The 122973-nt window shown below is 35.6% G+C and overlaps 17 protein-coding genes, 2 long non-coding RNA genes, 1 other non-coding gene and 3 pseudogenes across 24 annotated transcripts in view; 12 read left to right on the plus strand and 11 right to left on the minus strand.

The window, feature by feature from the left end:
- LOC109130033 (uncharacterized) overlaps positions 1-2809 on the plus strand; it is a 5350-nt gene extending 2541 nt beyond the window's left edge. Inside the window, exons 1-4 of the mRNA XM_087494112.1 lie at positions 1-1511; positions 1591-1836; positions 1917-1998; positions 2068-2809. The exon at positions 1-1511 is cut by the window's left edge and continues 2541 nt beyond it. The gene's annotated coding sequence lies outside the window, so the exon portion shown is untranslated. The remainder of the gene's footprint in view (positions 1512-1590; positions 1837-1916; positions 1999-2067) is intronic.
- Positions 2810-4583: 1774 nt separating this feature from the next.
- Positions 4584-8289, minus strand: LOC104759829 (uncharacterized; annotated as a pseudogene).
- Positions 8290-13675: 5386 nt separating this feature from the next.
- LOC104758120 (shikimate O-hydroxycinnamoyltransferase-like) lies at positions 13676-15552 on the minus strand. The gene is made up of 2 exons (XM_010480938.3): positions 14926-15552; positions 13676-14836 (listed from the first exon to the last, which is right to left on the minus strand). The coding sequence occupies exons 1-2, from the start codon at positions 15331-15333 to the stop codon at positions 13949-13951; spliced, it is 1296 nt and encodes a 431-aa protein (XP_010479240.1). The 5' UTR covers positions 15334-15552; the 3' UTR covers positions 13676-13948.
- A 4896-nt stretch (positions 15553-20448) lies between these two features.
- LOC147924669 (uncharacterized) lies at positions 20449-21324 on the plus strand. The gene is made up of 2 exons (XM_087496879.1): positions 20449-20736; positions 20914-21324. The coding sequence occupies exons 1-2, from the start codon at positions 20449-20451 to the stop codon at positions 21322-21324; spliced, it is 699 nt and encodes a 232-aa protein (XP_087353005.1).
- Positions 21325-24687: 3363 nt separating this feature from the next.
- Positions 24688-24794, minus strand: LOC147924670 (small nucleolar RNA R71). Its single transcript, XR_015587886.1, has one exon. It is a non-coding gene; the product is annotated as a small nucleolar RNA R71 (small nucleolar RNA).
- A 10287-nt stretch (positions 24795-35081) lies between these two features.
- Positions 35082-35678, plus strand: LOC147924671 (uncharacterized). The gene has a single exon (XM_087496880.1). The coding sequence runs from the start codon at positions 35082-35084 to the stop codon at positions 35676-35678; it is 597 nt and encodes a 198-aa protein (XP_087353006.1).
- A 2163-nt stretch (positions 35679-37841) lies between these two features.
- Positions 37842-41065, plus strand: LOC104758121 (protein CYTOSOLIC ABA RECEPTOR KINASE 11-like; annotated as a pseudogene). Its single transcript, XR_015586193.1, has 8 exons — positions 37842-38090; positions 38930-39041; positions 39145-39399; positions 39447-39590; positions 39712-39991; positions 40076-40208; positions 40446-40532; positions 40792-41065. The product of XR_015586193.1 is annotated as a protein CYTOSOLIC ABA RECEPTOR KINASE 11-like (transcript).
- A 1012-nt stretch (positions 41066-42077) lies between these two features.
- Positions 42078-43962, plus strand: LOC109129952 (uncharacterized). The gene is made up of 4 exons (XR_015586194.1): positions 42078-42288; positions 42373-43151; positions 43252-43534; positions 43665-43962. It is a non-coding gene; the product is annotated as an uncharacterized LOC109129952 (long non-coding RNA).
- Positions 43963-48239: 4277 nt separating this feature from the next.
- Positions 48240-51654, plus strand: LOC104758123 (putative sugar phosphate/phosphate translocator At1g48230). Its single transcript, XM_010480941.3, has 10 exons — positions 48240-48589; positions 48743-48973; positions 49263-49370; positions 49536-49567; positions 49654-49704; positions 49859-49920; positions 50023-50284; positions 50496-50761; positions 50855-50949; positions 51346-51654. The coding sequence occupies exons 2-10, from the start codon at positions 48881-48883 to the stop codon at positions 51478-51480; spliced, it is 1104 nt and encodes a 367-aa protein (XP_010479243.1). The 5' UTR covers positions 48240-48589; positions 48743-48880; the 3' UTR covers positions 51481-51654.
- A 139-nt stretch (positions 51655-51793) lies between these two features.
- LOC104758122 (putative plant SNARE 12) lies at positions 51794-54410 on the minus strand. 2 transcript variants are annotated; one of them, XM_087495539.1, is made up of 10 exons: positions 53998-54410; positions 53781-53873; positions 53540-53633; positions 53411-53452; positions 53204-53304; positions 52715-52794; positions 52582-52638; positions 52414-52506; positions 52225-52299; positions 51794-52112 (listed from the first exon to the last, which is right to left on the minus strand). In XM_087495539.1, coding segments are annotated over exons 4-10 (498 nt in total). In that variant the 5' UTR covers positions 53413-53452; positions 53540-53633; positions 53781-53873; positions 53998-54410; the 3' UTR covers positions 51794-52022. The 2 variants fall into 2 exon arrangements, with proteins under 2 accessions (XP_087351665.1, XP_087351664.1); XM_087495538.1 differs by having other exon boundaries at positions 53415-53452; positions 53998-54368.
- A 664-nt stretch (positions 54411-55074) lies between these two features.
- LOC104759831 (uncharacterized) lies at positions 55075-55740 on the plus strand. The gene is made up of 2 exons (XM_019239003.2): positions 55075-55298; positions 55436-55740. Exons 1-2 carry the CDS (start codon positions 55176-55178, stop codon positions 55712-55714), a joined length of 402 nt encoding a protein of 133 aa, XP_019094548.2. The 5' UTR covers positions 55075-55175; the 3' UTR covers positions 55715-55740.
- Positions 55741-55942: 202 nt separating this feature from the next.
- LOC109129953 (uncharacterized) lies at positions 55943-57454 on the minus strand. The gene is made up of 2 exons (XM_019239004.2): positions 57115-57454; positions 55943-57031 (listed from the first exon to the last, which is right to left on the minus strand). The coding sequence occupies exons 1-2, from the start codon at positions 57343-57345 to the stop codon at positions 55943-55945; spliced, it is 1320 nt and encodes a 439-aa protein (XP_019094549.2). The 5' UTR covers positions 57346-57454.
- A 5688-nt stretch (positions 57455-63142) lies between these two features.
- On the minus strand, positions 63143-65107 carry LOC104758124 (protein neprosin-like). The gene is made up of 7 exons (XM_010480942.2): positions 64875-65107; positions 64664-64756; positions 64356-64583; positions 64096-64248; positions 63896-63949; positions 63654-63797; positions 63143-63553 (listed from the first exon to the last, which is right to left on the minus strand). Exons 1-7 carry the CDS (start codon positions 65046-65048, stop codon positions 63188-63190), a joined length of 1212 nt encoding a protein of 403 aa, XP_010479244.1. The 5' UTR covers positions 65049-65107; the 3' UTR covers positions 63143-63187.
- Positions 65108-68872: 3765 nt separating this feature from the next.
- Positions 68873-72392, minus strand: LOC104758125 (CBL-interacting serine/threonine-protein kinase 17). 2 transcript variants are annotated; one of them, XR_015586970.1, is made up of 11 exons: positions 71960-72356; positions 71808-71870; positions 70859-70930; positions 70649-70756; positions 70467-70547; positions 70208-70387; positions 69923-70107; positions 69715-69819; positions 69495-69611; positions 69271-69408; positions 68873-69177 (listed from the first exon to the last, which is right to left on the minus strand). XR_015586970.1 is itself a non-coding variant. In XM_010480943.3 (11 exons), the coding sequence occupies exons 1-11, from the start codon at positions 72122-72124 to the stop codon at positions 69115-69117; spliced, it is 1287 nt and encodes a 428-aa protein (XP_010479245.1). In that variant the 5' UTR covers positions 72125-72392; the 3' UTR covers positions 68873-69114. The 2 variants fall into 2 exon arrangements, 1 of the variants encoding a protein (XP_010479245.1); XM_010480943.3 differs by having other exon boundaries at positions 69923-70117; positions 71960-72392.
- Positions 72393-77567: 5175 nt separating this feature from the next.
- On the minus strand, positions 77568-79788 carry LOC104742292 (protein BOLA4, chloroplastic/mitochondrial-like). Its single transcript, XM_087496881.1, has 7 exons — positions 79723-79788; positions 79534-79619; positions 79368-79433; positions 78956-79022; positions 78586-78653; positions 78088-78300; positions 77568-77971 (listed from the first exon to the last, which is right to left on the minus strand). The coding sequence occupies exons 1-6, from the start codon at positions 79786-79788 to the stop codon at positions 78159-78161; spliced, it is 495 nt and encodes a 164-aa protein (XP_087353007.1). The 3' UTR covers positions 77568-77971; positions 78088-78158.
- Positions 79578-82326, minus strand: LOC104758126 (G protein-coupled receptor 1). The gene is made up of 10 exons (XM_010480945.3): positions 81657-82326; positions 81394-81425; positions 81138-81307; positions 80926-81020; positions 80672-80773; positions 80527-80583; positions 80288-80431; positions 80125-80195; positions 79837-80041; positions 79578-79748 (listed from the first exon to the last, which is right to left on the minus strand). The coding sequence occupies exons 1-9, from the start codon at positions 81837-81839 to the stop codon at positions 79915-79917; spliced, it is 981 nt and encodes a 326-aa protein (XP_010479247.1). The 5' UTR covers positions 81840-82326; the 3' UTR covers positions 79578-79748; positions 79837-79914.
- An 8173-nt stretch (positions 82327-90499) lies between these two features.
- LOC104758127 (INCREASED PETAL GROWTH ANISOTROPY 1-like protein 2) lies at positions 90500-95431 on the plus strand. 2 transcript variants are annotated; one of them, XM_010480946.3, is made up of 8 exons: positions 90500-90735; positions 92670-93334; positions 93482-93949; positions 94048-94179; positions 94379-94560; positions 94656-94767; positions 94857-95000; positions 95093-95431. In XM_010480946.3, the coding sequence occupies exons 2-8, from the start codon at positions 92789-92791 to the stop codon at positions 95201-95203; spliced, it is 1695 nt and encodes a 564-aa protein (XP_010479248.2). In that variant the 5' UTR covers positions 90500-90735; positions 92670-92788; the 3' UTR covers positions 95204-95431. The 2 variants fall into 2 exon arrangements, with proteins under 2 accessions (XP_010479248.2, XP_087353164.1); XM_087497038.1 differs by lacking the exon at positions 90500-90735 and having other exon boundaries at positions 92523-93334.
- A 738-nt stretch (positions 95432-96169) lies between these two features.
- On the plus strand, positions 96170-98123 carry LOC104758128 (diacylglycerol O-acyltransferase 3). The gene is made up of 2 exons (XM_010480947.3): positions 96170-97154; positions 97260-98123. Exons 1-2 carry the CDS (start codon positions 96774-96776, stop codon positions 97971-97973), a joined length of 1095 nt encoding a protein of 364 aa, XP_010479249.3. The 5' UTR covers positions 96170-96773; the 3' UTR covers positions 97974-98123.
- A 6-nt stretch (positions 98124-98129) lies between these two features.
- Positions 98130-103558, minus strand: LOC104758129 (uncharacterized). Its single transcript, XM_010480948.3, has 24 exons — positions 103280-103558; positions 103095-103158; positions 102896-103002; positions 102748-102803; positions 102513-102588; positions 102362-102428; positions 102153-102219; positions 101952-102018; positions 101617-101700; positions 101498-101539; positions 101255-101410; positions 100934-101011; positions 100673-100741; positions 100485-100550; positions 100265-100393; positions 100099-100155; positions 99915-100004; positions 99696-99761; positions 99539-99607; positions 99352-99456; positions 98996-99121; positions 98833-98891; positions 98697-98733; positions 98130-98470 (listed from the first exon to the last, which is right to left on the minus strand). The coding sequence occupies exons 1-24, from the start codon at positions 103394-103396 to the stop codon at positions 98291-98293; spliced, it is 2034 nt and encodes a 677-aa protein (XP_010479250.1). The 5' UTR covers positions 103397-103558; the 3' UTR covers positions 98130-98290.
- A 375-nt stretch (positions 103559-103933) lies between these two features.
- LOC147924672 (uncharacterized) lies at positions 103934-105047 on the plus strand. The gene is made up of 2 exons (XR_015586972.1): positions 103934-104148; positions 104213-105047. It is a non-coding gene; the product is annotated as an uncharacterized LOC147924672 (long non-coding RNA).
- LOC104758130 (1,4-dihydroxy-2-naphthoyl-CoA thioesterase 1) lies at positions 104178-105149 on the minus strand. The gene is made up of 2 exons (XM_010480949.3): positions 104734-105149; positions 104178-104660 (listed from the first exon to the last, which is right to left on the minus strand). Exons 1-2 carry the CDS (start codon positions 104857-104859, stop codon positions 104316-104318), a joined length of 471 nt encoding a protein of 156 aa, XP_010479251.1. The 5' UTR covers positions 104860-105149; the 3' UTR covers positions 104178-104315.
- Positions 105150-109565: 4416 nt separating this feature from the next.
- LOC109130031 (uncharacterized) lies at positions 109566-110214 on the plus strand. Its single transcript, XM_019239220.2, has one exon. The coding sequence runs from the start codon at positions 109639-109641 to the stop codon at positions 109873-109875; it is 237 nt and encodes a 78-aa protein (XP_019094765.1). The 5' UTR covers positions 109566-109638; the 3' UTR covers positions 109876-110214.
- A 7780-nt stretch (positions 110215-117994) lies between these two features.
- LOC147924673 (uncharacterized) lies at positions 117995-121598 on the plus strand (annotated as a pseudogene).
- Positions 121599-122973: the final 1375 nt, after the last annotated feature.

Consider the following 122973-nt stretch of genomic DNA (forward strand, 5'->3'; position numbering starts at 1 on the left):
CTAAACTTAAATCCTTTCACAATTCAAACATCCTGGAAACAGAGCTACACCCGGATGTAAGTTCTGTATGCTGAAGTCGTATTAAGCTTTGTTTTGTTATCAAAGACATATATCCGTTTTTTAACATGTGGGCAATCTATTTCGTAGGTTGATGTTGAAAGCATTTTACACGGTGATGATGATGCAGACATCCAAGACTACTCCTGGGGTGAGGATGAGACGCATGATGTGGGAGTGGATTACATCTGTGAAAAGCTTAAAGAAGGTCATATCTTCAAAAAAGAAGACTGGCATGGTGGTTTCGGACATCTACCACTGATAACAGCGGTGGCTATTAAGGAAAATCTGAAGAAAGAAGCAGTCAAACCAAAGAAACCACCTACAAAACGCAACCCAAAGGTACAAGTGAAAGCAGAATCTCTTGACAAGAAAAAAACTACCATACAAGGTAGGAGTTCCGTTAGAGGGGAAACGGTGTTTCATGATGATTGTCTAACTCCTCAAGCCTTGCTTGATGAAGTAGACCGGAGAATCAATAAACATACATCGAAGATAGAGTTAATGTTGTCTGTAGAGAGGGGTGCCATGAGAGACGAGATTGTTGATGATGTTCTCAAAACTCTGCGAGAGAAAGGATTGTTTGATAGGAATATAAAGCACTCAGATTTGTTGCAGGAGATCAACAAGTCATCTTGGTGTATTGGTGCTAGCGGCTCTAGACAGCCCACTCATTTGCGGGATAATAAAGCATGGTCCAGCTTTATGCCTGGTATTCCAGAGATTCTCACCAAAATTAACTCTACTGCCGCGGATCAGGTATTCATTGACTACTTTTTCCGGTTTCATAAAGAATCCTGGAAAATGAAACTTTACTAATTTTCGTGTTTAAATTTTCAAGGTGGGTGTGAAGATGTCTCTGCTACAGGAAAGACATCAGGTAATAGGAAGATGGGAATGAGAGTGAATCCCATGACGGGGCTCAGGTTGATAGTGGTAGTGAATCTGAATAAGATATTGGTGTCACGAATGATGTAGTTGATGTTGCTACTGAATCCGAAGATTGTGTGGATAAGGAGGACGAGGACGAGTCTGGGATGAAGGAGGACGAGGATGGGGTTAATGATAGAGAGGACGATGATGGAGTGGACGATGTTAGGGACAACGATGAAGGGGACGAAGAAGGAGACGAGCAGGATGCCCAGGAACAAGGAGACGAGCAGGATGCGCATGAAGAAGGAGACGACTAGGATGCGCAAGAAAAAGGAGACGAGCAGAATGTCCAGGAAGAAGGAGACGAGCAGGATGCGCAGGAAGAAGGAGACGACCAGGATGCGCAGGAAGAAGGAGATGAGGATGAGGAAGAGGAAGTCGGGGAAGAAGGGGATGTTTTCGTCGAAAGCAATCACCAAACTGTGGAGGATGATGGTGGAAAACAGCTTGTAGTATATGATGGACAAAATCAAGATGCTGAATCTGGTAGAGAAGCCGGGAATAACTCGACCACAGTCGAAGTAAGTTGTGTAACTGTCGTTGTCGTTTTTTCGTTAACTATTAGGTAAATGTGTAACAATCTTATATATCATGGAACAGGAAACTACCCCAACTTCTACTAAGAAACGCTCTCGATCCACTACAGATGAGAAAACTGAATTGCCCCAAATCCCTACGAAGAGGTTAAGGACAAAGCCTAAAAGGTTTGGGCAGTGTTCATCTTCAACTAAAAAAAGGAAGGCATCTGAAATAGATAACGTAGTCCATGTATACATGCCTTTCTGGCCTGTGTCCGTGTCATTGAGAGAAAAGTTCTTAACAAAGCTGGAGTCTTATAGAAAAAAAGTAAGTTTACTCTACTAAACGTGAAAAAATATTATTTATAACATCAACCTTTCTGACCCTTTTTACATATTGCTTAACAGAGAGTATGTCATTGACGGACACCGTGAGAAGAGGGAATTTTTTGAAATCATTTATACTCCCACTAAATGGGTCGATTCTCCGGTGAGTATATTCTATCTATTTATCGATGAGAAATATCTACCCTTTTCACTAATTATACTTTTTACGCAGCATATGGAAGCAATGCTTAGCATATTGTGGAGGAGATTGGGTGAGTTTTTCTTACAGGGTAAGATCGGTGTATTGGATACATGGTTTACGCAGAGAGTTGCTGAAGATTATGGACGGTATCTAAAGACGAAGAAGAAGGCATCATTAAATTGGAACAGTTTGATCAAGAACTATGTCAAAGGAGTAGTCCCTAGCCGTTCTGCCAAATTGGCATAGTATACCGACATTGATACTGTGTATGTACCATTGAATTGGGGGAAGCGTCATTGGGTTGCTGCTGTTATTAAACTAAAGTTAGGACACGTATACATCCTAGATCCCCTCATCGTGAACAATGACTCCAAGAGATTGTCGCGGCTGTTGAAACCCCTGCTTGCCATGCTCCCTTTGATGATTAAGCAGTTTGTAGATATGGATGCAGTTGATTGCACTATCCCTAACGCATTCACGTTTGAGAGGCTTGTTGATGTTTACCAGAACGACCGGACGGGTGACTGTGGGCCTCTGACATGCAAGTTCATAGAACTACACGCTCAAGGTCTGAGTCTGGATGGACTAACAGAGGACAAGGTAGACGAGCTGAGGATGCGCTTCGCCATAGATGTCTACGAGGAATTTGTACTCTCTCTAAGTTAGTTCCTGATACAATTTGGTTTTATTTATTTTTCTTTGTTGATGAACTATGTAACGGTACTGTTTTATGACTATTTATGCTTAACTTATAACGATAGTTTGGAGACAACTTTTCTTGATAGACAACACAACAAACAAAACTTCAATGGACTAATAGTTGCCAAAATCGACAACGTAATAGTTGCAAACCTTCACTGCATTAATAGTGTCAAACCTTCAATGCATTAACAGTTGCAAACCTTCACTGCATTAATAGTTGCCAAAGCCTTCACTGAGTGACTACAATAGTGATGGTTGCACAAGAAAATTAATATTGGTAGACAACGGAAAAAAATATCGGATGGACAAACTCAATCCCAATAGTTTCTCATATTAGTGTATTGTATTTGATAAATATTTGGAATTTTATGACTAATCTTTGAGTATTTGATCTTTGTGAATGGTTATATTATTTTCGATCACTATAAAGTTTAACAAGGAAATTAATATTAAGCAACTTTGATTGCCAAATTTTATTGACAATTTTAGTAACATTCAACCCACCAGCATTAAATGTTTTAAAAATTATAATTTGTCAGATTTACTAGTTACTCATAACATTCGTAAATTACACTACATTCAGAGGTTGGCCAGATTTACTAGTTACTCATAACATTCGTAAATTATAATATTTCACCTACATAATCAACCACCACCATACCAACTTATACTACATTCGTAAATGCCCTCCTTTAAAAGGGAAATCCTTGTTCTTTCTTGAAGTACAACATTAAACATGGCCAACCTCCTTTCTCTCCCACAACATCTTATACTGTACATTGTTAGCCTTGTCGCTAAGTCTGCATTTCAGTTCCTTGGGCCTCTTATTGCTGCAGGACCCGTTGGTAAGAGTCTTGCTTTTGACGATTACGTTTTGTGGGAGGCGTCAATTCTCCTAATATCCATAAATCCCACGGTTGTAAATAATGGATCTTTATTCCGACCATTCTTCGTGTGTACCGTTCGAGCAAGAAACCCAGCCGCAATGTATCTAGAGGCCGTTAGATTAGTAGCGAGATATGGAGAGTATCGTGAGGCCATTCCCATGCTCGCTTACAACTGGAGCTCCCTTTTCGGTAAATGGCACCCATCATCATCAACAACTTTTACTCTTAACGATTTTGATGTTATGTGTTGGAGAAACAGAGGAGGGTATTGGCCTGATGACAAAATTAAGGAGTGCATTCACGGACGAGAATGAAGTCGATGTAGTTGCACAAATGGTTTTTTATGATATCGTCGCCATTGGTGGGGGAGAAAACAACTATCAACGTCCAGCGTTGTTAAAATTTGAAAGAAAAATACCTACCTTCCCTGATGTCTGCCAAAAATGTTCCGAGGAGAATAGGTGCCCAGCATGCTACACCTGGTGGCGCTGCCAAAGATTTATAAATTTGTTCTTGATACCCTAGATGCTTGTTTTATAATGTCGTCCATTAGATAGTTTATTACAATCTTGTCTACTACAATCTTGTCTACTATGTTTATCTTATGTTTTACCCAATCTTGTCCATCGTTTGCTTTCTACAATCTTGTCCATCGTTTGCTTTACCCAATCTTGTCTACTATGTTTTAGCCAATCTTGTCCACCGTATGGTTTACTCAATCTTGTCTACTATGTTTTAGCCAATCTTGTCCTTATGTGTCTTTCTTGAAGTTGTTTGAAAAAAAAAAAGTATCTACTGATATGTTCCATCATCATATGCAGCTTGCGTGTTGTCAGATAAAGCATACAATGGACCTTTACCCCCCATTAAAAGAGTTATTTACCCCATTGGCTGCCCACACTCTTACCACCTTAACCTAATTTCGTATCTAACCAAGATGGGGCAATATAGCTACAGTCAACAATCTTCATCATCTCCCTCAGCTGCCTCGTCCATCAATTCCCGTGACCGTAGAAACGGTAAGTTTGGCATCCCAAAGAAATGCCATTGTGGTGGGGCGATGTATCTTGAACCAGATCTGGCTTCTGGTGGCGGCCGGATGTTCTACAAGTGTCAAAATGAGTTTGTAAGCCTCCCAAACTCATCTTCTCCCTATTGCAGTAATCAACAATCCTCAGCCAGATTGTCCGGTTGCAGTAAATGTCCCACAGATCTCTTATACGTTGCCATTTCTTTCCTCGCCTTTGCCGTCCTTGTTACCATGTTTTATTCTGCTTTTAAATAGGACGTCATTCTAGATCTAATTTGTTGGTTGACCCTATTTGCACTAGGGATCCACTATCCTCGACGAACCCTAATTGTCGTTAAATGTTGTCTTCGTTGTATTATGGTATGTCTGTGCTTGTAAAAGACTAAAATATTGTAGACAACTGTCTTTGAAGTTAAACGTATTGTCCACTACTAAAATTATAATGCATTACATGGTGTGCACAAAGTTTCTTAAGATGTTGTCTACCAATATGTTGTCCACTGCACTACTCTACATGTTGTCAATCAAAACACCAACAGCAATGGAGGACAAAGTAGACAACAGCGGAATATGAGATTGAGGACAAATAAATGATTTAAAGGACAACTTTAAATAGGATATATTCGACATTCACGTCCAGCAAGTTTCGTAAAAGGACAAAACGAATTAAAGGACAACATTATAGGGGGTCAGTTGTCCACCAGAAAACGTTAACATAAACCGAATATAATATAGCGGACAAATACCGTACACGGCATGTGTTGTCTACTACCGTAGACAACATATTAACCATACCAAAAAAAAGTGGGTTCCAATCGACAATCCACTACTAAGTTACAAAAATAGCATTAACGATAAGAACTACTATTATATCAACGCAGAGCATGTTTTCCTGTTGTGCCCACGTCCAAAGCATCTTCCACACTTGGTCACCCTTTTTTATGTTTTAAAGTACACACACATTTAAATGTTACTAAATTTCCACATGAATCATTAATGGGAAATTGTGATGTAATTATATAATGAAGTATAATTATGTATACTTACGTGATGCACTTCTCCCTTCGAAGGAATACGTTTCTTCTTTGGCCTGTCACCACCCCGAGCTGTTCGCGGTGGATTAACATCACCATCTGCCACCTCAGCTGGAAGGTCTTCATCTTTCTCATTTGGGACCGGCATAATGAGGCCTTCATACTTTTTCATCCATGCACTAACAAAGTAGCACTCATCAACAAGTGAGTATTCGTCCACTTACCTTACTCGACATGTAGACAAAGCATGACAGCATGGAATTTTGAGAACATCAAAAACCCTACATGTGCATGTTTTTCTCTCCAAATCAACCGTGAAAACACAACTATTCCCATCGTTGATTTGGTAAATCCAGTTACTAACTGATAACACACCACAATCTTTTGACTCTTTGAGATGGTCTATTAACAAATCCTCTATTTCGGGAGTACACTTACTATTTGTTTTGCCGGCTAATTTCCTCCTACACCAAAACCACCTCATCAGCATCGCCCTAATGAATTCAACCATTGACACAATCGGATATTCAACAGCCTTCTTCATTGCTGCGTTGAGTGACTCTGAAATGTTGCTACTCATTATATTGTACCTATTTTCGGGGAAGTGTGAAAGTGTCCAATGAGGAAAACCTATTTCCGTCTGATAATCCGCACACCTTTGATCACGATGCTTTATTTCTCTCCACCAATACCTAAAATCACCAACCGTATAGGCTAGTGCAGCTTTAGAAACTCTTCCAACTAGACCTTCGCAACCAAAGTTATGTTTCACGTTCCTAAATAGATGAACAGTACAGGTAGCATGGTGCGCAAGTGGGTAAACCTTCGCAAGAGCAGAGTAAATAGCCAGATGTCTGTTAGAAACAAACACAAGGTCTTCCTCGTCAGGGACAAATTTTTGCAGATTCCTAAAAAACCATGCCCAACCAGCATCATTCTCTTTCTCAACTACACCAAATCCAAGAGGATAAATCTGCATATTCCCGTCTTGTACGCTAGCTGCAACCAAACACCCTTTATACTTTCCTTTCATTGTAGTGCCATCTATCACTATAACCTTTCGCAAGTACTTATAGCCGGCGATGGAAGCCCCAAAAGCAAAGAAGAGATATTTGAACAATGTTTTACCCGTCTCCTTCTTAACGGTTGTGTGCATGTCGCTTATTGTTCCCGGATTGGTTTTCTTCACCAATTGGAAATAAGTTGCCAAAAAACGATAATTATCTTCCTCATTCCCACGTGCAGCCTCAATAGCCAGTTCTTTCGCGTTCCATGCTTTCATGTAAGTAATAGTAACGTTTAGCTCTTCTAAAACCATACTAGGCAATTCACAAGCCCTAGGCCCTTTCTTCCCGTTGGCAAATTTAGACTGCAATAACTCGGCTAGTATCTGAGCTGAGGCCTTCTCACCATATCTAGACCTGCATGAAACATCACAGTTGTGTTTAAACTAAACAATTTTAATTTCCAAATTTTCAGAATTTGGGTGTGTAGTAGCATAGATCCGCCAACCACACTTCTTATCTACGCAAGTAGCAATGACTCTCTCTTTGTCAGACTTCCAAATTTTGAATGTGAAAAGCCTTCTCAAAGCATGAACAGACAAAGTCTTCTGTAGTTCCATCTTATTAGCAAATACACGGCCAACATAAATGGAATCAGTTCCTCTTTAGAGGTCCATATTCCTCTCACAACTTGGTGCACCGCGCATATTATCATGGAATGGTGGTGCATCTGCCAACAATAATGGGTCTTCTCCATCTATCACACCTGCCCGTACCATGAAAGCGAAGTCCTCATTGACACCTAAAGTCGCGCCAACAGCATCATCACTAACTGGTAGATCATCCCCTAATGGTGGCACTGGTAAATCATCATTTAATGGTGCAACTGTAATAGCAGCACCAAGGCCTTCATCAACAAGTTCACCGACCCTATTTCCACTATCAGTATTCCACCCTCCCACACCTTTATAAGGATCCCAATCTAATGGATAATCATTGTTAATTCTATCTGTCCACTCATCGAAATCATAATCTTCCTCTGCATGTTCCTCTTCACTCGGATCATGTTCGGCTAACAACGCTTCTTGCGAATTGTGACCAAGGGAGGAAATGTTTTTCTCAACAATATGTGAATTGGTCAACTTCTGTGAATTATCCAAACTGATCTCCTTAACTATAGTGGAAGTCTCGTCTACCACACTCCGAGTATTGCTGTCCATCACAGACAATTCTGGTAAATTGGTCTGTTTCTGAGAATTATTGGAACTGATCTCCTTCTCTATCGTCGACGTCTCGTCCACCTCACTCAGAGTGATGTTGTCCATCATAGACGAGGCAACCATGTTGTCTACTGAAGTGAAATTATTCTTGTCCACCCCACTTGACTCTGGTAAGTTGTCCACCCCATCTGACGACGCCCTTTGTCCACTGAATTTAGTCCTCTTGTCCATCATAGAAGAGGCAACCATGTTGTCTACTGAAGTGAAATTATTTTTGTCCACCCCATTTGACTCCGGTAAGTTGTCCACCCCATCTGACGACGACCTTTGTCCACTGAATTTAGTCCTCTTGTCCATCATAGACGAGTCAACCATATTGTCTACTGAAATGAAATTATTTTTGTCCACCCCACTTGACTCCGGTAAGTTGTACACCCCCTCTGACGACGACCTTTGTCCACTGAATTTAGTCCTCTTGCCATCAACACTTTCGTCGCCTTGTCCACCAATTCTTCATTCTCTCTTGTCCTCTTCCGTTCCCTGTTGAGTTGTCCACTGCTTATCAGATTCACTCCTTTGTCCACTTTGTTTTTCTTCCAGGTTTCCCTGTAAAAAGCTTCGACTTCCTCAACATGGGCGACCAATACTTCATCATCCAGCCCTGAATCTTGCGACGGACAAACCGTATCACCCATCTGAACAAACTCCCCTATAGTTCTGTCTTTCACATTGGTGACTGTAACGTACAAATTCCGGCCTCCTTCTAAACACCGTCTGTTTTTGAACTGGGCAAACTCGATGTCACTACTGATTGACAACGGTGGCATTTTGCCTGTCGAGAATACCGTCATGTCAGCTGGATACCATGAGCTCATAACGACGGTTTTTATCTTTGGGTTAAGATGGAATAAAAGTTCATTTGCAGAGGTTAGCTCGCAGACACTTCGAACTCTTTCAATTGAGACACACCTTGCCATCTCGCCTTGGCAAGGTACAAATTTCCACTCCCCACTGTCACAACACTTCCATTCACCGCGAAAGACACACACCGTTTCTTCCATTTTGTGTTCACAAACCTACAAACACAATAAAGTTTGAATTTTTCCCCTTTTATATCTAAACCTTAAAGCATTAATTGCTCAAAACTTGTTCTTAAAACAAAATTAACTCTCCAACCAACACCATTAATGGCAGCCAGACATTACATGTAAACGATGTCTCCCGTTTTGTGTCTTACTTTGGTCCACCAACCTCACCCCGTTTCTTTTACGCCCCACCACCGTAACAAAAACCAGTTTTCAGATCTAAAAAACAATAAACGATTTTGTCTCTCACATCCCAACAGACACCCCTTTTGTCCATATTAAATGCCTGTCATTGTCACATCTGCCAAAACATACGATAAAGTACAAGACTTTCCCGCCATCTTTTTTTTTCTTCATTGTTGCGCTGAGGGAAAATTGGCCAAAGAACACCATGCCACATTCACGAATTTTGGCATTTTCTTATATGTTTGTAAAATGTGGCATTGCATAAAACTTTTTATTAAATAATAGTATTTCTGGCAAAATTCCCTATATAAAATGGTGGGGCTAGGAAATTTAGTTTGTATGGCATAAAAATCTTTGTGTTTGTATCGTGTATGTAGGTGACCGATTAGTGATGACTGATCATTAGACGAATCTTTCTTGTTGTCTCATATATAACGCAATCTACTTCGTAACCACAAAACTTTATTCATTGGTATTTTGTCTATTTGATGTGGTTTAAAACCCAGATATCGTGACTTTGGTAGTACATGTAAAGTGGTAGGTTCTTATAAGAGTTTTCAACAATTAAAAAAAAAATAACAAAAAGTAGTAGTGAAAAGTGAGAAAGGATTATTAAATGAAAACTTTGAGAACCCCATAATAGATTACATATACAGATGGCAATATATGATTAGTTTAAAATTTTATTTATCTTTTAAATTTTAAATAAATAATTAAACTAAACAATTAATATTAAAATAATATATTTGAGAGATTGTGAGAGTTCAGAGTTTCTATCCACTGCACATACTTATGCTCTTAGTATTACAAAATATCTTTTACATTTACTAGATAGATTAAGGGGGTGGTATTGGATTCTGATTTATGAAGATTTTTAAAGAGTTCAACAAAATCATTAAAAGTGAATAAGTGAAAGATTGTTAAAGATTGCTAGATAGTTTTGTTGATTAGTTTTTTTAAATCTTGTAAAGTCCTCCAAACAATCTCTGTATTTTTTTGATATTTTTCATGACTTTATTTTGTAAAGAAAGTGTCCAAAATCATGAACCAATAACATAATTATTGAACTCATTAACAATCCTAGATTCTTTTGTTTAAAATGAATAACACAAAACTTTTAATGACTTTATTAAAATCTGCATCCAATAACCCAAATTTGTTAAGATTTTAAATGACTTTTTACATATCACAAACTAATAACACTAAATTTTAACAGAGTTTAACAAAATCTTGATCTAATAACAACAGATAAGTATCAACCCGGACTATGTGCAGGATAAATGAATTTAAATAAAAATATTTTGAGTAAAATTATTATTTGAGATTTAAAAGTTGTTTGTATAAAAAAATATTTAAGTAAAGATTTTTTCGTTTATTTTCCGTAAAATACGTTACATCCGTGAAATATTTGAACTTGGAAAAGAATTTTAAGCTGGTGTAGAAAGTTTTGATGTCTTTTTGTGTTTCTAAAAATCAAACTCACATATTTTATGTTTCAAATTATTATCTATATTTACTATACAATTAAATTTTAGATAAAGCAATATTTTTAGATTAATTGATTAATTTAAACTAATCCAAAGTTAAAAAAAAATGCAATGAGAAAAATGATAAAAGTGGTAAATAAATGAATAATTTGTTTTCTTGTTTTTGAAATATAATTTATTTTTAATAAGTAAATAGGTTATAAAATGATAATTATATACATTTTCAGATTTAATAGTTGATTAAATCTTTTATTTTTAAAAACTAATAGAAAAAAACATTAAGTTATAATATTTCTATGGCATATCTATTTAAATAATAATATGAAATAAGAGCATTTATTATAAAAGTTACAGGAGCTCTGTGAGCGCGACATGACCTCAGATTTTTTGGTAAGAGTGCTTCTCTATTAATTTATAGGGGATACTACACCGCAAGAATATTTTATAAATTATATTTAATTTAATACTTCGTTTCAAAATATAGGATGTTTGATCTCAAAACACGCATATTAAGAAATGACTATTTTAAAAAGTTTAACTAATCAGAAACAAGACTGTATAACAAAAATATGAATTTAATCTGAAAACGAAAATATGTCTCTAAAACATCATATATTACAAAACGGAGGAAGTATATTTTTTAAAAAATATTTCTTGTTATAAACCATTACCGAAAATATTTTTCAAATATTTGTCATTAGAACAACATAAACGTTTATAAGAAAGTTTGAAAGATAACTAAGTTTTTTTTGTCAACATTGGATCATAACTGGTCGGTTCATTAGCAAAATCTATACATTTGTAGTGAACAAAACGACTCAATCCCTAGGGTGATGGTGTATTTTCTTAGTGGACTTATGGTTTGCTACTAGAGTAAAATCACTTCACAGAACTAAGTTTATTATTCTCACCAAATTATATCGCTTTAAGTCAATCATTCTCAAAAACTAAATGTCAAACATTACAACATAATTTTTAATCTCTCGACAGTAGTTGTCTCAAGAAAATATCACAACAATCTATAACATGAAATAAAATATTTTATTTAAGGTTTTTAAAATGGAGTACAAGATAATAAAAAAAAAATATTAAAGAAAAAACACAAAAGAACTATTATCTCATTTGGGTTTGATGTTGCCTTGTATCATCTTGTATACATATCTTACATTATAATGTCTTCATGTTTTAAATATAATGTATAGGGTTTAGAGCTTGATTAGTTATACCGTTCTCAACCTCTCAAAATGTCAAATATGAAAATCTTATTTCCGTAAGCGTTTGCAGTTTTAAATTATAAAGGTAATCCATAAAGAAAGAAAAAGAAGCAAAATCACATAAAATATATAAAAGTATAATATTTCCTTATTATATGTCCAACATGGACGGAATCTGATTTAGATATAGGGTTCACTAAGAGGTGACGGTTGGATCGTTACAAACCAATTATGTGATCTTCGTGACGGTCCTGCGGAATGTGTGGCCTGTTTAGGCGGTCTTTCGGGACGTATGGTCTTTTTGACAGCCCTTTGAGGTGTGTGACCTTTTTAGGCGTTACTTTGGGATGTGTGATCTTCGTGATGATCCGTCGGGATCTGTGATCTTTGTTTCGGTTTTTTGGGATGTGTGGCCTTGGTGGCGGTCCTTGTTAGGACAATTGTTTGCCTTAGGTGGCGGTCTTCTTTAGGACATTTGTTTGGCCTTGGTGGCGGTCTGTTTATACACTTGTTTTGCCTTTGTGGCAGTCAATGTTTAGGATATTTAGTTGGCCTTAGTGTCGGGCCTTGTGGCATTTTGATGATCCTTGTGTGGTCATGAGGTATTTCAGTGAGGGAATATGTGGTTGGTAGGACATTATGATATTTTACGCAAGCCATGGGAGGGAGACCTGTTTAAGGATAGGACTCAGACGTGTTCAGAATTGTTTGCTCTAAGGACAGTAGGTCCTAAACGACTCTTGGAGAGCTTTAGTTCTCCTAGTACCGTCATATTTTGAGACTTTGTGGCTTGAGAGTAGAACTGGTGTATCGACTTTGGAAGAATTGTGACACCCGGTTTGCGGAGAGATTTAAAAGAATTGATTTGGCTACCTATGTCACCAAAGTGCACTTATCTTTTCGGTCAAGGGTCTTGAAAGAACTTCAGAGTTAAGCGTGTTTGAGCTGGAGTAGTTTCAGGATGGGTGACGTTCCAGAAAGTGATTGTCAGAACTGTGCGAGTGAGGGCAAAACACAGTGAAAGATCATGTGGTAATTTATAGGGACAGTAAAACAAGTCTTTAAAGTCTCCTGAATATAGCGAACCGACCATCAGATATGGATGGACTCACGAAGTTAGTGCGAGGACGTGAACCCATTAAAGAAGGTAGGTACGTAAACTGAAAGTAGCCATGAGATCGATTAAGAAGTAGCGGTCAGAGCATTATACTAGTTTTCGTTATAGTTATAGTTATATTCAATTTTATTATATTTTCATACATATAGTTTTTTGATGTTTTTCTATCTTTGTAACTATATGTTACATTTATGTGGGTATGTTTTGTTTATTTTTTTTTGTATCCGCTAGTCAATTAGTCTTAAATCTTCTGCAAACAGCAACTGCTTGGAACCTTAACCATATGCTTGCGTAAACTCTCACAACCGGAACAGTTGCGTTGCGTTCAAACCCGTGCAACCTTTAATAACATCTTAGGTTATATTAATCCATTAAATTACAGCTTGACAAATACTGGATTTTTAGTGGTTAATCAAATTTAAATAATATATATATATATATATATCTAAAATCTGATTCCACATTTTTTAGATGATGTTTACCGCATGTCTTAGATAGGATTACGAACGTTGATGCCTTGATGGTAAGTTTGATACATAAATTAGATAACTTGTTCGCTTTCAATCTCTTGTGGCAAAACAGGCAGCAAAGCATAGAAACATTTAACTGTCCATATATAGGTCGTGTTAGAATATTGAGAGAAGAAGAAACAGAGAAAGACACCGTTGGAAGAAATAAGAACATAATAGAAAGTTTTATTAAACTGAAGCTAATTACTATCTTCCTGTTTTACAACAACACACTTATATACAAGTCTTACGGTACCAATGATTGTGTCTTAGTCGAAAAGTCACGACTCTTACATATACACCTCTTCACGTTACTTCATACACACCTCTTGACTCAACAAACACATTAAATTATATAGTTCTATAACATAATACTTACAGTGTTCCCATCCTGCTTGGATTTAGTCTCTCTAACATTATATTATATAATTTTCTCTCATATCTCGTACAAAAACTTCTCAAACAGTTTCATGTGTTCAGATTGGAGGGAAATTGCCAAGGATAAGCTGCCATCATTTGTAGGACTTGGCAGCAAAAAAGATAAACCCTCGTATGCAATTGCACCAGGTCCCACAAATATGGGACGACCCCAACCAAAGTCTGCATCATACATGGGTAATCTGACCCAGCTTGTGATTCCCAAATTTGGGCATTTGTAGGTAGATGCACAGCGGACCAGTGCTGACAGATCAGGCTGCATCTCCAAGTAGTCAAGAGCAGACCTCAGATATTTATCGTCCATGCGAACTATAACATCATGAATCAGCACTGCAGCATACCATGTTGGCTTTGATAAAAGATCCCCTGCAAAGGTTAATGGTGTCGCACTGAATATCACATTGCCAAAGTAACCAGGGGGCAGCTGCGGGCGAAGTCTGGACCTTCCATCAATTGCAACGTACAGTTTGGTCTCTTGGTCGTCTGGAAGTCCGCGCGCTTTGCACACTGATCTCCACACGTGGCCAGCCAAGACCTCGTATGAGCTGTAGCTTACAGTGTTCCCATCCTGCTTAGATTTAGTCTTGAGAGCAACAAGCATGTCGCGTGATATTTTGAAAATAGAGACGGTCGTATCATCAAGGCCTTGTGTGGAGGACGGGATCCTCATAGTGGGGGAAGGCTGATATTCAACATGATGAAAAGCAGGCTGAGGCGGGTTCCTAGCACGGAGGACGGTCCGATCAATGAAGGGTGGAATGGTAAGGTCAAGACCACGGGCCATATCAGACCATGTATTGATAAAATGGAGACCAGAGAAACCATCAGCCACGTGGTGTTGCATGCCAACCCCAAGGGAAGCTCCCCCACATTTAAAGAAGGTCACCTACTTCATCAAGGAATAACGGATTAGGGTAAGCTAAATTAAAGAAAGACAAAGTTAGAAACCTAAAACACAAGGCATCAATTTTTAACCTGCAAGACGAGGAGCGGTAAAGTGTGGACGCCGACGGAGTAATCAACATCTGGAATAAGCTGGCGGAGAGTGAGGGAAGGAGCGAATTCCCCAAGATCATCGATGACAGAGGGAGTATCGGCGACAACGAAGAGAACACCCGCGCCATTGCAATCGATCTCGATACGGCCATCATTGTCTTTCTTCAAGCGACCAGCCATGGGGTAAAAGGGTACGAGTGCCTTTGAAAGAGCGTCCTTGAGGACCTGAGGGTCAAAGAAATTGGAGGCACCGGTTGGTCTGTAGAAGTAGACACTTGGGGTGTGGTACTTAGCGATGATGAGATCAACGTGGGAGTTCCAAAGATTAGTGGTTGGGGTCTCGGCGGCAGGCCGGACAATGGTGGAATCTAGGATGTTGATTTTCATAGTTGAGTTGAGATTGTTACAAAGATCAAACGCAAAAGAAGTCTGTGTTTTGAGGTTTTGACTTTGATCCGAGAAATTGTGTCACAAGGGAGGAGAGGAGAGGTATATAAATATAATAAGTGGGTGTGGTGACCAAAAGACAAAAAGAGAAACAGAAAAGAAAAGCACCTACCGCCCCCGTCCCCGCTTCTTCATCATTTGTCCATTTGATCAGCCGCCCGCTCAAAATAAAATGTTTGTGTATCTATCCAAATGTTATCATATATTCAAATCGAATTTTACAAAAAGAAAAAACGTAATTTATTTAGTATTTATCAAATAAAAAAAAGTTCAAATTTTTTTGTTGTCGAAAAAATATTCTGATTATTAAATAGTTTATCTCGTTAACTTCAATGCTTTTGTTATGGTTTTTGACACGTCAACAGAAGTAGAGCGATGTAGACACGATTAGATTTTCACATTCATAATCATCACAATTGATACCTGCTAATAGGTTAGCTGTATTGAATATTACCTATTTTAACATAAGAAGCAAAAGGAAGAAGCGAAGAGGCACGACGAGACTTAGGGGGTGTTATTGAATAAAAGATTTTAATTGATTTCAATTACTAGTGGATTTTAGAATTCAAAAGTTTTCTAATTCATTTAACGTGAATTTGTTGTCATTATTAGTGGATTTGAATGACATTACTAATAGATTTGAAAGTCATTACTAGTGGATTTATTTTTGAAGTTAAATAAAAATAAAATAAATTACCCATAATTATATCAAATGAAACAAAAACATGTGAGTTGGAGATCTGATTAGGGTTTTTTCTTGATTTATGGTGGTGGATCTGATTAGGGTTTCTTCTTGATTTGTTTCTTCAATCAGATGAAACAAAAACAAGAGAAACTAACATCTTCAATCAAAATGAAACCAGAGATAGAAGAGCTTTTGATCCTGAACCTTATTCAAAAAAGAAAAAAAGGGAAGAAAAACCAGTGAAATTGTGTAAACAGTGAATTTGAGAGGCAGAATCGGATCTGAGGATCTGCAAACTGTGTCAAGCCCCAAAATGAAAGATCACAGTGATCTTTTGGCCAGAGCTATATTTTATTTCTTAATTCTTAGATTAATCTCCTAAATCAATTTTGAATAAAGGGAGAAAGATAGAGAGATTGAAATACTTGAAAAATATGTAGGATTGTGTTTGTTCATCTTTTTGGAGTGAAATACGTTGAAATCTAAAATGACACCAAATCCAATGGACATTGAATAACAGTGTTTTTAAAGAATTCTAAAATCCATCAAATAAATACATAATCCAATACCATCAGATTTTAATGTACTTTTTCAAATACCTAATTGAATAACACTGGATTCCAAAATACATCAAATTCTTTTAAAATTCATTATTCAATAACAACCCCTTAGTTTATTTATGGAGCGAATATGCTTTTTAGTTTGATACAACGGAAGACTTTTAAGCGAGAGAAGATTGTTTAACGAGAGAAGACTTTTTAATAATCTGATTTTTTTTTTCTGTCGACAAACAACTTTATATTGAAAACAAAGTTAGCATACATCATTCGAAGAGATTACAAAACTTGACTTCCTTTTTCTAGCATCTTTTGCTAGATCATTAGCTTTGTTTTTTTTTTTTTTGATCAAAGTTGCTAGATTATTAGCTATAATTCCTTTTTCTATCACTTTCAGCTAGATTATCAGCTATAAAGTTTATAGTACGTGGAATCTTTAAAAAAATTATTTTTTCATATGGATCAATTGCTAGATTATTAGCTATAATTCCTTTTTCTATCACTTTCAGCTAGATTATCAGCTATAAAGTTTATAGTACGTGGAATCTTTAAAAAAATTATTTTTTCATATGGTTGGACGATGTTCTTTATGTCCTGCCCCAAAAATAGGGTGGACAGTAGACCGCTGCGGATCAGTTCTATTTGTATACAAAAATAGACTACAGTTGATAGGCAACAGTTTTCTTTCTATTATCTTTAGACTGCACTGCTGCGGATTGTATTTAATAATTGGTAAATAAAAGGTGGTCTATCCGCCGACTGATTTGTCCACCATGACCGCATTCACCATTCAAACCCATAGAGTTATGATATGCATCAGATTTATTGACAGATTAAGTTTTAGTGATGACAGAAAAAAAAATTAGATAGATTTAAATTTTGTCCCAAAAAAATAATAATTATTATTTAACTGAGTGATAGATTTTTATGGTGACAGATTTATTGTGGGAAAGTAGAAATATTAGATAGATTTATTGCAATGGTGGCAGAGTTTGGTTTTTGTGGCAGACCTATGGGGGGGGGGGGGGAATAGGCAATATGTCATATTTAATTTACATGGTAGCAAACATACATAATAGTGACAGATTAATATAGGAGAGTTATTTTTTAGTTATGGCAGATATTCGGATGCCAACATATTTAGAGGCTATTATTAGAGAGGTGATTTCTAAATCCATATGGAATTGTAAATTTTAAAAATCAAAACACATAGATTTTGAAATAACATGGTTTATCCTTGCAATTGAATCCTTCTATTTTACACTTTCAAATCCATTAAAAACATAATGTAGATTTTGAAATCCAAAAACAAATCATTAAACGAGTAACATGATATTTTAACAAGTATTTGTAAATCATAGAACCAATAACACATAATTTTGATAAGAATTTTAAAATCTATGATTGAATAACACATAATTTTTTTTTGGATTTCAAAATCCATTAAAATCATATAACCAATAACCTCCTCTTAATCGCTATTGAAATGGTAGACTTATGTCTTATTGTAATAGCAAAAGATTGGTAGAATATCATAATTTTTGTGATAGACTTATAGAATTATGACTGATTTTTACTATTGCTGTTTTATGTCAAACAAATAGACTTTATTGGAAAAGTTGGTTTTACCCTTAAGAAAATAAAATATCTCTTTTAAAAACTTGACTCGAATTGGGTTTTGTGAGGTTAATTCCCATCGAACCAATGGGACATAGTTCTTGAGTAAGGTGTCACTAGAAATATCACATTGTCAAGAATCTATAGAAATTGACAAAGTTTTAATCGGAGTTAAACTTGAGAAGTTATGGGTGTTGATTTCTGGCCAAGTAATTGCAGTTTTTGCCCTAAAAATATGTGCTTATTGTAAAACACATGTATGATTATTCCATCACAAGACACATGTCATTACACTTGTCCATGTATTGTTACACAATCTTTGTAGTGTTAACACTTGTCATTACCAAAACTAATGGGTGTGTGACTCATGTCTTTTGTAAGTGTACTATAAATAAGGAGTTGTGTAGGAAGAGTAAAATGATAAGTTTTCTTTCATCCAAAAGACTCTCAAAGTCTCTCTCTCTCTTGGCTGCTCCTCCCTCTCTCTCATTTTATTATTTCTTGTTCACTTTACAAAATATTGCAAGCACATATAAGTGTATTTGTAGTTATAATTCACAACACGTTATCAGCACGAACGACTCTCGATCCATTACAAGTTTGAGCATAAGAGATTTGTGATACATCATCAATTTGAGGTAAGATTTAAGTTTTGTTAAAGTTGTTTGAATTTAATTATTTTACATGCATATTACTATATATATTATTTGATTAGAGTAAAAGACTATACATATTTCTTGATCTAATGGTAGGCTCTGCCTCCTTGATCATTTAGATCTACATTCTTGATCTAATGGTAGGCTCTGCCTCCTTGATCATATGTTCAGATCTATATATTATAAATCATATGGAAGGTTATGCCTCCTAAAATGATTGTTTTAATTTATGAATATATTATATAGTTTATAATTTTGTTTTACAGTTTATATTTATTACTAAAATAAGATTTTACAAAATTATTTTATAAAAGTTTATATTTAACAAATTGTTTTATTATTTATATAGTAATCATGTCAAACTTGGCAAAGCTTGAATTCGCCGCCCTTGATGTCTCTGGGAAAAACTATATGACATGGGCATCTATATCTTATAAAATAATCTACGATATACACCTATCAAAATTTAAGTAAATATCATTCAGATAATGACTCTAACCTTTTGGGTAAATAACCTTTTATCTTATGTTCTTTTTTTTTTTGAGTCTAAGCATTGTCATTTTTCCATTTTTTAAGTAACCAACAATTTGGTTTCTCCATTATAATACTCATTTGGTAATATATAATTTGGAAATTTATAATAAATTGTGTGATAACAATTGACAAATTTTTCCAGCAATTTTATGAAGGATGAATATTTTATGCTTTATCTATGAATTTACTCCACATTTTAAACTACGTATATATCTTAAATTTAAAAATAGTGATAAATTAATAACAATTAAAACTCGATAAATCAATATATTTTTTTGGTCCCAAATTTTTTTAATGGTTATGCTTAAGAATTGGTAAATTAATAACTCCATAAATAAACTCTATACATTATACACTTTAAAAAAATCATGAATATGTTTTATACTAACCAAAAGTGAGAGATGCTCTAGATAACATATTATATACACATACTTTAATCCATTAAAGTTTATAAAATTAAACAATTAGTATAACTCATAAAAAAACAACATACTTTTATTTTCATTGCACACATAAACTATATATGCTAAACTGTTAGATTATTTATATATGCTAACTATATGATATATAGATTATTTCTAACAAAAATAGAAAGCCAAATTATATTGTACTGATATTATTGAAAAACTACAATATAATTAAAATACTACTATCTCTACAATAATAAAAAAAACACTTCTAGACGATTTAAATATTTAATAAACTGTATGATATCGTTCGTATCTTATAAAATAATCTACGATATACACCTAAAACATAGAAATTGGACACTACATAATATATAGATGCAAAATACCATACATTAAGAAAATACAAAAATTAGTTACATATATAGTTAATCTACTAAACAAAATACATTTTGCTTTTAAAAAAAAAAATAATTAGACCCGCGGTATACCGCGGGTGAATATCTAGTTAGATGTAAAATTCTATCTGAAAGGGAATGAGCTTCTCAAAATCCTTGATCCGTCATAAACGGGGTTAGAAGAGGAAAAAAGCAAGAACCATGATGTTCTTGCGTTACCATCTCCACGATGGTTTAAAAAATGAATACATCACGAGAGAAAATCCTGCAGATCTCTGGATCGCGCTCAAGGATAGGTTTGATCAAAAGTATGTGATCTTACCAAAAGCCAAACATGAATGGCTAAACCTGAGGTTTCAGGATTACAAAAGTGTAAGTGAGTACAATTCCGCTTTGTTCGGAATCAATTCAAGGATGGCTCTCTGCAGAGAAGAAGTTTCCGATTATGATATGATCGAGAAAATATTCCAAACTTTTCATCCTTCAAATGTACTCCTGCAGCAACAATATCGAGAAAGAGGGTATACTCGATATTCTGAATTAATGCAAGTTTTGCATGTTGCTGAACAAAATAATGAGCTCGTGATGATAAATCATCAAACCCGTCCAACTGGATCAGCTCCACTTTCAGAAGTGAATGTTGCTACATCCAGCTATAATAATTAGCAAGGACGAGGACGTGGACGCGGATGCGCTCGAGGCCGTGGTCATGGTCGTGGAGGAGGTCGTGGAGAAGGTCGTGGACAAGGAAAAGGAAGAGGTTTCTCTCCTAATGACTTCAACGCAAGAAAAACCAACAAGCATCTTCAAATCAATAATGTTGGTCGTGTTATAAAGAAACAAGGTGAAAATACTTGTTACAGATGCGGCATGAAAGGACATTGGTATCAGACCTGTCGTATTCCAAAACATTTGGCCGATCTGTACCAAGCATCCCAAAAGGCAAAAGAAAGGGATGTTGAGACTAACCTCATCTATGATAAAGCTGGACCTTCTTTCCATGGCATAAACGATGAACTCCATCTAGATATAGCAGATTTTCTTGTTGATAGTGAAAACGGAAAATCATGTGAATAAGGCCGATATTCCATGATATGCTTTATCATAGTTTGATATGTATTTTATGTTTATAAAATGTCTTTTTGGATAATAGTTTTATTGTAATATATAATAAGTTTTTTGTAAGACTTTTTGTTATTTCATTAATGTTTATTTTATAAATATTTTATCTCAGAAAATATCAAATTTTGAGATTAAGGATGGAGATATGTGTCTAGCAGACAGTGCTACAACGTACTCAATACTTAAAGAGAAAAAATATTTATCCTCTCTCAAAATAAAAGACTCTGCTAGAAGCGTGAGCACTATATGTGGTAATGTAAAGATTATTATAGGCTCTGGAAAAGCCAGTTTTCCAATGCCAAGGGGAACAAAATTTGAAATTGATGCATTATATTGCCCCAAGTCTCATAGAAACTTGATTAGTTTCGGAGATATCCAAAGAAATGGATATCATATAGAGACTCTGAATAAGAATGACACTGAATATCTTTGCATAACATCTGAGGAGAAACATATATTGGAAGAATTGCCAATGTTATCCTCTGGATTGTATTGCACAAAAATAAATAATTTTGCGTCTTATGTTACAGTAAACTCTAAGTTTACTAGTACATTTAAGATATGGCATGAAAGACTTGGACATCCTGGTTCAGTCATGATGCGAAAAGTTGTGCAAAATTCCAATGGTCATCCATTGAATGTGACAACCCATCCGTGGACCCCACTAGCCTCAATGCTAGCCGCCCCAACGGACCCCAAGCTGGCCCTGCAGGGCATCGATCCTAACCCCTCACTGGGCAATTGGAACTATTCATCCAAATCCACAGTAGGTTATTGGTGCACCAGGCGTTCCTCGAACCCTGGTCCCCACCCTTTAACAACCTTCCCACAGGACAAGCTGTCACCAATTGAGCTGCAGATCAAATACTGAGGAGCTTAAGGAGCATGGAAGCAATACTGAGGAGAAGTGAGGCAATCATGAAAGGAAAGCAAGAGAGTTAAGGCTGAAGAACCAAGATCCAGAGTCTCACTCGACCTCACACTTGACCAGACACTCGACCGTGTGCAGAGAGGGACTCGACCGAGTGGAAGAAGCAGAAGAAAAGCCAACTCGACCAGCCACTCGACCGAGCACAGGGTCGAGTTGACCGAGCCGTTGACTATTTTGTCTTTTAGTATTTTTAGGGCTTCCACCTCATCTCCTATATAAAGCCTTGTACCTGCAGCCACCAAAGAGCCGAGCTTTTAGAATAGTCAAAAACCTAGTTTTTACCCTTTTGGGAATTATTCCTTTTGCACTTTTATTTCTTTAGATCTTGTACTCTTTTAAGAGGGAAAACATAAGATTCTTGGATTTTGTTGGTTTCATAACTTTCAAGATATTAAAAATTCGTGTTTGATTCCTTCTTGAATGTTATAGATCTTTGTTTTATCTTTCATTTGATGCAAGTTTCAGTATTTTCTGGGTTTATGACTTTGAAGTTCATCATGTGTTCTTGTGAGTAGTAGCTTAGGATCTTGAGGATAGGTTAAGCTGGGTTGTGTTTGAGGTTTGTTTGTTTTGGTCAAGCTTAATTGTGGTAGAATCTCTTCTAGGCTAGATGTTCTTAATGCTAATCCTGAACTGAGAGGTTAGGGTTTGATTTCAAGCATCTTAGCATCACACTAATGTTTAAGGAGCATAGATAAGGCTAGATCTAGAGCTTACCATTAGGCTTGCTAAGAGATTAGAGGTCTTGTTTGGTATGAGACATATTGCTTAATGTCTGCTTGTGTAGATTCTTTTCTTTGTGAGAACAAGTCTAGGGATGCATGAGTTTGATTGTTTCTTGCCATGAGAGTGGATTAAACTTGTCTTAGATTTGTATGTCTAGAGATTAGCTCAAAGTTTGCTTGAGATTTGTTGGCCAAAGTGTGATAACCTCATTCATTAATCCAGCCCATGAATCCCTCCTCAAGGCCTTCTTTGTTTATTGATTTTTATGTCTTAATCCTGTTGTTTGATTGTTGTTTTATTCGTTCTTGTGTTGCTCTGTTTTTCTTGTATTGCTCTGTTTCACGGATTTGTCCAGCTCGACCCTGCACTCGATCTACACTCGATCGAGTGCTTGCTCGAGTTCATCCCCAGAACTCTTGTTTATGATTTGTAGTTGTCCTGTCTTATCTCTAGTCTCATTCTATTTGCATTTCTGTTGCATTTACTTATTTTCCTGTTCATTATTGTCTTGCATTAGTTCATTAGTATGGTTTCTATTTCTGTTCTAACTTTATTTTAGTGACAATCATTCTGTTCCATTTACATTCAGCATCTAGTTCTAGTAGTTTTACTTTCTGTTCTTTACATTTCATTAATAGGATTGTTAGTGACAAACATCCTTTGCATATTTGGCTTAACTTAGGCTCATATACACATCTTGATTGTTCACAGCTCTCAGATTGGATTGACACCTCTTGTACTACAATTGCATAAGGGGAATTGAAACACCCTGCCATCCATTCATTTCATATCTCACCATTGCATACATCCATCAATCCATACCACCAACATATTGTGTTTCAATTTGGCGATGTTGCCCATTTGAGAGTGTTTTTGTGACATTTAGGATCATTATTAGTCTAAGATTAAGTTTGTTTATACACTTGTGAAGTTGCTGAACTCGAATCTTCTTTTGCTTGGCTGTGTTGAGTTTTAGGTACCACTCGACCACCCACTCGAGCACCACTCGACCGAGTAGTGATCGAGCACTTGATCGAGTCAGCCAGCGTATCTAAATAGACACCAGTTCCCAGTCGACTCGACCACTCACTCGAGCCTGCGCTCGACCGTGCACCTGTTCGAGTCAGTATCTCAGTCTGTTGATGCAAACAAGGTCCAAGGGGAAAAACAATCTTCAAAGACCTCTTGACAACATACACAGGCTGCCAAAGGGTTTGGGAAATCAGAGAAGAAGAGTAGTTCAAGAACAGCAAGGAGATCAAGTGATAATGGAGCAACAAGATCCAGTTCCAAGACCAAGGAACATTGGTGCTGGAGATGCACCCAACACACACAACCAGAGAGCTGGTATTGTGCCTCTCACAGTGCCAAACAACAACTTTGAGATCAAGAGTGAATTGATCTCCATGATTCAAGCCAACAAGTTCCATGGATTGCCAATGGAGGATCCTCTAGACCACCTTGATGAATTTGATAGAATCTGTGGTCTTACCAAGATTAATGGAGTGAGTGAGGATGGATTCAAGTTGAGGCTCTTCCCATTTTCACTTGGAGATAAGGCTCACCTTTGGGAGAAGACTCTTCCTACTGGAGCAATAACCACATGGGATGCTTGCAAGAAGGCTTTCTTGGCAAAATTCTTCTCAAATGCAAGGACTGCTAGATTGAGGAATGAAATTTCTGGGTTTGCTCAAAGAAACAATGAGAGCTTTTGTGAAGCTTGGGAGAGGTTCAAAGGATTTCAGACTCAGTGTCCTCACCATGGCTTCAGCAATGAGTCACTACTTAGCACATTGTATAGAGGAGTGCTTCCCAAGATCAGGATGCTTCTTGACACAGCCTCTAATGGCAACTTCCTCAACAAGAATGTGGAAGAAGGATGGAAATTAGTTGAGAACCTTGCTCAGTCAGATGGCAACTATAATAAGGAATATGACAGAACCATAAGGTCCACCTCCACTGACCAAGAGGCCAAATACAAGAAGGATTTGAAGATGGTCAATGAGAAGCTTGATATGATCCTCCTTAGCCAACAAAAATCCATTCACTTCATTGGTGAAGAAGAGGTTCAAGTTCAAGAAGGGGAGAATGAGTATGCTGAGCTCTGTTATGTGCAAAACCAAGGTGGATTCAAAGGCTACAACCAAGGAGGGTTCAAGAACAACAACCTCTCCTATAGAAGCACTAATGTGGCCAATCCACAAGATCAAGTGTATCCACCTCAACAGCCTCAACAGCAACAAAACTATGTCCCCAAACAACAACATCAAGTGTTCCAGCCTCAGTTGTGTCCCCCACCAGGGTTTCAGACTAACCAAGGCCAAGAACAAGACTTAAGAGCTATGCTACAATAGTTGTTGATTGGGCAAACACAAGGAAAGATTGAGGAAGCCAAACAGTTTGCTGAGTTGAATCAAAGGCTCACATCCCAGTATAATGACCTGAACATGAAGTTTGAAAGTCTCAACTCTAGAGTGAAGTATATAGAGAGCAACATTGCCTCTACTTCTACTCCTAAACCAAACCAACTCCCTGGAAAAGCTGTTCAAAATCCAAGGGAGTTCACTGCAAAAGCCATCCATATCTCTGATGAGGAAGTCACTGAGGACAGTGATGTTCAAGATGGGGAGGATTGGTCAGTTATTGAAGCTTTGAGTGAAGTTTGTGCAGAGAAATCTGAATCCGCCATTTCACTCGACCAGGTACTCGAGCCAGCACTCGACCGAGTGCCTGATCGAGTGGTCGATCGAGCTGAAGGATCAGGAGCTGTTAAACCTGCTAAGTACATTCCTCCTGCTTACAAACCACCTCTACCATTCCCAGGATGTTTCAAAGCACAGAGGATCAAGGAATTAAGGGAAATAATTGAGAAAAAAGAGATGTTGGCTAAGCAACAAAAGGATGAGAAAGCTTTGAAGGAAGAGGTTGTGGTTGAGAAACAAGAAGAAGTGATGGCCATTCAAGAGATCATCATTGCTTATCAAGAAGAGGAGAGAGGACCTGCCTTGGAACAGTATGAACCATATCCTCTTTATAGAGATTTTTTGCTTGATTTGTCAAAGAAGAAGGCTCAAGCTCAAGATGAGAAGGATCTTGAGGACCTTGGAGGAGTGATCATCCCAATTAAGCTTAAGGATCCAGGGCCATTCTATCTGCCTTGCACACTTAGCTATCTCCACTACAACCAATGCCTATGTGACTTGGGAGCATCAATCAGTGTGATGCCATACTCCATAGCACAAAAGCTTGGGCACACTGATTTCAAGTCCACCAACCTTCATGTATGCCTAGCTGATGGGTCAAATAGAGATGTGGTTGGCAAGTTGGAGAACATTCCAGTGAAGATAGGGAGAGCAAGGGTTCACACTGATTTTGTGGTTCTAGAGATGGACAAGGAGCCTGAAGATCCTATCATTCTTGGGAGGCCATTCTTAGCCACTGTTGGAGCAGTCATTGATGTCAAGGAAGGTCTTGTGACCTTGAACATTGCTGAGGGTATAGCTATGAAGTTCAACATCTATAACCCAACCAACCTTCCTACCATTGATGATCAGCCTTTTACTATCAAGGACAAAGGTGGTCAAGAAGGTTTAAGTGACAAGGCTACTCCAAAAGCTGAGCCCTCTCTTCAAGAAGATTCTGTGGAAAAGCTTAAGAGGTCAGTTCAAGAGTTGACTGATATGGTTGAGGATCTCCAAGTCAAGCTAAACAAGAGGTCTTTGAGGAAAGCAAGACCAAGGCTCAAAATCAAGAAGAAGTATGGTTTGTGTGTTAAGGGTGAGGTGATCAAGGATCAACTTCACAGTGATCAAGAGGTTCCAGGGAGGATTTCATCACCTCCTTGGTATCTAGACCAAGTCTAAGAAGGAAACCAAAGTCAAGCATAGTGACTTTAAACAAGCTCACTAGGGAGGAAGTCCCTAAGGTATCCTTTGTAAATATGGTTTAATTTCCTTGTAGTTTTGATGTGTTTTCTTTTATATTTGTGTTGGACAGGCCTTTTAATAAAAGTGTAGATGGGTAAGGAGAGATTTGGACTTGGAGAAGGAGAAACGCAAGCCCACTCGACCAGCCCACGAGAGGTACTCGACCGAGTTGGCAAAGAAGTAAGGCTCATTTGATCATCATTTCTCTAGCACGATCGAGTGGAGGGAAGAACAAGAAGAAAATTTTGAATTTTCAAAATTTGGTCAATGAGCTCGACCGTGTACAGTCGAGTGTAGGGTCGAGTGGCAGCAAAAAGCAGGTCAAAGATTCCCATTTCAAATTTGAATGGTATGGACGCTCCACCCTTGTCCCCTTGTCCCCTTAGCTTCTTTAAATAGGACTTGCACGATCCTATACCTCTCACACTCTCTCATTTGCTCAAAACAACTAAATTCAAGTTTTAAAATCTCTCTCAAAGTTCATCTTTTTCTCAAACTTAGTTCTTTCAAGTTTTTGGGTCACTAACCTATTAACTTTGAGCTTTGAGTCTATTCCCTTCAGTTCTGTTCAAAAATGTCTTCAAGAATGACCAGGAAATCTCAACAAGCGGCTGCAACCTCTATGGAACGTCGTGATGATGGCCTTGAATCAAGAGGAAAATCTGGGAGAACCACTCGACGCACCACTCGAGCTAGCACTCGACCGAGTGGTGGTCGAGCTGACCAATCGAGCCAGATGCCGTATCCAAGGAGTGATTCAGTTGAGGAAGATCCTGAGAGGACTGAAAGTGAGGAAGAAAGGGAGCCAACCCTTAATGAGTTCATGAGGAGACACAAGGCCAAAGGGAAGAGGCCAGCAGTTGAGGTTGAACAAGAGGAGATTGAAAGTGAAAGTGAGGAAGAATATGAGGAAGAAGAGCTAGAGGATGATGGAGAAGCAGAATCTTGTGGGTTGACAAAGAGGCAGTTGTATGAAGCCTTCATGAGAATGGAGTTCTTGGGGACTAGATATCCTCACAAGGAAACCAGGGAAAAGCTAGCCATTGATGAAGATGTGGAGTTTCTTTTTGAGAAGAGTAACTTAACCAAGTTCATGAGGCTTTGCATGGAGGGCTACAAAGAAGAAAGTTGTGAGTTTCTAGCCACTGTCAAGCTGCATACATATGCAAAGAAGGATGCTGAGGCTGGAGCTGGTCACATTTCTTTCACAATCAAGGGGAAGAAGCATGAGCTTTCAATGAAGAAGATAGCCAATGTGTTTGGTTTTGAAGTTGGGAGTAATAGATTCTTGATGATACCAAGAGAGGAGCTTTATTCTTTTTGGGAAACCATTGGGGACAACAAACTCTACTCATCCTCCAATTCCAAGAGTTCAACGATAAGGAGCCCAGTCCTAAGATACTTCCACAAAGCTCTTGCCAACACCTTCTTTGCAAGGAAGGAAACTGGGAATATCAATGAGGGAGAGCTTAAGATGATTGACATGGCTCTCAATGGGATCATCCTCAAGGCAAGAGATGGAACCATCATTCTTGGGAGCACTGTGGAGACTGATCTTGCAATGGTGCTCATAGACCACATGGTATACTTGAGAAGTTGGAGAACAAAGGCTCAAGAGGAGCACTAACCATTGGAGGCATCATTACTCCAATTCTACAAGCTGCCAAGGTCCCACTTAGAGGAGAAAAGGTCTCACCAAGATGGATTGACTCAAGCTACCTCACCTCTACTCTCATCCTAGCCAAGGAGATGCATCAAGGGAATCATATCTTCAACTTTGAACTCCCAACAGTTGGAAAGAAACAGATCATCTTGCCCAACCAAGAGCTCACCACCATTCAAGAAGGAGCCAACATTGACTTTTGGCCAGCTGAAGAGTACTTGTTTGATGGGACAGTTCAACCTAGAGTTGAAGAAGCTGGAAATGCACAAATGGCTGATGAGGAGGACCAATTCTACTTTGAGGATTATGAGCCCAACCCAAGGGATAGTAGAGGAGTGAGGGAGAATAGCAAGAGGTTGACACTTTTGCAAAAGTGGAGCAAGTGGCATGGGAAGAGGTTTGATAAGCTGAAGAAGAAGGTGACCAGCATGGCTAAGTCTATCAAGGGCTTAAAGAAGGAGATTGCTGAGTTGAAGAGTGGGAATTCTTCACCTACACCATCAAGCCCTTTGAGGAGAAGTACCTCAACTAAAGCACTTTCAAGAGTTGCAAACCCTTTGGAACCAGCTAGAGCTTCAATGTATGAGCCAAATCAGAGGAAGATGAGCTCAAGTACCCGAGAACAACAGTTTTCGAGGCACTTGACCGGGTCACTCGAGCGCCCACTCGACCGAGCACCCCCGACGTACTCGACCGAGTTCCAGCCCAGATCACCTTATGGTTTCCCACCTCCAGCTGCTTATCCAGGCTATCCAGGCTACCCTCCCATCCCACCACAATACTTCATGGATCCAGCTCTCTACCAGCATTTCTACCAGCAGCAGGCTCAAAATTTTGGCATCCGCGGTCCAGCTCGACCCCCCCCCACTCGAGCACGCACTCGACCGAGTGCCGGTCGATCGCCGTCGTCGAGCTGCCCCAATCTCCATCTCCAAGTGATCAACAAGACCCCAACTACACCTTTGACAGCATGCAAGAGGATGTGGACAACTTCTTCTCCAATCCTTGAGGTACCACTATCACCTTCCCTTGTAAATACCATAGCATTTGACATTGTGTTTTGTTTTTGGTCTTGAATCCTCTTACAAATTTCTTTCACACAGAGGGCTGTGTGATTTAAGTTTGGGGGAGGGTTTGAGATAGCATTTGACATTGTGTTTTGTGTTCTTATTTCAAATTTTTAGCATCCTCATATTAGTTTTTGCATAGCATCTAAGGCATAGAAAAACCCTAAAAATTTGAAAAAGTTTTGCAAAAATCTTTATAAAAAAAGAGTGTTCATGTAGTTTGCATTGCATATTAGGATCTTGTTTAGCATGTTTCATTTAGGATTGTATAATATTTGCATTAGGGATCTATGATGAGTATTTCCTTGTTAGCTTGCTTATTCACTAGACTAGAATCAATGCCCAAGTTAATAGTACTTTGATGCTAGTTGAGTGGTTAGAAGCATAAGATTTAACCAAGCCTTGAATTCCTATATTGAATTTGGTCTAAATTGAAGCATGTTGTGATTTGAAGCCATTTCCTACTTATAAGAACCTAATATTGAATTTCAATTATCAAAGTGTGCATTGCTTTAAACTCATGGATACCATATACATATTTGGATCATCTTTCTCCTTTTTACCATTCTTGTTGATCGAAGTAGCTGATTAAACCATTGAAATCAGTTTCCCTACCCCTTAACCAACCCTTCTTTCAAGCCATGTTTATTCTTGTGTGTGTGAGGCCTATTTTTGGGATTGAGCTTGGTAGAAAGTGTTAGGTTTGAACTGACAAGATTAAAGCCTTGTGTAGTTCTAGTTTGCATTTTTCAAACTAGATAGGACTAGGTGGTTCACTTGTTGGGTTTGGGACTTGGCTGTTTTGAAAAGAAAAGAGGAAAAAGAGAAAGAAAAAGGTTAGAGTCTTTAAGAGAAGAATGTGTTTAAGCAAAGTCTAGTGAAAGGATGGGAAGTAAAAATTATTGAAGATGGTTCTAGTAAAAGAAAAGAAAAGAAAGAAAAGAAAGGTCTAGCAAAAAGCTTGTATGTCTTAAGAATAAGAAGAAAATAGAACCATAGCAAATAAGTAAGAACCCCCATCCCACTAGAAAGATCAAATAAGAAACCTCTCCTAAGACTTGAAAACCAAAAGAGAAAAGGGTGAAAGAGAAAAGAAGAAGTTAAAGGGTAGCACTAGGATCATTTGAGTTTAGATTGATAGGATAAACACTTTGGGTGCCTTTGGGTAGACAAGGTTTTGTTCTTGTATGTGTCTAAGTGTTCTTACCTTTAGCATTCTTCTAAAGCTCAATCCATTTTTATGAGAGAACCTTGATATTGATAAGCCCCACTCTAAAAAGAGACCATCATTGTCTCTAAACCTTTATCTCCAAGCCAAATGAGTTTAAGCATTGCATAGAATTGAATGTTCTTGATTAATGAATGTTAAAGGAAATGGTTGATTTGAATGCATGTGGATATCTAAAGCTCAAATCAGTAAAGGTTGTGATATGCTTGTCTAAAATCTTTAAGTACAGCTCATTCAACTTGCATCATAGTACTAGTAACTTGGACATTAATTCTAGATGGTCTATTTGCAAGCTTTAGGAGCTGAGATCCCACTTTCAAACCTCACCTACCTTCTTATGTCTTGATTATTTGCTTGAGGGCAAGCAAAGACTAAGTTTGGGGGTGTTGATGTTCATATATTTTACCATGTTTTCCCTTAGTTTATTCACATATTTTGCATCTTTTGCTATCCATTTTGACCATTATTGCATAGCTTTAGCACTAATCATGCATTAGAGTTTAGTTGCATTGCATTTGCATCTTTTCATGCATAATCAGGTGATTTTGGAGCTTAAGGAGCATGGAAGCAATGCTGAGGAGAAGTGAGGCAATCATGAAAGGAAAGCAAGAGAGTTAAGGCTGAAGAACCAAGATCCAGAGTCCCACTCGACCCCACACTCGACCAGACACTCGACCGTGTGCAGAAAGGGACTCGACCGAGTGGAGGAAGCAGAAGAAAAGCCAACTCGACCAGCCACTCGACCGAGCACAGGGTCGAGTTGACCGAGCCGTTGACTATTTTGTCTTTTAGTATTTTTAGGGCTTCCACCTCTTCTCCTATATAAAGCCTTGTACCTGCAGCCACCAAAGAGCCGAGCTTTTTAGAATAGTCAGAAACCTAGTTTTTATCCTTTTGGGAATTATTCCTTTTGCACTTTTATTTCTTTAGATCTTGTACTCTTTTAAGAGGGAAAACATAAGATTCTTGGATTTTGTTGGTTTCATAACTTTCAAGATATTAAGAATTCGTGTTTGATTCCTTCTTGAATGTTATAGATCTTTGTTTTATCTTTCATTTGATGCAAGTTTCAGTATTTTCTGGGTTTATGACTTTGAAGTTCATCATGTGTTCTTGTGAGTAGTAGCTTAGGATCTTGAGGATGGGTTAGGCTGGGTTGTGTTTGAGGTTTGTTTTCTTTGGTCAAGCTTGATTGTGGTAGAATCTCTTCTAGGCTAGATGTTCTTAATGCTAATCCTGAACTGAGAGGTTAGGGTTTGATTTCAAGCATCTTAGCATCACACCAATGTTTCAGGAGCATAGATAAGGCTAGATCTAGAGCTTACCATTAGGCTTGCTAAGAGATTAGAGGTCTTGTTTGGTATGAGACATATTGCTTAATGCCTGCTTGTGTAGATTCTTTTCTTTGTGAGAACAAGTCTAGGGATGCATGAGTTTGATTGTTTCTTGCCATGAGAGTGGATTAAACTTGTCTTAGATTTGTATGTCTAGAGATTAGCTCAAAGTTTGCTTGAGATTTGTTGGCCAAAGTGTGATAACCTCATTCATTAGTCCAGCCCATGAATCCCTCCTCAAGTCCTTCTTTGTTTATTGATTTTTAAGTCTTAATCCTGCTGTTTGATTGTTGTTTGATTCGTTCTTGTGTTGCTCTGTTTTTCTTGTATTGCTCTGTTTCACGGATTTGTCCAGGTCGACCCTGCACTCGATCTACACTCGATCGAGTGCTTGCTCGAGTTCATCCCCAGAACTCTTGTTTATGATTTGTAGTTATCCTGTCTTATCTCTAGTCTCATTCTATTTGCATTTCTGTTGCATTTACTTATTTTCCTGTTCATTATTGTCTTGCATTAGTTCATTGGTATAGTTTCTATTTCTGTTCTAGCTTTATTTTAGTGACAATCATTCTGTTCCATTTACATTCAGCATCTAGTTCTAGTAGTTTTACTTTCTGTTCTTTACATTTCATTAATAGGATTGTTAGTGACAAACATCCTTTGCATATTTGGCTTAACTTAGGCTCATATACACATCTTGATTGTTCACAGCTCTCAGATTGGATTGACACCTCTTGTACTACAATTGCATAAGGGAAATTGAAACACCCTGCCATCCATTCATTTCATATCTCACCATTGCATACATCCATCAATCCATACCACCAACATATTGTGTTTCATCGCCATTTCCTCAAATCATGCAGAAATAATTGCTCTTCATGAAGCATCGAGGGAATGTGTATGGCTCAGATCAATGACTAACCACATACAAGAATCAAGTGGAATAGTCACCAAGAAAGAGCCAACAACATTATTCGAAGACAATGCTGCTTGTGTCGCCCAAATCAAAGAAGGTTACATCAAAAGCGACAGAATAAAGCATATACCTCCAAGATTTTTCTCCTAATCTCAAGAACTCAAGCAAAAAAAGGAAGTTGATATTCAACATATCCGCTCAAGTGACAATGCAGCAGATCTATTCACAAAGGCGCTTCCAACTACCACATTAAGAAAGCATATTCACATTATTGGAATGTGTCATCTACGAGATTTGTGAAGAAAGATTATACCTATCTTTTCGAGGGGGAGATTACGTTACTATACTCTTTTTCCCTTGTCATGGTTTTTATCCCAATGGGTTTTTCCGTGACAAGGTTTTTAATGAGGTAGTACGTAACTCGTCAATGGTGATGGATAATCAAGGAGGAGTATTGTAAAACACATGTGTGATTATTCCATCACAAGACACATGTCATTACACTTGTCCATGTAGTGTTACACAATCTTTGTAGTGTTAACACTTGTCATTACCAAAACTAATGGGTGTGTGACTCATGTCTTTTGTAAGTGTACTATAAATAAGGAGTTGTGTAAGAAGAGTAAAATGATAAGTTGTCTTTCATCCAAAAGACTCTCAAAGTCTCTCTCTCTCTTGGCTGCTCCTCCCTCTCTCTCATTTTATTATTTCTTGTTCACTTTACAAAATATTGCAAACACATATAAGTGTATTTGTAGTTATACCTCACAATAGTGCTAACTATGAATCCAGAAATAATGTTTGTCTGAAGGTTTTGTAAGGCAAATCTCAATAGACCAGAGGGAGATATATTTTGATCAAGGAGTCTCTATAAAATTACTGTTGCAAAGAATCCAATGGCTTCAATCGAAGCTAGTCTCCATCCGCAAATCTCTTTGGAAATTGACGCAAAATCATCCCAATCTACTAAAACCCATAAGAAAATAAACAATTAATACTGTAACTTTAGAGGATTGTGGCAGATTCATGTTACGAGTTACATTGTTATTTGAGGATGAGACAAAGAATCATAAGAATGGTGTAGAAGAAGATCCCATGTTTTCACCTGATTTTCTATGTTTCTCAAAACACTCTTCTCGTAAAGGCATCTTTATTGGGGGAACACTTTTCGGTGTTCTTAGAGTAAAAATATTATGAAAATAATGTAAGATCATTAGTTTAGATATTTTGTTAAAAAGTTTGTTATTGGAAGAACATGTTTAAGATCATAAGATTTAATAATATAATAATCTTAAACATATTACATTTATAAAAACTTTAAAAATAACATTTAAATTACAAACTTATAAAACTTTTACTAAAATTCAAAATACAATACCAAATTTTTATGAAACAAAAAAAAATATTAAAGAGAAAAAAAACAAACAAACATATTACTTAATTAAAGCACACAAACATTTTATTTAATTAATACATAGTTTAATGTCTAAATTTATTCCATATATTCTCAATCAAATCCTCTTTTAATTTGTGAAAAATTGTTTGCAAAAAATTGTATCCATTCACAGCTTGTCACGTCAGCTTAGAACTGAGCCAAGATCAGTTCTACATCAAGAACTAAAAAAGTGTTCTATAGGCACTGTTCAATATATTTATCATTTTATTGGGCTAAGAACACCCAAACTGTTCTGCCAATGCAGATGGCCTAACAAAATCTCTTTATGACCAACTTGTAAACCGAAAAGAACTTTAACATAATCTTTTCGTAACAGAATCTCTTTAAAGACCAACTTATTTTTTTTCCAAGTTTCTCGGTCAATATAAGAAAAAGTGACTATCCGGCCTACCATTAGGTCAAGCTTTTACATCAAACATTGAAGAAAACATCAACACGCTACTATTGATGTATAACTCGGCAATGGATGTGGATCAACAACATTTACCATTTTGGATTGGTTGGCAACTGTGGAAATCAAGGAATGATCTCATCTTCAACAAGGTTAGTTGGGAACCGAGGGAGGTAATCAACAAGGCTAGGGACGATGTTACAGAGTGGTTAACAGCAACATGTACCTCCAATATCTTGAGGCGGCGATCAGCTACATTGCGTAATACTCAGACATTCCGTTGGAAACCACCTCCAGACAATGCAATCAAGGTAAACTTTGATGGAAGCTTCCTTTATCAGAATGGTAGTATTGGGGCGGGGTGGATAATACGGGATGCAAGGGAAACATATCTGCTATCTGGAAGCTCTAAACTAAAACAAGCATCAACCCCTCCTGAAGCTGAAGGGATAGCACTGCTACATGCACTCCAATTGACCTGGTGTCGAGGTTACCGTGATGTAATCCTAGAAGGTGATTGTAAGGCGCTAGATGATCTTCTACACAAGCGATCTACAAATATAACCATGGACCATCTCCTGGTAGATATCCGCAGTTGGGCGGATCACTTTAACTTATTTCATTCTTACTTGTTGAAAGAGAATGTAATCATGTTGCTGATAAGTTAGCTAAAGCAGCTCACCATCAAACACAAACTGCTCAATTTTTTTTCTATCCTCCATTGTATTTACATAGCTGTTTGTTTCATGACTATGTACCAAATTCTGATTAATAAAAACCAAGACGTTAAAAAAAAAAAAAAAAAAAAAAAAAGTGACCAATACAATTGTTTTACAAGTGTTTCATACCGAGACATCTATCTTCCAATCTATCTTAACATTTTTGAAGTACATTTTTGTGTCACAATTTTTTTGGAAACGATTTCCATTAATGCCTTTATATTTAGACAATTAATCAAATGTCATTAAGGTTAATTCGGTAATCATTGTAAACGGGTCGGTTCTAAATTGAAATGTACAACCCGAAATCACAAATCGGATCCTTATTTATTATGTTAGTCAGGTTTTTTTTTCAGTTAGTAGTTTATATTAAGATTTTTAAGTTATGGTAATATTCCAGTTTTAACAAAAACCTAATTAATTTCTGTAAAATCAACATTAATTATCTCAGAGAAGTAAATTTGTAAGATCTCACAATATAAATTACGCATGTAATGCATATTTTTATCCAATCATCAACTTCCAAAAATATAGCAACACAATTTCGAATTAATAGTCTAAAATTAATGATTTGACAAAACAAAATCCCAAATTTATACTGAAAATTTACCAAGCATATTTGTTTATTTGTTTTAATAATTTCGTAATTAATATATTAGCACCAACTATTACTAAAACTAACTTACAAAATTGAGATGTATTAATTAAGATATATTTTTATATTTCAAAAAAAATAACAATTAAGAAATATAAAATTCAACTAATTTATTTTGAAAAAAGATTATGCTTGAAATTGTGCTTCATCAACCAGTCTAACAATATGATATGTTATTAACCCTATTAATTATTTGCATAAATCACCTACTTACTCTTATATAACTATTATCGAGATTTTAGGAAAATTAAAAACTTAAAATAAATAAATAACTTTTAAAATAAAATTTATGTTTATGCATAAATTCGAAAGTAATTTATAGCTAGAAACCAATTAATTATACCTTAATTTCCTTATTAATTTTAGATTCCTTGAAAACATAATTAAATTTTATTCGCTAACAAAAATTAGAATATCACAATTAAATATGCGTATTCTTAATTTGGCAAATTTTAATCAGGGATTTTATTTCAAAAGGAAATCCAATAAATACACTCACACTCATAGTATGTAGCATATATTCGTTAACTACATTCTAAACTCTACTCAAACATACCCAAATCTTGATATATCTTGATATTAAACTTGCTCACCAAGATTATTTCTACCTCACATAAAACTGTAACATTAAATTAAAACACTATAAATACTTCTCATTCACAATAACTAATCACACCAAACTCGATAAACACAAGGAAAAAAAAGAGTGTAATATTTATAAATATAATATAGATCTAATATTGTATTATTGTTACATCTCATCAAAGAATGAAGATGAGGATGAGGAGACTCATGATGTAGAAAAAACTGATGGATGTTAATGTCAAGATTGAGAAAAAGTATTATACTTTGTTTTGTAGTTGTTTGTTTTCAGTGTTTCATTGAATTTCACTTCTCATACTTTTATTAGTTTTTGGGTTTAAAGTTATTTGGTTTACTGATATTAGAAATAAAGCAATTTTTTCTGTCAATAATTTACAAAACTATATAAGATAAACATGATTTTTATAATACAAAATTTGTCTGGTGGTGTACCACGGGTCAACCCTAGTTAGAAACATAATCTCTGCATTTGGAAACTCAGGCCTTGAATGGTAACTAGTTTTTAAGTTGATTTTGGTTTTTGATTTTTTGAAAATCTATTTCTTTACCATTCAAGATTTTCAAAAATTGGATTCCCTAAAGATTAGGAAAACTAGTTTTTAAGTGGTTTTTCTAAATTTCAAAGAAAAACTAAAAACCATAAATTTGAGATTTTGTGAAAAAAACCTTTTTTTCCAGCGTAAATTTTTATTTTTGACTTTTTAATTTATTAATTTTTAAATATACAGCAAAAACCAAAAACCAAAAATTTAAAAACAAAAATCCAAAAACCAAAATCTAAAAACTAAAAACCAATGAAAAACTTATTGCCATTCATAGCCTCATATTTGAACCAGAAACATTCCTTTTCCTTCATCTTTCTGTTTTGCTTAATTTCTCATTTCGTCCTCTCTTTCCTTTATTTTTTATTTTTTATTTTTTATTCGTCTCCCAACACATTTTTTTAGATCTAACTTTTTTTACCAGATCTCAGCGCTTAAAGATACGCTCAAAGATACGCTCTAACACAAAGGATCTTGTACACTTTGGTTGTTTGGGAAATCTTGACTATGATTCACTGAAGGCATATTTTAAGTTCATGACCCATTTTAGACTTGTTCCAAGTTAGTACCAACAAAGGCGACATGGTCATCATCTAGTTATTTAAAAATTGGTTTGACAATCATTAGACATTTTCAAAATACTCATCTACGAGGGTAACACAACCCTCGAAGATTCTACGCTCATCATAGAATTTCAAATTTTTTTTTTTCTCTCCTTCGAAGTTTTTCTTCAGTTCTTCTGATATCGACTTTACGTGTATGTGAATTCTTGTTAATTTTCATAATTCTGTTTGTGTGTATATGCTCAATTTTCTCGAGTCAAACCATTTTGTCCATTACAAAATTAACAAGTTGAATCATGCCGCATCTTATAGAAGGAATTGATATAATATCTTTCTTTTGGAAACAGTTTCCTAGTTTTTGTTTTGCTAACCATATAGTATGTATAAATAAGTTCTTTGACCATTTGCTAGTTGAGAGAGCCTCTGGCTTAAGGAGAGATTAGGGACTCTAAATTGCAAACCCTATATTGTATTGTTCTTGACTGTTGAGTAATATAAAGAGAGATCATTGATCTTAAGGTCTTTCCACTTGACTCTCTTTTCTTAGATAGCCAAATCTTGTTTTAAAACGTAACTGTTTGTTGTGTCTTTATTACTTGTTTATATATACTAATATACATTTCCATAATTAAGCGGCTAGATCTTACTCTTCACAAATGTTTATTGACACTTATTATCTTGTTCATGTCATTGTGCATGCATAAAGTTTGGTACAAACTGTTTATTGTGTCTGAACTATATCTCTGTATGTTAAATAAGTTTGAGAAGCTGCTCAAATATGTTTCTTTTTTTATAACTGTTTTGCTCACACATTTTGTCTTCTGCATACAATTACAGTTAAGTTAGCTCCTGTGGGAGAAGAGTGTAATGAGCTGGTTTTGTTGGTGTGGGAATGAGGATTTTCGTAACACTGTTGACGCGGGACCAAGGCAAGCACATAATCCTTTAGGTAGCTCACCTATTTCAACTGCACCACTTATCTTGTCTGTGTTTTGCTTAATTAGTGTCCTGTTTTTTGTCTTCTAAGTTAATGGGATTTTATTGTTATAAAGGTTACAATGGACGCCACCATCAAAGAGCAGATTCATTCACGAACCGGTTAGTTACTCACACGCAGCCTATTGCTGTACCAGCCATTCCAGTGGATGAGTTGAAAGCTTTAACTGATAACTATAGTTCAGAGGCATCAATCGGTGAAGGTTCAAACGGAAGAGTGTTTTACGGTGTTCTTAAAAGCGGTAAAGCAGCTGTCATTAAGAAACTTGACCACAGTCACCAGCCAGATCAAGTATTTCTTTCCCAGGTATGTGTCATTTGTTTGAATGATCCAGCATCAAACTACTCCTTTGGAAAGGTCTGACTACTTTTTTCTGTTAATGATATAGAAAATTCTAACACGACAATGTTGTTGCACTTGTGGGTTATTGTGTTGATGGCCCTCTCCGTGTTCTTGCGTTTGAATTTGCTCCTAATGGATCTCTTCATGATGTTCTTCATGGTGAGTGGCTAATGTAAACCATTTCTCAGAAATGGATCAGTTACTCAATTATACACATCTGAAAACTAACATACAAGAGGACATAAACTATGCAATGCATGTGGTGTCTCTTTTGGTGCAGGTCGAAAAGGTGTCAAAGGAGCACCACGAGGTCCTCTTTTGACGTGGGAACAAAGAGTCAAAATCTCTGTTGGTGCAGTCAGAGGACTTGAGTACTTGCACAAGAAGGTGAACCCTCAGGTTATCTACCGAGACATCAAATCCAGCAACATACTTCTGTTCGATGATGATGTTGCCAAGGTTGCTGATTTAGATTTTTCTGATAAAGTCATTAACATGGCTGCTCGCTTTCCCTCAGCCGGTTGTATGATAGGAGGAAGTTATGGCCATAGGGCTCCAGAGTAACGTATTATCAATCTTGAACAGTGATTTTCAGTCCAGAGGCTAACACGTCTTCTTTAAACATTTTGGGTTATTTATGTCAGATACACACTGACAGGAACATTGAGCACAAAGAGTGATGTGTACTGTTTTGGGATTGTTTTGCTGGAGCTCCTTACAGGTCGTAAAGATATTGATTTTACCTTACCGCCGGGAGAGCAGAGTCTAGTGAGATGGGTAATGTTTATTGCAGCTTTTCTTTCTTCTTTAGATAATTAGATTCTTGTTGGCTTGCATTGATTAGATAAAGCTTCTAAAACATTCAACAACCTCAAAGAAAACTTTTTTGGCCTATAATTTTGAAACTAATTTTTTAAAAACAACAATGGAAAAAGCTAAATTTTGTGGGAAAAGATAGCAGAGAAATGAAATATATATGTTGATTAATGATAAAGATGTTGTATGTTATCTTAGGCAACCCCTAAACTAAGCAAAGACAAAGTGGAGCAATGCGTTGATCCAAGACTACTCGGAGAGTACCTTTTTGAAGCTGTTGCCAAGGTACTTAATCCAATAAAATTGATTTTTCCTCTTATTGTTTCATTGCAGCATTAAAGAATTACTCTAGCTTAGAATATAGAAGACTAATTTATCTGTTAACATTAGAATTAAAGTTCAATTCTTACCTTTTTCTTGCAAATGCCAAAGAAAACAAGCGATAGTTATGTTGTCCACATTCATCTCTATATGACAACTAAAACATTTCATGAGTCTGATTTTATTTTTGCTATGTATGAATATGGTACGATATAATGGTCAGCTAGCCGCGGTGGCTGCACTTTGTGTGCGTACTGATCCAGATTTTAGACCAGACATGAGCATTGTGGTGAAAGCACTTGAACCTCTTGTAAATCCTCCTCCTGCTCCTCAGAATCCCCATAGGAACCCCTGCTGATCATAATATTCAATTAATCCCCGGCCCATCTCATCTTCTTCTTGATGATTTAATCAACTAATATATTATTTTCATTCTGTTTTAAATTTGTGAAATTTCTGGGTCACCTTATCTCATTTCGAGTCCCACTTTTCAAGACATGTGTTTTTTTTTATATATAACCGTTTGTGAGTCAAGTGCACGGTTTAGAATATTTCTATATTGTTTAAGAGCATTCCTTAAATTCTCTTTGGAGTTTTTAGGACAATTCTTGGGTTCATCCCTAAGGGGTGAACCTCTTTTATTCACCTCTTTTTAATTGAGAAAACAAATTATTAATTAAAGAAACAAAATCTGTATATAATTCAATTTTAATTATAAACATTATATTATAGTTTTTAATTATAACATTTAAATCCAAGTTACATTTTTATAAATTCAAACCGACATATAATTGTGTTTAATTGTGTAATTTAAACCCTAACCACTCTTTTATAAACCTAGAAATACAATTTTGTTTAATTGTAAAATCTAAACTCTAACCACTCTTTTATAAACTCAAACCGACATATAATTTTCTTTAATTGTAAAATCTAAACCCTAACCACTATTTTATAAACCCAAACCGACATATAAATTTCTTTGATTGTAAAATCTAAACCCTAAACCCCAACCACTCTTTTGTAAACCCAAACCGACCTATAATTTCGTTTAATTATAAAATTTAAACCCTATACCCTAATCACTCTTTTGTAAACCCAAACCGACATATAATTTCGTTTAATTATAAAATCTAAATCCTAAATCTAACCACTCTTTTGTAAACCCAAACCGACATATAATTTCGTTTAATTATAAAATCTAAACTCTAACCACTATTTTGTAAACTCAAACCGACATAAAATTTCGTTTAATTGTAAAATCTAAACCCTAATCATTATTTTGTAAACCCAAACCGACATATAATTTTGTTTAATTGTAAAAACTACACTCTAATCATTCCTTTATAAACCAGGCCGACATAATTTTCTTATTAAAAATCTACAGAATTTGTTTCCTTAATTTGTTTTATCTTTTTATTTTAATTTTGATTTATTTTATAAATATGATATGATATGATATGGCGTTTTGTTGTATTTTGATTGGTTAATTAAGAGGGGTAAATAAAAGAGGTTCACCCCTAGAGGTGAATCCGTATATACCTTATATTATATGGCAGACATTGAACATATAATAAAATTATCTAAGAAGGAGTCTCTCGAAGTACCGTCAAACTATAGCAATAGAATCTGACCCTTTATCAGAGAGTGTAATGAGTTTATTTTGTTGGTGTGGGTTCCGTAACGCTGCTGACACGGGACCAAGGCCAGCACAAACCAGCAGGTAGCTCACCTATTTCATCAACTGTGTTTTTCTTTGTGTCGATCTTTTAACTTCTAAGTTAATGTGGTTTTAATTGTTTTAAAGGTTACAATGGACGCCACCACCATCAAAGAGCAGATTCACACATGAACCAGCCAGTAGATCACAAACCGTCTATTGTAGTACCATCCATTCCAGCGGATGAGTTGAAAAATTAACCGATAATTAAAGTTCAATGGCATCAATCGCAAGTTCAGATGGAAGACTGTTTTACGGTGTTCTTAAAATCCCTAAAGCTGCTACCCTAGTAAGCAGACAGGTGAAGTATTTCTTTCCCAGGTACATACTATAAAGTGTATATGGATCGTTTAATTTGTTTAAATGATCCAGCATAAAAAACCAATCCCTTGGAAATGTTGTTTTTAATGATGTAGAAAATGCTAACAGGTATCATGATAAGTTTGAAGGTGTGGTCTTTCTCTCTTTATCTCTTCTCAATTTCCCAATATAAACGATGAACCCTAACTGATAAGATCGGAGTTACAGTTTTCCTCTCTTATCACCATGAACAGAGACACAGCTCTGATCTAACAAATTCACACAATTTGATCACGCAGGATGAGTCTTTACGCTACTAACTATTTATACTCTCTAAAGTTTGTTACGACTTAGAGATATTTCTTCTTCACTCAAGCTTCCTTCTAACGTGCATTCTCACTTGCACATGTTCCCTTTAGCCTCTCATATAGCTTATCATATCAATGGTTTCAAGATTCCAACACGATAATGTTGTTGCACTTATATTGGCTATTGTGTTGATGACCCTCTCCGTGTTCTTGCGTATGAATTTGCCCCTAATGGATCTCTTCATGATGTTCTTCATGGTGAGCAGATACAGATCAGACACTAAATACTTGGAACATTTAGAAACTAAGATACGAAAGGAGGAAACTAATAAATGACGTACGTGTCTCTTTGCTGTAGGCAGAAAAGGTGTCCAAGGAACACAACGAGGTCCTGTTTTGAAATGGCAACAAAGAGTCAAAATCGCTGTTGGTGCAGCCAGAGGACTTGAGTACTTGCATGAGAAAGTTAACCATCGGGCTATCATCCACCATGGCATCACATCCAGCAACGTACTTCTGTTTGATGATGATGTTGCCAAAATCGGTGATTTTGATCTGCCTGACATGGCGGCTACTATATTTCACTCAGATAATAATACCATGGTATTCCGAGGCGATATTGGCTCTATGATTGCTCCAGAGTAATGTCCATATTTGAGATATTTAATTTATCCTTACTGGTGTCTGGTGGTTTTCGATTTGTTTTATTAATTAAGATTAATGCAGGGGATACGTACGTCCTCTTTAAACATGTTGGGTTATGTATTTCAGACGCGAAATGGAAGGATTATCGAGCTCAAAGAGCGATGTGTACAGTTTTTGCATTGTTCTGCTGGAGCTCCTTACAGGTTGTAAAGGTCTCGATCGTACATTCGTACCTCACCGTCTGAACAACAATTTCTTGTGGATTGGATAATGTTTAATGCATCTTTTTTCTGCTTCAGATTCTCGTTTGCTTGCGTTGAGAAGAGATGGTTTTTGATACCACTCTGTATTATACCATTACTCACGTCATTTGGTATATTGAATTGGAATCATATATATAAAATAAGGTTTTAGTCTCTTCTTATTGGTTGATTTTCATTTAATACTTTCTAAATTTTTTATTTGTTTCCTAATTGTATAATTGCTTTGAACAACATTTAAGACCCAATTAACATAAAACATTTAACTCACACATTAAAATAAAATTATAACTGAAAATAAAATAAATTATGCATTAATTATATTCCACCACTCAATTTTATTCAAACACAATAAATTATAATTATAATTTTCATAATTCTAAATGTAACTTCTATCAATTCTTATCATTAAATAAGCATTCTCCCATTTTCTCATATTAGCATTCTTATACTTTCTCATTTTCACATTCTTCCATTCTCTTCCACTTCTCTCATTTTCTTCCACAATACCTCAAATCATTTTATTTTTTTGTATGGGTTACAAAAAAACCAAATGAAATCTCATTGTAAAATTTTAATGCTAAATTTTAATTTTAAAGATTATATGATATATATATTTACATTGTTCTTTTTCAAAAAAATTCATCTCCATTATATAATTTGGATTATCATCTTATAAGTAATCATTCTCTCCTCCTCTCCCACCAATATCAAATTTTGTTATATCTCATATGTGTTGTAAGATTTTGATTCTATATTTTAATTTAGAAAGTATTATATATATTTAACCATTTTTCAATTTTTATTTTATTTATATAAAACAAAATATTTCTTTTATATTTCTTACCTTTCTAATATATTCATATTTATTTTTTAAATTTCCATAGTTAAATTGAAATTCACATATGCTGGTTTTAACAAAAAAATCAAGTTTATTTGAGAATTAGATGTTCTTATTCCTTTTAAACGATCAATGCGTAACATATTACTAGGTAACAACCCGCACATAGTGCGGTATAAAATAATTATTTAATGTTTTTACTGTAATTTTTATTTATAAAATCTATTATATTTATGGGTAATTGAAATATTTAAAATTTGATTGTGTAGTATATATCTATAAAAAAAATTGTATAATAATTAAAATTTAACCCGTGAGAGTTATTATAATATCAATCTTATATTATTATATCATATGAACAAAGGATTCTTAAAATTCATTTTAAAGATTTTATGAAAATATAATTAAAGGATATAATTAAGTTAGAAAGATAATACAAAAATTTAATTTTGGGTGTTAATTATATTTTTAGAAAAATACAATGGTAAATAAATGTAAATATTTTTAAAAGCTGATGGCAAATAAAGGAAAGAGTGTCCTGAGCTCTGTAATGCTGACACCTCAGCTTTTTTTGCCAAAATGTTCCTCTATTAATATATAAGGGATATTTTCAATCAAATTATGGACTCACCAACACTCACTTTTAATTAAATGGGTTTTACTTTTAGGAGTTAGAAAAGTATAAAAATTTGTTTGTAACTTCCATAATAATATCATAGTAGTGTTCTCAATGAATTTAATATAATATAATAGAATATGTTAAAAATATATTAATATGCACTTAATTGCACTTTTGTAACTCTCAAATAGTTATCTTTGATATATCAATTTCAGTATTATCTATTAAAAGAAAGACACATATCTCACTATAACTCATTAACCCTCATGGCCTCATATTTCAAATGTTTCACTCTCCCTTTACTGGTCCATTTGACATTTAATTTTTTAAAATTTAAAATTTATTTTTAATTAAACAACACATTTAGTTATATACATTAATGCATACTTTAAATTCATTCTTTACTACTAAATTGTAACTGAAATTACATAAATTGTGAATTGACTTTTTATCCTCCATTCATTTTCATTTAAACACACTGTTAATTATAACTCTTCTAATTTAATTATTTTAGAAATGTAACTTCCATCACTTTTTATCCTATAAATAACCATTCTCACATCCTCCTCCTCCATATTCCAAATCCTAAATATTTTTTTTGTTATTTTATAATTTTTTGCATAGGTTGAACTATATCCCAAATAAGAGTTTGATTATATTTTTATTTACTATATGTTTTACATTGTTTTGAAATTTATTGTTTCTTTGTTTTATGTACTTCTTTTTTTCTTCTTTGTTTTCTTATATTATTTTGATTTTAAATACATATGTATTCTAATATGTATAATAAAATTTTGATGACCATAATAATATTTTGGTTATAACCAACCATCTCATAATAAAGGAATCAATCTAAAGAAAACATCTTAATTCTTTACTTTAGATGTTTGATTAGTTCTTACAAATTCATGTATATTTATTTTATTCTTAAAATTTGAAATGTTCTCATGAAGGAAAATTTTGTAATATAATTATCAAATCAATTTTTTTTACCTCTCACTTACATCCAACAAAATTGTAATACATTTATTTTAGAATAATAATCATTATATTCAGTTTGTGATTCAACATATAATAATATAAAAATCACTATTTTTTAATTTAATTCAAATATGTACTTTAAAGATTTTTCTATATTAAAAACCAATTGAATTTTTTTTTATTTTCTACCTAGCTTTTTATTACAAGGATTAAAAATTATAACTAAGCCTAGCAATATGTCTTAAACTAAGGGAAATATTAAAAATCATTTTTTAAATTGTATTTTAAAACTTTGATGCACTTTATATGATTTTAATTTATAGGAAATATGTATTTTTAACTTTCAAAATATTTTAGCTCTTAATTATTAAATAATTTAGGTTATGTGTTCGTTTATATGAAAAACTTAAATTATATATTTAAATCACATAGTAAAAAAATTTATTATTAAATAATATTTTATTACCTCAAATGCTCAAAAATACTAATGAAAATTATTATCAAAGTTGAACAATAAAAAACAAATAACTTTAAGACATATGTATAATGTATGTATGATTATTTTTAAATAAGTTATATATTTTGATATTGTATGATTTAAATAAATAAAAGTGTAAAAAAATGTTAATGACATTTAAATTAATTTGTTAATTTTTTATCATTATCAAATAAATTTAAATTAATTAATATATTCTATTATACAACAATCTGCGAATTTGTGTGGGATATGACCTAGTAAATAAATAAAACTCTCTTTAGGCCTATATATAGAATTGAAAGTAACAAAAGAAGTTGGAAAAAGCCAAATTTTGTGCGAAGAGATTTATAGAAATGAAATATGTTGATTAGTTTAATAATAAAGATGTTGCATGTGTGTTATGTTAGGCAATCCCTAAACTAAGCAAAGACAAAGTGGAGCAATGCGTTGATCGCAACATGATTTTTGAAAATATTATTGTTTCATTGCTGCGTTAAAAAAATAACTTAGTGTATACGTAGAAAACTAATTTATCTGCTGACAGTAGAACCAAAGTTTTGTTTTTACTTTGTCTTTGCAAATGCCAAAAAAAAAAAAAAAAAAAAACAAGCGATAGTTTTGGTATACTATATTGATATGGTGCGTTGTCTTGATGCAGCTGGCCGCGTTGGCTGCAGCCTGTGTGCAACGAGAATCATGTTGGAGACCAGACATGGGCACTGTGGTGAAGAAACTTGAACCTCTCTCTTATAGTAAATATTGTCGAAAGGATAATAATTTTGCAACATGTCAAAATATGTATGCAATTTTCCAACGGTCAGACCATGTAGAAAAATTTAGCTCAACAATATCATACTTTCTATTAATTTTTTCTCTGTTTTTTATTTATTTTATTATATCAAATCATTTTATTACTATTTACTTTTTTTTCTTCTATTGTTTTATCCAAACTCATTGTAAGAATCTATAATCCACCGTAATCGACTATACTATACTAAAATGAGAATTTAACATATTCCAATCTGTTATAAACCGCATGTATCTGTGAATATTCTCTTACACTGTAGCGCGGATTCGATCCTAGTAGTTATGTATAAACAAAGAAAAAAGAAAAAAAACTTATGAAGATAAATTTGCGAGAAGAAAAAACACATGAGACAAGACTAATTTTACAATTAACAAGTTTTATAAACATCGTTAAGTAATATTTTCAAGAAATAATATTTATCTAATTTACAAAATGGTATTTAATAATTTTTTTTTTTGGTATTTAATAATTTGAATCTACAGTTTGCATTATTTATATGTGTTATCTAATAGATTTCGTGTTATTAAAAAATAATAAATTTCATTTTATTGTGATTAAGATAGGTTTGGAAACATAATGGACCCATCATTAAAATCTAAATATATCATTGATTAAATTGAAAAAGAAAAAAAAAAGCTTGAAGTAAGTCACCCGTCAAGGACATAAAACCATAGCCGTTAGATTTAAGATTTACATGTTTGAACCTTCATCCCCACCGTCGTTTAATTTCTCCATTATTTTCAATTTTTTTCTTGAGAGAGAGAGAGAGCATTATACAGTATACACAAACACACAGTCGTAGCAGCAAAAGCTCTGACTCAACACTTCTACGTCTCTCTCCTTGCCTAAATCTTCACCTGCTTCGTCATTGATTCGCCATCGAAGGCTCTGACGCATTTTATCATCTTCTTCTTCTTCACTCTTACTCTCATAGGAAACATTCTTGGTTGGAGTTATCGGAAAAAAGTTTTCTTCGTATCTTGATCCCCTCTTAAACTAAGATAGATTCACACGTTTTTTTCTTCTCCAAAGCCGAGATTCGCATTTCGGCTTCTCATTTCGAGGTATTGTTTCTCCGGATCTGATTACGATCTCTCAGATTTCTCGTTACCGATTTAGGATTTTTTTGGGGGGTTTTGCGTCTGAGTATTTCGAATCCCCGATTTGGTGTTCTTAGTTGAGAAATCTCAAGTTTGATTTGTTTTTGGAAATTTCAGATTTCTTCTATGGAATCTCAGAATCTGTTGCGTGTTGTGGGATACTTCCCTATATCGTTGTGACTATCGAAGGATACTTGCATCTGCGGTGATTTTTCTTAGGCTTTGCTTTGATAAGTGGGAGAGAGGAAGAAGAAGATGGCTAAGATGATAAACAAGTCGCTTGTACTAACCTATATCTACTTACTGATCTACATTATACTCTCTTCTGGAGTTATACTCTACAACAAGGTGATTTTTGCTGAGCCTACTTTACTCATAGTGTTTATGCAGATCTTCATATAGGCTGTGTAGCTGTTGGATTTTGTTTTTGCATGCTATAGGTTGTAACTCTGTAACTAGAATTTAGAATTGAGGTTTGAATCTAATGCTGTGTGTATATGAAATGAAACCGGAGACCTTTGTTGTCTGGCTTGTACTCATTCTTAGTCTTTGTTAGTGAGTATAGCTATTTTGTTGTTTTTTTTTTTGGTATCCTGACTTTACTTTCTATTTTATCGTTTTTGGGTTTCTTATGCAGTGGGTTCTTTCTCCAAAATACTTCAATTTTCCACTTCCTATAACATTGACTATGATCCATATGGGATTTTCTGGATTTGTGGCCTTCCTTCTTATTCGGGTTTTCAAGGTACATAATAAACTCTTAGCGTTTATAGTTACACTTCCATTGGCGAAATTAATATGCTTCGTGTTCATCTTATGAGGAGTTCTCATTGGGCATATTTGACCTTCTTTATGACTCTTCGAATCCTTATAAATAGTTAAGTGATGAGTTTCTTCTTTTTTGATGTAGGTTGTCTCTCCTGTTAAAATGACTTTCGAAATGTAAGCCAGCTTATCACGTTTATTGGCATATATGTACGTTGTTTCTATCATCTTTCTCCTTTTTAACATATTCTCTTCAACTCCAGATATGTGACCTGTGTGGTACCTATAAGCGCATTCTTTGCATCCAGCCTCTGGTAAGCCTTTGTTCCTTGTACAGTGGGACATATTAGGTTTATAGATGCTCTCTGTTCTAGTAATACTGTATATTTCAAATTCTGAATTTTCCGGTGCTTGTCATACCTGATGTCTAAATTGTCTCTTAAGTATTCTGTTTACTCTTTTTTACAGGTTCGGAAATACTGCATATTTGCACATTTCAGTTGCCTTCATACAGATGCTCAAAGCACTAAGTATGTCAATACACAACTTCCGTTTTGGCTCAAACCCTATATTAGTATATGAATCGTTGATTATGTTGTGAAGCTTTTTAACACGCCAATATATAATGACAGTGCCGGTAGCAACATTTCTCATGGCCGTTGTCTGTGGCACGGACAAAGCAAGGTGTGATGTGTTCATGAACATGGTGCTAGTCAGTGTTGGAGTTGTAGTATCATCCTATGGCGAAATTAATTTCAATGTAATCGGCACAGTCTACCAGGTCATGGGAATCTTTGCTGAAGCACTTAGACTGGTGCTGACTCAAGTTCTTCTTCAAAAGAAGGGCTTGACATTGAATCCAGTCACCAGCTTATACTATATAGCTCCATGCAGGTACGCAGTAGAAACCTAACACATCTCAAAGCTTTCTTGTTTGAAAATTGGCTTGAGATGAAAACTTTGTTGACTTGATGTGACCTCTTGTTCTTGTTTGTCTTTTGTACAAAGTTTCATGTTTGTCAACATCATGTATTATTTCTTGGTAGATGCAAGAAATATATTCTACTGCGCATTAAACTTGCAATTTTTCCTTTATTTTGTGCAGCTTTGTTTTCCTGTCATTGCCTTGGTATGTACTGGAGAAACCAAATATAGATGTCACGCAGATCCAATTCAACTTCTGGATCTTTTTCTCAAACGCTCTCTGCGCACTTGCCTTAAACTTCTCCATATTCTTAGTAATCGGAAGAACAGGCGCTGTAACCATCCGAGTTGCTGGGGTTCTGAAAGACTGGATTCTCATAGCCCTCTCCACTGTCATATTTCCTGAATCTACAATCACTGGGCTGAACATTACTGGATATGCTATAGGTCTGTTTCTTTCCATCCCAATATCTAATTGGATAAAGCTCTAAATGTTGTGCATTGGTTAACTATATTCTTCTTATCATGTGTTTGGCACAGCGCTCTGTGGTGTTGTAATGTACAATTACATAAAAATCAAGGATGTAAAAGCAATACCACCGAGCACGGAAAGCCTCCCTGATCGAATCACGAAGGTACATTACATTGTAAATTGAATTTTACATATTCATTCACTAGCTAAGAAAAGTAAGAAGGGATGTTCAATCCAGGTCCAGTTCGGTTTGTCGGTTTACAAACTATAGTCACCAAAGTAAACCCTAATCCTCTGTGGTTCGGTTTGAACGGTTTCAGACAAAGGTTTTCAATCAACTTTTATCCATCATTTTGAGAAAAAAATGAAATTTTAGATGTGCTTATTTTGGCCATATCAGGATTTGGTTCTCTCTTTTGGATCAATTATTTTTAGTTTTGGATTCAGACTCAAACATTCGATTTTAAGGAAGTAAAAACCAACCATTAGAATTAAGATATAGCGACAGCATCACCTATATGTATGCATTCATATGGATTTGGTCCAAATAATTTTGCAGGACTGGAAGGAGAAGAATTCGTCAGATGGGGGGAGCCCCAGAGGATTGGAGCTTAACGATGAAGAAGCCCCTCTGATAACGTCGCGATTGTCACATATCGGGCGGACACAGCTTGGAACCCACACTGCCGTCTAAGAATGACCCCTTATATTGTTTCACTTATCAGGTGAATGACATTATCTCCTTTGGAACCCAAACATTTTACAAATAGAATTTACCTCGGATTACTTAACAATGTTAGTCTTAAAAAGGAAACGCGAATGGCAGAATTATTTGTAGGGTCTCTCAATGTTATAAATGTGTTCACTAGATGCAATAGCTCCAGAGACCAGCCATTATGATCCAGAGTGTGTGGCCCTGGATCTGTTCTCATTCCTATTTATTATATAAATTATTTCATCAAAGTATACAAAATTAATGGATCATGAAAATGTTGAGAAAAAAGATGGAGAGAACAAATAAGACATTATGGATCTTATAAAAATATATTGATCTTGCTATATATTATACAACATGGTCATAAATAATAAAAGAATGATGATATATATTCTACAAAACTCTAATCAAAGCTCAGATTCAAATGACATGAACAACCAACCCCTTTCGTGGAAGGGCACAACAAACGCAACAGAAAGTGTAATATGCACCAAAACTTCCCTCTCGGCCCTGCCACACGGCTATTCTCTGAAGTACAAGAGCTTTCTTGATTGCGCTGGAGGAGCTAGTCCAGGGATGTCTCTGATGTCTTTGTTGTTTGGGTTCACGATCTGTTTTTTTATATTTAAGCAGAGTCAACACTTGGAAAGATTACGGCGATAATAATAACATAACTTTATTTAGGCCATTTGAACAAAAGTGGTAGAGTCCAATGGTGATTACCTTCACAACGATTACGGCTATAACACCACAGACAATCAGAAACAGGAACGCCATTATGCATTTATCGGTAGCTACCTAAGTGAGACAGGACAGAACTGGGGTTAAAAGGGAACAGTGGTATATATTAGACACCAATTTATCTTTTGAGGTGTATGAGAATATGAAAGTCCTATGAGAGTTTATACAAACCTGTCTTCCTATCTCTTTCACTAGCTGCGAAGCTTTCTTGATAGAGAACTGAATTGTGTCTAGGTCGTTCACAACGCGGCCCATTTGATCCGTCTGAAATTTTATAGGTCAGCGTATGGCGCCACATAAGAATATCAGGAAGAGAGGTGGTGAATGCTTTGTTGTTACCTGTCCCTTTAAAGTGGATGCAGTTTGAGTGCCAACTTCGATTGTCTGATGCACAACCTGGAAAGAAACACCGGATGTTACAAGAGATATAGCATTATAGACCGAGTAGTATACACGTGTTACTCTAACTTACCTGTTTAGAGCGTTCAATAGCCTGATCGGTCTCGTCCATCCTTTTCATTCCAGCATCGACAAGCTCTTGGTTTGACATTGCTATATAAACGATAAAATTAGAATCATAACATAATGGTCCACATTTTTCCACAGGATAGTTCCCTAAAGACAATTATTCTTGCCACACACTTCAATCTAGATATCGTGTAAGCCAAAAGATAAAAGGAATCCAGTCCTTTATTACCATCTACTAGAAACTTATTGACACATCAAACTACCAAGGTAAAAAAGCCATTAAAAGGTGAAAAAGGCAACAGTTACAGTCATGTATTACCCTCCAATAAAAATTTACTGAAACACATCAAATGTTGCCAGAGCATTAGCCCATAGGACACGATTACGTATCTTCTATACTCTAATATAAGCAATTTAATCTTCGAATATGTCAATTTTTGTGACTATTTCTGGTTGCAGAAGAAAATCAACTGATCTATTTAGACGGACTCACATGAAGCCATTTGGACATTTTCTTCAGCTGTGGGTTCACCGCTGACTCCAGCTCCCGTATCAAAAAGTTCAACTTTCTTGTTGCCAAGTGTATTCAAGTACCTGTAGCAACACAACAAATGACAAGTATATTAAACACATACTGATTGGTATATGAGAAAATCAAATATAGGTACAGAACAATGCAGCTCCTTGGAAGTGGACATACATACGTTTTTCTTAGTGCAACATAAGAGTTAAGTTCCTTAATCTGTCACATAGATCAAAGGAAATATCAACAAACAGATTTTGAAAGTACACATATTACTTATTACAAGGTAATAAAAAGTAAACTCACCATAGATTGTTTCTCATCATTCAATTGCATATTTACTTCAGGAGAGTTTCGAGCCTCTCCATCTTTGAGTTCACGATCAAACTCCTTAACCAACCTAAACGTAAAGCACATTACATCATCATTAGATAACTATAGATTCTTAAAAACACAGAGATTTCAAAAAAGTCCTTGATCACAAAAAAAAAAAATGAAAACTCTTTTCTACTCATATATAATCACCAAGTGAACTTCCAAGACGTACCTTTTACACTCTCTCATCTTGTCAGCAAGTTCTTCAAGTTGCTTGCTTTGTCTACTAGAATCCTTAATCTTATCCAACCTTTGAAACCCATTCCTGCAAAAAAAGATGTTGAATCTCTCGTTTAGAGAAAAATCTCAAGGATTGTAAATTCTCTACTGTTAGAAATATATAGAAATAGAAATTGAAGAGATTATTAATAAGGGAGAAAAAGGCATACGCAAGTGCTCGGAAATGGTCACGGATTTCTCCGTGAATCTGCTCCAAATGAGGGCTCATCGGAAGGTCAGACGCCATATCTGCCGGAGAATTTCAGATTCCGGCGATTTTTTTTTATCAAAAAACAGAACTTTTCCCTCCTTCTCAACTCGACGAGCCCTAAGAGAGGAAAACCCAGAAACCCTTCCCGTAAAAATTCAAAGATTTACCGCACTCCAAAAAAAAACCCTAATTTGAAGGGAAAAGATCGGAGAACGATTACGCGGCAGAGCTCTCGTCGAACGGAAAAGGAAAAAAAAGAAAGAGAATTGTTGAGTCTGTGTATAATCTTTCTTTTTTTGCTTATTTGGAAACAAAAAGTATTATTATTGTTTTTTTTTTGCGATAATAATATAAAATAAAATAGGATTTGACAGCGAAGCTCCACCATGTCTGTTGTTTTTTAGAGGGAAAAATACCATTTCATACCCGTACACACCTCGAAAGTGCGAATTGCTACCTGTACAAGCAAGAAGTGCCAATTTAAACATTTACCACAGAACATTTACATTTCATACCTGTACGCATAAAATCGAGCCAATTACACAGTCCACGTTAACGGATTTAAGTCAACCGTTAGATAAACTGACTCAGATTCCACGTGTTTTTTGACATGGCAACGAAGATGCAAAACGACGTCGTTTGATTCGTTTTTCTCGCAAAAAATTGTGGAAATTCCACACTCCAGAGATTCGAACTCATGACCTCACATGTAATTTGGGTAGGAGGTAACCAGTTGATCTAACAACATTATTCGATAATAAGATACAAATTAATCTTTATAAACCTAACGTAACAATCGAAATCGAAAAAATTTCTGGAAATTCACACTCTCGTGGGTCGAACCCGCGATCTCAGATCTCAATAGCGTAGGACGTAACCAATTGATCCCACAACTTCATTCGGTTATATCACACAATTTTATCTTTATAAAGCTTAAAGATATCTAAGCCTCAATTGAATGAAATGTCGTCGTTTTGAATTGGGGGAAAAAATAAAATGTTAGGGTTCTTCTCTCAAATCCCGAATCGTGGTTTATTTGGGTTTTATTTCCTTCTTCTTTTTCTCTGTAATTGGGTTCGATAAACCTACCAAACACTCTTTTTCTTCTTCTCTGATACCGAATTACAGTGATTGAGAATGGGTGAGCGATTCAGAGGGTTTCCTAAGAAGTGTCGGTGTGGAGAAAGTGTAGTGATGAAGACGTCAAACACAGTTAGAAACCCTGGAAGACTGTTTCATGCTTGTCCATTTGGAGAACATGTAAGTGTGTTTCAATTTTGGATATTGTTGTGGTTTTGTCTTCTTCGCATATGGTTGTGGATTTGTCAATGGTTGTGGTTTTGTCAATTTCGCATTTGGTTGTGGTTATGTGTATAAGCTTTAGATACATGTTACAGGACAATAGGAGTCATGTGTTCAAGTGGACAGATACGTGTATGGTTCAAGAGATTGAAGACTTGATAGAGAAAGTTACTAAGCTTGAAGGAGCTTCGATGAAAATGGAAAAAGACTTCAATGTTTGTGAATCAGAAATTGGCATTTTGACAATGGATACTCGTGTATGTGAGGCTGTGGTTGAGAAGGAGGTTGGAGAGTTGAAAATGCAGCTTCGTAGCTTGAAGAACATTGTAGTGTTTGCTTTGGTGATGATTTTCTTCTTTAGGTTTATCTTTTGAATTTGGTTTTAGTGAATGTATGGTGTATGATGTATGATGTTGTATTGAATAAATGATCATATTGCTTTTTAAAAAAAAAAACTCATAAGACATTCAAAATGATGAAAACATGTTAATAATCTTGTCTTAAACCAAGTCTTAAGAAAACCAAATACATATCATATTGTTTTAAGAAACCTCCATAGCATACAGAAAGAAAAACAGACCTAACAAGCAACAAATTGTTAGTTAGTCTTGTGTTGCTTGACTTCCTTGAGCTTCTTGACTTACTTGACTTCCTTGAGCTTCTTGACTTACTTGACTTCCTTCAGCTCCTTGAGTTGCATTTGATGACTGCTTCTTCTTCCTTGGTTTCCTTGGTGGTTTGTATCTCTCCACTCCAGCATTAGGACACCTTAATTTGTTGTGTCCAGGGTAATCACATAGACTACAATGCATGATCCTATTCTCTCTACTAAGCTTCTTCTTCTTTTTTGTAGGAGACTCATGCCTTGCTTTCTTCCTCTTCAGCTTTGGTTTCTTACCTTTCCTGTTTTCAATCTGTTCAACTAAAGCAGCAGGTGGCACCACAACAGAACCAGTTCTATGCCAGAACAACATACCATTAACTGGTGCAATCGAATCACTATAAATACATAACTGCCTCGAGTTCAAATACCAGTCGCTAATGTAATCTTCACGATTAAGCTTCTTCTCGGTGATCACACGTAGAGCATGGCGACAAGGAATTCCACTCATATCCCATCTTCTACAAATACATGTCCTCAGCCTAAGATTCACACTGTGATTTATACCAGACTCACGAACATCATATCTACCGTCTGCACCTGGGACAAATGAGCAATACTTAATGTACTTAGCTTCTTCTTCTAAGATCTCTTTTGCCCTCTCAGTGATTCGACCTGTATACTGACTGGCCGCAGTCTTCCTCAAATCAATACGCACCATGGTTCTTCTCCTAATAGTCTCCAACATCTCAACCATTGGTACGTACCTTGCTGGATCGATGGCATTGTTGAACGACTCTGATATGTTGTTGTGAACATCAACACATTTGGCTGTAGGTGAACAGAAAGCTAAACTGCAATTCCTGGGATTTCTCTGCATAATGGCATCATATAATCGGATATCATAGTTTCTTGCATTTTGCAAGTTTGCTTCATATTCAGCCACCGTATAGCTTTCTGCCACACGCCAAAACAGAGTCTTCACTTCATTTTGATTAGGGAAATCACCCTTCAAGTTACCATAGATATGCCTAGCACACATCCTATGTTCAACATAAGGCAACACCCTGTTTACTGCATTTAACAAGCCCTATAAATGAAAAGTAACAAATTAGATCAGATTCAAATATCAAAGGCAAATAAAATGTAAATGAAATTAGAACAATAACATACCTTTTGTCTATCAGAAATGACTGTGAATCCTTGACCCTCTTGCAGATGAAAATCATCTTTCAAATGACTTAAGAACCATGTCCAGTTCTCCTCATCCTCAACATCTACAACAGCCCAAGCTATGGGGTACAAGCCATTATTGGCGTCCCTTCCAACAGCAGCCAACAATTGCCCTTTAAATGTAGACTTGAGAAAACACCCATCAATACCAAATATGGGTCGACACCACATTGGCCATAACTTGCGGAACACATCAAAACAGACATAGAACCTTCGAAATAGTTCTGATCCATCATCACCAATGATAGTGTCTAACTCCACAGTGGAGTTAGGATTAGTCCTACAAAAAATATAAAAATGTGTGTTAGAATATAAAAACAATCATAAAAAGTGTTAGAATATGGACACAATCATTAAAAAAAATAACTTACTCAAGGATTGCATCTTTGTAATCTCTGAGCCTAGAGAACTGCTCTAAATGGTCACGGTGAATCATATCTAATACTTTTTTCTTCGCCTTCTTGCATACATCAGGTGTGATCATAATATTGAACCTCTTTTGGACCTCATATTGTATAGCTTTCGGTGAATAATCAGGATTCGACCTTATCTCATCCATAAACATCTTTGCCACCACAGCCGACTTTAGTAATCTACAATACCCATCAGGTGTGCAATTGTGATCATCTTCAAATGTCTTCAGAACCCACTTCTCAATGGGGTTATGAAACGAACAGTAACACCTCCAATGACAACCATCCATTGAACAAACAGCTCCATTTTTTTCTTTCCCCCATCTATCAAGCTTAATGTTGTATCCTCCCTTCAAAGCATAATCTATCAATCACTCTTTGAAATCTTCTAGAGTGTCAAACACTTGTTTAAACTGCAGCTGACCACTACCTTTTTTTAATCTTACAAACTTCTCTCCACCACCTTCATCATCCGAGTTTGGAGGTGTGTCATGGTAGTCAAAATTCGGATCTTCATCAAGAAAAGAGGCTATATTCCTCTCAACTCGAATCTCTGCATCACAGGGCTCAGTAATCTCCACATCATGAGGATGCTCTGACGACTTAACCATAAATACATCAACTACTCCAACCCATATGGCCGCATCACACATCCTTGTAAAACTCATATCTGAATCTATCAACCTCTTCCGCTCCTTATGTTCCTCAAATGGAAACTTATACCACAACATATACCCATAAATTCCTTCTCTAAACTCATTCGACACCTTAACAAAGAACTCTTCCGGATTGCATGTTATAGTTGCCGATTTCGAACCTTGAAGATAAAAAATGTCACCTTTGTAATCTTTTGCCCAGTATCCACCATTGTAGACATTGAATTTCACCCTCGAATCACTACAGCATCATGAAATCTAAGATTAAAACCTTAAAATAAAACCTAAATTGAAATCAGACATTGAAATCTACTTCGATTTACCTTATCTCTTCGTTTCGTCCTACTCCTTCCTCTCTCCATTCGAATTGATCACCTTCTTCGTCCATCTTCGTCGGTTCTCTCGTCGCCTATTACAGAGAAAAAGAAGAAGAAAATAAAACCCAAATAAACCACGATTCGGGATTTGAGAGAAGAACCCTAACATTTCATTTTTTCCCCCAATTCAAAACGACGACATTTCATTCAATTGAGGCTTAGATATCTTTAAGCTTTATAAAGATAAAATTGTGTGATATAACCGAATGAAGTTGTGGGATCAATTGGTTACGTCCTACGCTATTGAGATCTGAGATCGCGGGTTCGACCCACGAGAGTGTGAATTTCCAGAAATTTTTTCGATTTTGATTGTTATGTTAGGTTTATAAAGATTAATTTGTATCTTATTATCGAATAATGTTGTTAGATCAACTGGTTACCTCCTACCCAAATCACATGTGAGGTCATGAGTTCGAATCTCTGGAGTGTGGAATTTCCACAATTTTTTGCGAGAAAAACGAATCAAACGACGTCGTTTTGCATCTTCGTTGCCATGTCAAAAAACACGTGGAATCTGAGTCAGATTATCTAACGGTTGACTTAAATCCGTTAACGTGGACTGTGTAATTGGCTCGATTTTATGCGTACAGGTATGAAATGTAAAATGTCATGTGGTACATGTTTAAATTGGCACTTCTTGTTTGTACAGGTAGCAATTCACACTTTCGAGGTGTGTACGGGTATGAAATGGCCATTTTCCCGTCTTTTAGATATATAGAGCCGTTTGATGGAAGAAAAAGAAGAAAAAAAAAATATTGAAAATGTCGTCCACATTGACAATGTGCTACTACACTCTGTCCCCGGCCCTGAGGTGAGGACATACACAATCTCCTAACCAATAAAGAAAGTAATCACCGTTAGGATAAAATCTTCACTGACAAGTATTATTATATCGAATTATTCAAAAGTTTTATGGTTAACTCGGAGACGTTTAAAATTGTCTTTTATGAACACAAGGTTGTCTTGTGCTGCATATCATGGAATCATTTTACAAATCATATTAAACAGTCCATACTATCGTTGTAACAATTCTAATCACATTCTCATTTATTGTTTAAATCACCAAGATGATCGTCTAAGTATGTTATCTATTATTACAGGATACGTTACGACTTACGAGTCTTACGACTATTGTACTAGCGATGGTGTGCCCAATTCATCAAAATTATTAAATTAATTCTAAATTTATTAAAATTTTACAAAAATAAAAATGTAAAAATTTAAAATCTACCATAAAAATTAGGGGGATTTTAAAAAATACTTTTCCTATGTCACTTTTCAAAACTACTCTTTCATGGTGTCCATTTTCAAAAATACTCCTTTTTAATATATAAAATGACAAAATTATAAATAAACTCCAGTACTAAACCATATCCCTTAAAAACTATACCCTAAATGTAAATTGGGAACTCAAACCTAAAAAAAAAAATTTTAAAAATTTATTTAACATAGTGTGATTGTGTAAAAGAGGGTAAAAATGAAAATGTTTTTAAAAGGGGTATTTTTGAAAAGAGGTATGCCAAAAAGAACATTTCTAACAAATTCTCTAAAAATTAATTGTTGTTGTTGTTTCTAAAAAAATGAGAATATTCACTTTTACATAAAGAAAAAGATTGTTGAAAGAGGTAAAAAAAAAAGATTATTGAAGTTAAAAAATATTAAACACATACATACCTGCGTTATCATAAAAACTGAGTTCGCCCTAGCCGCTTCTCTCCCTGGCACAACTCCCGATGATCCTCTCTCCGGCGGCGTCGGTTCCGATCGGCGCCGCTGGGAAGCTGTTTCTTCTTCTTTGTTCTCTGCTCTGTCTTTTAAGTCTAGTTTCGGCCTGTTCCAACGATGAATGTACCGGAAGTTCACCGCAACTCCTCTCAATAATTCCGGCCATGCTTCAGCTTCACCACCTCCCCCTCCCTCCATCTCAATCGGTGGTTTCTCACAGTGAGGTGATTCTCACGAGTCTCCAGCCCCTCAACGACAAATTCGAGACCCCAGACCGCTCTTATAATCTTGTTCATCGTCTTTGTCACATCTTCCCCTTGAAGTCAACCTTGTCATCTCTCTGTTCCTTGGATCCAGATCCCCTCACCAAGTGGTTTGCTTGGCTGCAGTTGGACAGGAGCTCTGTGTTGACGCCGGATTTGTGTAAGATCTTGATAAGATCCCGAGACCTAATTTTTGTTCCCCATCGATCCAGGTTTGTTCCAAAGCTTCTCTCGTCTTCCCGTAGCTTATCTGTGTGTCGATTTATAGAATCAACTGTCCGAAGACTGCAGTTGAAATATAATCAATCATTGATGCTCTGTTGTTGCGAAGTTGCATTGAGAACCCTGCCTTTAGAAATGTTTAGAGTTTTTACCTTTGATTGCCAAAGATCAATGAGGACCGGCATTATGACCCCGCCTCTGCTGAGCTGCGGTGGTTACCGGTTCCTCTTGAATCTAACCTCTTTGCTTCAGCTACCCCGGAACTATCTCAAGTGTATCTCTGCATTAGCTGTGCTGAACCTGGAAGCTCTAGGAAGATCGGCATTATGATCTTCTCTTCAAGAAGAGAAGGTTACCGACACCTTCCCACTCTTCTTCCCACACTTTCCCTGCACTCCAACCCTTGTCAAGATCATATCAACAAAGTCAGGAAGTGTCCTTCCCCTTATCAAAGCGTGAAGAGTTTCGGCATTATGACATTTGCTCCATGGAGTGTGGTTACCGAAACCTTCTCAAGCAAACCATGCCCGACCTTAACCCCACATCCACTATATTCCTTGCCACTGAGCAGATTAAACCCTCTTGTCTCTCGGCTGCGGAAGTCCTGCAAACGTCCCAATGTCTTAATGATTAGGACCATCTACCACACTCCCACTGTTTCAGCGAATGTGGCGTTGACTCACCTAGAGTTAGATTGTGATTTGTTGCTCACCTGCTCAAATCTCCAACACCTCTTGGATATGATTGTCGACTTATTTACCTTTATCTCTGTTTTTTATGTTCCTTTTGCAAGCTCTGCTTTGAACTCTTTCACCGTTTGTATTGCTACTTTGATTAGTTGAATGAAAGTAAGATCTTGTTTATCAAAAAAAAAAAAAAAAAAAAAGAAGTTAAAAAATATTAAAAAAAATAGAAGCTTCATATTTTTTCATCAATTAAATAATTTATTCAAACAGTTATTATATAAGATAGGAGTATGTAAGATTAACATATGCGTTTTTGTAACTATAAAAATATTAAAGTGGAGAGACATACAATAAGTTTCTTTCATAATCCTAATCTTGGAAACCAAGCATTTGTGGTTCATGACGTGAATATTACTCGAAGACATCATTTCTGAACACACAAAAGAACAACCTTGATCAGCTAGTAAAACTATGTAAAACAATCAACAACATACATCTGTGATAACGTTAAGTTTGTCACTTAAATAACAAAGTTGCCTAAAAATATGTAGCTACATCAAACAAATTTGTTTACAAAGCAAACTGTAAAGGCGGGACAAACAAATTCTGATACTATTTGGCAATATATCCTGAACCAAGAAATTGAAGAATTAAACCGCAACTGATGATGAACAATACAAGATCCGCAAAAAAAAGAAAAATCCAGGGGTTAATTTAATTTGACAAAACGATCTCAAAATCTAGACAAGTTCAGTAAAAATTTGAGAAACCAATGGACGCATTGAAGACACGACCAGACTGAAATTAACGGAGGTGACTAGATTCCTAAAAAATCAAAGTTACGAAGGGAGAGAAGTGAGAAAAAAAATTCTTTAATTGATGAATTAATTGAATTTCTAAATTATTTAATTGAAAAATATACGATTTTTATATCTCCACTGTGTAACACATGTTTTTTCAGCGCAACACTTATCTATGTATACATAGGCTTTACATGTTTTAATTTTTAAACTCACCAAGTTTTTTTTGTTTTGCGCATTTTATAAGTTGCACAGACACATAAAGTTTACATAGCAAGTTTAGTTCTAAACCTCATAATATCCCCTCCACTATCTTCTACTCATGCGCAATAGGTAGAACGGAATATTTATATAAATTTTGTAGTTTTCTCTAAAGCCAACTTTAACATTGTAGATCGGCTCAAGAGCTGAAGACAAAATAATTACCGATCATACCCCTAAATACTAGTGTCAGTCCCGTTTGGCAAACGGGACTAATCAAACCCTAACTTTTGTTGAGTGATGAACCTCTACTATGCTTGACAAATAAAGAGCTGAAAAAAGAATATATAGAACGATATACATTTCTTTGGAAAGTCAAAGATTTTACACCCGCAAAAGGTTATCTCAAAGATGACCTAGTTGGAAGTTTGTAAACTTCCATTGACCAGATATGCGTGCCATTCAGAAAGACATTTTTGTCCATTCGATTACACAAAATGGTTACTTGATTAGTTTAGCTTGTGTCGATGCCCTTTTTCCATTGGACCAATTCTCTGTTCAATTCGTTAAGACTTTAATTTGTTTTAAAGAAACCCATAAATGGCGATATAATTGTATAATCAAGTCAATGTAATGTTTTAAAATTCATTTCATAAAGTTCTAATCATATTCAAATATTTCCTGGACCACCATAAAAGAGTATACGACCGATACTAGCATCTTCAGCATTGTATATGCCATGACCTTGGTAGCCACGTTCATCGTCAGAGAAATCTTCGAGATAGTTCACGTTGCGGTCAAAGTTATAAAACCCGTCGAGTACGGTTATACGTTTCATATATGCACTGTTACTTATATCATTATCAGAAGGAAACACTCCATATCCCATTTCAGGACTCGGCAGTGATGCGCTGTATACTTCTCCACCCCACTCGACTGAATTTCCAAAGCTTTGATGAAACCTACTTGACGGCCAAAAGCCAACTTCCGCTGCAGTGTCACTAAATTCAAACCACCAATTTCCATTTTTTTGGTCCTGTTACCCGAAAATAATAGGTAAATTTTAATAATACATTATAAAACACATTATTTAAGCAAAAAAAATTAGAATGCTTCGTAATCCTGATTATCCAAACCTTTATTAGACCAAAGCTTGCAGAGCGACTTATCCGATCACCACGAATAGACACTGGCAACACTGGTGAACCAAGCGGAAAATCTTGACGAACGAGTATAAATCCAATGTTGCAGTTGCTATTGTAACATGCTTTTCCACCTGACTGTTCCATCAAATTAAATACATACATATATCTCCTTATAATTATTTATGTTATTCAAAAAAAAAAAATTACTAGCTAGCATGATGTGACTGACTTACATTTGTATAGACGAAAGTCCGAGGTTGGTTGTCCTTGTACAATACTGGATTTACCTGAATTAGTAAATATAGTTTTTGTTGAACAATATAATTCATATTTTGTTAGTTACAAATTAAAATAGAACTCGTAGTCCGGCCTGTGTTTTTACCAGGTGCAAGTTGTACGTAGATTGCAAAATAAATAAATCGATATTACTTACAGTCAAACCGACTTGGATGAAATCTCTTCCCATCTGCATGTGAACTCGAGAAGCACTGTATTGGGTAGGCCTAACCTTAGGAGCGGTTATACAAATGTCCATTGTTGCTCCATTGAACCTTTGCTTTGAGTCTTTCGTCCGAAGCACCACATACTAATCCCGGTCATTTTTCATTCAATAACCAAACATTATAATCAGTATAAAATATCTCAAAATGTAACTTGATAATCCTGTTTTTTAAATTAAAAGAGGCAACTTACGTGATGTTTGTCGGAATGAACAACATTATTAGGATCATTAGTGGTAGTGTTCCAAGAGCCACGAGGTTTGTGATTATCGCCAAATGAGTCTATTCTCAAAAGATCGTCTTTAGAGACTCTTCGTATAGGGACCGTACCAATGGGACAACCCACACCATTCTCCCATAAGTAACCAAATCCAGTACTATTTGTCTCTCTTTCTCTCATTCCTTTCCATATTGGACGCATCTAAGACATATCGAACACCATAAAGATAGTATTTTGTAAAAAAATATAAGTATACATAACCAATATATCTGTAATTATACCTTGTAATGATATGCGTGATTTTTCATAGAAGGATGATCAAATGCTGGTTGCTTGAAGAAATCCACACATCCGTATCTTTCTCCATGTGTAGTCTATATCATTTACACACACACACACACATATATATATATATATATATATAGAGGTTAACATATTAATTGTATAATATATAGAGAAACAACTGCAAGATTATGAAGATATATAAAAAACCTTGATGATCTTGACAGCGGGTTTGTTGATAATCTTTAGTCTCTTCTGCATTTCTAAATCTTCAAATTTAGGAAAGCTCTTGGCTTCGACGAAGTCATTTTTGTGACTTATGATTATATGAGCAAAGATGAAACACATTAAGAACACCCATATCATTGAGCCTCTCACTTCCATTTTTTATCAAGAATAGAGAGAAAGAAAAAGAGTTTATGGAATTTTGAAGCATCATATATTGAAGATAAAGGTTTGATATATATATATAGGCTGAGAAAGGAATACAATCTTTGGTTTTTATTAATTCAGAGACCGTTGACCAAAACATTTATGGAAAACAATTTATGCTACTAATTAAATAATAAATTAATCAATTAACAGTTGACAAAAAAAACAAAATTAATCAATTAACATTTAGTTACTTCCGGAAAGACTGGTCAACAATTCCTGAGAGACGGTCACGAACACATAATACTACTAAAGATATATACTCCATCTTCATTCTCGAGATCAATGATGGCTAAGAAGAGAACGAGTGTAGTTCATACTAAAGTATTATAGTTGTAGTATTTCCAAAATTTGCATGTCTATCCATTTTCATATATTGTCTTACCAATAAAAAAAATTATGTACAATTGTTTGATTTTGTGGAATTGCAGTAAGAAAAAAAACCAAGCCATGCAAGCACTTCCGGACGTAGTCCGGGCTCATACTAGTAAATGTATAATTCCGTAACCAACTGCGTTAACCTGTACTATTGGAAGACTTAGATACACATATATTCTTATATTGTTTAATCGAAAATCTCCAAACAAAAAAACGATATCGAATTCAGTCTTCGCTTCCTAACCCAATATTGAACTCAGCCACAGCAGACAGCACCACCGTCGACTGGAGCTGCTATAAGCCTACAACCAGAGCCCGCGAAGGGAATAAGCAAGCCAAGCTGGTGCTTGCGGCCGCTATATAAATATGTATTTAGTCGGCCCACTTTTCACGTAAAACGTCAGTGGTTCTGCTGGAAACATACTAGTAACGTGGTGAAAGAGTCACAGGTTGGACACCACAAGATGCAACTTTCACCCTTTTTTTGGATTTTAAACAAAAAATCAGCCAAAAATTTTTGAACAAAGAAAAAAAAAATATATATATATATATATATATTTTTTTTGTCAAACTCTATTTTTCATTTAATATATATACTGTATATTGAACTAGATAAGGATCCGCCCGATGTGCGGGTTTAAAGTTTTGTAATTAAAATTAAATTCAATAAAAATATGTTAAATATATTTTACATTATTTAGAAAGTTTTTTTTGATGTAATACACTGATTTATATTCATATACAAATTCTTTATGTATATTTCCATTAAAAGTGTATTTTTTACACCTAGGTATATTGTATGTTACAAATATATTATTTACCACCACATAGAAAATGTCCATATGAACAAATTAAGCCAATTATTATATATCTCTTTACTTTCACTTTTGCATAGTTAATTTAATCACTAAAATTGTTAGCTCAAAAAACATTTGGAATAAAAAATAAATTACATCAAAATAGTGCATGACCAACCATGGAGAAAACCTCGGTTCTGCCCTCCTCCTTTATGGAGAGAACCTTGCGTCCAACTTTCTTCACTATAAAGAGAACCTTTGTGCCGCCTTCCTCCCATGGGGAGATAATCCAACCTCCCCCGCCTTCCTTCCTTGGGGAGATAATATTGCGTCCAACCTCCTCCACCATAGAGAGAACCTCGGCTCTGCCCTCCTACTGTGTGGAGAGAACATGTTCATGTCTTTTAGCTATCTCAAAGTGGCTTGCTCCAGCAACCAATGAAACTGAAGACCCTTTTCCAACTTTACAAAATCTTTTGATAGTAACTAATTTTAAATTTTCTAATGTATTCGTGAAAGTTTCTTTGACACACCATGATGTAGCCTCTTTCTCCGAGCTCCTATGGATCTACCAACAACGATTTATGTTTTTCCAATCTATCTATGTTTGTTGTAAGCTTGTGTTTGATTAGCTTATTTTATCCAACCATTAGGTTAATGACTTTCTCCTCTTTATCTCATTTTGGGATTGAACGAATGGTAACAATTATGTTTACACAAAAAAAAAAGTTATATGACCAACCAATCAAGGTTGAGAAATTAGAAGAAAATTAATTTAACATAATTAAGGAAATAATAGGAAATTATAAGCACGGTAATATATGAATCTCAAATAATTCAAAATAAATCAAAGATGAAAATATAAATTAAATTAAACAATCTAAATCTACTACAATAAATTTTAAAATACAGTATTAGAAAAAGAAGATGCATATTTTAATCTTCCATTTTTTTGGGTCAACATATTAATCTTACCTATTCCAAACTGAAAAAGGAGAAAGTAGGAGTATATTTTGGTTTTAAAAAATAAGGAAAATTTGCCTTTCCATTAAAAATGTTTCACCAATAGAACAAAATTGAAAGCAATATCATGGTAAATAGAAGCAATAGAACAAAGTCAAAATTGTCTCTGAAATCATATGTTGTTGAAAACTTTTTGGTAGACAATATTTTGTAGAACATTATTGTCGTAGTGTTTTGTGTCTCCTTCAATAATTTGAAGTCGTGTAATTGTAGTGACTCTGGAGAGGGGTACGTATAATTATCTGTGAGAAAAGACTGGATTTGGCAAAATATAAATCAACCTTTTTTAAAGCTTTGACCTTGACTCTTATTGATAGTTATTGCATAGCAAACTCATACAGGAAATTGACGTCCTTTAGTCGCACAACCACAAATTTCTCTATAAATAGCAAGACAAATTCTTCATCAAACATCATACTCTACCTCTCACATAAATTTTTAAATTTAGTAATATTAATTTTTATTTAACTAAAATATCTTCTTCTTTTTTCTCTTTTATGTGACTTTTGTAGATTTTGAAACAAATAAGTAGAGTCAAATTTTTGGAGCATATGTAAAAAGGCTAGATGAAGAAGGTCTAAGGCACATGACACATTCTCACTTTTAGAAGAGACACAAGGTCTTTCATATCTTTTTTACCTTTCGTTTCTACTTTTTGTTTATGTTTTGAAATTAGTATATGTTGCTCAGAATACTTATTTTGTGTATCAATATTGTATTTTGTTTCTTTTGATCTATTTTATAAATTTTAAATATAAAATTTTAGTTCTAGATAATAATTCATAAAATCAATTAGATTTTTAGTTTATAGTTAATATATCTTAGTTCCTACCGCTTCATATCACTTATGTAAACAGTGTTCCCATCAATTGGCTCTTTTGAGCTAATCTATTTAAGTTGTTGACAAAAAAAAATTAATATATCTTAGTTACAATATTAATGTTAACTGTTATTGAATGTATTTAAAATAACTAAATCTATTTATGTTTATTTTACTCACGCATCGCGGGAGACTTTTTCTATCCCAAACAATTTGTATGATCTTGACTTTTCGTTATTTTCATAGTTTTGGTTTCCATCTGTAGTGCTCGTGTTTAAACATTCTAATTGAATTTGATACATTGGAATGATCTCTTCCTCTCTCTATATATATGACAAAGATATGAGAGAATACATATTTTATATTTTTTTTTTTCTTTAAGATTAGGCCAAGTAATTTTAATATAACGTAGGACTTTTTTGTATAAATTTAATTATTGTAAAATTTTTATGATTTTCTTTAGGATAACTACGTGTATCTTTACTGTAAAATTATTTGTATGATTTCTTTTATGTTTTTGAATTATGGATTTTTTTGTTTGGACGATTCCTTTTTCTTTAGGATTACAAAATTGTATAATTTACAACATACTTTTAATAATCTACAACATAATAAGATTTTGACACATATCGCGATCTTATGAAGTAGTAACTTTTACAACATAATAATAAGATTTTATATTTTAATAATCTTATTATTTTAATAATCTACAACATAATAAGATTTTGACACATGTCGCGATCTTATGAATTAGTAACTTTTGAAACCATACTTTATATAATAAGATTATCAAATCATCCAACAAAATTTTTGGACCAAAAAATAATGGTCCTAAATTATCGAGTTTGAGTTTCCAAAAAAAAAACATTTTCAAGAATGTATATATGAGAGTCTTTTGAGCTGTTTTGGCTACATACACAAAAATCTAGTTGATATTTACATATAAATCCAGTGATCCTGAACATAAATTTGAATAGGCTGACATTTTTTCTGCTATTAGCTACGTTAAAAGCTCCTGTACTTGTGATGATGAGCCCACTTCATTCAATAATCTCTCGTACAACTGCATCAATCGAATGCCATAAGTTGTTTTTGGATCAAGATTGAATAAAGATAGACACAAAGATTAACTAACGTTACAAGAAGAGTACGTTACCTGTTTATAAAGAGAGGAATCTCCATGTGATTTTCTTAATTCAACCACATTCAGGGACGGACTTATCGCAAAAACCTCAGCAGTTACTGATAAACCGCATTGCCCTTTTCGAGTGCTTTCTTCTTTGATTGCTTTTATCTGAAGCAACATCAACATCAGTTCCCGAAAACACTTAAATTACTTACAACTCCTCAAGTAAAGCAAAAGAGTTAAAGGAATCTCACCCTTGCGTGTTTCTTCTGTAAACAAAAACCCATCTCCGTAAAGATCGTTTCGATTTTCACCAACAAATCTATGGCTAAGCTATTTGACGTGAATCTTGTCTGCCTCTCTGATGCTTTCTGATCAGTAAACAAGGTAACAAACGTTTATTGAAAGCTTAATTAGGACAATCATGAAACAGAGTAAACGAGGACAAATTAAAATGTTAAAGTGTATGGTTACCTCTGTCTCAAAGAAACCTGAGAGATCGAGAAATGAAGACATTCCAATCAACTGAAACGCGTTGATAACGGTTGGAGAATTAGGGATCTTCTCTTCTTCAAAAACCTTCATCATAAAAACCAAAAAGGACAAATACTTTGAGTAAGGCCAATGCACTTGATCCAAATTCATATAGGAACCAACATGATGAGATGAAACATATTCTTACATCTTCTTGGATTGATGAGTATGCATCATCGTCATCATCGTAGTTTGAAGGAGTGTAGTCATGCTTAAACCAATCATTGACCTTAATGTTTGCGATTGTTATCCTCGTGACTGGATTTGGATCAAGCATTCTCTTGATCATGATTTTGGCACCCGGTGTTATCCATCTAGGTATTGGGGGATCTCCTTTGAATATCTAAAAAAGATTAGCGTCGAGTGTACGTGTTTGATCAAACATAAATAAACTAAAAATTCAAAAAGAAGCAAATAAAGAAAAAAGCAGTACCTTTCGGCAAAGAGCTGCGAGGTTTGTATCATCAAAAGGGAGACATCCGGTAAGAATAACATACAAGATTACTCCACACGACCATATATCTGATGCTGCACCATCATACCCTTCGTTAGCTAGAACCTCAGGCGCGACGTAATTAGGACTACCACAAGTAGTATGTAGCAACCCATCTTCCTAACATGTCAAAACCAAAAAAAGTTCGAACATGTTTTTGCTGGTGTATATAGGTTTAATTAGGATATTTGGTAAGTACCCTAAAATGTTGAGGCAGCGCACTAAGGCCAAAATCAGTTATTTTAATGTGCCCCTTTGCATCAAGAAGAACATTCTCTAGCTGCAAAACGGGAAACTTGATATTAGAACATGTGGTCAATAGTCAATACTACATACAAAGTTTGAAGCTTTCATTAGTCAATAAAAGTTGTAAATATATACCTTGAGATCCCTGTGGTAAACGCCCTTGTTATGACAATAGCTGATTCCATCAATCAACTGCTGAAACATTTTTCTTCCTTCTATTTCTGGAAGCTTTCCTTTGGAGACCTAAGACATCAGAGCATATATTTAAGACTAGAAATTTTGGTATGTAGAAACCAACATTTTGCTGACTAAGAAAACCGTCACGGAAGCTAATAGGATTCTTACAATTTTATCAAATAAGTCTCCTCCGGTGACTAATTCTAGGACCATGTAAATCTTGGTTTTGCTAGCCAATACCTGCAAGGTATACCATAAAGAATTTGCATATCAAGGAAACTAAAATCTGATGAAGGATTAGGAAACCCTTGAGGCCTTGACTGACTAAGAAGAACAACAAAGTCATCTACGTTATGAGGAAAACTTCCACGTCAAGAAAGCACATGGACCAAGTCTCTGTTGAATCAACACCCAAAACCTTATCGGTTGCTTGCGAGAAAAGTAATTGTAAAATACCCATGAAGGAAGACTTGAAAAATATTAAAGTAGGTTCACGTAATTAAAATGTATAAAACGAGTTTCACTATATATTAATAAATATAGTTTAATAGCCAAAGCTGTTATGAAAAAGATTGGAATTTAATACTAAGATTGGGCCATTGCGATTTGTGATGATGATTACATTGGCATATCGTCATTACCCCCAAATGGTCAATTTTTTGGGACCTATCTCATAATTGAATTGGTCATGGTCTTTAAATCTTTTGTCCACCAATTCATGGACGTCATGAAGAAAAATTACTTTAAAAACTACAAGAAATTAAATTAGTATATACGTTAAGTAGGGCTAATAAGCAACGTGAAAAGGCAAATTTAATTTGCGTGGTCATGACTCATGAATTAAAGACTAGTCACACACACCAAAAGAAAACAGAAACAAAAATTAAAATATTAATTAACAAAAAATGACGGTTAACTTTTTAATATACTTCTACGCAATCTAAACAAAAATGTTTGAGAAGTTTAATGTTTAGTCGTCATCAAAAATACTCTAATAGTTTTGTCAAAGGATAACCCCGAATCTGATACTCAACTTAAAACAATATTAAAAAAAAAATCTTTGGATAGAATTTGTATTTCCTTAAGCAGTAAATTATCCAACAATTTGCTTAATTACCTCATGTAACCTCACAATGTTTGGATGCTTTAAAACTTTGAGTGTCCGAATCTCTCTCTTGATCTGTATAATTTCAATCAAGAACGGATTAAGAGTTACACGAATCCACCATAATCAAACTGAGAAATCGAGATAGAGGTAATAAAAGAAACCTGAAAGGAGACGTTAAGACGAGTGATACGAGACTTGTCGATGATCTTGACGGCGAATGATTGGCCAGATACAGTGTCCGTTGCGTATTTGACTTTGGCAGAGTTGCCTTCTCCGAGTGTCCTCCCAAGCTCGTATTTACCGATACGCATTCCCTTTGTCACCATCAAATTCAGATTCCGGATATATAAACAGAGAATCTTAATCAATATATGGATCAAAGAAGAGTAAGCTATGAGTCTATGACTATCTATGGTTATGTTTATACGAGCTTTATATACAAAGAGTGAGATAGGGGAGAAAAGAGAAAAAGTGGCGGCTGGATTTGGAGAGAGAAACACGCAACTATATCCCTTTCTTTCCTCCTTCACCCGATCTTCTCAATTTATTATTCTTTGCATTGATTTTTTTTTTGATTTACGATATTTTCATAACAATTTCAAGAAACAGGTAAACAATTTATGCTTCTTTTTTCTTTTAGTTATTTACTCCACAGTTTTTTTTTTTTTTTGACAACAGCTTACAAGATTAACTCTAACGAGCCAATGCGAAGGGAAATTGTTTACAAAGGTAACTAGATGCAGAGCTGTTCGAACATGTCGAGCCAAATTATCCGTTTTTCATATGACTATTATGAAAAAAAGATATATGTTTTTCTTTTTATCCAAATATGATTAAAATAGCTCTTATTATTGTGGTTATATATTTTTCTTCCTTGATATCTTGGTCTAGTGATATTACACTACATTTATCTCACACTGATATCTGGACCGGTAACATCTATCATTAAAGCTAAATTACAGTAGGCAGTACAGTTTATAATTTGATGTAGTCTGCAATAATAAACAGGTACTAGGAAATATCCCGTGCTTAAAGCACGGTTCAACATTCTTAAAAAATTATAATAGAATAATAAAAGTTATTGTTATATTTTTTAAAAAAATATATTTTGTTTGAGATAATATTTATTTTAATTTTTCTGTAAATCTATATATATTTTTTTGAATACTAATTATTTTAAAATATTATAATATTTTATTTTTGACGTATATTACAGTTTTATACTGTTTGTTTGTTGTATTTGCATTATTATTTTGTGAAATATGAAGTAGTAATTTTAATATTATAATTATGAACAAATAAAATTTATTAATTTATCAACTATATAAATTTAGTTTTACCAACCCGCCAATGTGAAAATTAAAACGCACATTTTATTTTCATAGATCGAGTAATATATTTTTGTTTTTGAAAATTTAAATCACAAAATCTGCATTTTATTAATCATAAGTATTATATGAAACTTACAAATAATTTGTAAATAAAATAAAATAAAGATGATAGGAGAATCATAATTTGAAGTTTTAACAAAATCTTCGAAATCTAGTTATTAAAAATAATTATATTGACTACTTTGACAGAAAATCTTAGTTTTTGAAATTCTGATTTGTTTCTATTTTTTTAAAAAAATATTTTGTAATTTTCGTCCATAATTGATTAGAGAGAGAAAATATTTGTTTTTAACTAATCATTATTTAAAATCAATAGCATGACAATGTACTAAAATTAAAGAAGAAAATAAACTCTACTTGAAAAAAAAAGATTTATCCGTATTTTAAAAAGTCGTAGCAGTTAATTTTTATTTTTTATTTTTTTTCAAGTACAAATTAGTTTTGATTTGAATAGATTTCTTTTACTTTTCTAGATTTTTTTATATTTGATATGTCAGCATTTTTATTTGTTAATTAATTATATTTATTTATTTAATTATTAATCTTAATTAAGTTTTTTTAGTGGCGATTGAATGTAATTTTTTTACATATTTTAAGATTAGTTTCATATTTGTACTTCTCAATTAATATAGTAGGATACCATAAAAACCGTAGACTTATCTGGTAAGTGTGAGATCCTTTAACAATAAAAAAAAAAATCTGGCAAGACTGCGGTAAGAGTACGAGTTAAGTTAAAACAATTGATTTGTAACCTTTTTTTTTGGTTATAAAAGTTGCAGTAAGTATCATATAAAATTGAATCAATTATGAATTTGCCATTTTTTTTGGAGTCATTTACGGATTTTGTTATTTTATCTAAAATCTTATAAATTTACCCGTTTTTAGAGTACAAAAATACAAAAACATGCGTTTAACCCGTTATATTTGGGTTTAGTTGATTCCATTTGTTCTTAAGTCATAAAGATAACATTATCGTATCATTTTTTTGGATTAAAAATAACTTAAAAAAGGCTTAGCAACAATATTAAAATTTATTATTTCATAACAAAATGATTTAAAATAAATAAGTCTGAGCTTAAGTGTAATTATGAAGTCACTTTAATTATCTTCGCTCGGATAACACACATGACATTATTTGATTGAATTAGAAGCAATGGACAAAGAAGTTTTTTTTTTTTTTCTATGTACAAAGAAGTTAACGAGTAAGAGTAGACTAAGGTGTTGACTGGTTTTCCCGTAAACGCTGCGTTTGCAGGTGGTAGTGGTTGCTAACGATTGGAACCAATCACACAAACCGCTCCCAATCGCTCCTAATCACTCTCAACCACTCCAAACCACTGAATTCCAAAAGTTGCTTCCCGCAAGCATTTGCGGTTGCAGGCGATTGTGGTTGGAATTTTTTTTTTTTTTGTAAAAAAACTTAAAAGAAATCAATGATAATGAAAACTTTTTTTGTTATATATTCTATCTAACCATTTTACTCATTAAGGATGAGAGAAAATGAAATACGGATACGATTGCAGAGATTATAAAATAAACAATTAGAAGAAAATAATATTCCAATTAACAATAATCCAGAAAACTTGATGTAAATTTAATGGCACATCACACTTAAGTTTACAAAAATCTAAATAAATATAATATTTCATCAGAAATTTTAAAAAATAAGATATTTGTGAAAAATATTAAAAGAAAAATCACTAGTAACTCTTCTCAACTCTCACTTGACCATTCCTACCGATGCAACTACTGACCCACGATCTAAGAGAAAAGAGAAAAGATTTACGATCTAAAGCATATGTTTTGTCATTTACCAAAATACTTGATTAAATTTTTGGTGAAAAGCCAAATGCATAAAGGAATAAGTATTTCAATATGAAATTTCTTTGTTTTTTGAATAATTATTTTAGTATTTTTTAAAGAAATTTTAATTATAAATCAAGTTTAATAAAAATTATGGTGTTTTTAAATATTTATATATTATATATCACATTTAATATGTTCCAACCGCTATTGCACCCGCTGGTTAACCAGTCGTAAACCTCCCACAAATGCACCAATTTAAAACCACTAAACCAGTCGTTCAAAACGCTTAATAACGTTTGAAACCACAATCACCCGTTTTCGCAATATCCCGCAACCGCAACCGCAACCGCAGCGTTTGAACCAGTCAGACCCTAATAAGAGTTACATTTTTGTTCCCACTTCCCAGTCGTAGATATATGTACAAAAAAAATTGCTAGTCATCATCAAAACTAGAAAACATGAAAGATCACATGGGGATTTTAACGCTCTTACGTCAATACTATGCGTCACTCATGCTTACGACGAGCCTTGTATTGTTGTAGACTTGTAGTTGTTGCAATGCAACTTTTGTCGCTTACACTTGGTAAACCAAAGAAACTGTTAAATCGGAATCGAAACAAAAAAAATTGGGCCGACAGTATCCATATATCGGCCCATTAGTCAATTAGGGTTTCTTTGTTTTCTTCGACCGAGTCTAATCTTCTGCCGCTTTTCTCTTTCTCACTTTCCTTTATAAAACCTTTCTCTCTCTTCTCTCTCTATCTCTCATCTTTGTTTATCTCTAGAGATCTCTTTTATCTTCTTTGAAAATTCCTCTCTGCGGAAGCTATGATCAATCAAATCCCCTTCTTTTGCTTGATCTCGGTGTTTTGACCCAGTTATTGCGTCGATCAATGCATTGAAAGTGACTACATCGGGGCTTTGATTTTATCTTTTGTCGGTCTCACGATCCAATCGAATAATCAGCCCCGGTTTAGTCACCTTCACTGCATTAATCAATGCATTTTGGTAAAAAAGAGGGGATAGGTTTTTCCATTTTATAAATTAGGTTTCGCAGGATGCTTCTTAATAATCGATTTTATATTTGCTATAGCATGATTTGTGTTTGTGTTTGATTTTGAATAACTAAATTAAATTTTCCAGACGCAATAAAATATTTAGAATTAATTCACAAAAAGTAAAAAAAAAAACAGAACTTAGAAAAGTGATCTGATTCACGATTTCAGAAGACTACTTGAGATAATAATTACTGGAGTATAATTGTTGTGTAGTGATGTAATGTTTCCAGTCATCAGATCTCACACGTTTCTCGGATTAGCATAAATAGTACTAAAAAGGTTAGTTGTCTCTCACCTCTGTGTTCGTACCATTACCAAAGTGGCAAAGTGCATGAATGTATTTGTACTTTGTTTGACATTGCTTTATTTCAATCTATAAAAGTGGTCTGTGTAAAACGGTAGTGTACCTTTCTTTATCTATTGTGTCAAACTGTCAATTGTTTGTTTGTGTTAATGTTTATGTCACGCTGTCCACGCTTCTCCATTTGGCTGCCTCAACTAGAGATTCCTTCCACAACTGGCTAAGACTGCTCTAAGGTTACTACCTAAGTTGTTGCTGGTGCAGAATCACATGGTGGTTCTTGAGTAACGGTGGTGACAGTGTTTGCTTTGCCGCTTTCGTTATGGTTTGGTTCTGCGTAGATTCATTGTTTGACCAATAGAAAAATTTTGATTGTTAACGGATGCTTGTAAAAACGTTCATGTTTGCTCAAGGCTCAAAAACCTAGAGGAAGTCGTGGTTGAGTTCGACACGATGTGAAGGAATCTTGAACCATTATAAAACATCTACGACCCTGCATACTAAACCAATGTTTTGCTATACCTTTGATTTCTATCTGTCATATCATTGCATTGCAGATCATAACAGAGAATGTGAAAGGGAGAATGCACATAGTATTGTGTCATCAAAACCTTGCCACTTTTACTTATACCTTGTACCTCCAAATTAATGTTGTTGACCAATTGCAGCTGACTAGGCTGCAAAACCAGAGTCTTCCCTGACCATTCCTTGTTCCTGACATCTTCCAGGACCCATAAGATCACCGTACCCTTGTCGTCAAGATCGGTACTGTCCGAAACACTTACTTTTCCGCCATATTCTATAAGACACACCTTCTTGATGGCACACCAAAATCTCCGTCCGTACGAGGTACTCTGATCATTTTGAACTCAGATCTGATGTCGAAGCTCATAACCGCAGAATTATACCAATCAATATACGCCAGGTAATATATAACCCCATTAGACTATCCTCATCAGTGTGTTTCTTAGTTGTTTCTTAAAGCAATTTTTAATAATAAGAAGGGAAGAAGAAACTTTGTTAAGAGAAAAGGAAAATTTTGTTGATTATTGGTAGAACCAAATTAAGGTGTTTCTTAGTAATAAATATAGTAAAATAATAATTAATAACTGAAAATATTCAAAATTATTTTTGATATTTTGCTATATAAACTACAAAAACCATATGTACTTCAATTTTTGTAATTTTCACCTAAATATTATTGTGATTATACGAACATCAAAAAGCTATCATATCATTACAATAAAATACAGTTAAATTCTGAATACTTTAAATTTACAAAGACAATTCAGCTAACAATGGCTGTTAAAAATCAGTTTTGATGTTTTATTTTTATGACCAAAATATCTTTGCAAAACATTACATTATTCAGTCTATTCTACACTTAATCAGCGACTAATGCAAATACGGTTTTTGAGGTTTGACAGACTTCGTGTGTTTCATTGGAGAACATGTATACAGAGGCAAGACCAAAATTTCGGTACATAGAAAAGCCCTAACATTCCTCCACTGGTTCAGTCACCTAAATTCGAGTGAACTAGAGGGTCACGGTATGATCTTCCACGTTCCAATACCCAAGACACAGGTGTCTTGATCAATGGACTTTGTCTGAGAGACCTGCAATCAACAAAACCAACAGTCGTGCGTTACAAGTAGTTTCAATATCCAGTGACTAGTCTATGCCTCTATGGCTGCATCAGAAGGAATCTGATCTGAGGAGCCACCACACTCACGTTCAAGAAGAGACCGATATTGATAAAATTCAAGTGTTGTAATAGAGATATTGAAAAGGCATTTTAGTGTTTCAAACTTCTGAAGGAGTCTTTGTAGTCATTTGATCAACAGCATGAACTACGTTCTGAAGCTCTTCCCAAATGGCTTTGTAGACCATCCTTTGCCTGTTCACCGCAGACTGTCCCTCAAAAGCCGATGATACCACATTGATGCTACCAAAACATACATTAATCCAATCTCTGGTGTTATGCCATAGAAGCAAATCTAATATGACAAGTTCAATCTGTATATATCTACTCTGTTTATGCTGATAATACCAGTTCTGCATTATAAATCCCAACTTCGATGAAAGCTAACAAGAACTTATCTATATGAAAGTGAAAGTTTCTATATCTCACAAACTTCAACAAGCACTACCCCCAAACACAAGTTGAGCTACGTGTAACAAACGAATCATAATGGGGAAGATAAAACTGGCTAAAAGACAGAGTAGGTACCAGACATGACGTCCATCGCCAGACATATCCGTTACAGTAACCGACTCAGCATTCAATTGTTCTTTAATCTGCACAGCCACAGGCAAGCAAGCAAACAAGAACAAAAACAACTCATAATGTTTGAGATACATGTGTTGATCAAACCTTACAAAACGAATCATATGCGTGACAAGATTTCCTCATTAATGAATCATAACAACCTAAATCTTGATCTAACATTTGTGAGCTACTGAGAGTAACAAATGTTGCTAAAAATTGACACTGACACACCCACCAATGAAATCAATTTCTTACATATTGAGATGATTGCTCAAGTTCCCAGCAACCAACCGGAAAAAAATAAAGAAGCAAGAGAGACTAAGATTATTACCACATACGAAGCCTGAGAATCGAACTGCTTGAATCTTCCCCAAATATTAGGGTTTCGACGGATCGATCTTCACCGGAATCAAATGCCTTCTGCTTCACCGGAACGAAATTGACGCCGAATCCATGGAGAATCAGACGTGGGAATCAATTGGAAGAGAAGAAAAAAATCTTTTGGAATCGAAGAAAAGAATCAATGGGAATCGCCGATTTGTCGAGAGAGAGAGATAGAAGAGAGAACACGAAGAAAAAAGAGGAATGCCAAAAAAAAAAATTAAACCCATTAAACTCATTTTTACCATTCAACCATTGATTTGGTGACACCTGTCCACCAAGAAACGTTTCTTTCAATCCTAAAATTAGAAACGATCCTTCAAATTCTTAGCTTATGTTACATTAAAAATAAAAATCTATACCTAAGAAATTTGCTAAGAAACAGAGAAGGACTACCAATGAGGATAGTCTTAATAGACAGTGCTCCTCTAAGAGGAAAGTGAGGATAAAAGTACACCCAGGCAGAGCCACTTTTTTCCACCTTGTTGTAAGTAAATGCATTAGCTGTGGAGATGATGTAACGTGTACATGCCTTGTATTCTCATGTGTATATGCTTGTTGTGGATAAGATCTTTGTAACTAAACTCTCCAACATTTTCATGCAAGTTCAGTAACTTCAAATCAAGATCAAAAGACCTCACAATGATTTTTCATACAAAAAAATAAAGATTGTCAAGTTCGTGTTCCCAAAGAATGATTCCTATACACATTGACGACCTGTTGTGCATCCTCCTTCACCATATCTAAGAGAGAGAACCAAAATGACCATATTGGTACACTCATTAACGTAAAAGGAAATTAAAAACAAAACAAACAACCAAAGAAACTTACCAGTCTCCATCCAAATGCTATTATCATACGACGCTTTCTTGTTATTGGTCCATGAAATACATCTTTGAAAAGTTAGTGTCATTGCTGGTCCTCGGTCTTGAGTGAGACCATTTCACTTCGCTGTTGTTGTTGCTGATGTAGAATCAGATGGTTTTTAGGTCTGAAATTGCTAGGAAGCCATCGATATAGCCGTTCCGGCAAAAATCTAGCAGACCAAATGTGTCAGGAAAACCGAGCTTCAATGATTCTTGGGAATATAGCAAACCAAAGCGAATGGTGGTGACTTACAGTTCTAGTCTTTCATGGATTGCTCGGCGCACTGAGCTGTTGAAACCATAGGCTATTGAATTGAACAAGCCCTGACAATACGATATTCAGAACAGCGACTTGGGATGAGCAAAAGATGATCAATAAAAAAAAGTATAATTGCTTTGTTTGAGGGTTTTGCTACCATTAGTGCAGCTGTCCCAACGTCCAGAACTGAGAGCCAGAAGATCTTATGGCCTGGCTCGATGAAATCATGAATACGGTTAATAGTGCCGAATGCCCATGATCCTATTAGAATGAGTGGATAGTATCCCCATCGGTTCAACACCTGTGGTTTCAGGAAACAAGCAGTGAGGTTTAAATGATGACACAAATCGTGTCACATGATGCCAAACAAGTATTAGTAATACAGAAAAGGCAGACCTTTAGCTCTGCTCTATTATCGAATTGATCGACTCGGTCTGACATTCCAACTGCCATCTGAAATTAATATCAGCATATCAGATCAGTACTCAGCAAAGTGTATCAATAATTTTATGTGACTACTTTCAGAAAGAAGATAACATACACGTCTAGCATTTCTGAGCATCCGTATCACTTGGAAGTATGTAAACCCATTGTAGAGAATGGCTCCCCAAAGAGGAGCGTAAAATGTTAAGAAATGAACAGCCTGCAAGTCGAAAAGTGAGAAGAGTTCCAGTATGAAGAAAGTGATTGCACAAAAAAATTCTAATGCCTTTGACAGAATCAAGTAACCAATCACATGATAGCCTAGAACTCGGGAATTGAAATCTTTGTGCTCAAATAAGAATTCTCTCATACCTTTCCTTTAAGTCCAGTTTGTGTCCAGCACCACGGCCCCATATGGGAATGGTTATTACCAAAAGAACGTATGACAGTCACTACCAAGGAAGTTCCTAAAAAAAAGTAGATCAAATCAGACACTTACGTTACTAAATCACCAATGCAGAGATACACATCCAAGAATGGATACCCAGAATCATTGATATAATAGAGAATTATTTTCTGCATACCCCAAACATACAAATGAAACATAGCTTCCAAATCCTCCACATCAGTTTTATGCTTGACCACAGTACGATGAAGCGTGAAAGCAATTGTGGTTGTCCACAAGAACGAAGCTACACAGAAGAAATGAGTAGTGTAGCCTTGTGCATAACAAATGAACCCCTTCGAAGGATCTCTACATGAACAAAGAGGTAACAATCATCTTACGGAAAAAAAACTCAAGAAGAGAGAGTCATCACAACTAAAGGTAGATAAACATACCCAACGATTAGGAAGAAGCTGCAAAGCATATCCTGAAACAATCAAAACATTGCTTATAATCAGCAATAGAGCTCAAAATCCTCACTACGCAATGTTCACATCGAAGTTAGCCATGGAAAACAGTTCACAGTACGAAGAATCGTAGAAGAAAGAAGCAAAACAGTACATAGTCCTAGATCTGGCATGATCTAATTTTACTGGAACTTGTACGAATCAGCTTCAGGTAGGGTACTAAATCAAAAGACAAGAACGAGACAACTTACAGAGAGAGCAAGGTAGAAGACGAGCTTGAAAGAGAACTTTCGAAGTTCTTTGAAGAGGCAATAGCAGAGAACGATGAAGGCTGAGCCGACGAACGAGAGACTGGAAGCGCCGGTGTTAATCGCCGTAATAATGCTGCGATCTCCGGCAGTTAAGCCTCCGCCGGCTGTGAGCACCGCCGACATTGTTATATGTGGTTCCGAAACCGATCTGAGAGATTTGATAGACGTTTTCCGCGTTTAGTGTTCGTCGTTTCCGTCGCGTGGTATCTTCCCCGACGGACGTTGCGTGGTGGGCTAACCTCTCACCCGGGTCGGTTCGGTCGGGTCAAGTTATGTCCACTGAACCCGTCATACCCTCTTCTTTAGGCCCATTAAGACTCAATATCCAAAAGTTTTTTTGTTTTCGTTTTTTTTTTACATCTCTACATCTTTGCCCCTAGGACAATTTACACGTCTCTCTTTGAATAATTATTCTAGAGATGTCAAACTTGGTTAAGCTCGACATCATTGCCTTTATCTATCTGACTATCCGGACAAAATGCGTCAGATGCAAGATCAAATGAACTTCTTAGCACCATCAATCAGTCGGAAACGACATCAGATGAGATTGAGGCCATGAAAAAAAGCGGATTTGAGAAGCAAAAGTTCAAAAACGCTTTTTGTCCACCAATCAACAAAAACAAAACAATTTACGTTTTCTGAAAAAAAAAAAATTGCGGTTTTCTAGGTAGAATTATACACTTGGACCGCTATTCCATGGAAAACAACGAATTATCCAGCAGTTTTCGGAAAAATCGCGATGACCAGTGGTCAAAAGTTTTTTTTTCCTTCTAAATTTGCTATATATATATATAGGTTAAATCTATATTTCTTTAAAAAAACATATACAAAAGCAAATAAAATAATTCTTAAACTATTTTTTCATAGATTAATTATTTAATTTATGTATACCTATAGCTAATAAATTATAATCGCATTTTTGTAAAATTTCAAGGCATCCGTTAAAAATATGCTCTTTTATATTTTAATTTTTTTATTAGTAACACAAAATGGTCATGTAGTTTAAAGTTTATTCAACTATTCTTTGAATTTAAAAATTTCTTACTAATTGTATTGTAATAAAAGTATAATTTGATAACATCTACAAAACATTTACTAATTTTTTCATACAAATATTATTATAATAGTTAAAGTATAAAATTCTGTTTTTCTGTCAAAAAAGAAGATAATGTATATAAATCCATATAAGATATAATTTTATTGATTAACACAAACCAAAAATTAATAATTTACAATTACACTAACTATTAATATATGTTTTAACATATCTATCTATAATACCTAATTTACATCTGTTTTTGTTTTTTCTCCAGTTAAATAATTTTATTGTAAATTGTTTAATAGATTAAAATAAAATTATTAAAAGTTTGATTATACAATATATATGTTTTTAATAAAATGTACCGCAAATTAGTTTTCACCAATCAACTATTATTGTGCACCGCTTATTAGTATGAACCGCACTTGTCCCGCAAATATATTTGTCCCGCAGTTGATCCATACCGCACTCTAAAACCGCTTTCCCCGCACTCTAAAGCGAAAGTCATGCCTCATGGTATTCCTTTTTTTGATACGCATTTGAATATCATTAATGAAAAATGAAAGGGTTTGTACAATATACAAAAAGTTTAACCTAGTAGTTATTTCTTGCCCAAAAAAAAGGAAAAAAAAAAACAAGGAGGAGCTAAAATTAACAACAACTTGATATGGGATTGTTAATTATTAGTGAACCAATTTTGCATTTGGTCACCAATATGCTTGTGTGATTTTCTAGCCATAATTGAATCCTTGATTTGTCTGTCCAGCCTCCTGAAATTTTCTCGCGGAGTTGAAGAGATATTTGAGTGTAGTCTGTTGTTTCTTTCGAACCAAATGACATAAATGAGGGCTTGACAAACTAGCCGACGGAAAGGTCTTGTTGAAATATTATCAGAAGATCCAAGTCATGTCGAAAAAGCAGTCCATGTGTGAAAGAGAAAAGGTCTGTATCACAGCCTTTTAATTGTTATGCCCCAAAGCTCTTCACTTACTTCACATCTTAGAAAGAGATAATTTCTTTCCTCGACATATTTTCCACATAAACAACAAGATGGTTGAACATGCATTATCCATTTAACCAATCTTGATCTAAGAGGCAATCTATCCAGATGTGTGATCCACATATGGAATGCCTGACGAGGTATTGCTCCTTAAAACCAGACATTTGCAGTCCATGCTTGGGGCTCCCTGTGCAGTCTTAGTGATTCCCAAGTCTTTTTTGTGAAGAATGAGTCTAGATCAACCCCGTCAACATGCCATAGGTATGAGTCTGAAGCTCAATAACCAATAGGTAGAGCAATAGTTGTTAACAAAATCTGCAAGTTTTCAGCCTTCATTGATCACACATGCTGGTCATCTTGTGGTTGAGCACACTGAAGCAATAGTAGCATTCAAAGGTACCTTTGTCTGTCTAGGACCATCATTAAGAGGGCCAACCTCTAACCAAAAGTTAAAGTTAAAGTGTCAAACCAAAAGCTAATCAATCTCCCATTTCTCACTTTAGCTTTGATGAACTGTGATGCAAGGGGTCTCAAACTGAGCAATGCTTTCCAAGTCCATAATGTATGTTGTTTCTCATTTAAATGCAACATAAAACCAGATTTCATTCTGTTACTCTTCATCCAATTAACCCAAAGCGAATTTCCACCAGCATGGAGCAACGAAATCAGCTTAAGGCATAGAGTTTTATTCCATGTGTGAAAATTTCTAAGTCATAAGCCACCTTCCTTCTTAGGCAAACAAATAACACTCCATGATACTTTAGCTTTTGGTTTTGAGGCAATGTCTCCATTCCACAAAAACCTGGAACATAACCCTTCAATCTTTTTCAAGCACCCTTTAGGCAAAATAAGAGCTTGTAACCAGAAGTTTACTGTGATGTAGAAGTTTACTGTGATGTAAATTACTGATGAGATCAACTGTCTTCTGCCCGCATATGATAAAGCATGAGAGGACCAGCTTGAGAATCTGCTCGAAATCTTATCAAGAAGAGGCCTATAGTCGTGTATTTTCAACTTCCGATGTAAGAGAGGGAGACCTAAATATCTTATTGGAATTGAAACCAAATGGAAGCCAAGGCTAGAGATACCATCAGCTTCCACCTGGTCTAATCCTACAATAAAAAAAACTCTGTATTACTCTTGTTTATCTCAAGTCCTGACCATTTGGCAAAATCATCAATCACACCAGGAATGTTTCTTAGAGAACTCTCATGTCCATTAAAGAAAATCATAATATCATCAGCAAAAGCTAAATATGAGAAACCTGAGGATTCGATGCCATAGGATGATAGCCAATTTTCTTGATTTGATATTCTCAGTTAAGCATTTGAGAAAAAACTTCCACTGCTAAAACAAACAAGTAGGGTGAGAGTGGATCTCCTTGTCTCAATCCTTTGGTCCCCTTAAAATTAGCCACAAAGTTCACCATTAATGCAAACAGAGAACCTTGTAGTAGTAATACACTCAATAATCAGTTTAATGAAACTTGGAGGGAAACACATGGCATGAAGAATGTTGAGAATGAAGTCCCAATTTACATAGTTGAAAGCCTTCTTTAGGTCCACTTTGAGCATTGCTCTTTTTGAATTTTTCTTCCAATTGTAACCTTGAACCAACTCAGTGGCTAAAAGGATATTTTCAGCTAGTAATCTTCCAGGTATGAACACATACTGAGTGTTTGAAATAATATCGGGTAGCACTGACTTCAATCTATTTGCAAGCATCTTGGAGGCAACCTTATAGACAGTTTTACAACAAGATATAGGCCAAAACTCAGTGACTCTTGATGGATTCTGCTTTTTTGGGTTCAGTAAAATAATGGTAGCATTCCACTGCTTTAAAATCTGACCCGTGCTGAAAAATTCAGAGATGGCTTCAATCATTTCCTTTCTAACAATTCTCCATAGATCAGTAAAAAATTCTGCAAGATAGCCATCTGCCCCGGGAGCCTTGCATTTAGGTAAAGCAAATAAAGCATTTTGAATTTCCATAGAGGTGAAAGGGGCTGATAGAGACTCAACTATAGTCGGTGAACACCTGTACGGGACAAGACTTGCAATTTCTTCTGTAGAACAAGATGTAGAATGGTCTGGTCCTCCAAGCAGAGCTTCAAAGTAATCCACAATATGAGCCTTAAGACCCTCACTTGAATCTAGAACACTGCCAACATCATCTAGAAGGAAATGAATATGATTTTGGGATTGCCTTGTCTTGATAATTCTGAGGAAAAAGCAGTATTTGAATCTCCTTCATCTGTCCACTGAATTTTTGATCTCTTCTTTAAAAAAGAATCCTCAGCCGCTGCTAACATAGACCATTTTTTATATGCTGCTTTTTCAGCCAACATTGTTGCTTGAGAAGGAGTAGCAAGGAGATGTTGCTGACACACAAGAAGATCACTGTAAGCCTCTGATACTCGCTGTTCAATACCAGAATAGTTTTCCTTACTAAACTGTCTTATAATACCTTTAAGCTCCTTCAGCTTTTTAGAAACTTTTAACATCTTGCTTCCATCAAAGCTTAAGGAATTCCAGCAGCTCTCTATCAAAGGTACAAATTCAGAATTCTTGGTTAGATGGCTTTGAAGTTTAAAAGGCTTCTTGAGTTTCAGTTTCAAAGAATCTAAAAACATACAAGATGAACTATGATCAGAGATTCCCGATTTACCAAAGACTGCAATAGAATTTGGGAACTTTTGAAACCATAGATCATTCACCAATATTCGGTCTAACTTCTTAGCCACAACTCCAATATCATGTTTGTTTAACCACATGTAGATAGCTCCACAAAAAGGCAAATCAGACAAAGCTGAAGTTAAGATACACTGATGAAAGCTCTCATACTACTATTTGAAGAAAATTGATCCGCAGAGGAGTGTTCAGATGCATTTAGAACCTGATTAAAATCACCCAACACTGTCCGCAAAAATTGTTTGATGGGCCTCTTGCCCGCAAAAATTGTTTGTCCCTCTTTTGGGCTCTCTTTGAGACGACCTGGATAACCTGTCATTTACATCATCTGTAAATGGTATTCCTAGGTCACCATCTCCACGATAGTTTTAAAAATGAATACATCACGAAAGATGATTCTGTAAATCTTTGCAATCATTCAAATATAGGTTTGATCACCAAAAATATGTAATCGTACCAAAAGCTAAGCATGAGTGGTTAAATCATCGATTACAAAAGTGTTAGTGATCATAATTTTGTTATGTTTGGAATCACTTCCAGGATGATATTATGTGGTGAAAATGAGTGATTATGATATGATTGAAAAAATGCTCTCAACTTTTCATTCTGGAAATGTAATCATCCATGAGCAATATCGGGCCAAAGGATACACTGAATTGGTGCAAGTCAAGGTGTTGAACAAAATAATGAATTCGTGATGATGAATATCAATCTCGTCCAACTGGATCAGCTGCAATTCCAAATGTGAATGTTGTTTCATCCAGTTATGATAATTGGCAAGGGCAAAGGCATATTCCGACTAGCTAATTTCCCTAATACTATCAAAGACGAGGACGCGGACATGGTCGAGACCGTGGTCCTGGACGAGAAAAAGGAAGGGGTTCCTACCCCAATAGTTTCAACATAAGAAAAACCAGCAACACAATCTTCAAATAAATGATGTTGTTCATGTTATAAATAAATTAGATGAGAATATTATTTACAGATACGACATGAAAAGATATTAATACTAAACTTGTCGTATACCAAAAGATTTGGCAGATTTGTTTCAAACATCTCAAACGACAAAAGAAAGAGATGCCAAGACCAACCTCATCAATGACTGAACTTTCTTTTCATGGTCTCAATGATGAAACTCATCTAGATATTGCAATGAAAATGGAAAATCATGCGAGTAACATCTATATGTAATAATATGCTTGTATTACTTTTTGTGTTTAAAATCCTTTTGAATAAGTAGCTTCTTATATAATATATCGTAACTTTAAAAGACTTTGTATTATATTAATAATGAATATTTTATCTAAAAAATGTCAAATTTTGAGAATCATAATAAAGAAATATGTTTAGCATATAGTGTTACAATACACTCAATAATTGAAATTAAAAAATACTTCTCCTCTCTCAAAATTAAAGACTCCGCCAAAAGCGTGAGTACTATATGTGGTGATGCAAATATTATTATGAGTTCTGAAAACCCAATTTTTCAATGCCAAAGAAAACATAATTTAAAATTGATGCATTATATTCCCCTAAGTTTCATAGAAAATTGATAAGTTTTAGAGATATCTAAAGAAATGAATATCATATAATGAATATCTTTGCAAAACATATGAGAGGAGACATATATTGGAAAAAAAAAACAAATATTATTCTCTGGATTATATTGCATAAAAATAATTAGGTTTGAATCATATGTTATAATAAACTTTAAGTTTACAAGTATATTTAAGATATGTCATGAAAGAACTGGACATCTTGGTTGAGTCATGATGTAAAAAATTATGTAAAATATTAATGGTCATCCACTAAAGAACCAAAAAAAATTACAATCTAATAAGTTTTAATGTGAAGCATGTTTTGAAGGAAACCTTATATTTCGACCATCGACAGCCAAAGTAGGAAATGAACCACCAATTTTCTTAGAGAGAAAACTAGCAGGTGAGAAAAGTTACAAATGAAACTCTTTATAATTATTAGCTAATCACCTATCTCTTCACTCATCTTCTAATGTTATACAACTCCTAACTCCTATTTATAGTGGAGTAAAAAAGATATGAGTCACACAGTTGTTTATTTGATTATGAACAGTAGAAAGTTGTAGTGACAAATGTTACACTTCAAAGATAAACGTAACATTACAAGTGTAATGACATATGCTTATAATGTATGATTTACACTTGCTTCACAATAGTAGCTATATTGTTATTCACATTTTATAGTTCAAACTTTTTTTATTTAATATTATATATATATATATGTATATATATTATTATTTCTTTCAATTGGCTCATTTGAGCTACTCAAATAATTTTGTTGAAAAAGGTAATTATAATTTTTATTTATTTGGAATTTATTTTTAAAATAGATGTTTGAATTATGTAGTTTAAAATCATATATGAAACAGTATGTCCCCACTCTAGAACTCTCAAAAGTCTAGAAGTAATGTTTTAACCAAACTATGTGCCTACAAAGTAATAATGAGTAATAAAATAGTCAATCAAATAAATTTTCTGAAAAATGATGCACAAACTTCATAATAAGACGCAAGTTCGCATATAGGCATGATGAGGATGAAATTGATATCATATCGATATCCACGAGGAGGAAAATTATACATCTAAACTAATTTTATGCAATATAAATAAATAATTCTTGAAAATATATAATATAAAAAATTCATACCAAATAGTTATAAGAATTTGTATATGTGAATTCTAAAAAATTATGTTATATTATATTTAATTTTATTTATTTTTCTCATCAGATAACACTTCATTTTGTAAACTATTCAGTTTCATCTCATAACTAGAGCAAGAGGAACGGTGGCCAGAGGACAAAAAAAAAAATCAGAACTACCTTAACCAAATGGTAACCAAAAAAATAGAAAAAAAAATTGATGTTGAAATTAAAAGGATCTAAAATAATTATATGACTAGGGACAAAAAAAAATTATTGAGACTGAGCTGGAATTATTTAATAACGTAATTGATGACACCAAATTTTAAATTTTTTGAAGCATAGTTTACTAGAATGTATCAAATTCAAAATTTCATAGTTTGGATCAACGAATGAATGAAGTATATTGGGTTTAATTGTGATACAATTACAAATAATTTACGACTACGTACATGTTATATAATGTTTGATCATTAGCAATACGTTTTTTTTGTTTTGCCAAATATATTTAGAAAGTTATATATAACACAAACATGGAAAGAAACATCAAACACAAACATTTTCTAATATGCGTTCAATTATATATTAATTGATTGTCGTGTGCTAATAATGTACAGTACAGAATGACATAAAGATTACAATTCTAATGGATTACATATCATCTAATAAGTAATAAATGACAACAAACTTATGAGAGCCAAATAGAAAATAGAGTTTATTTTTTCAAACCACACCATAATTAGATTTTACACGGACTTTATTAATTACATAAGTTAATGAGTACTGTAATTACGAATTTCCTTCGTAGATTAAAATCTTTTATGATGGCTTGCCTAGTAGACATGTAAGGTTCAATTTCCTTGGTTGACTTAATTACTAACAATGGATCGACATTTATATTCGTTCAACCATAAAAATAAAAAAATAACCAAGCATGGTAAATTATAAAAAAAGCATAAATATACTAAATCATTCGATATTGGCATAAATTAATAACGTTGAAAATGTTTACTTCAATTGAGAGGTATACAGAAAAATACTCTTCCTCTTGGAATATGACCCGTCATCTAATCTAATTTTTCTAATTTGGATAATTTATAAAACATGTCATTATCCTTTCCTTTCGGTTTTATTCTTTCGGTTTTGCATACAAAAAGGGTACACCTGATTTTGTCTGTATTAAACTATTGTTTCATTCGTACTCCATTCATGAAATAGACGTCTACTTACATATACATATTTTTTTTTTCATATTTTCTTGTGGTTTTAATTCTTAAACTATAATTCTCTTCCGGTATCTCCAAGTTTTTAACCCTTACAAGACATCTCACGTACCATTGAGCTTATATAATTTATGTATACGAAACCTATTCATATTCATTCGTCCAGAAATATAAATTAAGCGCTCACATATATTATAGACACATGAATATGATGTCATCGTAAATATATATATATATATATATATATATATATATATATTTATAATCAGCTGCATGTAATCATTGATCATCATCGTCACTAATGAGGGTGTAAACAGGGGTTTGTTTTTTTGGGGGAAGACGACCATCGCCAGTATTCTTCTCCTTCTTCGAGAGTTCCATCTCTAAGGTACTATATTTCTCTTTAAGTTCTTAAATCAAGCTTATCCTCTCTCTGTCTCTCCATTTGAAAATTAACAAGAACAAACACCAGTGTCATTTTATCCAGGTTATTGTATTTGTTTGGATATATATATGAGTATTAATTAGTTTCTGTTATAAATACAAACTCTCTTTTGTTTTAAACCACAAATATCATCCCGCCACCAAACTTGAACACAAAGTTTATGTTGTAGTTTGGATTATCATATTGTGTTTCATTTCTTTTCCTTAGCCACTAAATCATGCCACAAATACCGATGTTTTTTCACAACACACTCAATTGCATCTAAACGATCCTTCGTGAGAGTTTTACATGGTATTTACTTATATATAGTTTTATTTTGATAAAACCCAAGTTGTATATCGATGTAATCTAAAGAAAGATAATATTAATATACACGATATTTTGCTACGTTTTGGAGTTAACGTTTCGTTCTTTTGTTTGTTTTACAGTATGTTCATGGTTCGATGTTAAATTACCAATTATCTCTCAGTAAAACACGTTTTTGTTTTAAGATACGGGAAAATATTAATAAAAATTTCAAGACATCTTACTTAATTAATAAACACAACAGTTACTTTTGGTAACACATTCACTCATTTTAAAGTTAAAACTCTATGATTGGTATAACTCAAACAGAAAAGAATAAGGTTTTTGTTGGTTTATAGTCCCGAAAAACAAAATTTACATAGTAAACATCAACAATTTGTATTCTACATTTACGAGATAAACAATATGCCTATTGAAGAACATAATAATATTTACAAAACTGGCTTGACAAATAAGCTCACATATTTAGTTATTTACCCTTCAATTTGATAGTATATATAATCGTTGATCATATGTAGAGAGTTATGATTTTCTCATTTTCATCATACATAATGATTTTCCTATCCAATTAAGGCTTTTTCCTTTGCGGTAAAAGAATCCAATAAAATTGCAGATAGTTGGGAGTAGATTTACCTAGCAAGGCACAAACTTCATAGCCCAATAATTGCCTTACGGACCATATAATATCTATATCATTATACCAAATTATGATCAAAACTCTCCAAAAATCTTCAAGTAAGTCAATAACTTAACTTGTAAACCAATGGTCACTAACAGCTTTGAGTTTGAGTATGATTAGGACATACTCCTCACTCCTCAATCTTTCCTTTTGTCTTAAACATGTTTTTCAAGATTTTTATTATTTTATATGAAAAAAAACACTACACACATACGCTATTCCTCTTTTTACGTGGTTTTTATTTTTTAGTACCAATTATTAAAAACCATACAACTTTTATTCCAAACATTATGGTCCCATCATAAATGTCAAATGCTCTTTGTTCCATTTACATCTCAACTCAACATGAGACAAATCATTAGTGGGTCCTTTGTTTAACTGATTCTTTAATCATTTTTCATTGTTTTAAACTATAATTATACACTACCCAACGATCTTGAAATGCTAAAAAAATTGGAGTATTAACGTATTTAGTTTAAGGTAAATCATTACAATTTTTTAAAACATATAGCCATAGCCCATAACTTTGTTTGGTTGCATCAGTCACACGCGTACACATATAAGTCCCGATACATACACGACACTCTCAACTTTTTTTTGTCTGTGAGTTAGGTTTCTGATGGCGCGTGGGACAGACGCGTCGTCACCTGAAAGAAAAAACAAAACCAAATTGGCCCACCACTAAATTCTTTTGTCTTATTCTCAAAGTCGTCAAAGCATCAGGTGGGCCTGATAAAGCCCACTGTTTCCTCCAAACGGATCATTCCTTCATTAGTTTTGCTTGATTAGTAATTTAATTAACTAAAAAATACTTAAAGATTAGTCGCATCGCATATGGTTATTGAACTAATGATTGGTGTGTGTGATTAATAGTTGTTTTCTTGTGCGACAGCTTCGAAGTCGTCTCTTTGTTTTTCACAAGTCAAAGCAGCTGAGTAAGACATTTTACCACGAGTGAGTTAGTCTTCTCGCCGGCGACCGTCGTATACGGCGGAGATTTTGTTAGTTATTATGTCACGCATTTCCGCCGCTTCCACCACTCCTTCTCGCGTGAGAGCTGCGAATTCGCACTACTCAGTGATCTCTAAACCCAGAGCACAGGACGATACCGGTCTCGCCGGAGTTAAACAGAAATCGTCCAATCACGATGTGAAGAACGACGCGGCGAAGAACAACCGGCGATCGATTCTGCTTAAGAGAGCGAAATCCGGAGAAGAGGAGACGACGGCGGTTTCGGCTCCTCAGAGAGCTCGGTCTGTGAATCGTCCGGCGGTTGTAGAGCAATTCGGTTGTCCGAGGCGGCCGATTTCTCGGAAAAGCGAAGAGACGGTGATTGCTACGGCTGCGGCGGAGGATGAGAAGAGGAAGAGAATGGAGGAATTGGAGGAGAAGCTTGTAGTGAACGAGTCGTTGATTAAGGATTTGCAGTTGCAGGTTTTGAACTTGAAAACGGAGTTACATGAAGCTCTTAATTTAAATGTAGAGCTTGAATTGAAGAACAAGAAGCTTTCTCAGGATCTAGCTTCAGCCGAAGCTAAGATCTCATCTAACGATAAGGTAAACATTTCATTCATACTTCAGTTGAAGAATCTCACCGTTGCATTGAATCTTAGTGAGACTACGGAATCCGAATTGCATTTGGTTGTTTCCATGATTAGGCTTATGGTAAGGTTCTAATATCTCTAAGTGTTTTGGTTGATTCAGCCAGCTAAAGAACATCAGAACAGCAGATTCAAAGATATACAGAGGTTAATAGCTAGCAAATTAGAGCAATCCAAGGCTAAAAAAGAGGTAGCAGTAGAGTCATCAAGCTCCATTAAAACAAGATCATCTCCATCATCACCTTCACTTTCAAGATTACCGCCAACAACACCGCCATTGCCAAAGTTTTTGGTGTCTTCAGCTAGCAATTCAGGTAAAAGAGATGAAAACTCTTCACCCGTTGCACCACCAACACCACCGCCTCCTCCGCCACCACCACCTCCTAGGCCTCTTGCTAAAGGAGCGCGTGCTCAGAAGTCTCCTCCTGTTTCACAGCTATTTCAGCTCTTGAAGAAGCCAGATAATAGTAGAGATCTTTCTCCGTCGGTTAATGGAAATAAGTCTCAAGTTAACAGTGCTCACAACAGTATAGTTGGAGAAATTCAAAACCGTTCCGCGCACCTTATCGCTGTAAGCAAACTAAATTTCCTTTTTTGGAATATGTTCACTTTTAATCTGAGTCTTGGCCAATCTTATCTGACACTGATGCTCTTCAATTTATTCCACAGATAAAAGCTGATATAGAGACAAAGGGGGATTTTATCAATGATCTTATCCAGAAAGTTCTGACCACTTGTTTTTCGGATATGGAAGATGTCATGAAATTTGTGGATTGGCTTGATAAAGAACTAGCAACTCTGGTAACGCCTAATTCCTCTTTTAACTCTTTTTTTACACAAGTGACTAGATTTTGTACATTATAAACAAGATCATGTTTTTGGTGTACTGAGACCATAGTGTATTACTTAATCATCTCCAAACTCTATATAGATTTGATGAGTTTGCATCGTTAGATATCTTACATTACATGTGCATTCCTCTTTTCCTATTGCCTTACAGGCTGACGAGCGAGCTGTGCTTAAGCATTTCAAGTGGCCTGAGAAGAAAGCCGATTCCCTGCAAGAGGCTGCAGTTGAATACCGCGAGCTAAAGAAACTGGAAAAAGAACTTTCTTCCTACTCTGATGATCCGAGCGTTCACTACGGTGTTGCCCTGAAGAAAATGGCCAACTTACTAGACAAGTAAAAGAAGTCCCTACTTTGATACTCACTCATTAGAAGAACATTTTCTTTTCTTCAAAGTGTTAAAAAAAAGTAAAAATTTTGGTTATGATAAGGTCGGAGCAGAGGATAAGGAGGCTAGTCAGATTACGTGGCTCATCCATGCGTTCTTACCAGGACTTTAAGATCCCAGTCGAGTGGATGCTTGACTCAGGAATGATAAGCAAGGTATTGTTTTCTGTCGATGAGCTTTGGTTTGTCTCTACGTAAATACTCTGTTTGGTCCTCTTGTAACATTGTTCTAGTTCTGTTAATAGATAAAAAAAGCATCGATCAAGCTTGCTAAAACCTACATGAATAGAGTAGCAAACGAGCTACAATCAGCTCGTAACTTGGATAGAGAGTCTACTCAAGAAGCATTGCTTCTTCAAGGCGTCCGATTTGCTTACAGAACGCACCAGGTAAATCTTAAACTTCAAAACTATAGGTAATTTACTCGAATCGAACACGGTGCATTGATGCCTGATATATTGATTTTAAAATGTTTATTCAGTTTGCGGGAGGGCTTGATCCAGAGACATTGTGTGCATTAGAAGAGATAAAACAACGTGTTCCGAGTCATCTTCGGCTGGCACGGGGGAATATGGCCGGAGCTCCGTCGTAGGAAAAGTAATCAGAGGAATGTGAGGCATATGTATGGCCTTTGGTTTTGGCTATAAAATTCGTTATTTGCGTTAATAGTGTCTGTGTGAGAGAGTAAATGTTATACCACGATAATAATAATGTTAAAATGTATGTAAATGTGCCTCCAGGCTCCAGTGAATTTTGAGCTAATACAGAAATTCATAAACATTTTAAATCTTTGTCCAAAATTTGGACTTAGTGTCAAAAAGCTGTGTAGAGGCCCAAATTTAGAGATCCGATTGCTGTTTTGGTGTTGTTATCATAGGCTGAGATGTCGTTTGATGAGATGTCACACAAAGTGAGAGGTAGCGTAGCGTGATGATACACTTCAGTTTTATTGGTTACCTTTCCCAACAATCAATACCTAACCCAACAATTAAGTTAATTTATACTCCATCTGTCTCACAAAGATTGATGTTTTGGGATATTTTCTTGTCCAACAAAGATTGATGTTTTGTAGATTTTAAGAAGTAATCATTGAAAATATTTAAATTTTTGAATTGCTATTGGTTTATTTTTTCTCTCTCTACCAAAAAGTAATTATAAATTAATTTACAAATAAAAACTAAAATTTTTCTTAAAATGTGTGAAAATGTCAAAACATCCATCTTTGTGAAACAGAGGGAGTCTTTGGAAGTAGTGGTTGTAAGTATGGGAAAAGATTTTTTGTAAAAACGATTACTAATTATAATGAATTATTCAGACAAAAAAAAGAAGATAATGGTGTTAATAATAATAAAAAAAATATAATATGGCTGTTTTGATACTATTTTCTGTTGTTGTTTATCTTATTTTTTTTTTTTGTTTATGCAACATACATTGAGCATGATTTGATACTGTTTTCTTGAAATATTATGATAAGTTGATAACTATAAGAAATATAGTCGAATATTTATGAAGTTGCCCAATATACTTTAAATATTCGTATCGTATCAAGTTGCCCAATATACTTTATGAAAAAAAAAAATTCTATCAAGTTGCCCAAAATACTTCATCAAATTCCAAATTACAAAAAGCTAACGATGTTAGTTAACATTCAAGTGGCATATTCGAGTTTTATTTAATACAAAACCCATCTAATCTCTCGCAACTTTATTACATACGTGGCAAACAATTTTAAAAAGATTCTCCACGTGGCAATCCGACATGTACACCTATCATAAATTAAGACCGTTGGTCTCCAACATCAGTTCAAATCAACGGCTGAGATTAATCAGAAGGCGTGTGTCCGGAGCGCGGGAAAGTGTGGAACTCGTGAGACACAGAAGGAGAGCCTGAGTGCAACTCACGACACCTTGAAACCACCCAAAACATGCCACGTTATCTCTCACTGTTTAAACAATTCTCTCCTGTAAAAAAGAACTGGCAAAAACTGCCTCAACAACAAGGAGAACTCAGCCTTTCAGTTTCTGGATTTGTTGTGTTTTATCTCTTCTTCTTTTAAGCCTCAAAGTTCGTTATCATCATCATCATTATCAAGTTTCCCCTATTGATTGATTCTTGTACCTTTCAATTCCGACGCAATCGTCTTGATCTTGTTGAGATCAGAGATGGAAGTTTCCGGCGTCGTTCTCCGTCAAGTTCCGTGTGTTTCAGGTTCCGTTGCCGATGGCCGTTACTCCGGTCTCCGGTTAGTATCTGATTTTTCCGGTAAGACGAGAACGGTCTCGTTTAGAGCCAGGAAGCTTCGTGGGGTTGTTTGTAACAACGAGTTTGCGGATAAAGGGCATGTGAATTACTATATAGAGCCAACGAGATGCGGCGAAGCGAAGGAGAAGGTTAAGGTTATGGAGAAGGAGAAGAAAGCCTTGAAGAAGAAGGCCAAGATTCTTAAAAGTCTTTCTAAGAACTTGGATATGTTCTCTAGTATAGGGTTTGGTCTTGTTCCTGAGGCTGGTTTGGTTGGTGAGATTCAAACCAAGACAATCTCGGTAAGAATTTTTGATGGTTCTTGATTTGACTTTTGTTTCTTTCATGGTGATTGATCGAAGTGATGTGTTAGATTGGATCTTGATTGGTTTTATGATTTATTGCAGGAAGCAACCGAGATATTGGTTAAGCAGCTTGAACAGTTGAAAGCAGAGGAGAAGCTATTGAAGAAACAGAGGAAAGAAGAAAAGGCTAAAGCCAAAGCTTTGAAGAAGATGACTGAAATGGACTCTGAATCATCTTCCTCGTCTGAATCAAGTGACAGTGATTGTGACAAAGGCAAAGTTGTTGACATGAGCTCTTTGAGAAACAAGGCTAAACCGATTCTTGAGCCGTTGCAACCAGAAGCCACACTAGTAACAACCCTTCCGAGAATTCAAGAAGATGCACAATCTTGCAAGGACACCAGTGAAGCATTGCAGATTGCTTTGCAAACATCCACGGTCTTTCCTTCAATGGCCAATCCTGGACAGACAATGAAGAAAGTAGAAGCGGTTCCAGTGGTTGGATTGCCATTGAAGAGAGTAGAAGTGTGTATGGGAGGGAAGTGTAAGAAATTAGGAGGAGCTGTGTTGTTGGATGAGTTTCAAAAGGCTATGACGGGTTTTCAAGGTTCCGCTGTGGCTTGCAAGTGCATGGGGAAGTGTCGTGATGGTCCAAACGTTAGAGTAGTGAACGAGACTGATGCTGTGATGACTGATTCAGTTATGACGCCGTCCAAGACCGTTTGTTTAGGAGTTGGGTTGCAGGATGTGGAAACTATTGTGACAAGTTTCTTTGATGAAGAATGTAGCAGAGAGAACTCGGTTGTCTCATTTTGAAAGTGTTTAATATCACTTAAGTTATATATATAGAGTCTGGTGCTTTCTCATTGTACATATCTTATCTTTTGAATATAGAGTGTGGTGCTTTCTCATTGTACATATCTATCTGCTGAATAAATCTGTTGCAATAAGACCAACTTAAGCAAACTCCTCTGGAAGATACAAGCCCTAATGAACCATTCATTATCTTGAACCTACACTGTTAAAAGATCATTTGTTTGCGCTAAAAATATTACAAATGATCATTTTACACAAAAGGGAATGTGTTTATGCAAGCAACAAAAACACAGCTGTGATCTTGCAAATTTTTAATTTCAGTGTCTGGGAACTTTGGGCGTGGGTTGATGTTCCTCGGTTTCGTCATCTAATCTTTTGCAGCGCTTCAAGAACGGCTCTAGAGTTTGCTGCTTTGTAGGGCTGTTTCTTGGTTTTGTTGGACTGTTCATCGGATGACTAGATGATACCTCCAAAGCATTCTCTTCTCCATCAAGCATCTGTGTCATAAATTGTTCAGAAGTTTAAATCTCCAACAGATTTAACAGACGATCAAAATGTAAGACAATTTATCGTGACAATCAAACATCTATTTTTCATGAATCACACTGAACACATTCCAGTAGTTGAGACTTTAATAGGATTCCAAGATAATGGTCAAGGTGATTTGTACATGACACAAAGAGATTTTCTCTAAAGGTGGCTTAACATAGAAAAAGAGAATACCTGTCCTAGATTATCCAGCTTGTTTTGGACGGTATCCCTATACAAAATATGACCAAGATTACGAAAATTGAGTAAGGGAGAACTGACTTTAGAGAATTCATTGAACTTTCAAAGGTAAATGTGAATGAGAAAGAACCAGATGATGTCGTCAACAGTATCATTTGCTAGAAGGTAGTATATGTTAACTGAAGAGACCTGTAGATATGAATCAAAAGCCACAGAAAGGGTTTAAAAATGACACTGCAAATTAATTAGTGATTGTGATTTGTGACTCCACTAAACTATCGTTTGTGACTCACCTGACCAATCCTATGTACACGATCTTCTGCCTGAGTCAGGTCACCCGGAGTCCATGACAACTCGGCAAAGATAACAGTGCTTGCAGCTGTTAAAGTTATCCCAACACCAGCAGCTCGTATTGACAGCTGCAAATCCATGTAAGCCAAAAAAAATCAAGGACTAGTACTCATTTCTATAGATTAAAAGGACTAAGAGTATAACATACAATGACAGCATACATTCCTTTTTTATAACTTCTCTTTGCGATTTACAAGTTTCACGGCACATAATACTCAAAACAACTGTGCCTTGTATAGTGGCATATATCAAGAGAAGGGTAGGAAACTTTGTTTCAAAGATTGGTGAGAATACTTACCACTGCTGCTTTAATTTCATCCTTATTCTGAAAGTCAGAAACCAAGGCTTGTCTAGAGGAGGCAGGGGTGCTACCATCAATTCGGATACAGCCCACTTTCTTTTTCTGCAATTTTTTTTTTGTTTTTGTATATTGTATAAGAAATAGAGGGGCTTTTGGAAGCTTTGCTAATAGTTCAATGCCTTACTTTAAAAAACTGGTGTAATGCCTCAAGCATGGACAGATGATGTGCAAATACAAGAAATTTGCAGCCAGCCTGCATCACAAAGGTCGAGGAGAAATAACAGGAATAGGTATCAGAAATGTATGGGAGTTTAAAACATCTTATTGCTAATAGCTATTACCTCAAGCACATTTTCCAGATATTCAATCACTGCTGGAATTTTGGCTAAAGCGGATTCAGTGTAAATCTGAATTACAAAACGAGGAGATGTTATAAGAAACCATGAAAAACAAGCAGGTCCAACGAGATAAAAAATAACATATATCGGCAAGAATAGGTGCACAAAAATCCTTTGGCTGTTGGTTGGTGAAGAAATAATTCGGAAAAGGCAAATGAATACCTTGTTAATAAGGTTCTTCTCTGTAAATTTCAGAGATTTAATGTCTTCTTCTGATATGCAATCCTTAATTTTTGACTTTACCACCTTCAGCTGTAAAAGAGAAAACAAAGCTCATTCCTTTTCTCAAAAACAGATTCGTCATCGAAGGTAAATTGTATAACTATTGAAAACTAAATCAAGTTACCTCATGAAACAGAGCATTAACTGGCCTCATGTTCTTTTCAGCTAATTCTAGGAAGACCTATTTAAACAAAGATCAAAGTAATAATGTCAGACCAAAATCGTTAACAAGTACTAAAAGATATTACATTACATGTGTGGACATAAGAGAAAGAGTTACGACTAATAACCTGCTGCCTGCGTTTTGATGGAAGTTCAGTCAATACATCCTTTTTAAGTCTTCTAATCATAACTGTTGCCTTCATCAAATTGTGCAATTCATCATGATTGCTTGCGCCTTGATATGTTCCAAAAAATCCCTAAAATTTTGAGTAACAAAATATTATGATGCATACAGTAACTACCTTGTATGAAAATTCTAGGCAGTTTCTCAATGTGCAGTAGACTTACGCCTTTGCAGTATCTGCTCCCGTATTCATGAACACTTCTATAAACATCTGGATATAGAGCTTCCAGCTGCCAAGAGTAAAGACCAAAAGGATTTTTTAGTAAATCAAATTACAACCATAGATACACAAGGTCCCTCACAATCCAAACAAAATAAAAAGAAATGTGGACTAGTAAAATGGAAAGCTCACCTGTTTGAATAGCTCTATTGGTCTAGACAAAGCAGGAGTTCCACTCAGAAGGATTGCATATTGAGCTTTCTGGAAACATATACATGAGTATGTATTTCAATAGAATATAACTAACTACGAGAAAATTACTCATTAATAATGTAACAAAAGATCACAGTTACACCAAAAAGAAACTGATTTTCCAATTCCGTTAGCTGATAACTTAAAAACTAGCTTGGTAGGCAAAACAATAAGAGAATGATATATTGATATCGATAATACCTTTATGACTGGAAGGCAAGCACTAGTCCTCTTTGCTTGAGCGTTTTTAAGAAAATGTGATTCATCTGCGATAACGACCTGCAAAGAAGGACTGTACATAGTAAAACCTCAAATAATTGTGACAAACACTAAACGCCTTATATGCAAGTTACTGAACGCAAATTATAAATGCATCTTTCCTCTCCATTCCTTAACTTAGCTCCTCTTAAAATTTCAAGAATCTCAATATCACATGACTAATTGGTAACCAACGTGATCATTAAAAATCAAGATAGCGGGAACAATGCACAAAAAAATCAGTGCGAAGCAATGTCTAGTTACCTTAAAGTCCAGCGCCATTAGAAGTTTGTCCAACTTAGTGACCACATCATAGGAAACAATGTTGAAGACACCATCAAGATGGATTGTTCCCTTTGTATTTGAGGAAACTATAGTAAATCCGCACTTGTTTGATCCACCTGGTTGCGGTAAAACTACCTACTAAAAGGATAACTTAGATTAGAGAGAAAATATAGAATGGATATACTTAAGCTACAAGCGTTATACAAGCACTAAACTACATACAACTATGTCTGACGGAGGTACATGCAGCCATTGGTGAATCATCTGCAAGAAAGTAACATAATGAATCATCTCAGTGACATAAAGAACGCCCAAGTAAAATTCAAATATCATGAGCTTACTGTTGCCCAATGCAAACGTAATGAAGATGGTGCAATAATCAGAACTGGCCAAGATTCCTGAACGCATGTTGTAACAGCAATTGCCTGCACAGACAATGGGCATGCAAATAAGACTAATGTTAAAAACAAATACAAGCAATTCTCCAGAATTAGTTTCTCGCTGGTTTGCAAGGAGGTATACTTGTTAGAAGATACTATATGATATATGTGGAACAATGTCAAAGAGATATGTTAACAAGTGACAGTAGATATCTTCTCCAATGAAAGGGGAATAGGATTGTAAAAAACCAAGAAATAAAAAGATATACAGAGGCCTATAAGCAGGAACTACTCGCCTGCAAAGTTTTTCCAAGACCCATTTCATCTGCTAGGAGCACACGTCCTCCGTGCTGTAAAATAAACCTTACGGGAAAGGAAGAAACCGATCATGAGGCGAAAGAATAGTTATGAGGCAGCCAAAATCCAAAAGCCAAAAGGCTGTTCATTTGGTAATAAAGAAGAATCACAAGTACTACATATCGTTGACATACACATACTTTATGCCTTCACGCTGAAATGGAAGAAGCTTTGGCTCAATATGGCTTGGTATCTTTTCATAAAGATCTAGGGAGAATAGAAGAGAAGAAGAAGAAAGCAAGAGAAAGTCAGACATGAAAATCCCATAAAAGGGGTCCAAAAAATGAACATATATTAAAGAATCACATTGTTAATGTGTCTGACGTAATAAACAGGATGCCTGACTTACGCTGTAGATCTGGAACTCTTGAGGCAGAGGCTACTGCACGTTGCACAAGAGGATCTAAGCTCTCTATCTGATTAATTCAAAGGAAAAATTAGATAGCAATGTACCAATGCTTAATCTCTAGATCAAAATTTAATGAATAAAGGTGCCTTACCTCGACTTTAACGCTGGAAACTTGTTGTAAAATACTTTCAGCTGATGACAATGAAGAAAGGGGAAAGGTCCATAACCTGGACTTCCACAAGAGAATAAACAATGCAATTACATACCAAGGCTTATTTCTCAGTTTTGTTAACAGATCACAACAAAACACATAAGATATACAAAAGACACAAAGAAACAAATCACATAAACGACGCATGCATATGAGAGAGTAAAAAAAGGCAAACCTTTCTTTAGGATTCCAAATAGCCTTAGGGATCTTACGCACAGCATCTACCACAACCTAGAAAAAAACAAAGAGCTAGTAAGTGTCAAACACAAAACTACTTTAGCATATTTTCCCACAAAGACATCTGACTTGTGATGATAACTTACCTGGTTATAGGGGAACTTAGCAGCAAGATCTCCACTATAATGAAGCAAAATTTTGACAGAAACTTTTTGCTCCTTTGGCTTAAAGCTCTCATCTTTTGGCCCAGAGACTAGCCTCAGAGTTAATACAGTAAACGTGAACAAAACCCATATGCAGAGAGATAACATAAGATAAATGGTACTGGAAACAAAATAAACTGACCAGTGTTTGGTTGAGGAGCGAGAGTTGAAGGTAAGACTCTGGTTCCTTGAGACGAAGCATGAACCTAAACACACACATAAGGGACTGATTAGAAGCAAAATTGCACGTTACAAACACTCGAAGCAATACGAAATTGCCCTAATTACCACAATAAACAAGAAAAGAACGCAAATTTAGGTTAAAACCTCGTTCGGAGTTGGCACGGAAGAAGAAGACAAATTGCGTTTCTGGTTGATCATCTGAAGAGCTTCTTTTTCAATAGCATCCATCTCTTCCACGGTCAAACCCCAGTCATCATCCATTTTGGATCTCTTCTTCTTCTTTCGGATGTGAGTTGTGACCCTCTTCAATGGCGGAATCAAATCTTGGTTTCCCTCGTCTCGTCCCTCTCTCTTCGTCTTCGTCTTTTCAAAGTTTCACATACCCAAACGTCACCGTTTCAGAGCTTTTTGATGGAGAAGGGCAAACAGATTGCAGGACAAATCCGGTTTTGTTTAATCTCGGTTTGATTCAAATAACTCGGTTTACGAACGGAATACGGTTTCGGTTCTTTTTTAGAAGGAAAATTTGTGGTTTTCTATTTCATTTTTGATTCGGTTTGATTTTCAAATTGGTGGTTCGTTACGATTTTGGCCTTAAACCGGATTTGAGCACCCTAATTACAACAAGTTTCTACATTTTGATCCCACCAAACTTAACTGCTTATAACACTCAGTACCAGAGAGAGCTTTATTCAACAAGTTTCTATCTTATTATGTTCATTGCCTTGCCAAGTACCGTATTAATCATTTTCACTGTGCTTGTTTCTTATATATTGTTACCAAAGGCTCCTGATTTGTGGTGGTGTGTCTACAAATGGCACATCTGACAAGCATTTCTACCGCTACTACCACATCTTGTCTCTACAAATACAAGCTGTCCTAACAGATACAAGGGAAGCACATGACACTAATTAAAGTTTCCATCTTTTTTTTTTCAGGTCAAACAGATCCCAATGAAGAAGGACAGCAGTCAGCAGCCAATGTTTGGTTCTGTTTCTGTTGCTAAAAACAAGGTAACATAGACGTTTTTGGTATCACTGTCTTTACCACTTTAAAGCTTTATCATCAAATTTTCAGAAGATGAATGATACATCATAGATACAAGTAAAAAAAACGAAGCCATTAGTAAAGATTACACAATCACATTGGAGACCTAAAAAAAAAAAAGGCTGAAGAAACTCTACAACTTTGCAACCATTCTAAGCGCGTCTGCAGCATCTTTGGCGTTATCAGGGATAGGAAGGTTACAGATAAGTGTGACTCTAGAGGAAGATATCAAGATTTTGTTAAGTTTATCTTTCTCTGTTGTTTTCCATAGCTTGACTTCCCAAACCTGAATAGTCTTGCCTTTGGTTACAGGAGATGCTTCGGCGAAGACAAGGTCACCAAGATCAGCACTCTTTAAATGGTTGATTGAGAGTTGAATCCCAGCTACCCTTTTGAAACCAGAAGCCATGTGAGCTCCCATACTTGCTAAAGACTCCGCGATCAAAGCAGATACACCACCGTGTAACACCTTGAAGGCCTTTGAGAAAATTGAAACAAAATCCTCAGAATTTGGGGATAAAGAATAAATCAATTGAAGAAAGAGGAGAAACCTGGCAACAGTTTGGAGAAACGGGAAGACGACCAGTGATACGTGTGGGAGATAACTCATCGAACTCGAAACCGAACATGTGAAGCGCAGGGTCTACAGTTTTGGTCTTGGACGATTCAGAATCCATTTCTGAGTGCTCTGTTTCAACGAGAGAGAGAGAAAGAGTGGTAGGTAAGGTGTTGGGTGGTCCGTGGTTTAAGAATTGATAAAAGAGATGGATTAGATTTGTTTAACGTCAATGGAGTCTCGAAGACGTAAGTGTGTTAAAAACGTTTTAGTTGAATGAGACCTTATAATGTCCAAAAGCTTTCACAATTGGGTGTTGGTGAGACGAGTCTTTCGGACAAGAAGAGTCGCCTCGTATTGGTTGAGTTTAGATGTCTAAGATAAGACGCGCGTGTCGTTCTTATTAGACACGTGTGAGACGTTATTGTCACTTTGGTTTAATAGGCGGCCTCTAAGGCCCATTAATAAGTGGCACAAATTTTTCATTTTCCTCCTTTAATAGAACTTAGGTAGATCTACGCAAATTAAGATGAAAAATGCCTTAAAGAAAGTTGATATTTCAAAGAAAAAAACGTAAAAATGATACTCCCTCTGTAACAGAATAGATGATGTTGTAGGATTTTATTTTGTATCAGAATAGATGATTTTCTATATACTTTTATCAATTAATACTAAGAAATTGCAAAGTTCAAGAATCATTAAATGAAAATTTAAGAGTTTGATGAAATATTATTGGTTAATTATAAAAATATATTATTAGAAATAAATAATACACTTATTGTTAAATAATAAATGTTTTTCTTGATTTATGTAAAAATCCTAAAACATCATCTATTATGATACAGAGGGAGTACTAGTTTTCTTTTTGTTTAAGAGATGGAATATTTATAATCTATATATATATATATATATATATATATAGAGGAATAGGAAATAGATTTCGAGAAGAGAAGAGGAATACGATTCGATCAAATCAAAGATGGCCTAAGCTTACAGTAGATCTATCAAAGTAGGTTGAATTCTTAGTGGATCTATCAAAGTATTATTATCCTCTTATTAGATTAATAATATCAACTAATCATCTATATATACATTTTTAAAATACATTTTGGGTTCTACCCTTTTATTTGTACTTATTTACAAAGTTAAATCCTAAATTTTTTTCCAAAAATAGCATTATCAGATTTTGTTTCCTAAATAGTTTATATACCATTCCAACTAAAAAAATACAGCATAATTAATATAGAAACAAAAATTATGATATATTTAATCGCACCTTCTATTATGTATTGAAAATATTCTATCTCTGAATCTTTTGCAAACAAAGAAAACAACTATTTGATTTCTATTTTATTTTCTAAAACCTGTGAGATTTTATTTTTAACATAAGAAGAACTTCGATTCACATTTATTTAAATATTATAATTAATATATATAAACTTAATAAAATTTTAAAATATTACGAATATGTAAAATTAAAAAATATTAAAATACTATATTCTATGGTTATATAGTAGATGGGTTATAAAGAGAGACATGTTGGAATTAATAAAATATCATTAAATCTGTGCTAACACGGGTTATATCCTCATTTTATTATTTGTCAACACTATTAATATCAGAATATTTGACATATAAAAATTAAGTTAATTTAACTAAGATTGTGTAAAATAATTATATCATTAGGAAAATGTGACTTAATCATAGCGTAGCATTGGCCACAGGTTCAAAATTTAACATGGTTTCCCCCGGCCCTAGGAGATTAGTCTTTGGGCCTAAGAAGCCTTTAGGATCACTTCTGAGCTATCAAAAAAAAAACTGTGACTTAATCATAGCGTATAAATGACTTACGATGTACTTAGATCCCTTATTTTTTGTTATAATAATTAAAAATCAAAATAGAATCTTAAACACTAAACAAAAAACTTGATATAACAAACAAATGGTCATGAAGTATATTATGTGTTAAAAAATTAATATAAACATTTAGGCCCACAAACGGTCAGGAAATTTAGTTATTCCTCTATTTTGAAAAGATCCAATATTTAACAAATAAAGATAATATAAAATATAAATAATAATAAAATTATATTCACGCGGTGTACCGCAGGTTAAAATATAGTCGTATCTCAATAGCCTTTTGTTAAGCTATTTTATATTATAGCTTTTTTTTTTTCAACCATTGGGCCACAATAAGCCGGCCCTTTAGCCAAGCCAAATTCCTGCATTCGTAGGAAGCAGGACTCGATCTCTGGTGTGATGGTGCCTTCTTCAATTAGACTTACCTCATGTCACTGCACTAAGGTCACTTCACATATTATAGTTTTTTTATCCACGAAGCATTAGTACCCTACACATTTTGTTCGATATGTATATTAGTAGAGAAATAGATTTTAATCCACGGTACATAATTTTTATTATTATATATATATTTCTATTGTATTTGTTTGTAAAATATTAGATGTTTTGTAAATAAAGGAATAACTAAATGTTTATATTAATTTTTGCCGTAATACACTTCATGACCTTTTTTTGGTTATATTTAGTTTGTTTTGTTTAGTCTTTGAGATTATATTTTAATTTTTAATTATTATAACAAAAATAAGGGATCTAAATATATAGTAAGTAATTTATACGCTGTGATTAATTCACATTTTTCCTAATGATTTAATTATTTTACATAATCTTAGTTAAATCAAATGATTTTATGTATCAAATACTCTAATATTCGTAGTGTTGATAAATAATAAAATAAGGATTTAACCCGTATTAGCACAAATTTAATAATATTTTATTAATTTCAACATGTCCTTTTTATAACTCATCTACTGTATAACCATTTTATATAGTATTTTAAACTTTTTTAATTTTACATATTCGTAATATTTTAAATTTTTATTAAGTTTATATATCTTAATTATAATATTTAAGAATCAAATGTCACAGGTTTTGGAAAACAAAATGGGACTCAAATTGTTGTTTTTTTCGTTTGCAAAAGATTTAGAGATAAAATATCTTCAAAACACAATAGAACGTTTGGTTAAATATATAATAGTTTCTGTTTCTATAATGATTTTTTTTGTTGAAATGGAATGTAAAATATTTAGGAAATAAAATCTGACGTAATGCTATTTTTGAAAAAAGGTTTAGGGATTTATTTTGTAAATAAGTACAAATAAAAGGGTAAAACCCAAAATCTACTTCAAAAATGTATATATAGATGTTTTGATAAATAAACACCCACTAAAAATTTATAATAACGAAACGAAATATTAGACAGAAAATTTTAGATAATGGTTCAGAATCATTATAAATAGGACTAATATGTTTAAGAAACGAGGTTATATGGCGGGAAAGTTTGGGTCGATATTAATATAAATTTTAAATATTATTAATTTGGTGCCACAACAAAGATAAATCATCATTTTATTATTTTTTAACACCATCAATATTGAAATAATATACATATTTAAAATAATTAAATTATGATAATGTAAAATACAAATTGTCGTGCGGTATACCACGGTTAAATCTTAGAATTAACAATCAAATATAACTATATAAATACAATCTTAAACACTAAATAATCTAAATAAGTTAACTAATAATTATAACTGTAAATTTAATATTTTTGGTAAAAATATAGTTTTGCAGTGTACCACGAATTAAAATATAATTGTACGAACAAAATTTAAAGACTAAATAGAAAAGAAACATGGGGCATGGATTCTTTACTGGCCGCGGGAGTTGTTTGTCAGGTTTTTGAGACGGACTATACTGAGTTAGTTGCGATGGTGCAGACGCCGGACGATTAGTCCGCTTTTTCGAATTTGCTGGAGGATTTTGCATTACTCCGATCTTCTTACCCTTCCTTCACCCTAGTCAGGATCCCACGAGACATCAATGCTAGGGCGGATTATCTGGCTCGGTTTTCAAAATGTTTAATCTCTGAATCTTCTTTTGTAAACTCTTATCCTTCTGTTTAGGCAACTAATCGTGGAGTTCTCTTTTAATTTATTAATGTTTGGTTGGAAAAAAAAAACATGGGGCCATGGTTCTCAATTAGTAAGTGGGTTAGTGGAAGTAAAAATATGGATTTAGTTTTTTAACAGATTTTTTTTTGTTCAGTTTCTTTTACACGATGTCTTTGTTTTTTAGATTAAAAAATTATATATTAAAATATGTAAAAATCTAGGTGGCAGAATTTTATTAGCCATGTGAGAAGATAAAAAGATACTATATGCACCTAAAAAAGACGGAAGTGCTTAAAATGGAAGAATCAACTAATAATTAACATATAAATATTAAAATATAGTTGATACGTGGTGGAAGTTTTATGTGTTCACAAAGAGTGTTCTGTACATGGCAACAGGGATAATATTTCACGGCCGAACTTGTTTAATAAAAAAAAACTAAAGTTCTCTCAAATTATTTGTGCTGCTCTCGTGTTTATATAAATAATTTAGACAATTAATTAAAATCATGTGTAAGTTTAGTGTTGTATTAATAAGGTGATAAATCCTAAATTCCTAATGTTATTTGTATGTACCATATAGAATTGAGTTTTATTTCATATGCATGTATCCCTACTAAAAGTGTGTAAAGATGATGGTTTTCTCTGATCTCTCTTTAAACATTCCGTAATTCCGATACATTTTCTCTAGACATCACGCTATTTTATAAACCCAATTTTTTGATTCATTAACTAATACACTAGTCTAAGTACAATTATTCTCTTGTATTAGTTAATTATTAGGATATGTCTAAAACATACTACTATATTACCAGTATCTAAGAGTTTGTTCAAATCACAATATCATAGCTACTCCTCCCCTCTCTCTAAACCCTAAACTTACTAACTCTCTTTTCTCCCCCTACCCAACAATAAACGTGAAAATTAATGGGAGGTCACGGGAGGAAGAAGTCTTCATCATCTTTTTCGGCTATCAAATCATTGTTTTTGCGTTGTTCAAAGGAAAGAGACAATTGGAACGAAGAGAGCGTGAGCAATGTTAGACCAAGAATCATGACCACCGACGATGATGGATGTTCTTGGATTGCTGAGCCTTGTATTGATAGGAGGGCCACAGCTTTTATTGCTAAGTTTCACGATAATCCAGTACAAGATCCTGATTAGAAGGCTATTGCAATTCTGTTTCCGGAGAGTCCTCTGAGTACTCTCTCTACTATCAATTGGAATTTAGCTTTCGTGGGTGTACTATATAACATCCCATATACGTATAACCTTTTTTTTTTTTTTTTTTTGTCAAAATACTTGATCAATCTCATAAAACCAAGTACAAGGAGAAGGATATACGTATACGTATAACCTAAGGATAAAATTTCACGTGAATAGGTGCTCTTCCACATTATAACATAAGATTTAGGGAAATATCGTAAATTTATAAGATGAATATTATGTTACATGGAGTGTATTGGAATTCACGAAATTAATATTCGACTGATTTTTGAGTTATGATTCTCGGTTAATATTTAACTACCAAACAGATTGAGATAATTAATGTTTTCAAAATTGGTGTGGTTGGAGAATGAAAATGTTTCATTTTTGTGCAGTTCCTTGAAACGAAATGTTTCAATTAAGCTTTTAACTTGAAACTTGGTGGTTCTCTTCTCAATCAACAGCACTCACACTACTACTCTATTTACCTTTAGAAAACAATGTCTCATGATTCTGTTAAGATTGTCACTACTTTCAACAACTTCTTTAATTAATGACACTAGCTAACACTATCCTTTTCATCTCTAAATCTCTCAAAATTAACAGTTTCATCAAACCCTTCATCATCCTCTGTTTCGTTCCTTAGACCAAAACCTGAAACTTCCCATTTTTCTCCAAGGCATGAATCCCCGAGGCTGCTGAATCCTCAGAGGTGTTTCTGATAGAGAAACGTGATTCTAGTAATAGAGAAACGTCATATACCAATGATTATTAATATTTCTATTTGATGCTATAGGGTTATATTATTTCCTTTGTTGTGTTTTAGGAGATGTCTATGTATGTGATATTTAGCAAAGAGTCTATTATATAAGAATTAGGTTTAGATTCTATCGGCATTGTCTTGTTGGAGAGAACTACCTTCTCTAGTAGTGCTCTTGCTCTCTTTATCTTTCAGTTTCTTCATTATTATTAGGAAAGAAGATGGCTAACTACACGAAGTATTGGAGAATGCATAGTCACACATGCCAAGTATAATATTGTATCCTCAACTACACGAAGTATATGTATTGCATGACCACATGCATGAAGTATATGACGTTATGTGGTCAACACCATAGACATACAATCCGGTACACCGGTCGAATAATTCCGGCTAAGACCGACGTTGACTCCGGCGTTGACCAACATTGACCAAAAAAAATTGTATTTTAATTTTTTTCTATGAAAAAATAAAATAATAAATTACTATATTAAATTATTTATGAACTTTCATGATTAGAAAACATTCTATTCAATATCTAAATATCTTAGATTTTTGCAAATGTCCTTATATTATATATTGAAAATAATTATGTATCATTATATTTTATCTATTAAAAGTAAATAGTGTTAATTTTTTTGTTATTGTTTACATGTTATTAGGAGTATGTAAATTTTTTTTATACCAAAGAGTATCTAAAATTTTGTATACTCTTTACCATGCAAATTTTAAAGTAAAGAGTCATATACTCAAATCTTTTGCATATTATTTTCTAATGAAAATAGTTGAATTTGATTTTATTGATTCTTGTAGTATTTAAAATTTTAAATAATATGATGATCAGAGATTTATATATATATAATCATTAATAATTACATATGTTATATATATATATATATATTTCTTGAAAATAATTATTAATAATTTTATTTAACTATTAGTTTAGCTTCAAAAATAAAAGTAACTAATTATAAGAATGAATACATTAGAGATATAGAAATAATTAGATATTGAATAGAATGTGTTTTCTAATCATGAAAACCCATATATAATTTAATATAATAATTTATTATTTTGTTTTTTAATAGAAAATATTAAAATACAATTTTTTTTTGTCAATGTTGGTCAACGCCGGAATCAATGTCGGTCTTTGCCGGAATCATTCGACCGGTGTACCGGATTGTATGTCTATGGTGTTAACCACATAACGTCATATAGTTCATGCATGTGGCCATGCAATACATATACTTCGTGTAGTTGATGATACAATATTATACTTGGCATGTGTGACCATGCATTCTCCAATACTTCATGTAATTAGCCATCTTTTTTCCTTATTATTATCTGAATAAAAAAAATATCTTAAATTCTTCTGTTATCGATCCCCCAAACATTTCTTCAGTTTCGTGACGGAGTTATCGGCTTATTGCTAGTTTAAGTCTTATGCCATCAGCCAACAAAAATCTTAAAAGGCGTCACCATATGAAAGTACCAACAAGTCAACAACATATGACATATGAGTAAGAGCCACAATGCCAACTAGAAAAGTCCATTTCCTTATTTAACATAGAGCTTTCAGAAAATTATCCCGCCAACACATTCAAGAAAACAACAAAAAAATGGAAAACCTTAAGATTTTTGATGATCATGAGCTTCAATTGTGATAAGCACAGAGCCTATCCCGAGTGATAAGAGATAAAGAAGAGATAATAGAGGAGAAATAAGAGATAATAAGAACAGTAACCAGATTAAGATGAGATAAGGTAGAAGAAAGCAGATAAGAGAAATTATGCTTGATTAAGATATCAATGTAGTAAGATAAGGAAACCCTAAACAGTAGGTTCCATTTAAATACATCTTCCAAAATTAAAACGACAAAGTATTAGATAATAGAAACATTTCACTTCCTAAAGAGTCTTTTCCACACTTAACTCTCTTTAGCCACTTTGCTTCTTCTCCCACTTCCTTGCTTTTCTTCCACTTGTCCTCACTTTCTTTCTCATGAATGCCAAGGGGATTCTCAACCTATCAATACTCTCTCGAAGTGAACTAACCTTGTCCTCAAGGTTAAAATCTGGAAACTGTTGCACGATCAAGGACAAAGGCTCCCACGTAGATTCTGACTCCGGTAATCCCTTCCACTTCACCAAAACCTCAGTAATCTCCTTCTCATCAGTGCTTTTGCGAATATCCTTGAGGGTCTCAGGTTCTGTAGCCCATTCCAGCGAAGGTGTGAGGATGGGAGGGATCTCTCGAGCTGTGTGAGTGTTTGGAACTGCGCCCTTCAACTGAGACACATGAAATGTAGAGTGAATCTGACAGTCTGTAAGCAACTCTCCCCACCTATTCCACAATCTGATAAGGGCCAAAGTAACGTTGAGCCAGCTTCTCATTTCTTCTACGGACCAGTGAATGTTGGCGATAAGGTCTAAACTTGAGATAGACCCAATCTCCAATCTGAAACTGCACGTTCCGGCGTTGTTTATTTGCTTCCTTCTGCATCTTCAGTTGTGTCAACTCCAAATTTTCCCTCAACTCGACTAGCAGGCTATCTCGATCCTTCAACAACTCCTCCACATGAGCATTTTGGGTCGGAACATCCCCGTATCGTAGCAACTTTGGTGGTTCCCTGCCATAAACAGCAAAGAAAGGCGTGTTCCTGATAGAAGAATGGTAAGAGGTATTATACCAATATTTCGCCCAAGGTAGCCATTGTGCCCACGAGGTAGGTCTCCTGCTCGTATAGCACCGCAATAAGGTTTCTAAGCAGCGGTGAATGGATGCTTAAGACCGATGAAGTGTGCATACTTGGAAAGCCGATCCACTACTACCAATATGACGTTGAATCCCTTTGACTTAGGCAATCCTTCGACAAAATCTAGACTTATGTCAGTCCAAATCTGTTTTGGAATGGTCAGGGGAGCCAGCAATCCCGCGGGAGATAGAGTGGAGTACTTGTTCTCCTGACTCACCTGACATTTGACAATGAACTCCACGACATCTTTCTGCATTCCTCTCCAGTAAATCTCCTGGATAAGACGCTTGTAAGTCTTAAACGCTCCTTCATGTTCCCCAGTAACACTTGAATGAAACTGCTCTAAGAGCCGTGGAATAAAAAGAGATCTGCAGGGTACTACCAGTCGTCCTTCCTTCAATAACATCTCCTTCTCCAGACTGTAACCACCCTTCACCTTTTCCCCTCGTTTCAGCTCCTTGAGTATTTCTCCCAGTTCCATATCCTTGGAAACCTGTTCCTTCAACTCCTTCAGATCAATCGTCAAAGGAGCCACCAGTGTCAGTTGGAACAAGGTTTCTGTCAGAGGTCGCCTAGAGAGAGCGTTTGCCACCCTGTTTTGCACCCTCGGTTTATATTCTATTTTGTAGTTTAGACCAATCAGTTTGGCTGCCCACCTCTGTTGAACCGTTGAAATCGCCTTCTGATCTAAGAGGTGTCTTAAGCTCTTCTGATCTGTCTTGATGACAAACTCCTCCCCTATGAGGTAATGTTTCCACTTTGTCACTGCCTTAACGATCACCAGCAACTCTCTCTCGTAAACCGACTTAATACGCCCCTGTGAGGAGAAGGCTTGGCTGATAAATGCTACTGGTCGCCAGTCTTGAGATAGAACAGCTCCAATTCCAGCCCCGGAAGCATTAGTTTCAATAGTAAACTCCTTACTAAAGTTCGGCAACACCAATACAGGAAAACTCGTTACTGCCTGCTTTAAAGCTCGAAAGGCTTATGTTGCTACTGGTGTCCACACAAAGCTATTCTTCTTCAGCAAGTCAGTCAGGGGTCAAGCAATTTGACCATAGTTCTTAACAAACCGGCGGTAGTATCCTGTCAACCCGAGGAATCCCCTCAACTCTGTTACAGACCTTGGCTCATGCCAATCCACCATCGTAACAATGTTCTTAGGGTCTGCTGCAACTCCATCCCGCAAAATCACATGCCCTAAGTACGAGACTTTGGTTTGGCCAAATGAGCATTTCTTCTTGTTGGCATAAAACTGATTTTGCTGCAAGAGTTTGAGAACTAGTTGCAAATGCGACTCCACACTTGGGCTGTATACTAGTATGTCATCGAAGAACACTAGCACAAACCGTCGTAGGTAAGGCCTGAACAGATCGTTCATGACATTTTGGAATGTTGATGGAGCATTGGTGAGCCCAAAGGGCATAACCAAGAACTCATAGTGTCCCTGATGCATTATGAAGGCAGTTTTCTCCACATCGTCTCTCCTAACTCGGATTTGATGATAACCTGATTTTAGATCCAGCTTGGAGAAAAATACGGCTCCATTAAACTCATCCAGAAGCTCTTCAATCCCCGAAATAGGGTAGCGGTCAAGGACTGTTACCGTTTTTAATGCCCGATAGTCTACACAAAACCTCCATCCTCCATCTTTCTTCTTAACCAACAAAACAGGGCTCGAATAAGGACTCACACTTGGCTTGATGATATGAGCTGCCAACATCTCCTGAATGAGCTTCTCTATCTCGTTTTTCTGCACAAAGGAGTAGCGGTAGGGTCGTAAATTGACTGGTCCTGCTCCCTCCTTGAGAGTAGTTGTGTGTTCACTGTTACGGACTGGAGGAAGCCCTTGAGGCATTTCAAACACCGAATACCGCTCAAGTACCCTTTGAACCTCTGGCAACTCCACTGTTTGTTGTTGCTGCGTCTTCTCAAACAACGAAGTTAGCTCCAACATGTATGCCACTCCTTTTCTACGAACCATCCTATCCATGGAGTTAATCGAAACTTGTGCCTTGCTCAAGGAAGGATCACCTACGATGATGACCCATAAGGCTCCAATCTGCCAACCAAGTCGTTGCAATCTCCAGTTTGTTCTGGTATCACCAAGAGTGGTTAACCAAGAGTATCCCAATATGATGTCAGTGTGGCCCAAGTCAAACAGCAGGAAGTCTTCGATGATGACAACCTCCTGAATGTCCAACACCAAACCAGAACACTTGCCTCTACCTCTGACGATCTGACCCCCAGCAATTCGCACACCAAAACTTTTATTTTCCAAAACCTTCAACCCCAACTCCTGTTTACCATTGATCGTTCCCAGCATACGCATCGACCCAATTATCTCCGTCACCATCTCAGGTTCATCCCCAAGCTCCTCCTGGTTATGCACCGCATTCTGGACCTCCATCACAAGCTCAGGTGTATCCTCTCCTTCGTCAACCTCCAGGCATTTCAACTGTTGTTGCCTGCATCGATGTCCACTGAACCATCTCTCTCCACAATGTCTGCAAGGGTTAAAACCACTGCCTGTATTAGTTTTACTCACCGGCTTACTTACCTCAAACGGTTTTCTCGACGACTATCCTTGTGGTGTATAAGAGGTGTTGCCAACATGTCTTGCCTGTGAACACGGTTGGTACCCCGAGTTTTCGCTCTCCTGAAACTCCACCATGCGAGCCATATCGAACATGGCATTCATGTCCACTGGTCGACTACGAAGCACCGGATCCCACAAGCTCTTCTTCAATCCCTACAAGAAGGCGGACTCCAACACATCATAAGTGATTTGTGGTAACTCCACTGAAAACTCCTCGAACCTTTCACGATACTCATGAAAGGTTCAGTGGATGAGTATCGTGAAAGCCAAACCGATCCAAAGCCGAACAACCCCTACTAGGTTTGAACCGTTCCTTGAACTTGTCCCGGAAGTCCTTCCAAGTAGTAATACACAACCGTTCCTGAGATTTTCTCCACCAAGTGATCCCCGAACCAGTCAGACAAGCAACCGCTTCATCAATCTTTTCATACTCAGGTGTTTGGTTCATGGAAAACCCTTTCTTCATCCGGAAAAGCCAATCGTCAGGATTCTGACCTTCAAACAGCGGTAGATCGACCCTTTTCTGTGGTTCAGCAACCCAATTGTGTGGGTATTCGAACCGTTGAGCCACCGTCTGCGTCGTCAGGAGACTCTCCATTCGTTGCAAGGGCTGAGGAGCTGGAAGTAACCCGTCGGTTCATGAGGCCACTGCTGGAAGCGGTAACAACCCATCGTTCGGTCGCTTCGTCTCGAGAGGTAAAACCCTCTCGGTTCGTATCGGTTCACAGCTTCCCGAAGCAGTCCCCGAAGTCTGAGAAAGAACCCCTGTGGTGGGGGTCGTGAACAACGGCGGCGTAGAGCTGCGGTTGTCCCCAAATATCATCGTCTGCATCATGGCATTCAGATTTTGGATCGATTCGCGCATCATAGCCATCTCTCTGTCATGACGAGCTTCTCTCTGCTCCACTGTTTCAGCTGGTTGTGGTGTATCAGGCACCACGCGTGACTCGAGTTATGGTGTGTTCTGGCGTGGATCTGGAGTGGCCGCTATTTCTCTACAATGATGAAGCACCAAATGATAAGCATAGAGCATATCCCGATAAGAGAGATAAAGAAGAGATAATAGAGGAGAAATAAGAGATAATAAGAACAATACCCAGATTAAGATGAGATAAGGTAGAAGGAGGCAGATAAGAGAAACTATGCTTGATTAAGATATCAATGTAGTAAGATAAGGAAACCCTAAATAGTAGGTTCCATTTAAATACATCTTCCAAAATTAAAACGACAAAGTATTGGATAATAGAAACCTTCTTCCTAAAGAGTCTTTTCCACACTTAACTCTCTTTAGCCACTTTGCTTCTTCTCCACTTTCTTTCTCATGAATGCCAAGGGGATTCTCAACCTATCAAATTGCAAAAAAAAAACACTCGCTGCTCAACGAGAAAATTGAAGCTCTCTTGAAAGTGGAACAAGACATGGATTTGAAGATGGTAGAATCTTCAGAAAAGTTGAATCCAATTGAAGTGTTTGTTCTTAATTTATCCTTCAGACTTAAGGCTAAAAGATTCAGAGACTATAATCACCTTTCCAGTCGCAATTGGGTTCCCACTGTTTTCTTGTAATACGAATTTTTCAAATACAAGTGGAGTCCGCGAACGTATTAGCACAAATCAATGTGTTAAGCTGCAATTACAAAAAGCTTAACAAAATCAGTATTGTGATTGTTACGTATGGCCCTGAATAGAAGTGCGAAAGACAAACAACAACAAAAACCAACATCACCACTCTTCAAGCATCCCTTGCTTTTTATGTGTTTCCTTGTTGTGCGAATCAACATGGCTCACTATAGCATATATCTCACAGTTCCCATGAAACCCATGAATGTAAATCTCTTAGCTTCGTAACCAGCTGTAATAATAACCTACATAAGACAATAATTGGCAAACATAACTATTTGTAAGGGTGTGGTGTTATTTAATGCTTGTAGAACAATACTAATAAATTTCAGAGAAAAAGAATGATGACTAGGGTTTTGGGTGATGAGGAGGTTACGATGATGGATGTAGGAGATCGGGATCGGCCGCTGGGGGTTCCGCCGGGGGATCCACCGGACGTTCAGCAGTCATGGGCGCAGAAGGTTGTAGGGGGGAATACTGGTGGCCGGTTGAGAACGGAGGAGTTACTTGAGGATGCGTTTGTGGAGGAGAGGGTTCGTTTAGAGTTTCCGGCAGGAGAGGATGGTGAACCAGTTCTCACTATTGGAACAGAGGTCTTGGAGGCGATGAATGGATTATGGAAGAGGTGTCTTGTCGTGAGGGTGTTAGGAAGGCACATCTCCATTCCGGTGGTGACAAAGAAGTTACGGGAGTTGTGGAAATTGAAAGGTTCAATGTATTTCATGGATCTGTCTCGGCAATATTTCATGGTCCGGTTTGAGTTGGAGGAGGAATACCTTGCAGCACTTACCGGAGGGCCATGGAGGGCGTTTGGGAGTCACTTGATGGTGCAAGCATGGGATCCTAAGTTTGATCCTTTGGTGGATGATATCGTTACTACTCCAGTGTGGGTTAGGGTGTCAAATATCCCTTTTAACTTTTACCATCAAGCGATTCTGACGGTGATAGCAAAGGGGCTGGGGAAACTAGTGAAAGTCGATTTATCGACTTTGAACTTTGAAAGAGGAAGGTTTGCTCGATTATGTGTGGAAGTAAATCTCCACAAGCCGCTGAAGGGCACTATTATGATTAATGGAGATAGGTATTTTGTGTCTTACGAGGGTCTCACGAACATCTGTTCGCTTTGTGGAGTTATTGGTCATGCTGTTCACACTTGTCCCTGGAGAATTGTAGAGAAGCCAGTTGCGGTGGTTCCTTGTGTGACAAGAGAGAGCCCTCCAGTGGTGGACCAAGAGGCAGAAGGTTTTACGACTGTCCGACGGTCGAGTGGGAGATCGGGGCCACCGTCTACAGCTGTTCCCTTCACTGCCGGAGGATCACAAGGAGGATCGGGAAAGAATCTGAAGGAGATCGCGATCATTAATGATCCCGAGAATATCTCGGTTTCGAATAAGTTTGGTAGTTTGGGAGAAGATTGAGATCTTCCAAGATTGACGGGGTAGCGTTTTTTTTGGAAGCAAATAAGAAAAACATTTTTTTTTTGAATAATGTGGTGGAAGGAAAGAGTGGGACTCAAGTTATAGGAAAGCAAGGAAATGGATCCATTTGGAAAGGTAAAGGGGCCGTACGGGAAAGCCCAAGAGAAAAGAGAAGTGGGGGTGCAGCTAATGGGCTGAAGCCCAAGCCCAAAGTAAACAGGCCATGAGGGGACTTGTCTTTGGTCCAACAAGAGGGGAGGTGGAAAGATCTGAATCCGGAAAACGACTACGAGTGGAGAGGATTGGTGTTGGTCGGGACGGAGGTTGGTTTGATGGGAATGGTCAGATGGAGATGGGGATTGCGGAGTCTGGATCGCCGCGAGTTGATGAAGGGGGATCGATTGACTCGGCGGGGTTGGAAGAACAACAGCGGTGTATGGAGCTGGCTGCGATTGGTGAACCGCCGAAGGAGATGGTGGGAGAGCATAAGGCTTAACAGCTCGCCCCGGTAATTCGTTTGTTGCATTGTATAATCAGAATGAATTGCATATTCTGGAATTGTCGTGGGGCTAATAAACAATTTCCGAAGGTCTATTCGTTATATGTTGAAGAAACATAAAACTGATGTGTTAGCTCTATTTGAAACACATTCTAGGGGCGATCGAGCGCAGTGAATATGCCAAAGATTGGGATTTTATAATTCGATAAGGGTGGATGCGGTTGGACAGAGTGGAGGGATCTAGTTGTTATGGAGGTCAGATGTGGGGGATGTTGAGATTTTACAAACGTCGAATTAGTTAATTTATGCTATGATCACAAAGGATGCAGAAAAGATGCATTTGTTTGTGGTATATGCTGCTCCTTCTGTTAGTCGGTGGAGTGATCTATGGGAGGAGCTTAGTGACACTATGCAGCAGATTACAGAACCGATCATCATTGGGGGGGATTTTAATATGATTGTCCATTTGGAAGAGCGATCTGGTGGTAGTGGCTGTTTCTCTGCAGATTCAGTGGAGTTCGGGGAATGGATTAATGCTCTTTCATTGATTGATATGGGTTCAAGGGAGCCAAATTTACCTGGAAAAGAGGACGTGAGAGAAGAACCTATGTAGCGAAAAGACTGGATCGTGTTTTATGTTGTGCGAATACACGGTTGAGATGGCAGGAAACCACGGTAACTCACTTACCTTTGCTTTCCTCTGATCATGCCCCATTATACCTTCAGTTATGCCCGGAGATTAAAAGAGACCCACATAGACGGCCATTCCGGTTCGAGACGGCTTGGCTAACTCATGATAGTTTTAGGGAGCTACTGGCTGCTTCCTCGAACAATGACCTGTCAACTCCGGAGGCATTAGTTATCTTACGGAATAAGCTGAAACGCTGGAACAGGGATGTCTTTGGGGATGTCCAGAGGAGAAAGGAGAAAGTTATGGAGGAACTAACAGAACTTTAGAACCAGTTGGAGATGCATCAGACGGATGATCTCTTGGAGAGGGAGGTAGTGTTATCCAAGGAGTTTGATATGATTTTAGAACAGGAAGAGTTGTTGTGGTTCCAAAAATCACGGGAGAAGTTTATTGCACTTGGTGATAGGAACACACGATACTTTCACACCTCTACAATAATCCGTAGACGACGAAACCATATCAAAATGCTGAAAGGATACGATGGTAGATGGGTTTCTGATCCTAGGGAGATTGAGGAGTTGGCTATTGCATACTATAAGCGCCTGTATTCGATGGAGGATGTGGACCAGGTTGTTGCGAAGTTGCCAGCTGAGGGTTTTGCACACCTATCAGAAAGGGAGACCTTACAGTTTCGCAAACCTTTTACAACATTAGAGGTTGAAAGTTCAGTGCGAAGTATGGGGAAGTATAAAGCACCAGGGCTGGATGGATTCCAACATGTGTTTTACCAGGAGTGTTGGGATGTAGTTGGTGAGTCTGTGGTTCGTTTTGTGATGCAGTTTTTTGAGTCTGGAGAGTTGCCTGACCATATGAACGATGCTCTTGTGGTGTTGATTGCCAAGGTTCAGAAACCGGAGTCCATTAAGCAGTTTCAACCAATCAGCCTGTGTAATGTTTTGTTCAAGACTATTACAAAGGCCATGGTGTTAGGGTTGAAGAGTGTGATGCCTTTGTTAATAGGACCAGCCCAGTCTAGCTTCATCCCAGGGAGATTGAGCACATACAATATTGTTATCCTCCAAGAAGCAGTCCATTCGATGCGACGCAAGAAGGGAGAGAAAGGCTGGATGTTGCTCAAGTTGGATCTTGAGAAAGCTTACGATAGAATAAGATGGAATTTTCTTGAGGATACCCTTCAGGCTGCGAGGTTCCTGAAGCAGTGGATAGACTGGATTATGAGATGTGTTACAGGTCCCTCGATGAGTATACTCTTGAATGGAGAAAAACTGCTTCTTTTAAACTATCTCGTGGACTACGACAGGGGGATCCCTTGTCGCCGTATCTCTTTGTGTTATGCCTTGAACGTCTTTGTCATCAAATTGATCAATCCATTGAGCTGAAAAAATGGAAACCGATCAGTCTTTCAAGGGGAGGGCCAAAACTCTCGCACCTTTGCTTCGCAGACGACCTTATTCTTTTTGCAGAAGCGTCTATAGCTCAAATAAGAATAATTCAAGAAGTTTTGGAGACCTTTTCTGTAGCGTCAGGCCATAAAGTGAGTTTGGAGAAATCACAAATCTTCTTTTCCAATAATGTCAGTCGTGATATGGGGAGGGTGATTAGTGAGAAAAGTGGTATATGACGTGTTTGAGATCTTGGCAAGTACCTCGGAATGCCTATCCTGCACAAGAGAATAAATAAGGATACTTTTGGGACTGTTATTGAGAGGGTGTCGTCTAAGCTGACAGGTTGGAAAGGTTGGGTTTTGGGTTTAGCTGGGCATATAACTTTGACGAAGTTAGGGTTGTCCTCTGTCCCTGTTCATAAAATGAGTACTATCTTGCTGCCTAAGTCCACTTTGTCAAAGCTGGATGCTTTATCGAGGGCCTTTATTTGGGGGAGCACCGTGGAAAACAAAAAAACAACATGTAGTGGTCTGGAAAAAGGTATGTTTACCAAAGCATGAAGGTGGTTTGGGAGTTAAATCTTCTGAAGTGATGAACAAAGCCTTAGTCGCTAAGATTGGTTGGAGTATAATGCATGATCGAGTGAGTTTGTGGGCTCGAGTGCTTTGGTTTAAGTACAAGGTGGGCAATTATCCAGACATTACTTGGACTAAGGCCAAAGGTACTTGGTCTTCTACTTGGAGGAGTGTGGGATCAGGGCTAAGGGATGTGGTGTTCCCAGGGCTGAGGTGGATTCTGGGAGATGGTCAGTCTGTGAAATTTTGCACAGACACTTGGTTGGGTGAGGAACTGGTTGTCAATGGGAGAGTGAGGGATATACCAGTAGATATGATGGAGCTACAAGTATGTGATCTTTGGGTGGAAGGGTCAGGCTGGGACCTGTCTCGTATTACGCAGTTTATTTCCCTTTTGGACAAATTACGGTTAGGGCAGTAGCAGTTGACTTAGTAACCGATGCTACGGATAGGGTGGCATGGGGTGCATCTCCAGATGGGCTCTTCACGGTACGTTCTGCATACAGTGCTTTATCGGGACTAAAGATACCAAGAGTGAATATGGGAAGCTTCTTTGGCAGAATTTGGAGATCCATCATGCCGGAAAGGGTTCGAGTCTTCTTCTGGTTGGCTTCTAACCAAGTGATCATGACAAATGCTGAGAGACTACGACGTCATCTGTGTGATTCAGGGGTATGTCAAGTCTGCAAAGGTGGGGAAGAAAAAATTCTTCATGTCTTGAGGGATTGCCCTGCTATGTCTGGCCTTTGGAGTCGGCTTGTATTGCCGAGTAAGAGAGGGTTGTTTTTCAGTCA

Source organism: Camelina sativa, chromosome 17 (genome assembly GCF_030686135.1).
Source record: "Camelina sativa cultivar CO46 ecotype springtype chromosome 17, ASM3068613v1".
Taxonomy (NCBI): Eukaryota; Viridiplantae; Streptophyta; class Magnoliopsida; order Brassicales; family Brassicaceae; genus Camelina; species Camelina sativa.

What these genes read in the sequence shown, in the direction of transcription:
- LOC104742292 (XM_087496881.1), bottom strand. Translation starts at nt 79,788, where the DNA reads ATGAGTGTACCAATATGGTCATTTTGGTTCTCTCTCTTAGATATGGTG. An exon ending in CACATGAGAATACAAGGCAT is followed by an intron (nt 79,434 to 79,533) that starts GTACACGTTACA and finishes CTTTCCTCTTAG; the next exon opens with AGGAGCACTGTCTATTAAGA. An exon ending in GGCGATGGACGTCATGTCTG is followed by an intron (nt 78,301 to 78,585) that starts GTACCTACTCTG and finishes ATGTTTTGGTAG; the next exon opens with CATCAATGTGGTATCATCGG.
- LOC104758123 (XM_010480941.3), top strand. Translation starts at nt 48,881, where the DNA reads ATGGCTAAGATGATAAACAAGTCGCTTGTACTAACCTATATCTACTTA. An exon ending in TTCTTATTCGGGTTTTCAAG is followed by an intron (nt 49,371 to 49,535) that starts GTACATAATAAA and finishes TTTTTGATGTAG; the next exon opens with GTTGTCTCTCCTGTTAAAAT. An exon ending in TTCTTTGCATCCAGCCTCTG is followed by an intron (nt 49,705 to 49,858) that starts GTAAGCCTTTGT and finishes TCTTTTTTACAG; the next exon opens with GTTCGGAAATACTGCATATT.
- LOC104758130 (XM_010480949.3), bottom strand. Translation starts at nt 104,859, where the DNA reads ATGGATTCTGAATCGTCCAAGACCAAAACTGTAGACCCTGCGCTTCAC. An exon ending in TTTCTCCAAACTGTTGCCAG is followed by an intron (nt 104,661 to 104,733) that starts GTTTCTCCTCTT and finishes ATTTTCTCAAAG; the next exon opens with GCCTTCAAGGTGTTACACGG.
- LOC147924669 (XM_087496879.1), top strand. Translation starts at nt 20,449, where the DNA reads ATGATGTTCTTGCGTTACCATCTCCACGATGGTTTAAAAAATGAATAC. An exon ending in AAACTTTTCATCCTTCAAAT is followed by an intron (nt 20,737 to 20,913) that starts GTACTCCTGCAG and finishes TATAATAATTAG; the next exon opens with CAAGGACGAGGACGTGGACG.
- LOC104758129 (XM_010480948.3), bottom strand. Translation starts at nt 103,396, where the DNA reads ATGGATGATGACTGGGGTTTGACCGTGGAAGAGATGGATGCTATTGAA. An exon ending in CATCAAAACGCAGGCAGCAG is followed by an intron (nt 100,156 to 100,264) that starts GTTATTAGTCGT and finishes TTGTTTAAATAG; the next exon opens with GTCTTCCTAGAATTAGCTGA. An exon ending in ATGAAATTAAAGCAGCAGTG is followed by an intron (nt 99,122 to 99,351) that starts GTAAGTATTCTC and finishes ATGGATTTGCAG; the next exon opens with CTGTCAATACGAGCTGCTGG.
- LOC104758120 (XM_010480938.3), bottom strand. Translation starts at nt 15,333, where the DNA reads ATGAAAATCAACATCCTAGATTCCACCATTGTCCGGCCTGCCGCCGAG. An exon ending in TACCGCTCCTCGTCTTGCAG is followed by an intron (nt 14,837 to 14,925) that starts GTTAAAAATTGA and finishes TTGATGAAGTAG; the next exon opens with GTGACCTTCTTTAAATGTGG.
- LOC104759831 (XM_019239003.2), top strand. Translation starts at nt 55,176, where the DNA reads ATGGGTGAGCGATTCAGAGGGTTTCCTAAGAAGTGTCGGTGTGGAGAA. An exon ending in CTTGTCCATTTGGAGAACAT is followed by an intron (nt 55,299 to 55,435) that starts GTAAGTGTGTTT and finishes TACATGTTACAG; the next exon opens with GACAATAGGAGTCATGTGTT.
- LOC109130031 (XM_019239220.2), top strand. Translation starts at nt 109,639, where the DNA reads ATGGGAGGTCACGGGAGGAAGAAGTCTTCATCATCTTTTTCGGCTATC.
- LOC104758125 (XM_010480943.3), bottom strand. Translation starts at nt 72,124, where the DNA reads ATGGTGACAAAGGGAATGCGTATCGGTAAATACGAGCTTGGGAGGACA. An exon ending in GTCTTAACGTCTCCTTTCAG is followed by an intron (nt 71,871 to 71,959) that starts GTTTCTTTTATT and finishes GAAATTATACAG; the next exon opens with ATCAAGAGAGAGATTCGGAC. An exon ending in GAGACTTATTTGATAAAATT is followed by an intron (nt 70,757 to 70,858) that starts GTAAGAATCCTA and finishes CTGATGTCTTAG; the next exon opens with GTCTCCAAAGGAAAGCTTCC.
- LOC109129953 (XM_019239004.2), bottom strand. Translation starts at nt 57,345, where the DNA reads ATGTGGTGTCGACCCATATTTGGTATTGATGGGTGTTTTCTCAAGTCT. An exon ending in TCATTTCTGATAGACAAAAG is followed by an intron (nt 57,032 to 57,114) that starts GTATGTTATTGT and finishes TTTCATTTATAG; the next exon opens with GGCTTGTTAAATGCAGTAAA.
- LOC104758126 (XM_010480945.3), bottom strand. Translation starts at nt 81,839, where the DNA reads ATGTCGGCGGTGCTCACAGCCGGCGGAGGCTTAACTGCCGGAGATCGC. An exon ending in AGCTTCTTCCTAATCGTTGG is followed by an intron (nt 81,308 to 81,393) that starts GTATGTTTATCT and finishes TTGTTCATGTAG; the next exon opens with AGATCCTTCGAAGGGGTTCA. An exon ending in TGCTCAGAAATGCTAGACGT is followed by an intron (nt 80,584 to 80,671) that starts GTATGTTATCTT and finishes TATTAATTTCAG; the next exon opens with ATGGCAGTTGGAATGTCAGA.
- LOC147924671 (XM_087496880.1), top strand. Translation starts at nt 35,082, where the DNA reads ATGGATGTGGATCAACAACATTTACCATTTTGGATTGGTTGGCAACTG.
- LOC104758127 (XM_010480946.3), top strand. Translation starts at nt 92,789, where the DNA reads ATGTCACGCATTTCCGCCGCTTCCACCACTCCTTCTCGCGTGAGAGCT. An exon ending in AGATCTCATCTAACGATAAG is followed by an intron (nt 93,335 to 93,481) that starts GTAAACATTTCA and finishes TGGTTGATTCAG; the next exon opens with CCAGCTAAAGAACATCAGAA. An exon ending in ATGGCCAACTTACTAGACAA is followed by an intron (nt 94,561 to 94,655) that starts GTAAAAGAAGTC and finishes GGTTATGATAAG; the next exon opens with GTCGGAGCAGAGGATAAGGA.
- LOC104758122 (XM_087495538.1), bottom strand. Translation starts at nt 54,074, where the DNA reads ATGGCGTCTGACCTTCCGATGAGCCCTCATTTGGAGCAGATTCACGGA. An exon ending in AAGATGAGAGAGTGTAAAAG is followed by an intron (nt 53,634 to 53,780) that starts GTACGTCTTGGA and finishes CTTTACGTTTAG; the next exon opens with GTTGGTTAAGGAGTTTGATC. An exon ending in TATGTTGCACTAAGAAAAAC is followed by an intron (nt 53,305 to 53,414) that starts GTATGTATGTCC and finishes GTGTTGCTACAG; the next exon opens with GTACTTGAATACACTTGGCA.
- LOC104758128 (XM_010480947.3), top strand. Translation starts at nt 96,774, where the DNA reads ATGGAAGTTTCCGGCGTCGTTCTCCGTCAAGTTCCGTGTGTTTCAGGT. An exon ending in TTCAAACCAAGACAATCTCG is followed by an intron (nt 97,155 to 97,259) that starts GTAAGAATTTTT and finishes GATTTATTGCAG; the next exon opens with GAAGCAACCGAGATATTGGT.
- LOC104758124 (XM_010480942.2), bottom strand. Translation starts at nt 65,048, where the DNA reads ATGGAAGTGAGAGGCTCAATGATATGGGTGTTCTTAATGTGTTTCATC. An exon ending in ATCACGCATATCATTACAAG is followed by an intron (nt 64,584 to 64,663) that starts GTATAATTACAG and finishes GATATGTCTTAG; the next exon opens with ATGCGTCCAATATGGAAAGG. An exon ending in CAAGCTTTGGTCTAATAAAG is followed by an intron (nt 63,554 to 63,653) that starts GTTTGGATAATC and finishes TTCGGGTAACAG; the next exon opens with GACCAAAAAAATGGAAATTG.